The sequence below is a fragment of the Pogoniulus pusillus genome, chromosome 30 (genome assembly GCF_015220805.1).
Source record: "Pogoniulus pusillus isolate bPogPus1 chromosome 30, bPogPus1.pri, whole genome shotgun sequence".
Lineage (NCBI taxonomy): Eukaryota > Metazoa > Chordata > Aves > Piciformes > Lybiidae > Pogoniulus > Pogoniulus pusillus.
Genome location: NC_087293.1, coordinates 11,320,142 through 11,423,002, shown reverse-complemented (window position 1 = coordinate 11,423,002; position 102,861 = coordinate 11,320,142). Strand labels below are relative to the sequence as shown.

Genomic DNA, 102,861 nt, shown 5'->3' with positions numbered 1-102,861 from the left:
CCAAGAAGGGCACCAGCAGCCTGGCCTGCATCAGCAACAGTGTGGTTGGAGTGAAGAAGTGATTGTCCCCCTATACTGGGCACTGGTGAGGTCACAACTTGAATCCTGGGTTCAGTTTTGGGGCCCTTACTCCAGGAAGGGTACTGAGGGGCTGGAGCATGTCCAGAGAAAGGTAACCAAGTTGGTGAAGAGGTCTGGTGAGGATCAGCTGAGGGAAATGGGATTGTTTAGTCTGGAGAAGGCTGAAGGGAGATCTCATTGCTCTCTACAACTTCCTGAAAGGAGTGGGGTGAAGTGAGATTGGTCTCTTCTCCCTGGTGATGGAACGGGAGGAAATGGTCTGAAATTGTGCCAGGGGAGGGTTAGATTGGAGATAAGGGAAAAATTCTTCCCTGCCAGAGTGGTCAGGGATTGGAGCTGGTGGAGTCCCCATCCCTGGAGGTGTTCAAGAAACCTGTGGCTATGGCACTGTGGGGCATGGTTTGCTGGCCACGGTGCTGTTGGGTCGATGGGTGGACTGGGTGATCTTAGAGGGCTTTTGCAACCCAAACAATTCCGTGGTTCTATAATCACCTGAAGGCCAAAGCAGCCACCAAAATTTCTCCTAGAAAGAGGTGCTGCAGGTGCTTGGTTCTTTACCTTCTCTAACCAGCACAGAACACTGCAGGGCACAGCAAGCACCTTACTTATAAGGCACATCAAGCTGGGCGTAGGAGCAGCCCAAGGTGATCTATTGCAGTGATGGAATCGATGCATGTTTGTAGGCAAAGCTGCTAAATTTAGCTGCTGACATAAGTTCCAGAGGTGGAGCCTTGCAGCCAAGGGTGCTGCTTCCCTAGAAAGGCTGCAGCAGAGGCTGCCTGCAGCAGGCGGGCGGCGATGTGGCGGAGGGTTGAAATCTGCAGGATGGGGAATGCTCCAGCTACAACTGGGAAGCTGGGCTGCTCCATTTAATAACTGGGCCTGCTGGGGGTGATTAGTGTGAGCTGTCCCTGCCCATGGCAGGGGGTTGGAATTAGGTGATCCTTGAGATCACTTCCAGCCCTGACAATTCTATGCTTCTATGATGCTTTGATTCTATGCTTCTGTGATTCTTTGATGCTTTGATTCTTTAATTCTATGACTCTGTGATTCTTTGGTTATTTGATTCCATGATTCTTTGCTTCTGTGATTCCATGATTCTTTGCTTCTGTGATTCCATGATACTTTGCTTCTGTGATTCCATGATACTTTGCTTCTGTGATTCCATGATTCTTTGCTTCTATGATTCCATGATTCTTTGCTTCTATGATTCCATGATTCTTTGCTTCTATGGTTCTATGCTTCTATGGTTCTATGCTTCTATGGTTCTATGCTTCTATGGTTCTATGCTTCTGTGGTTCTATGCTTCTATGGTTCTGTGCTTCTATGGTTCTATGCTTCTGTGGTTCTATGCTTCTGTGGTTCTATGCTTCTATGGTTCTGTGCTTCTGTGGTTCTATGCTTCTGTGGTTCTATGCTTCTGTGGTTCTGTGCTTCTGTGGTTCTTTGCTTCTATGGTTCTATGCTTCTATGGTTCTGTGCTTCTGTGGTTCTATGCTTCTGTGGTTCTGTGCTTCTGTGGTTCTGTGCTTCTGTGGTTCTTTGCTTCTATGGTTCTGTGCTTCTGTGGTTCTATGCTTCTGTGGTTCTGTGCTTCTGTGGTTCTTTGCTTCTATGGTTCTATGCTTCTATGATTCTTTGCTTTTATGATTCTATGCTTCCATGATTCTTTGCTTCTATGGTTCCATGATTCCATGATTCTTGGCTTCCATGCTTCTATGATTCCATGCTTCTATGATTCCATGCTTCTATGATTCTTTGCTTCTATGATTCCATAATTCTTTGCTTCTATGCTTCTATGATTCCATAATTCTTTGCTTCTATGCTTCTATGATTCCATGATTCTTTGCTTCTATGATTATATGATTCCTTGCTTCTATGATTCTTTGCTTCCATGATTCCATGCTTCTATGATTTCATGCTTCTATGATTCTATTGAGATTCTATGATTGTTTTAATGATTCCAGTTTAAACTGGCAGAGGGGAGATTTAAGCTGGATGTCAGGAAGAAGTTCTTTCCGGTGAGGCTGTGGATGCTCCCTCCCTGGAGGTGTTCAAGGCCAGGCTAGATGAGACTTTGAGCAACCTGTTCTAGTGGGAGGTGTCCCTGCCTAAGGCATGGGGCTGGAACTGGATGAGCTTTGAGGTCCCTGCCAACCTAAAGCATTCTGTGATTCTTTGATTCTATGACTCTACAATTCTATTAATCTATGATTCAATGATTGAGGGTCCAGAGAAAGGTAACAAAGCTGGGGAAGGGTCTGGAGGACAGGGCTGGTGAGGAGCAGCTGATGATTAGTCTGGAGAAGACGAGGCTGAGGGGAGATCTCATTGCTCTGCACAGCTCCCTGAAAGGAGGTTGGTCTCTTCTCTTTGGTGTGGGTCCTTACAGCTGGGAGAATATGGCAACAGCATATTTTCCTTGATGCAAATGAGAGCTGGTGGCACATTTGGACAAGCTGTTGGGCTCGAGGCCCTCCTCAATGGGATGATTTGGTTCAGCTGAAGTGATGAAGGTTGCTGTTTGCAGCAGGACTGAAAAGCTGGCATGAAAACTTAGTTGTGGAAGGCTTCAGCTTGAAATCCATTTCTTCATCCAGCTGTATGCTGAGCTGTTGTGATCTAAATGGTTTGAGAATCCAGGTGGTCTTTGGGGCCTCTCCACCCAGAGGTTAGGGAAGCACCAGTGAAAACTTGAGTATTTCACTAGCAGAATTGAAATATTATTTCATTCTGAGTCCATCTCAGTGACTCTTCCAGGTCTGGTGCCCCCCAACACAAGGACATCAAACTGTTGGAGCAGGTCCAGACAAAGATGATCAGAGGCTGGAGGACCTCCTCCATGAGGACAGGCTGTGAGACCTGAGGCTGTTCAGTCTGGGGAAGAGAAGGCTCCAGGGAGACCTTAAAGCAGCCTCCCAGTGCCTGAAGAGGGCTACAGCACAGCTAGGGAGGGACTTTGGACAAATGATAGGACCAGGGGCAAATGATAGGACCAGGGGCAATGGCTTTGAGCTGGAAGAGAGGAGATTCAGACTGGAGATGAGGAAGAAATTCTTCCCAGTGAGTGTGGTGAGACACTGGAGCAGGTTTCCCAGGGAGGTTGTGGATGCTTCATCCCTGGAGGTGCTCAATACCAGGTGGGGCTAATGGAAGCTGGAAAGTGGAAGGTGTCCCTGCCCATGGCACCTGATGATCTTTAAGGTCCCTTCCACCCCAAACTCTGCGCTTAGCAGCCTGTGCAGCAGGAGCATTCATCACAACGTGTCCCAGGTGGCAGACGCTGAGCTATCACTCAGCCTTTTGATGCCAAATATCACATTGTGTGCTCTGTGCTCTGCATCTCTCTCTTTTGATGTAGGTGCTGAAAATCCTCCTTGTATTTCCCGAGCTGTTGGCTACTGCTGCCTTCACCCTTTGTTTTTCAGCCCAGGCTAAATCACCACCTGCTACATGACTAAAATACCATTGCAAGGCTCGCCCACTGCTCTCAGCTAGAAGGAGCTGTACCTGTAATTTTTACCTACCATTTTCTCTGCTCTCAGCAGCAGCTCCTGATGAAGTTTTTTAAGCCAGACACACAGGTTTGAGGCGCTCAGTAAATGAATGGCAGTCGAGACACTCAACCCTCTCCCCGAGTCACTGTGTGACCTTCAGCAAGTCACGTAGCCAGGTGGATAGCATGAATCACCCTCTAAACCCACCAGAGTCCAAGCTACCTGCAGGTCTGCTCCCAGGCTGCCCACACTGCTTTCATTTTCACCTTTTACAGCCCTCTGACACAGCCTGTTGGAGGGAGGAGGGCGCAGAGTAGGTGTGCTGGGCTGGCTTGCAGGGGTAAAGTGTTGATCTAGGCAATGGGTGGTGGGGCTGGAGGCTTGCAGCTCTGCCCACTGAGTGCAGAGCTTTGCTCTCAAGGTGGTGCTCGCTATGTAGGAGGAGACTTCCCTGCTCATTGGCTCCCTGGTTCAACCGGTGTCAAAGTTTAACAGGTCCTGGATAAGGTTTGTTTGTTTAATTCGTAGCTCCTTTGGCATTTGATGTTGCCCTCAGCTGTAAAGTGCCCAGCAAAGGTATGAGAAATGGAGCCCTGAGGGGCCTCCTGCACGTCTGAAGACCCCCAGCTGCCACCCAACACTGTCGCAGCTTCATGGGGGAGGAGGAATCATGGCTTGGAAAGGTCCTTAGAAAGGTCCTTTCCAACCCAAGATCATCAAGTTTCAACTCCCGTAGGCAGGGACACCTTCCACTAGCTCAGCTTGCTCCAAGGCAACATCCAATCTGTCTTTTAACACCTCCAGGGATGGAGCATCCACAACCTCCCTGTGCAACCTGCTCCAGTGACTCACCACCCTCACTGGGAAGAATTTCTTCCTCATCTCCAGTCTGAATCTCCTCTCTTCCAGCTCAAAGCCATTGCCCCTGGCCCTATCACTTGTCAAAAGTCCCTCCCCAGCTGTGCTGCAGCCCTCTTCAGGCACTGGAAGGCTGCTTTAAGGTCTCCCTGGAGCTTTTTCTTCTCCAGGCTGAGCAGTTTCAGCTTTTGCAGCTTGTCCCCACAGAGGAGGGGCTCCAGCCCTCTGATCGTCTTGGTGGCCTCCTCTGGACCCTCTCCAACTCTTTGATGACTTTCTTGTGCTTGGGGCACCAGAACTGGGTGCAGTACTGCAGGTAGGGTCTCATGAGAGCAGAGCAGAGGGGCAGAATCCTCTCCTTCATCCTGCTGGTCACACTGCTGTTGCTGCAGCCCAGCACAAGGCTGCCTCCTGGGCAGCAAGCACACATTGCCAGCTCACATTGAGCTTTTCATCAACCAACCACCCCCCGCCCAAGTCCTTCTCCTCAAGGCTGCTCTCAAGCCATTCTTCCCCCAGGCTATATTGCGAGGGGGTTGCTCAGCTCAGCTCATCACAACCTGCTTATTTCTCTAAACCCTGAGAGACAAATGTGCCACTGCCCTGAGAAAATCAGGCCCCTTAAGCACCTAACCACATGCAAATGAACGTGCAGATGCTGGCCCAAAGGGGGAAGGAAGCAGGAGTAGGTTTTGGTTTTGGCCATGTATGGTAAACACTGCAGAGTGTGGGCACTGCTCTAGCATCCGCTCTGTGAGCTGCCTGGAGGAACAGAAAGAGGCAGCCCGTGAGGGTGGTAGCACCCTGTGTGCCCGCAGGGCTGTGCTGCACAGGTACTCACCTCCTCCTTCTTTATTGTAGCGAGCACCATCAGCCTCTTTCATCCAACCGGGGAGTTAACCCTCCCCCCCAACACACCCCCCCAGTGCCTTTTCAGCCATCCCCCAAAGCAGCTTTACTTTCAGCCCGGTGGGGAATCCCTTCCCTTTCAAGCCACTCTCCTGTGCTTTTTGCAACGAGCTGCGATTTTTCGCGTGGGGTGAAGCTCTGAACAACTCCCTGAAGGGAGGCTGTAGCCAGGTGGGGTTGGGCTCTGCTGCCAGGCAAGCAGCAACAGAAGGGGACACAGTCTTAAGCTGTCCCAGGGGAGGTCTAGTCTGGCTGTTAGGAGGAAGTTGTTGGCAGAGAGAGTGATTGGCATTGGAATGGGCTGCCCAGGGAGGTGGTGGAGTCACCATCCCTGGAGGTGTTGAAGCCAAGCCTGGCTGGGGCACTTCGTGCCATGGTCTGGTTGATTGGGCAGGGCTGGGTGCTAGCTTGGCCTGGCTGAGCTTGGAGGTCTCTTCCAACCTGGTTGATTCTATGATTCTGCCTTTGTCACCACCTTGCTGGCAGTGCCCCTTTTCCACAGCACCTACAGGCCCCAGCAAGTCAGGATGACAAAAGAAGGCAGTGTGGTTGTTTTTATTGCAGAAGTGTTGGGTTTGATTTCCTTTGCTGAGCTGCTGAGTCTCCTCAGTGCTGCTGTGGACGACAGCAGGTTCTATCTGCACCCTGCTTGGCTCGGCAGAACCACATCAGTGGGGTCAGTCTGCAGGAGAGACCTCATTGCTGTGCCTGGAAGGTTGGAGTCAGATGGGAGTTGGTCTCTTCTCTCTAGTGTGAGGTGATTGAAGAAGAGGAAATGGCCTGAAATTGTGCCAGGGGAGGGTTAGGTTGGAGATGAGGAAAAGTTTTTTTGCTGCAAGAAAAGATTGGCAGAGGCTGCCCAGGGAGGTGGTGGAGACCCCATCCCTAGAGGTGTTCCAGAAGCCTGTGGCCATGCTGTTCTGGGACATGGCTTGATGGGCACAAGGGTCTTAGGTTGAAGGTTGGACTGGATGATCTTGGAGGACTTTTCCAATCAAAATGGTTCAACAATTCTATCCGTGCTCACCGAGTTTGGGCTTTGCTGCCATCGCGCTCGAAACCTTTCCCGTTTGGCAGCACAGCCTCACCTTAGCTGGCTGAGTGTACGAAGCAGGGGACCAGAGTGCTGTGCCACAGCGAGCTGCAGGCAGCCTGGGAGGGAAGAGGCCTGAGGCAGGCAGCAGAGCAGTGGAGCCCAGTGCTGGGCACAGACCTGTGGCCAAGGGACTGCGTGCTTGAGGAGAACTGGGCTGTGGAGCTGCCCTGAGGCAAGCTGCGGGGCCACGGAGGCAGGCAGCAGAGCAGTGGAGCCCAGTGCTGGGCACAGACCTGTGGCCAAGGGACTGTGTGCTTGAGGAGAACTGGGCTGTGGAGCTGCCTGAGGCAAGCTGCGGGGCCACGGAGGCAGGCTGCAGAGCAGTGGAGCCCAGTGCTGGGCACAGACCTGTGGCCAAGGGACTGTGTGCTTGAGGAGAACTGGGCTGTGGAGCTGCCCTGAGGCAAGCTGCGGGGCCACTGAGGCAGGCAGCAGAGCAGTGGAGCCCAGTGCTGGGCACAGACCTGTGGCCAAGGGACTGTGTGCTGGAGGCTGTGAAGCTGCCTGAGGCAAGCTGCGGGGCCACTGAGGCAGGCAGCAGGGCTCCTGGGGACCCGGGAGCGGCTCAGTATAGGATGGGTACCGGGCTGTGAAGCAAGACGGCTGAGGCAGGACGGCGAACACGACCGGTACCAACCTGGCGCAGTGCCGGTGGGAAACTGGGCTGAAATAGGGTAGGGAGTATGAAGGGCAACCGCTGGGCACCGACCTGTGGCCAAGAGGCTGAGTGCTCGAGGAAAACTCGCCTGAAGCAGGCTGCGGGATCCCGGGGAAGCCAACCCAGGACCTTGAGCCCGCCGAACGCCGACACGCAGCCGCCACCGCAGCCGCCGGCGGCAGGGCAGTGTGGGGGAGGGAGAAAGCGAGCCCACGGCCACGCGTGGAGGCGAACGCCGCGCCGCCATTGGCTACGCGAGCCGCCACTCATCGCAGCCCTCGTCCTCCGCGGAGAGAGGCGGGGCAGCGGAGCGCGCGACTGCAGGGCGGGGCCGGCAGTGAGTGGGCGCGTCCTGGCGCGTGAGGAGGCGTGGCCATGTAGGGGCGTGGCCATCGGGGGCGTGGTCTGGCGGCGGCCCTGCCCGCCCCCGCCCCGCGGCGCTCAGTCGGGCGGCGGCGGCGGTGGCAGCGGCAACGGTGGGGGCGGCTCCGCCGGGCTGAGGAGCGGACGCGGGGAGGCGGCTCGGGATCGCGGTGCGCGGCATGGACCGAGGGGAGGGGGGGCAGGAACCGGAGAAGGGGGGTAGCTGGTGAGGCGGGAAGGCGGCGGCGGCGGCGGCGGCGGTGGTGGTGGTGCCCGCGGGGAGGGACCGGGCAGGGCGGGTTTTGGGGTCCGGCCGGGCGGGCTCTTCCTGCCCCACTGAGCCCTTCCTGAGGCGGCGGCCGCTGTCAGCACAGGGGCCTGGGGGGAGGAAGCGCCTTCCCCGCGCCGTGCTCAACTCGGGGTTTTTTTCCCAGCTCTTCTCCTCCTTATTAGGCAGCGGAGCAGGGTCGCGGCCGGTTCCGGTATCCGGCTGGGGCTCGCAGGTTGCCGCAGGGCATGGCCCGGGCAGGGCGGCCCCTGGGCCGGGCCGAGCTCTCCCGCTCGCAGCCCACCGCAACACCTGATGCCCGCTGCCCGCTCCAGCTGCCTCCTGCCTGGCGAGAAGGAGGATTCACCCTCCCCCGTTTTTGTTCGGCAGGTTTTATCCTTTTTATTTTCCCCATTATATTTTCTTCATGGCGATGCAGCAGCGGCTCGGTGGCACCGGAGCGCCGCGTCCCTGCTGCCACCCTGTAATGTTGCAGAGGACAAAAGATGACCAGAGGGCTTAATTTTGGTGGGTTTTTTTTTCCCCCTCTCTGAGTACATATCACGCTGTTACTATTGGTTCTTCTGACCGTGTCCGAGAGATGTGTCAAGCCCTGGTTTGTGTGACATGCTCCTGGGCTTTGTTTTCCTCTGCTGAAAGCCACATTGTTTTCATAGCAGTATGTCAAAAGCCAGGATTTAAAGGTTAGTCCTTGCTTATGCTGGGTGAAATTCGATGTTTCTTTGCTCGAGATCCAGGGGAAGGCATCAACGAGCAACCACGCAACGCTCCGCTGTGGTACCCAGCTCTAGACAATGTGATGCTGCCCAGAGAGACTGAGCTGGAAAAAGAAAAAGGGGGAAAAAAAAACCATCCAAAAGAGACTGAAAGCTGGCTGGAAACAAAAGTAGAACTGATTGATGCAGTTTTATTGTTGATCTGCATTAGTGGTGTGGGGTTTTTTTATAGCTGTAGTTGTGGTCCTGTGCCTGTTTGTTTGAGCCGGCTCCATTCAAGGCTATTCAGGCAGATGTGCGTGGGGATTAGGACGAGCAAGACCAAGGATGTTGGAGCCGAATGGAGCGAGTGGTGTGTTGAATGTAGGAAGGTCTGGCTGCTTTTTCAGTCTGCTGGTAGCTCTCCTGGGGGAATTTTAGGCCAGGCTGCATCCAGTTTACTTGATATGCTCACGCTCTCCTCATGTGCTTCTACAGACACACACGGGAGAGATGCTTGAGTGCGGGTGAAAGGGTGGGAACTGGCACAGTCCAGCCTTCATGAAGCTTGTTGGGGTGTACAGTGGCTGGAGAAAGCAGTGCATAGCTCGTGTGTGAGGCAGGAGGGCATCTCAACAGGCTGTGGGCACCCCCTCCCTGGAAGTATTTGAGATGAGGTTAGATGAGGCTTTGAGCAACCTGGTCTAGTGGAAAGTGTTCTTGCCCATGGTGTGTGTGGGGATTGGATCTTGATGAGCTTTAAGGTCCATTCTAACCCAAGCCAATCGTAGAATCAAGCAAGTTGGAGGAGACCTCCAAGATCATTCAGTCCAACCTATCAGTGCTGTGATCTCCATGATTTTTCATTGGAATAACAAGCAGTGAGTCATTTTTTTTGCTGCTGAAAGGGGAGAAGACAGATGGCTGTGTGCTCCTGGAGATGTTTAACTGCAGCTAATATTCCTGTTTGCTAAAGGCTGCGTACACAAAGGTAGATCAAACACTGTTGTGATAAAGTCAACGTGTGTTTATTTTGGGTATATCACAGAATCACAGAATGGTTTGGCTTGGAAGGGACCTTAAAGATCATCTAGTCCCATAAGCAGGAACACTTTCCATTAGACAGGTTGCTCCAGGCCTTGTCCAGCCTGGCTTTGAACACTTCCAGGGATGGGGCATCCACGACCTCCCTGGGCAACCTGTTCCAGTGTCTCTCCATCCTCACCGTAAAGAATTCCTTCCTAATCTCTTGATGCACTTACATTGTTTTAAGGAGTTGTTGGTAGCCACCTGCTGCACTCAGGTAGGTGCCAGGGAGCGTTTGCTTTGTGCTTTGTTTCTCTGCAGCACTTGAGGGTAGCCTTCTTTTTGTTGTTTCAGTGGTCACTTGTAGCCTTTGATTCCAGATTGCTTTAATCAGCAGTTGTGTGTCTGCTGGCACGGCTCTGTCTTTTCCTGAGCTGCCTTTTCAACCAGCATTGGATTTTTTCAAGTTAAATCTTCGTGCTTATTGCATCTGTCACTTCTGGGATGCACTCCAAGCAAGAGGCAGAGATTCAGTGGAATGGCACTGAGGAGGAATGCACAGAAGGGTAAAATATCAGCTTAGGTTTTTTTGTTGTTGCTGCTCCTTGTCATTGCCTGAGCGATGCGGCGAGGGAGCGCCGAGGTCTTGCCCTCGCTAACTGCGCCGTGCATCATCTTCAGGGTGAATACCAGCCTGTAATGACGGCCTCATGAAGTGGCTCGTTAAAGCACGGCGTGGCATTATGATTGCTGAGAGGATGGATGTTGTTGGTTAGGGTCTGATTATCGATTCCCAGCCATACGGCTCGGATGCCAGCTCCCTATTTTGAAGACGTTGAGCAAAACACTTCCTGGCCTGCGTTTGCAGCTTGGTGAGGTCATCAACGCACCACTCCCAGGGCTAGGAATGTCCTTTTAGGCAAACTCACAGGCAGAGTTTTCACTTGACTTATGCAAAAAGTGTGGGTTTGTTTGTTTTGGGTTTGGTTTACAGAGGCTTTTGTGATAATCTCGGTCCTCCTCTAAGGATCTGTAGGAACAGAAACTCACTGAGGATTTGCAGTGCCCCAGTTTAAGCCTTTACAGGGCATAGGGACAAGAATTAAATGTCTGTGCTCTCCTCTAGCTCTTTCCCTGTAGTCACCCTACCTTAGAGTTCTTTTTTTTGGTGCTGCTTATATGAATCATAGAATCAGGCAGGGTTGGAAGGGACCACAAGGAGCAGCTAGTTCCAACCCCCCTGCCATGCCCAGGGACACCCTACCCTAGAGCAGGCTGCTCACAGCCTCAGCCAGCCTGGCCTCAAACACCTCCAGCCATGGGGCCTCAACCACCTCCCTGGGCAACCCATTCCAGCCTCTCACCACTCTCATGCTCAACAACTTCCTCCTCACCTCCAAGATGACTCTCCCCACCTCCAGCTTTGCTCCATTCCCCCCAGTCCTGTCACTCCCTGACAGCCTAAAAAGTCCCTCCTCAGCTTTTTTGGAGCCCCCTTCAGATCCTGGAAGGCCATAAGAAGGTCACCTCAGAGCCTTCTCTTCTCCAGCCTGCCCAGCCCCAACTCTTTCAGTCTGTCCTCATAGCAGAGGTGCTCCAGCTCATGGCCCTGCTCTGGACATGCTGCAGCATCTCCACAGCCCTCTTGTCACAGGGGCTCTAGAACTGGATGCAGTACTCCAGGTAGGGTCTCAGCAGAGCAGAGCAGAGGGGGAGAATCACCTCCCTGGCCCTGCTGGCCACACTTCTCCTGCTGCAGCTCAGGATCTGATTTGCCCTCTGGGCCAAAATATGCTGGTTGTTAACTCCTGAAATGAGTCTGATCAGAAACTTCTAGCTTCAGTTTGCAGTCACCCTGGGCGTGGGAAGAGTCAGGCTGTCGGTGTGGACTGAGGCTGGCAGGATGTGAACCGATCCATTTTGGTCACAAGATGCAGGTGGTGGTGGCATTGCTGGGGTGAACACCAAGGCAGAAGCATGGTTCAGATTAGCTGAGGTGTCTGAGGAAATCTAGCAGTGCAAGTTGATTATTCTGGGTGTGTTGAATGTACCAGCATGGTTGGGAATCAGTTCCTGGGCTCTTTCTCCATTAGCTCATAGGATCATGCTCTGGTTTTCTTCATGTGAGCAGCTGCACTAAAAATGGATTATTTGCTGCTTTCTGAGGTTATCATCACTCAGTCCCTGGCTTTATGTGCCTAATGCTATCATCTAAAAACACATGAAATGCCAGGGTGATCCTGGAATTACTCAGCCTCTTGGCACTGCCATGGCAAGCCCAGGAGGTCCCAGCAGCAGGTCAGGCTTGGTGCTGCAGGACTGATGCCAAGTCTGGTGCTGGTGGTCTCTCAGAGGAGCAAACTATGTAGAGAGATTCTTCATGGACTAAATCAGGCATTAGCTTTGTGTGTGTCTGTGGCTCTGGGTAGTGACTATAACTCTGATCAGAATGAATGACTGTCTGTAGATGGAGGTGATGATGCAGGTGTCAAGTAGAAGGTGGCTGTTGGGCACTGTCATACACCTCTTCAAACAGATCATTTCACTTCACACATCTCTCATGCAGTCCTTCATGCCAGTAAGACAGATGTCATCTCTGTACAGCAGACATCTTGGTAACAAGTCACAAAGTGTTCCTGAAATGGAAGAAGGTTTTGTGATGGAATACCAGAAAAGCTTTAAAATCTCACTCTGTAGATCAGGGACTTGACAGAGAAGGAATGAAAATGGTATCTGCTACTGCAGCTGAGGGGGGGGAAATCCACACTGTTCTTTTGAGGGCTGTCATCCTGATGATGCTCTCGTGGTGCCCATCAAGAGAGAGGTCTCCTTGGCTTAGTGGTGATAAAGTAGGATGTGGGCTCTTGGGCCATTTTTCCTCATTGTTTTTCTTCTTTGTGATGAGTTAGATACCAAGGTGGGATCAGCTGAATCCTTTGATGGCATTTCTTCAGCATCATCACTTTGCTTTTCCAACATTATTGGCTTTGTCTTATCTCAGGTTTGGAGATGATGAGATAGCTGATAAATAATAACACTTTTTGCTCTGAGCACGTGATGACTCTTGAGGTCTGGCTCTGGTTGGATCAGTTATAGTGACTCTGACACTGAGCTGGGGCCTCTCAGTCCATCATAATTAGGTTGTTCTTGGGTTTGCCTTTTAATAATCGAATTTGAGAAAGCAATGGAAATACAACAGTGGTGGGAGCTGAGTTAATATGATTAAGGTTCAGGCTGATGTGGTCAGGCACGCTGAGATGAGCTCCCAGCTTTCATCTGGAGCATTGCTGAGCTGCTTCAGGCCAAACCTTCCCATTAGAAAATGTAGAATTGCAGAACTACTTTGGTTAGAAAAGACCTCTAAGATCATTGAGTCCAAGCACCAACCCAGCCCCACCATGGCCATTAAACCACATCCCAAAGTGCCATTTCTTGAGCACTTCCAGGGATGGGGACTCCAGCACCTCCCTGAGCAGCCTGTGCCAATCCCTGACCACTCTTGCAGCAAAGAAATCTTTCCTCTAGTTCAAAAAGAAAACTATGGAAGGACCTTGGGGCTGTCCAAATCTTGGCTGGTTGTAGCATCTTTGTCTGCAGTCTCTGTATGCTTGTGCAGATAGGTAATGTATGTACAGTTTTTCTGTACACCATTTCTGCACTCTTCTCAATTATCAAACCATTAAGCTTAGAAAACCCTTCTAAGATCATCAAGCCCAACCAGCTTGTGAGTCTGCAACTACTTGAAAGGAGGCTGTAGCCAGCTGGGGTTAGTCTCTTCTGCCAGGCAAGCAGCAACAGAACAAGGGGACACAGTCTTGAGTTGTGCCAGGGGAGGTCTAGGCTGGATGTTAGGAGGAAGTTGTTGGCAGAGAGAGTGATTGGCATTGGAATGGGCTGCCCAGGGAGGTGGTGGGGTCTCTGTGCCTGGAGGTGTTGAAGCCAAGCCTGTCTGGGGCACTTAGTGCCATGGTCTGGTTGCTTGGCCAGGGCTGGGTGCTAGGTTGGACTGGCTGAGCTTGGAGGTCTCTTCTGACCTGGTTGATTCTATCAGCAGAGCTTACAAAGACAGGAGAGTGAGGTGCCTAAATCCACATTACCTTTGAATCCCTGTATGAACTTAGGCAATACATTTCACCTGCAATTCCTGGTGTAAGGAATGCCTGAAAAATGGACCTTAAGTACTCCAAGCAGAGTGATTTGGAAATGTGGGAACTCCCCCTCACTCTGCATATAGTTGCCATAGAGACTGTGCTCTGGAGTCTTTGAGAATCCATTGTGTGTCTCCTAAAAACGTAGAAACCTGCTGCTGGACTGAGGCATCCTGCTTTGAAGCATAGAATAATGGCATCAGTGCATTGTTTGGGTTGGAAAAGCCTTCTGAGATCATCCAGGCCAACCTTTAACCCAACACCACTGTGGCCATCAAGCCGTGCCCCACAGTGCTATGGCTACAGGTTTCTTGCACACCTCCAGGGATGGGGACTCCAGCACCTCCCTGGGCAGCCTCTGCCAATCCCTGGCCACTCCTGCAGCAAAGATCTTTTTCCTCATCTCCAGCCTAACCCTTCCCTGGCACAATTTCAGGCCATTTCTGCTCCTTCTGTCACTTGATATTAGGGAGAAGAGACCAGCCCTCCCTTGGCTCCAACCTCCTTTCGAGGCAGTTGTAGAGAGCAATGAGGTCTCCCCTCAGCCTCCTCCAGACTGTACCATCCCAGTTCATTCAGCTGCTCACCAGCCCTGTTCTCCAGACCCTTCACCAGCTTTGGCACTCATCTGTGGTTATACTCCAGCCCTTCAATGTCCTTCTTGTAGTGAGGGAGCCAAAGCTGAACCCAGCTTTGTGTTCATGCCCTCCCCATGCCGACCCTGTAGGGATTCGATGTCCTGCGCTCCTGTGCATCAGGGACCAGCAGCCAGGCTGAGAGTGGGGGTAATTAGCACCACCAGGGAGTAGCAGGCAGTAGCAGGTTCAAGCCATAGTGAACACTCTGTCCCTTGGGAACTGGGCAGACTGGCAGTGCTGGGCAGATGATCACTCAATATGGAAGATACTCATCAGCACAGGCTCGATGGGGAGGCACTCAGCCCACCTGCTGGTGTTACCTCTTGACATTGGCTCTTTTTTCCCCCCTCCTTTCACTTTAAATACTTAAAAACCTCTCAGTTTGGTGGTTCATGCTGGAATCCTGAGCACCCAACTGACACAGGGTACACACTTGGCACTGACTTGCCATTTTTCAGTACGTGGTGGCCTCTAAGCCACTCTTCTGGTTGCCTGTATGAAACATGGCCAAGAAGGCAAACAGCATCCTGGCTTGGATCTGCAGTACTGTGGCCAACAGGACCACAGCAGGGATTGTCCCCCTGTACTCAGCACTGGTGAGGCTGCACCTTGAGTGCTGGGTTCAGTTTTGGGCCCCTCACTGCAAGAAGGACATTGAAGGGCTGGAGTATAACCACAGAAGAGTGCCAAAGCTGGTGAAGGGTCTGGAGAACAGGGCTGGTGAGGAGCAGCTGAGGGAACTGGTGTTGTTCAGCCCAGAGAAGAGGAGGCTGAGGGGACACCTCATTGCTCTCTAGAACTCCCTGAAAAGAGGTTGGAGCTAGGTGGAGGTTGGTCTCTTCTCCCAAGGAACAAGTGATAGGATGAGAGGTTGCACCAGAGGAACTTTAGGTTGGATACAAGGAATTTTTTTTCACTCTAAGAATGGTTCAGCCCTGTCCCAGGCTGCCCAGGGCAGCTCCTCCATCCTTGGAGGGGTTTCAAAGCCATGGAGATGTGGTGCTGATCCCAGGCTGCCCAGGGATGCCCCTCCATCCTTGGAGGGGTTTCAAAGCCATGGAGATGTGGTGCTGATCCCAGGCTGCCCAGGGATGCCCCTCCATCCTTGGAGGGGTTTCAAAGCCATGGAGATGTGGTGCTGAGGGCCATGGTTTAGTGGTGGCCTGGCAGTGCTGGGTTAGTGGCTGGACTGGATGATCTCTGAGATCTTTCCCAACCTTACAGCTTTTACACTGGCCTTCTTTCCAAACTGGGAATGTGAAGGGAAGCATTTTGCTCAGTGTCTTGCAGGTGCTCCAAGGAATGCTTGCAGCATGTAATCCTAGGTGTGGTTTTACAGGTGGTTGATGTGTCTGCACCAGCAGATGTGGTAGGATGCCTGTCAACCTGGAGAAACAGCAGAGGTTGTGGAGTCTCCTCCTCTGGAGACTTTCAAGGCCTGTCTGGATGTGTTCTTCTGTGCCCTGAGCTAGACTGTGTGGTACTGCTGTGGCAGGGGGTTTGGACTGGATGATCTCCTTGGGTCCCTTCCAAGCCCTGACATCCTGTGAGCCTGTGAACCCTGAGCTTTTCAACTCTTCACTCCTTACTGCAGTGCTTTAATTATAGTGCCTGTCGGAGGATGGAGGAAACAGGCACAGAGCTGTCTTCTTCACAGCAGCATCCAAGGGTTTCTTGAGTTTTCAGTGAATACATTGAAGGTTTATTTTCACTCTTTTGGATCTGCTGAGATTGATTTGCAAGGCAGGAAGAGAACCCAGAGCCAGCTGAGACAAGCACGAGTTGCCAGACGTACTTCAGCAACATATTCTCCTGCTTTAGCACCGTGGGAAGTGTAGGCACAAAACCCTCAGCTCTTCTAGCTGAGTCTCCTTATGCCTTCCAGCATCTTTCTCCTGCCCACTGGTGCTTTTTGGAAGCCATCTGGGAAAGTTCTGCATGGTCTTAAGGTGTTGCTGTCTAAAGGTGAGCTGCCCTGCCTTCACCTCCTGGTTTCCCATGGATTTGGCTTGTCTCAGTTTTGCTTGGGATCAAGTGATAGAACAAGAGGAAATGGCCTGAAAGTGTTCCAGGAGAGGGTTAGCTTGGAGGGGAGGAAAAGTTTCTTTGTTGTAAGAGGGTTTGGCACAGGCTGCCCAGGGAGTTGGTGGAGTCCCCATCCCTGGAGGTGTTCAATAAATGTGTGGCCAGGGCACTATGGGACATGGTTTAATGGCCATGGTGGTCTTTAGATTGATGGTTGGACTCAATTATGCTCAAGGTCTTAACCAACCCAAACAATTCTGTGATTCAATCCTCTTCACTTTGCTCCCTGACATTTCTTTGAGGGTAAAGGTTATCTTCTTGTCCTTTCCATGCCCTGCTTGCCATGCTGATCATCTGGTCTACCAGAAGGATTCTTGAGCACTAAGATCATATAAAACCCATCTGGGGCTTATCTTGCTGTAATTCTTCCTGTTGTTTTGCCTGGTGTGCTCCAGAACTGCAGTAAATGCTACAGGGAGTCTCAAAGGGCTGGAGTGTGGGTGGCATGGGCAGTGACATGACTGTCAAGCCAACAGGTAAGTAAAGCTTAAAGGTCACCAAGCACAGGCTGTGATTCTTCCTGGCTCTGACTCAAAACAAGTTCCTCAGCTGAGAGCAGCCAGCTGCAAGTCCTTTCCCCAAGACATCAGCTCTTGCCCAGTGTGGTTCTCTCAGTCAGGCAGTAGAGAGCTGGGAGGTGCTGGGCACAGCAGCTGCACCCCCTTGTCCTTGGCACAGGGAGCCTGTGGGTTCCTTCCCCAAGACATCAGCTCTTGCCCATTGTGGTTCTCTCATTCAGGCAGTAGAGAGCTGGGAGGTGCTGGGCACAGCAGCTGCACCCCCTTGTCCTTGGCACAGGCTGCTGGTGGGTCTAGGAAGGAGTTTTTCCTTCTTGCACCTGAAATCTTTCCTCACAGTTGTAGCAGGCATGTTCATTAAAGCTGCTCAGAGATCTAAATGTGCTTTCCTGACTCAGTTTATTTTCTTCTTGCCTGTCTGGCAAGGAGAGGAAGGTGCTTGGTGTTGCTCTCATGGTTTGACACCAGCTTACCCAGGTTCTGTCTTAGCTGTGGCAGGACAAGAAGCCTTGGCATGGAATTGGACCAGCAATGAGGGACATCTGCAGGGCAGAGGAAATGTGTTTGAGCTTGGATCCCTTTGCTAAAACAGATGTTTTGAGGGGCTGTAATTGGTACCACGAGAGATAGGGATTTAAAATCAGGCTGGCAGATTGAACTCTGCAGAGTTGACTTGGAGGCTGCTCCAGCCTCTTCCTCCCTCCCTCCCCCAGCCCTGATTTCAAATTGCACGTTAGGGAAAGGGGACAGAATGACAATGGTACCCTTTGAATTATAGGCTGCTTGGCCAGAGGAGCTGGCAGGGACAGCAAATGGAAATCTGGAGGAACACAGCCCAGTTCCAACTGGGAGAGCTGGGCTTCGGTCTGCAGCTCGCTTGTACGGCACTGAAACCCGACAGGCGTTTGTGTGGCCCAGCCTGAGCCTTCTGCCTTCTGGCTTCAGGATGTTGTCTTGTCTTTGGCAAGTAGCCATTGTTGGGTTTGTCCTGCTGAGAGCATCAGAAGTTCCCCATGAGTGCCTCACCCCTTGGATGGGTGTTACTGAGCAGCTGGAGAAGTGGCAGTCCCTAAACGTGGCTCTGCTTTAGCTGGTGTTTGGGTGCAGGCATCCCTCAGGGGATGCTAACCCAGGTCTGTTGCTACTCCTGAGAGCAGAGTGTCCATTCCTGACTGCAGTGTGCTGGATCCCACTGCTCTGTGCTGGACCTCCAGCCTTACCATGGCATTCTCCACTTCTCTAGCTCCCTTACCATGGCATTGTCCACTTCTCTAGCTCCCTTACCATGGCATTGTCCACTTCTCTAGCTCCCTTACCATGGCATTCTCCACTTCTCTAGCCCCCTTACCATGGCATTCTCCACTTCTCTAGCCCCCTTACCATGGCATTGTCCACTTCTCTAGCTCCCTTACCATGGCATTCTCCACTTCTCTAGCTCCCTTACCATGGCATTCTCCACTTCTCTAGCCCCCTTACCATGGCATTCTCCACTTCTCTAGCTCCCTTACCATGGCATTGTCCACGTCTCTAGCCCCCTTACCATGGCATTCTCCACTTCTCTAGCCCCCTTACCATGGCATTGTCCACTTCTCTAGCCCCCTTACCATGGCATTGTCCACTTCTCTAGCTCCCTTACCATGGCATTGTCCACTTCTCTAGCCCCCTTACCATGGCATTGTCCACTTCTCTAGCTCCCTTACCATGGCATTGTCCACTTCTCTAGCCCCCTTACCATGGCATTGTCCACTTCTCTAGCCCCCTTACCATGGCATTGTCCATGTCTCTAGCCCCCTTACCATGGCATTGTCCACTTCTCTAGCCCCCTTACCATGGCATTGTCCATGTCTCTAGCCCCCTTACCATGGCATTCTCCACTTCTCTAGCCCTTCGTGTGGGCTGGAAGCAAACTCCAGACACCACAGCAACTCTAACTTGTTGTTAGAGTGCTGGTCCAAGAGGACCTACCATTACACTTGGCCATCCTACACCTCTCTGATCACGTCCCTCAAGGCAGGGGTGTCTTTTCAGCTGGATCCCTGAAGATTGGGGTGCTGAGCTCCATCCAGCAGAGCAGTGGAGCCTTTGTGGTCAGGCAGGGCCATCTGGAGAATGCTGCATCCTCACTTGGTCAGTCTGACTCACACTTGGCTGCTCTGGTTGGGACCTGGGTTGTGCTGATCTCTTGTTTTTGCTTTCTTTCAAAGCTGGGAGGAATTTGTGTCCCAGCTCACTTTGTGTTTATCACAGAGGGCTTTCTGAGGGCTTTTTTTTTGCCTGGTGGTGGCTCTTGGGTTGTAGTGCCACAGGACTCAGCTGGGGCTGAGACTGTTTATCTCCTTAGAACATCTGTAACATTCAAGTTTCTTCCTGTGGATAGCGCAGCATGTTGGAGTTAAGGAGGAGGAGAAAACAGTTTGCCAGGTCCTTTGGAGATTCCTCCTTTTGATACATCCTCTTATCATTATTTTTTCTTTGAGGAATATTAACTGGATTAGCTGGAAGCAAGAAGCAGCAGAGAAGGGTTTCCAGCCAGGCCTTAAAGCCCACAGCACTTTAGCAGATGTGCCTACCTTAGGAAATACCTCGTTAGTCAAATTAGCTTCATGTCTGCACCTCTCCTGGACTTTTGCACAATGGCAAGTCCTGCATGTTGGCTTTCTTCTGGGCTTTAGGCTCCCAGCAATGGGCTGCTGCTGTCTGCTTAGCTTCTAGCTTCAGTTCACTGGTCAAGAGGGAGGTGAACATCCTGTATCAGTTGTTTTGGGTCTAGTGGGTACCAGCGAGCTCCTTGCTCGCACAGAATGATGTTTGCCTTTCCTTTCATTTGGCCATGTTTGGCTGATTGGAGTTGTAGGAGGAAATAGAGTTGTCTTCTGCTGTGTTATCAGAAAGTGCTTGTGCCTGAGCTGGTTAGTTGGGAAAGGTGGGAACTTTCTTGGGGTGCTTGAAGAAGGGTATGGCCAGCAGGTCAAGGTAGGTTCTACTCTCCTCTGCTCCTTGGGAGACCACATCTGGAGTACTGGGTCCAGTTCTAGGCTCTCCAGGTCAAAAGAGACAGGGAACTGCTGGAAAGAGTCCAACAGAGAGCACAAAGATGCTGGGGGGCCTGGAGCATCTCTGTGAGGAAGAAAGGCTGAGAGCCCTGGGGCCTCTCAGTCTGGAGAAGAGCAGCCTCAAAGGGGATCTGAGCAATGCTCAGCAAGAGCTAAAGGAACTGTGGGGGGCAAGAGGATGGGGACAGACTCTTTTCAGCAGTGCCCAGTGCCAGGACAAGGGCCAGTGGGCACAAAATGGAACCCAGGAGGTTCCATCTGATCAGGAGGAGAAACTTCTTTGTGGCGAAGGTGCTGGAGGCCTGGAGCAGGCTGCCCAGAGAGGCTGTGGAGTCTCCTGGCCACTGTGATCCTGAGCAAGCTGCTGTGGGTGCCCCTGCTTGAGCAGGGAGGTTGGGCTGGATGATCTCCAGAGCTCCCTTCTAACCCTCACCTTGCTGGGATTCTGTGACCTGGTGATGATTTGGTGAGAAATGAAAGCAGCTGTGGCGGGCAGAGCTCTTTCTGCCTGCTTTTAAACCCAAAACCAGGTTGAAGAAAAAGAATTAACCCCCCCAAAAAAACCAACAACTTGTGATGTGTCTCAGGGATATGAGCTAGAAAAAGCTTGCATGTAACCTTCAAGAGAGCAGAAGAATGCAGCAAATTGGGGTAGCAGGCTCTGAACAGCTTGGCACTTCCTCGTTAGCTGCACTGATAAGAGAAATAGGTCAGCTCTGGAGAAGGCATTTTATCTGCATTCTTCTCCTGGCTGGAATCCTGCCTCTTGGCTGTGGCAGGAGGCTTGCTGACTCCCACCTCTGCATGGGGGGCTGTGCTCTCCACCTCATCTTCTCCTCGAGGTCAAAGCGTGGGCTCGAAGCCCTTTGTGGTTTTCCTTTCAGAAGCCTGCGCTGCTGTTGCTGGGAGGGGGGAGGAGGTGATGCGGTCAGTCCCCGGGGGTGGAAGCAGCATCCTCCATCCTGCTGGTGTAGTGTCCCTGGATGAAGTTCATAGGGCTGGTGTTTAGCCCTGGAAGTCTTTGCTGTGTCTCTTGGCAGTGGTTGTGGATACAGTGTGTGAAGAAGCAGGGATGTGGTGCTGAGGGACACAGAATCACAGAATCAGGCAGGTTGGAAGAGAGCTCCAAGCTCAGCCAGGCCAACCTAGCACCCAGCCCTGGCCAATCAACCAGACCATGGCACTAAGTGCCCCAGCCAGGCTTTTCTTGAACACCTCCATGGATGGTGACTCCACCACCTCCCTGGGCAGCCCATTCCAATGCCAATCTCTCTCTCTGGCAACAACTTCCTCCTAACATCCAGCCTAGACCTCCCATGGCACAACTTGAGACTGTGTCCCCTTGTTCTGTTGCTGGTTCAGCACCAGACTTTGTACTGAGATCATAGGATTGCCTGGCTGGGAAAGACCTGAAGATCATTGAGTCCAACCATAACCTAACATAGATTGATAGATTGGTGGAATTGGTTTGGGTTGAAAGGGACCTTAAATATCATCTACTTGCAACCCCCACCCTGCTATGGGCAGGGACACCTCCAACTAGACCAAGTTGTTCAATGCCTCATTCATCCTGGCCTTGAACACCTCCAGCATCTCCTTGTGTACAGCTGTTAGACTTGGTTGGACTCCATCTTAAAGGTCATTTTGAACCCAAATAATTCTATGATTTTGATCTATGAGCATCTTTGGTGTGGAGAAAATGGAGAAGGAAAGCTCATGGAGAGTAGCATATGAAAGGCCTCCTATGGTCAGCAGTGCCAGAAAGTGGGAATCTGTCTACTCCAGTGGAAGGAGTAGAGAGGAAATGGCCACAAGTTCTTCAAGCTGGAGATTAGAAGAAGCCTCTTGACTGAAAGAGGTTTCAAAGACTGGAGAGGGCTCCCCAGGGAGGTGGTTAAATCCCCATCCTTGGAGGTGTTTAAAAGCCACAGAGATGTGGTGCTGAGGGCCATGGTTTAGCAGCAGATTTGGTGGAGTTGGAGAATGGTTGGACTGGATGATCTTCAAAGGCCTTTTCCAACCCAAACAAGGTTCCCCTTTCCTTACCCAGTAAGGCTGGTTTGGTGTCCACCAGCTAGATCTGTGTCTCTGGTGGAAGCCAAACTGCAGGGACACGCTCAGGGATGTGGGATGCTTCATCCACAGGTACCTTGTCCTCTTCTCCTCATCTATTGAATGTGTTCCTTACCTCTGAGCTTCAGTCCTGGCTTTCAAGCATTCTTTTTTTTCCTCCCTTTTGCTCTCCTCTGTCTTTGGTTTTTAAATTTTCTCCTGCTCTTTTTGGCCCATCTAAATTGTCCCCATCCAAACATCACCAATGTACCACATCTTGCCACCTGGGCCAGCTGGTCTAACAGAAGGGGTCCCTGCCTCTGGCAGGGGGCTTGCAACTAGATGACCTTCGAGGTCCCTTCCAACCTAACCCATTCTGTGATCCTGTGAATCTAAGCCCAAGAGAGGAGGTTGCACTGGAGGAGGTTGCTCTGGCACCCCCCAGCAGGTCAAGGGAAGTGATCCTCCCTTTCTACTCCATACTGGTGAGACCCCACCTAGAGTACTGTCTCCAGTTCTGGAGCCCCTGTTATAGGAGGGCTATGGAGGTGCTGGAAGGTGTCCAGAGAAGGGCCATGAGGATGAGCAGAGGGCTGGAGCTGCTCTCCTATGAGGAGAGACTGAAGGAGTTGGAACTATTCATTTTGGAGAGGAGAAAGCTCTGAGGTGACCTTCTTATGGCCTTCCAGTATCTGAAGGGGGCTACAAGAGAGCTGGTGAGGGACTTTTTAGGCTCTCAAGGAGTGACAGGACTGGGGAGAATGGAGCAAAGCTGGAAATGGGTAGATTCAGACTGGATGTTAGGAAGAAGTTCTTCAGCATGAGGGTGGTGAGACCTGGAATGGGTTGCCCAGGGAGGTGCTGGAAGCCTCATCCCTGGAGGTGTTTAAGGCCAGGCTGGATGAAGCTCTAGACAGCCTGATCTAGTGTGAGGTGTTGCCCATGGCAGGGGGGTTTGAACTGGCTGATCCTTGTGGTCCCTTCCAACCCTGCCTGGTTCTTTGATTCTATGGTTCTTGCTCCTCAGCTGCCTGGCTGCTTCAGATCCAGGGTGTAACTGCTCCAATGATCCTCTTTGCTGGTTGCTCATCCCATTGTGGCCTCCTGATAAATTATTTTGTCTAATGATTTTTGTGTGCACTCATTGCCTGAGCTACATGGAGGATGACACAGATTAAATGAAGCCAGACAATGCTCTCTCTTCAGGGTAATGACTTTCAGCTGCAGTGTCCTTTTGTCCCTGTAAATTATGGCAAGTGAATGTTGTGTTAGACCATGCTACAAAATGGAATGAGTAGGAAGATCCTCCAAGAAGATGAGTTGCTTACCTGGAAATCCTGGTGTGACAGGGAAAGGAACCATCAAGCAGAGCAATGGAGATGTGCACCTGAGGTGAGCAGAAGGTAGAAACCTCAGGAGGTGACATGTGCTTCTTGGTGATGCTCAGAAGATTGAAACATGGTAGAATCATAGAATTGGGATGGAAAAGACCCTTAAGGTCATTGAGTCTAACCATTATCAGCACTTATCTTGGCCTGGCTCAGGAGCAGTGTGGCCAGCAGGACAAGGGAGGTTCTTCTGACCCTGTGCTCAGCACTGGTCAGGCCATAGCTTGAGTGCTGTGGCCAGTTCTGGGCTCCTCCATTCAAGAGAGATGTTGAGGTGCTGGAAGGTGTCCAGAGCAGGGCAGCAAGGCTGTGAGGGGCCTGGAGCACAGCCCTGTGAGGAGAGGCTGAGGGAGCTGGGGGTGTGCAGCCTGCAGCAGAGGAGGCTCAGGGCAGAGCTCATTGCTGTCTGCAGCTCCCTGAAGGGAGGCTGTAGCCAGGTGGGGTTGGACTCTTCTGCCAGGCAAGCAGCAACAGAAGAAGAGGACACAGTGTGAAGTTGTGCCAGGGCAGGTCTAGGCTGGATGTTAGGAGGAAGTTGTTGGCAGAGAGAGTGATTGGCATTGGAATGGGCTGCCCAGGGAGGTGGTGGAGTCGCTGTGGCTGGAGGTGTTGCAGCCAAGGCTGTCTGGGGCACTTAGTGCCATGGTCTGGTTGCTTGGCCAGGGCTGGGTGCTAGGTTGGACTGGCTGAGCTTGGAGCTCTCTTCCAACCTGCTTGATTCTATGATTCAGAACTCAGGATTGTCTCCCTGTACCCAGCACTGGTCATACCTTGAGTATTGGCTTCAGTTTTGAGGCATCACTCCAAGAAGGACACATTAGGGCTGGAGCAGGTCCAGAGAAGGGCAATGAAGCTGGTGATGAAGGGTCTGGAGAACAGGGCTGGGGAGGAGCAGCTGAGGAAGCTGGGGATGTTCAGCCTGGAGAAGAGAAGGCTGAGGGGAGACCTTCTGGCTCTCTACAGTTCCTTGAAAGGAGGTTGGAGCCAGGTGAGGTTGGTCTCTTCTCCCTTGTATCAGGTGATAGGATGAGAGGAAATGGCCTGAAACTGGGCCAGGGGAGGGTTAGGTTGGACATTAGAAGAAGCTTCTTCACTGAAATGATTCTCAAGCACTGGAGTAAACTGCCCAGGGAGTTTGGATCCTCCTCCCTGCAGGTATTTCAAAGAGAGGCAGAGATTTGGTGCTGAGGGATGTAGTTCAGCACCAGCCTTGGCAGGATTAGAGAATGGTTGGGCTGGATGAGCTTTTCAGTCTTTTCCAACCCAAACTCTTCTGTGCTATCATAACAGTCTTACTGTGATTGCTTGAGAGGCCAAGCTCTGCAAACCAGAATCATCTCAAGTGTTTTACAGGTCAGAACCAACACCTTGCCCTTTGGCCAAGAGAACAGCTTCCAGCTCGTTCAAAGCTGGGGCTGTGTTACCTTATTGAGCACGCTGGGCTCCCTGCTTGAGATCATAGAATCCATCATAGAATCAACCAGGTTGGAAGAGACCTCCAAGCTCATCCAGTCCAACCTATCCCCCAGCCCTAGCCAGTCAACCAGACCATGGCACTAAGTGCCTCATCCAGTCTTTTCTTGAACACCTCCAGGGATGCTGACTCCACCACCTCCCTGGGCAGCCCATTCCAATCTAATCAAATTCCCTGGTAGTTTGTGGTTTAGGTTCCCATCCCAAAATAGAGCCTCACCAGTGGTGGTGTGTAACAGCTGGTAATGTCAGCATTAAGTTCAGATCCCAGCTTTTTGTCTTTGCAGTGAAGTGAATTCAGGTGGCAGTGGCTCCCTCAACCTAGATAGGAGCAAGCAAAGACTGTAACCAGGCTGTGCACAATGATGGGTACTGCATCCACTTTGAGAACTCTTTATTGCAACAGAGATCTGGACATGCTGGAACATATCTAGAGGAGGGCCACAAGGATGAGCAGAGGGCTGGAGCTGCTCCCCTATGGAGACAGGCTGAGAGAGTTGGGGTTGTTCAGTCTGGAGAAGAGAAGGCTCCAGGGAGACCTTATTGGAGACCTTATTGTGGCCTTCCAATATCTGAAGGGGGCTACAGGAAAGCTGGGGAGGGACATGTTAGGCTGTTGGATAGTGATGGGACTGGGAAGAATGGAGCAAAACTAGAAGAAAGTAGATGGGTAGATTCAGGTGGATGTGAGGAAGTTCTTCACCATGAGGCTGGTGAGACACTGGCACAGGTTGCTCAAGGAGGTGGTGGAAGCCTCATCCCTGGAGACCTTTAAAACCAGGCTGGATGTGACTCTGAGCAACCTGATCTAGTGTGAGGTGTCCCTGCCCATGGCAGGAGGGCTGGAACTAAATGATCCTCGAGGGCTCTTCCAGCCCTGACAACACTATCATGCTCTGATGGCTTTTGGAACTGTGACCAACTGTGCCCACCCTTGGCTTGCAGAACTCTGAAGAGCTGAAACCCAAGTTCTGCCAGCAGTGGGCTTCACAGGGGTGGTTTGCAGTGGTGCTGCCATGGAGGCCACCAGGTTGTGTTTAGAAGGGGGCTGCTCAAGGTGTCGCTGGCTGCTGTGCTCCTCTGCCAGAGCTCTCACCTGGAGCCGTAGGGTGAGCCTGTGTGGAGCAGGAGGTGTGCTGGGCTGGTGGTCTTTATGGCTTGAAAACCTCTGAGTGCTTCCATCCCCCATTCCATGTGTGGCTGTGTACCTTATCTGCCAGATGATGTGCTCGGAGGAGTGAATCAGGAGGTTCCTGGTGGGCTTTTCTCTGCTGCTTATCTCCACGATGGCCAACTGTTCTGCACATGTGGCTCAGCAGTGTGGGAGGGAAGGTGTTTGCTCCGTGCTGGGGGCCCTCATCCATGGCCTGATTATTGCTTTAGGGTTAGAAAATACATTCTGTTATTTCACCAAGCACAGGTTTCAGCTCCTCGCGCTCCTCGCTCTGCAGATGAGGCCTCACCACCTCAGCACAGGTGTCCAGAGAGACCTTGGGCTCCACAGTGTGTTGGGTCTTGAGACACCTCTCTAGTTCCCTGTGTGCTGGGGGAGGTACAGGCTGGATGTTAGGGGGAAGTTGTTGGCAGAGAGAGTGATTGGCATTGGAATGGGCTGCCCAGGGAGGTGGTGGAGTCACCATCCCTGGAGGTGTTGAAGCCAAGCCTGGCTGGGGCACTTAGTGCCATGGTCTGGTTGGTTGGCCAGGGCTGGGTGCTAGGTTGGACTGGCTGAGCTTGGAGCTCTCTTCCAACCTGCTTGATTCTATGGTGTAGTTGATTGGCCAGGGCTGGATGCTAGGTTGGGCTGGATGAGCTTGGAGGTCTCTTCCAGCCTGGGTGATTCTATGAGTCTATGACCAGATGCTCATGGTGTGGGTGGTCTGGTCTTGTGGCATTGCTGGTGGGACTGTGCCTTCCCCCTGCCACCACAGCACCCCCTGCCCAACCCATGACAAACAGGGCAGGTGCTCCCAGCATTGACTCTCACCTGTGACTGGCACTGGTGACAATGTCTGTAGTGTTTAGGCAACCTGTGGTGTGTGTAACCTCTGGGCTCCCAGTGCCAGAGAGACAGGGAACTACTGCAGAGTCCAAAGGTGCTGGGGGGGCTGGAGCATCTCTGAGGGGGAAAGGCTGAGAGCCCTGGGGCTGCTCAGTCTAGAGGAGAGCAGCCCCAGAGGGGATCTGAGCAATGCTCAGCAAGAGCTAAAGGTCCTGTGAGGGGCAAGAGGATGGGGCCAGACTCTTTTCAGCAGTGCCCAGCAACAATACAAGGGCCAGTGGGCACAAAGTAGAACCCAGGGGGTTCCATCTGAATGTAAGGAGAAACCTGTTTGGTGTGAGGGTGCTGGAGGCTTGGAGCAGGCTGCCCAGAGAGGTTGTGGAGCCTCCTTCACTGGAGAGCTTCCAAACCCACCTGAACATCATGACCCTGGGTGGGTGCCTCTGCTTGAGCAGTGAGGTTGGACTGGATGATCTGCAGAGGTCCTTGCCCACCCCACCATGCTGGGATTCTTTATCATGATGATTTCCCCCCCTCCCTCCTCTTATCTGTTTCTCAGCAGTTATCTGGCACTGGACATTGATTCCAAAGCTTTACACAACCTCTCATTCTGTTTTTGGGGGCTCACCATCCACACTTGGAGCTCACCATGCACACCTGGAGCTCACCATCCACACGTGGAGCTGATCTTGATAGTTTCCAGTTAAGGAAGAGCCCTTTCCAGTGCCAGGGACCAGCCTTTCCTAAGTGCTGCTCTCCCTCTCCGATGGATTTGTGTCTCCTCGCCCCATTTAACAGTAGCCTCCGGCTGGCTGTGACTTAAACTGCCCTTTTATTTCCAGTGTCTCCCACTCCAGCAGGGATCACAATCACATGGGCAGAGCAGGATTTTGCCATTAGTGGGGGGTTTTCCTGTAAGTGTTCCCTAGCAGGATGCATTTCCTCTTGCATAAGCGGGCTGCAAACCCTCCAAAGCCACAGAAATCCATCTGTTGGATTCCTGAGACAGATAAATCCTTTATAAACAGGAAAAATGGGCCAACTCATGGCAACTCTTGTGACACATCATGATGGGGGATCAGAAAGAAGTGGAATGAAAAGTATCACTGTGTGGGCACAGCCAATGGGTAGCCTGACTCTCTAAAAGCCTCTTTAGATGCTGACACAGAGAGGCAGAAGCGGGAGATGGAAGTTAAACGTTGGGGGAAATCGAGCTGGAAGTCACTTGACATTTTAGGGGGGGAAGGAAAGAGTTTTGTAGGGTCTTCTCTCTGTCCTCACCAGGTCATGTAAGATGCTGTGTGTCATGGAGCTGGCTGTAGATCTGTCAGCACTTCCTTTGTCGTGGTCTTTGCAGGGTGGCCAACACTTCTGGTTTAGTTTTGCTGAGGCTTGTGACTCTGGCAAGGCTGAAACTCCTTTCAGCTCCTAGTTGCGAGGCTTTCAAGCCTCCACATTTGGGTGTGAGGGTTGATGGTTGGACTTGCTGATCTTGGAGATCTTTTTCAGCCTGAGTGATTCGCTGTCTCTGTTAATTAGAGCAACAGAAAAAGTCTTTTCCCAAGAAACAATTAAGAAACTATTTCCTGTCTAGCAAGTGCAGGGAGCCTGCTCCAGCTCCTTAGTGAAGATCTGCAGCACAGACAATGAGCTCATGAACTTCCTTTCCCTAAAACTCTTGTTCCAAGTCTCCTTCCTAAGCCTAAATCCCTGGCAACAGCCCCACCAGCCATGGATGTGCTTTCCTGCCCACTCGGGTATTTCCCAAGTCACTTCCCGTGGGTGCCACCTGATGAAGGCTGAATCAGCTTTTCCTTCTGGTGAGTCATCCTGGATCAGAGAATCATGGCATGGGTTGGGTTGGAAGGGACCTTTAAAGGTCGTTTATCCCAACCCCCCTGCAATAAGCAGGGACATTGCAGCCAGAGCAGGTTGCCCTGAGCCCCACACAGCCTGACCTCCAGCAGTTCCAGGCATGGGGGCATCAACCATCTCCCTAGGCAAGCTGGGCCAGGCTCTCACCACCCTTGCTGTCAAACATTTCTCCCTTCTCTCCAGTCTGAATCTCCCTCTTTTAGTTCAAACCATCACCCCTTGTCCTGTCCCAGCAGGCCCTGCTCAAAAGTCTGTCCCCAGCTTTCTTATCCCCCCCCTTTCAAAGGCTGGTGGTATCTCACCTGATAATCCTGCAGGTGCCCAAGCTGGCATCTCCTGCCTGCACATGGCTCTGCAGGGAGAACCTGTGGCAGCCACACTCAGCTGTGCTTTGCCTGCAGATGGAGGAGGAGAGGATGGATCCTTCCCACTGTGGTATGGAGAACTAAATGGCAGTGCTAAATACCCTTCATGGTTTCACCAGAGGCTGGGGTAGCAACAAGACTGGGGGGGGGCTTTGGGTGCTGAGGATGTGAAGCTTCACCCTAATTTGTTTTTCACCTGCTCCCTTTCTATGCTGACAAATCCACAGTGGCTGCTCTTCCTAAGTGCACATTTTCTTTCTCCCCCCCCCTTCCTCTCCTTCTCTTTGGAGAGCAGCCAGATCAAAATGGCTGTGATCCAAGGAGCCAAGGCTCACTCCCTTTGCTGTGGAAATGAGGACTTGGAGGCTGCTCACCATGTGTTCATCAGAGAGTTCCTGCTAAGGAGGATGAGCCGTAGGTGGGGAAGAGGGCAGCAAAGGTGCACTCCAGCAGATCCATTGGGAACAAATTAAGGGTATTTCTGGATCCATCTGACTCTTTGCATTTTTAAAATGCCATTTAGAGGGACCCAAAAATACCTTTTTTTTTCCCCTCTCCCACCAGATGGTAGAACTGAGGGAAACTAAATGGCAGAATTTCATAGAATCATAAAGTGTCAGGGGCTGGAAGGGACCTCAAAAGCTCATCTGGTCCAGCCCCCTTGCCAGAGCAGGATCACCTGGAGCCAGATCACACTGGAATGCATCCAGATGGGTCTTGAATATCTCCAGAGAGGGAGACTCCACAATCTCCCTGGGCAGCCTGTTCCAGTGCTCTGTCACCCTCACAGGGAAAAAATTCCTTCTCAGGTTCACATGGAACCTCCTATGCCTCCACTTCCACCCACTGCCCCTTGGCCTGCCACTGGGCATCACTGAGAGAGGCTGGCTCCAGCCTCCTGGCACTCACCCTTACATATTTATAACCAGGCCACCCCTTAGTTGTCTCCTCTCCAAGCTGAGATTATCAAGTCCAACCATCAACCCAATGCCACCATGGCCTAAAGTGCCATGTCTACCATGGGATAAAGGATGTTCCCCCTCTGTTGGAGCAGAATGAGTGGCAGACCTCCCACTCCCTGAGATTAAGCAGGTTTGGGGGGGTTGGCTGTGGTGTTCTGGTATTGAGGAAGCAAAGGGAAGACAGCATTATCCCACATCATCCTCCTTGGCTATCATAGCCACCTTCTCAGCATTAAAGTGGACAACTTGGGGTTGGACTTGATGATTTCCTTGGGTCTCTTCCAACCTAAGGAACTCACAGATCCCCTGGCACTGGAATGGGTTGCTCAGGAAGGTGGTGGAGTCACCATCCCTGGAGGTGTTCAAGAACCCTGTGGTGATGGCACTTGGGGACGTGGCTTGGTGGCCATGGTGGTGGTGGGTTTGTGACTGGACCTGGTGATCTTCCAACCAAAACAATTCAGTAACAGGTTGACACTGGGCAGTTTGCTCAGAGATAGATCAGCAAGGCAGGGGTAAGCCCTCCTTTATCTTCTCCTTAAACCATCAGATTTGAATCTGGGTGCACAGTGGGATGGGAAGGTTGCCAGGCAGGAAAAAGCCCTGTCCACAAAGCAGGGGACTTTCCCCTTCTCTGAGATGAGCTACACACCCCAGGCAGATGAGCAAGGAGGGAGCTGGTGTTCTTTTCAAGCTTCCCATGGTGTTGCAGCACGTTGGGCTTTGCAAGAGCATCCTCTGGCTTCTTCAAGGTGGCCCTGGTGTCACCTCAAGAGAGATGGAGGTGGCAGGGAGGGAGGAGATGATGCTCCTCTTGTCTAGTGATTGACGCGAGACTTGGCAGCATCCAAGTGGTGGATGCAGAAGTTTGGGCAGCAGAACCCTGAACAGTGTAGAGCTGGGAGGAGCATTTTAGGGGTGGAAATGTCTGACAGGTCTCCAAATGAGTCTGCACAATGAGTTAGTAACTGGGTGTGGAGCTGCATTTTTTAATGCTGCCTCTTAGTTGGGTCCTGGCAGGTTGATAGTGTAGTGCTTCTTGTCTTTTGGGGATCCTGCAGTTAAAACTCACTTTTTCTTGGTGTGGGACAGGGATCATGCTCCAAATCCACCCAGGGAATGGGTCTGGTGGCCCTGGATGGAGCTGTGCCCTGACTCATCCACCCACCCTCTGTGGTGGGGACAGCCACGTGTGAATCCCACCAAGCTTCCCACGCTGGCAGCACCATGCACCATCTGCTTCAGCAGAGCTTCTCCCATCCATTTGGGATAACTTCATCTCTTCCTTTGCCTGGAAACACAACCAAGCCCCACATCACAAAGCAGGTTGGTGTGAGGTGGGGGCTCAGCCTCCTCTCCCAAGAAAAAAGAGAGAGGACAAGAGGAAACAGCCTCAAATTGCACCAGGGGAGTTTTAGGTTGGATATTAGGAGAAATTCCTGCACTGCAAGAGTGATCAGGCACTGGAACAGGCTGCCCAGGGAGGTGGTGGAGTCACCATCCCTGGAGGTGTCCAGAAAACCTGTGCACATGGCACCTGGGGATTTGGTTTAGTGGGTGTGGGGGTGTTGGGTTGGGGGTTGGTCTTGGAGACCTTAGAGGTTTTTTTTCCAAGCTTAATGATCCTGTGTGGCCTTGGAGGTGTGGTGCTGAGGGACATGGTTTAGTGCTGGCCTGGCAGTGCTGGGTTAATGGTTGGCCTTGATGTTCTTCAAGGTGTCTTCATTTCAGTTCATAGCCAGTCCAGACCATCAGTGGCTGGATGCCCTTCATGCCAGTTCTTGGAGACTCCAGCCCACTGCTGGCTGGAAGCTGCTGCCATCTACCTGGCCCATGCCAAGGCAATTGCATGGGGACAGATGTCCCAAAGCCCACCCCACAGCTGGTGCATTCATTATCCATGTCAGCAGAGAAGCTGGAGAGGCTCTTCCCAGCCAGCTTCCAGAGTTGCCCCAGGGGCTGGGTTTTGCTCCTCTACCACCACCACTACACCAAAGAACCTGGTGGCACTTGGGGCTGTGCTGGCAGCAGCTGCCTAGCCTGGGGATGGAGCTGCTGGGAAGGTGGCTGGGGCCATTCCCAAAGGCTTCATCTGGACACATTTGGTGGGAGCTGGAGGGAAGCACTCTGATTACTTGCCCTTATCTGGGAGGAAGCTGGAGTGTTTCACTCCCTGCCTGCTACATTCATTGCAACATTTGTCTGCTCCTCGAACGCTCTGACTGCCGCTTTCCCAGCTCTGATGAGCACTTTCCCTGCCTTATTCAGCTTTTTGTTGCTCTTTAATTCTTTTTTTCCCCTTCTGTTCACCTCAGAGACTACAAAACAGAGATCATTCTGAAGTCTCTTGCTCGTTAGGCTTTCACATGAAGCCTCTGCAGCTCGCAGACAGCCCTACAAGCTTTTATCACGTCTGCTGCAGACAGGCTGCGCGGGGGGAGTTGTGCTGGAGCTGCCTGACGAGGCTCTTGCTGGAGAGCATGATGGAATCTCAGCATCCAGGCACTGGAACAGCCTGCCCAGGGAGGTGGTGGAGTCACCATCTCTGGAGGTGTTCAAGGAACGTGTGGAGATGGCACTTTGGGATGTGGTTTAATGGCCATGGTGGTTTTAGGGGGATCATAGAATGGTTTAGGTCGGAAAGGATCTCAAAGATCATCCAGTTCCAACCCCTTGCCATAGGCAGAGACACTTCCCACTAGAATGGGTTGCTCAAGGCCTCATCCAATCTGGCCTTGAACAACTCCAGGAAGGGAGCATCCACAACCTCCCTGAGCAACCTGTTCCTGTGTTTGATGGTTGCAGGCAATGATCTCAGAGGTCTCTTCCAACCCAAACCCGTCTCTGATTCAGTGATTCTGATCACAGCACAGTGAGTGCTGGAAAGAGCCTCTGGAGATCGTGGAGACCAACCCCTCTGCTAAAGCAGGACCATCTCAGAGGTCTCTTCCAACCCAAACCAGTCTCTGATCCTGTCATTGGACACTGGAATGGGCTGCCCGGGGAGGTGGTGGAGTCGCCGTCCCTGGGGCAGTTCAAGGCAAGGTTGGACGTGGCACTTGGTGCCATGGTCTGGCCTTGAGCTCTGTGGTAAAGGGTTGGACTTGATGATCTGTGAGGTCTTTTCCAACCCTGATGATACTGTGATACTGTGATTCTGATCACAGCACAGTGAGGGTTGGAAAGGGCCTCTGGAGATCACGGAGACCAACCCCTCTGCCAAAACAGGATCACCCAGGGCAGGTCACACAGGAACACATCCAGATGGGTCTTGAAAGCCTCCAGTGAAGGAGACTCCACAGCCTCTCTGAGCAACCTGCTTGCAGCACCCTCACACCAAAGTTTTCCCTCATGTTGAGATGGAACCTCCTGGGTTCCAGTTTGTGTTTGTTGCCCCTTGCCCTATGACAGGACACCACTTTAAAGAGCCTGGCCCCTTCTTCCTGACACCCACCCTTCAGATGTTTGTAAACACTAACAAGATCCCCCCTCAGGCTGCTCTTCTCCCCAGGTCTCTCAGCCTTTCTTCATCAGGCACTGTCCCAGTCCCTTCATCCTCCTCGTAGCCTCCGCTGGACACTCTCTGATATGTCCCTGTCCCTCTGGAACTGGGGAGCCCAGACCCGGACCAAATGCTCCAGGTGTGGTCTCACTAGAGCAGAGTTAGAGGGGCAGAAGAGCCCTGAACCTGCCCCACTCTTCTTCATGCACCCCAGGAGACCATTGGCCTTGGCCACAAGGGCACATTGCTGTCCCATGGATAACTTATTGTCCACCAGGCTCCGTGGAGATGCTTTCCAGCAGGTTAACTCCTAATCCATGCTGCTCCTCCCCAGTTGCAGGACTTCCACACTTGGCCTTGATGAACCTCCTGAGCTTCCCCCTTTGCCCAGCCAGTCCAGATCCCACTGCATGGCTGCACAACCTTCCAGTGTATCAGCAGCCTGCTGGGGCTGGAGCAAGATGCTCTGGGAGGCTAAGTGTTTTTTCCCAGCCTCTTCATGTGCTTTGGGACCTACTGGGAAGTGAGATAGGAGGCAAACTCTGCTTATTGCTATTTTCTTACATATTTTGTTTTGCTTTCCCTAGGGACTGGGGCAGAAACATTTCTCTTGTATGTAAAAGCAAGATGCTGTATGGAGTCTCCTCCTTCTGTGAGCACTGAGGGAGAACAATCTTAGAATCACAGAATCAACAAGGTTGGAAAGGACATCAAAGATCATCCAAGTCTAACCCTCAACCCAATTCCACTAAATCATGACCCAAAGTGCCACCCCTGGAGGAAGTTCTTCACAGAGAGAGTGATTTCCCATTGGAATGGGCTACCCAGGGAGGTGGTGGAGGCATTGTCCCTGGAGGTGTTCAAGAAAAGACTGGATGAGGCACTTGGTGCCATGGTCTGGGTGACTGGATAGGGCTGGGGGATAGGTTGGACTGGATGAGCTTGGAGGTCTCTTCCAACCTGCTTGATTCTATGATTCTCTGCAGTTTTTTTTAACTACCTCATGGAGTGCCAGGACTGGGGGGAATGGAGCAAAGCTGGAGGTGGGGAGATCCAGCCTGGAGGTGAGGAGGAAGTGGTTGAGCATGAGAGTGGTGAGAGGCTGGAATGGGTTGCCCAGGGAGGTGGTTGAGGCCCCATGGCTGGAGGTGTTTGAGGCCAGGCTGGCTGAGGCTGTGTGCAGCCTGCTCTAGGGTAGGGTGTCCCTGGGCATGGCAGGGGGGTTGGAACTACATGATCCTTATGGTCCCTTCCAACCCCGACTGATGCTATGATGATGACTCCAGCACCTCCCTGGGCAGCCTGTTCCAATCCCTGAGCACTCTTGCAGCAGAGAAACTTTTCCTCATCTCTGACCTAAACCTCCTCTGGTGCAAGTTGAGGTCATTTCCTCTTGTCCTATCCTGAAAGTCTCCAGAGCAGGAGACTCCACAACCTCCTTGGAGGGTAGAACAGTCGCAGGCTCCCAGGCTGAGTGTTCACACGCAGTGTTGTACCCATGCCTTCTTCCAGAGCTGGAATTTTCCATGCCAGTCCTTTTCCTTCTCTTCTAACTCAAACCTTCTTAATCATGATTTTCCTCAAGAGAAGAAGAAGTGCTACAGACACACCAAGTTAATTTGAGTCATTAGCTTCTTTCCATTACTCCTTTCTGCCTAGGAAACTACTTTTATGATGATTATGTATATATATATATTTTACAGTGAGATTTTGGAGTTAGAAGAAAGAGCTGGAAGCCAGGGAACATGTGGAACTACTTCACAGGAACACTGCCTTTCGAGAGCTTGCATTTTTATTTACATCTCCTGGACCCTGTCTGACTTGAAAGTAAACAAGTTCAATCTGAGACCAGATCTATCCTCCCAAAATATGTGGAGACTTGTCTGAAAAAAAAACCTGCTTCCAGGATTAGGAACTTCCTTTTTGCTGCACGAAGAGAATGCATTTACAGTGGGAAAACTGATGCCTAACCAGCAAATTCTTTCTGTCAGACATCCTTAGAAGTGCAGATCAGTTGTGTTTGGGGACAGAGTGGCTGAGAGCAGCCAGGAAGAAAGGCACCCTGGGTGCTGGTAGAGAGTAGCTGAAGATGAGGCAGCAGTGCCCAGGTGGGCAGCAGAGCCAATGGCATCCTGGGCTGGCTCAGGAGCAGTGTGGGCAGCAGGACAAGGGAGGTTCTTCTGCCCCTGTGCTCAGCACTGCTCAGGCCACCCCTTGAGTGCTGTGTCCAGTTCTGGGCTCCTCCATTCAAGAGAGATGTTGAGGTGCTGGAAGGTGTCCAGAGAAGGGCAGCAAGGCTGGGGAGGGGCCTGGAGCAGAGCCCTGTGAGGAGAGGCTGAGGGAGCTGGGGGTGTGCAGCCTGCAGCAGAGGAGGCTCAGGGCAGAGCTCATTGCTGTCTGCAACTGCCTGCAGGGAGGCTGTAGCCAGGTGGGGTTGGGCTCTTCTGCCAGGCAGCCAGCACCAGAACAAGGGGACACAGTGTGAAGTTGTGCCAGGGCAGGTCTAGGCTAGATGTGAGGAGGAAGTTGTTGTCAGAGAGAGTGATTGGCATTGGAATGGGCTGCCCAGGGAGGTGGTGGAGTCTCTGTGGCTGGAGGTGTTGCAGCCAAGCCTGGCTGGGGCACTTAGTGCCATGGTCTGGTTGCTTGGCTCAGGCTGGGTGCTAGGTTGGGCTGGCTGAGCCTGGAGCTCTCTTCCAACCTGCCCCATTCTACGACTCTGTGACCCAAAGAGCCAAGCCCTCTGGAGGTGTTTGAAAGGAGATCGGATGAAGCACTTAGTGCCAGGGGTGAGTTAATTAGCAGCTGTTAGGTGATAGGTTGGCCTCGATGACCTCAGAGGTCTTCTCCAAGCAGGTTAATTCCGTGACTTTGAGCATCCTCACCGGCGCTGAGCAGCAGGGGCACGACCCCACCTTTCAGACCAGCTTGGTTGCTCCTCGGGCCGGGCTAGCACCTAACCTCTTGCCGTCCCCCCCTGCAGACACGATGAGGCGAGTGGTACGGCAGAGCAAATTCCGGCACGTCTTCGGGCAGGCGGTGAAGAACGACCAGTGCTACGACGACATCCGCGTGTCCCGCGTCACCTGGGACAGCTCCTTCTGCGCCGTCAACCCCCGCTTCGTCGCCATCATCGTGGATGCCAGCGGCGGGGGAGCCTTCCTGGTGCTGCCCCTGCACAAGGTAAGTCTGCTCTGCTGCTGCACTTCTGGAGTCCCTCGCTCCTTTTGTTACGTGGAATGGTTTGGGTTGGAAGGGGTCTGCAAAGGTCATCTTGTGCAACAAGCTTGTGCTGAGCAGGGACATCTGTGATGGTTTGGGTGTTACCTGCCCCCCCGTGATGGTTTGGGTGTTACTTGCCTCCCATGATGCTGTGGGTGTTACCTGCCCCCTGTGATGGTGTGGGTGTTACCTGCCCCCCGTGATGGTTTGGATGTTACCTGCCCCCTGTGGTTTGGGTGTTACCTGCCCCCCGTGATGGTTTGGGTGTTACCTGCCCCCCGTGATGGTTTGGGTGTTACCTGCCCCCTGTGATGGTTTGGGTGTTACCTGCCCCCTGTGATGGTTTGGGTGTTACCTGCCCCCTGTGATGGTTTGGGTGTTACCTGCCGCCTGTGATGGTTTGGGTGTTACCTGCCGCCTGTGATGGTTTGGGTGTTACCTGCCCCCTGTGATGGATTGGGTGTTACCTGCCCCCCTGTGATGGTTTGGGTGTTACCTGCCGCCTGTGATGGTTTGGGTGTTACCTGCCCCCTGTGATGGATTGGGTGTTACCTGCCCCCTGTGATGGTTTGGGTGTTACCTGCCGCCTGTGATGGTTTGGGTGTTACCTGCCCCCCTGTGATGGATTGGGTGTTACCTGCCCCCTGTGATGGTTTGGGTGTTACCTGCCCCCCGTGATGGTTTGGGTGTTACCTGCCCCCCGTGATGGTTTGGATGATACCTGCCCCCCGTGATGGTTTGGGTGTTACCTGCCCCCTGTGATGGTGTGGGTGTTACCTGCCCCCCGTGATGGTTTGGGTGTTACCTGCCCCCCGTGATGGTTTGGGTGTTACCTGCCCCCCGTGATGGTTTGGGTGTTACCTGCCCCCCGTGATGGTTTGGGTGTTACCTGCCCCCCGTGATGGTTTGGGTGTTACCTGCCCCCCGTGATGGTTTGGATGATACCTGCCCCCTGTGATGGTTTGGGTGTTGCCTGGCCCCATGATGGTTTGATCAAAGATCACATTGGGTGATTCTGTGCTCCACAACCTCCCTGGGCAACCTGTGCCAGTGTCTCACCATCCTCACTGCAAACAACTTCTTCTTCTTCTTCACATCCAATTTCAATCTCCCCTCTGTCACTTTAAGCCCATTCCTCCTCATCCTGTCATTACAAGACCTTGTCAATAGTCCTCCCTCAGCCCTCTTCAGATACTGGAAGGCCACTCCAAGTTCTCCTCAAAGCCTTCTCTTCTCCAGGCTGCAGAGCCCCAACTCTCATAGCCTGTGCTCATAGCAGAGCTGCTGCAGCCCTCTGAGCATCTTCATGGCCTCCTCTGGACTGGCTCAAATAGTTCCATGTCCTACTTGTGTTGAGGACTCCAGAACTGTACACAGTGCTCCATGTAGGGTCTCAGGAGAGCAGAGTGATGATGCTGGGCAGGAATCCTGATACTGGGATGTTTAGAGGCCCAGTGCTTGCTGCAAGGTGAGATCAAGCTGAGGAAAGCCATCTTGAAGTGCTGGGACAATAGATAGTAAATGATGGTGTTCACAGCACAGCTCAGATAGAAGACAACACCTAGGGAAGGGTGGGAGAAAGGAGACAGAGACCTCGTTTTGGTGTGGTATAGTATCAGAAGAGGACAATCTGTTCACTGGGGAGAACCCCCTCCCTTGCCCTGCTGGCCACACTTCTCTTGCTGCAGCCCAGGACTCGGTTGCTGTCTGGGCTGCACCCATGCACTGCTGGCTCATGCTGAGCTTTTCATCAACCAAAAAGAAGCTCACAGCATGGCAAAATCCACAAGCACATATATACACAATATATACAAGTATTTACAAGTTAGAAATAATACAGAAATGAGGCACTTAGTGCCATGGTTTAGTTGACTGGAAAGGGCTAGGGGATAGGTTGGACTGGATGAGCTTGGAGGTCTCTTCCAACCTGCTTGATTCTATGATTCTATATAATCCAAACTCCTTCCCAGAGGCCCAGAAGGCCTCAAAGCTACCCCCATCTCTTCTTCTTCCCACTCTATCTCAGATGGACAAACATAACAAAGTAGAAGCCAGCAGCAGCCAGCAAAGCTTACATGTTAGTTGCCAAGATTAGAAGTGAGGTATCAGAACAGATCTGGGTTAAAAGGAAGTTATTAGATCCAACAACAGAGACCAGACAGAGAAACAGACAATGTGAGAGTACAGTTTTTATCCCTCTCAGCAAACCAGTGGATGACAGAGATGTCATCATTATTTTCTTTTCACAACCAATGATCTAATTTCTCTCATTAAAAAGTTCCAATTGGCCTCAAACCAGCACAAGGCCTCAGCTACCTCCCTGGGCAACCTGTTCCAGTGTTTCACCGCCCTCCTGGTAAAAGAGCTTCCTCCTAATGTCCAACCTAAATCTGCTCTTCTTTAATTTCCAACCCCTGCCCTTCATCCTATCACTGCAGGCCTTTGGAAACAGTCCCTCTGCAGCCTTCTTGAAGGCTGCTGTTAGGTTCCTCCCAGTCTTCTCCAGGCTGAACGACCACAGCTTCCTCAGCCTGTCCTCCTAGGAGAGGTGCTGCATCCCCTTTGATCATTTTTGTGGCCCTGCTCTGGACCCTCTCTCCAGCAGGTCCATGTCCTTCTTGTGTAGAGGACACCAGAGCTGGATGCAGTACTCCAGGTGAGGTGTCAGCAGAGCAGAGTGTCAGAGTCACCTCTCCCAGTCTTTGTTGTCATTTGAGCACTCATTTGTGATGAACGTCAAGGTTGAGCTGTTTGTGGTGACAAATGTCACTCAGTGGTGCCATGAAAGAAGTCCATGTGATGCCTCTGTAATCAGTGTGGTGATTCCTGCACATTAAACTCAGTAAATAAGTGGTTTGCTTGGCTCATCCCAGCCAAGCAAAATTCTTTATGGCAGAAGTTTCTATGTGGAATCACCCTCCTAATGAAGGCTCTTTATGTATGACAGCAGTTGGTCAGGTTCTTCCACTCTCAGGGCTCAGCGTTTTCAGCTCTCTGAGTATCACTTAATTCAGGAATGTTCTGAACCAGAGTGCTGCCTGCAGCCCTACGGCAGAGGGATGTGAAGGAGGGAGCTGGTGGACTTGGCATCTGAGCTGGTCCATCCTGCTGCCAGCCCCTTTGGTTGCTCCTTCTCTAGGTAGTGTAAGACAAGAATAATCTTGGGAAGCAAACAGCTCCTCCAAGGACCATCACAGCTGTCCTGCAGCTCCCCAGGCCACAGGGCTGTGTCCAAGCTTTATTATGGTTCAGCCAGATCTTGTTATCCCATCAGATACCAAGGAAAGGGCAAAGAGACACTGCTTATGTTTTGAAGGTTCTGCTGCTGAGTGTCAAATCAAACACCTTTCAGAGAGCCTGCAGACACACTCTACTTCTTTCCCTTCTACTTTACATGGGTTTGTGGAGCCCCAGAGGTGTGCTTTGAAGAATCACAGAATGGCCTGGCTGGAAAAGACCATCAAATCCAACCATCACCTAACATCTCCTCATACACAACTGTTAGGTCATGTCCCTAAGTTCCTCATCCAAACAGCTTTTAAGCACCTCCAGGGGTGGTGACTCCAGCACCTCCCTGGGCAGCCTGTTCCAATGCCTGAACACTCTTGCAGCAAAGACATTTTTCCTCATCTCCAACCTAAACCTCCCCTGGCACAGTTTCAGGCTGTTTCCTCTCCTATCACTCATAACCTGGGAGAAGAGACCAATCCCACCTGGCTCCAGCCTCCTTTCAGGGAGCTGGAGAGAGCAATGAGATCTTCCCTCAGCTTCCTTTTCTCCAGGCTCAACAGTTCCCTCATCTGCTCCTCGCAGGGTTTGTGTTCAGGACCTCTCAGAACACAGAGAGAAGTTGGATTCCTGTCCATCAGCCTGAGAATGGCTGGATCAGAGGTTTAGAGGCAGGCTGAAAAGATGGATAGAGAAGACTTCCTAGCAATGCTATAGTTTAAAAGCACACAGATAAGGAGGAGCAATGTCTCAGATTGAATTAATTTCCTGTTTCTCCCTGGTAGTGCAGGGAAGAAGCTGGAGAGCATCTTTCTTCCACCCTTGTTGGAGAACAATGATCTTCTCTCCCTTGCTGGGATGCTGTGTCTCCAGTTCTGGGCTCCCCAGCTCAAGAAGGGTGGGTAACTGCTGGAGTGGGTACAGCAAAGAGCTACAAAGATGCTGAGGGACTGGAACATCTCTGTGAGGAGGAAAGGCTGAGAGAATTGGGGCTGTTTAGTCTGGAGAAGAGCATACTGAGGGAGATCTGATCAATACTTCAAGGTTGGGTGTCAGGAGGATGGCACCAGGCTTTTTGCAGTGGTGTCTAGTGACAGGATGTGCTGGTTTGAGGCCATGGGTTCCTAACCCACTACACAGATCAAAGGGTAACAGGCACAAACGGCAGCAGAAGAAGTTCCACCTGAACATGAGGAGGAGATTAAGGGTGCTGGAGCCCTAGAGCAGGCTGTCCAGCGCACTGGTGGCGTCCCCATCTCTGAAGGCATTCCAAACCTGCCTGGATGTGTTCCTCTGTGACCATCTCTAGGTGACCCTGCCTTGGCAAGGGGCTTGGACTGGATGATCCATAGAGGTCCCTTCCAGCCCCCACCATGCCTTGATTCTGTGAAGCTTAACCAGCAAATTCCTGTGCTGAAAAGCCTTTTTCTGTAGTATTCTCTTCTTCCTGACCCCCGAGCTTCTCTCTTAACTATACCCTTTAAGATGTGCTCAGTCTGTCCTCAGCCCTGTCCTTCTCCTCTAGAGCTCCCTTTGCAGATCTGCCCTGTTTATATATAGAAATAGTGACCAGAATTGAATTTAGCATCCCACATGGCAAGTGCATTGCAGGAGCACAGCAGCCAGTTCCCACTTGTGCCTTGGTTGTGCTGAGCAGAAGCAACCAAACCCCCCCTCAGCCTCCTTTAAATAGCTCTCCATTTCCCTCATCTTCTTTCCAGCCCTTCTTTGCAAGCATTCTGGTTTCTGCTCATCTTCAGGCCACGTGTCCTGCTCTTGCCCAAGCCACACAGGGTGGCAGAGATCTCAGTCAGGAATTCCTTGCTTAACACAGGACGCTGTTGCACTCCTGTTGCATCACAGCTGAGGGCAGAAGATGCACACCCCTCTTCTTTTCTCTTACTTCCCTAAGGTTCTGGACAGTGAGAATGGTAAAATACTGAAACAGGTTGACCAGACATGTGGTTGGGTCCCCATCCCTGGAGACATTCAAGATCAGACTTGAAGTGGCCCCGGGCACTAGCCTGAGCTAGTTGGAGATATCCCAGTTGATTGCAAGGGGGTTGCACAAGATGACCTTTGAGGGTCCCTTCCACCCCAGTGCAATCTGTGACTGTTTCCTCAGTCCCTGGCAGACATTCCTGCTAATTCTGAGTGATTTGGCTTCCTAAGTGCTGTCTAGTTTGAGATTTTTAGCTTCATTCAGTTATTCCTCCTGCCCTTCTCTAGATTTTGTCATTGGCTTTGTGCCCCCAGCGATGCTCACGTCCTGTCCTTTTTCCATTCACTTAGAAGATGTTGGAGGTGAATGCTTTAAATGGAGATGAGAGTTTCACATCACTGAAAGAATCAAAGCTATTAGCAGAAGTGATTTTAATATGAATGTCTGGAAGTGTGACTGAAAGTTCAACGGCAAGGTTCGCTTTGTTAATTACTGTGTGGAACCAGCACAGAAAGGTTGGAATCAGGTTGGAGTGCTTTAAACAGGGACTGGCAGAAATAATTGATGCATTTCATGCAAAGCTGGAGGAATTCTGTTCCTAAACCCCCCGCTCTGATATGTTCTTTTGCAATGCAGCACAGCACTGGCTTTGCTCTAACCAGTTCCTGTCTTCCTCGGTTATTTTTATCTCCTCTGCTGATGAAATTGTTCCTTTTAACACCCAAACATTTTAATTTCTATGTGAGCCCCTTGAGTGGAGGGGCTCCCACAGCAAGTGGGAACATCGAGTTCCCACAGCAAGGTCCTCACTGTTACATTCAGGGTGGAAAAATACAACAAGGGGTCTAATTTAAACCGTCATTTTGGGATGGCTTTTAAAACTGAACCATAAAAATACACTTGCTGCGTTTCAGAGCCTCCAGGAGGCTGCAGGGAAATGGCCCTGCTAGAACTTAATTGCATCATACCCAGGGTTACTGTGAACTACTGCAGTTGTGGCTTGACCTTCTTTGATAGGTGAGCCCAGTCCGCCTCTAGAGGATCTCTGCAACCCCAAAAAGAGGTTTTCACCCATTAAAAAAGGAGGCTTTACCCCTTTAAATGTCTTTTTCACTCGTTTAGACATATTTTTCCTTCCAGTTTTCAGCAATCTGTTGGGGGTTTCTTGCTGCAGTGGCTTTTTGCAGCTGAGTGGGCAGCTGCCAGCTCCCTCCCTAGCTGTGGGCAGGGGCTGGGGTGGTGATTTTAGGAGCTGGGACCCCGCATCCAGCCCCATGTGCGGGGGGAGAGGGACGCGGAGGCGTGGTTGGGCTGCCCGCTGGCCCCGCCCCCCCTCCTGCCCCGCGCCCGCTCGCGCCGCAGCGGCACTGCAGCGGCCGCGGCTTTTTACCTTATATGGTCATGGCAGCGCTGGCGGCCGCCGCTGCTGCTGCCGCCTTAACCCCTGCGCGCCCGCGGAGCCGCCGCCGCTGCTGCTGCTGCCTTAACCCCTGCGCGCCCGCGGAGCCGCCGCCGCCGCTGCTGCTGCTGCCTTAACCCCTGCGCGCCCGCGGAGCCGCCGCCGCCGCTGCTGCCGCCTTAACCCCTGCGCGCCCGCGGAGCCGCCGCCGCCGCTGCTGCTGCTGCCGCCTTAACCCCTGCGCGCCCGCGGAGCCGCCGCCGCTGCTGCTGCTGCTGCCGCCTTAACCCCTGCGCGCCCGCGGAGCCGCCGCTGCTGCCGCCTTAACCCCTGCGCGCCCGCGGAGCCGCTGCTGCTGCCGCCTTAACCCCTGCGCGCCCGCGGAGCCGCCGCCGCTGCTGCTGCTGCTGCTGCTGCTGCCTTAACCCCTGCGCGCCCGCCTTAACACCTGCGGGGCCGCCGCCGCCGCTGCTGCCGCCTTAACCCCTGCGCGCCCGCCTTAACCCCTGCGCGCCCGCGGGGCCGCCGCTGCTGCCGCCTTAACCCCTGCGCGCCCGCCTTAACCCCTGCGCGCCCGCGGGGCCGCCGCTGCTGCTGCCGCCTTAACCCCTGCGCGCCCGCGGAGCCGCCGCCGCTGCTGCTGCCGCTTTAACCCCCGCGAGGCCGCTGCCGCCGCTGCTGCTGCCGCTGCTGCTGCCGCGTTAACCCCTGCGCGCCCGCGTTAATCCCTGCGCGCCCGCGGGGCCGCTGCTGCTGCCGCCTTAACCCCTACGCGCCCGTCTTAACCACTGCGCGCCCGCGGGGCCGCTGCCGCCGCTGCTGCTGCCGCTTTAACCCCTGCGCGCCCACGTTAACCCGTTGCTGCTGCCGCCCCCGTTAACCCCTGCGCGCCCGCGGCGCCCCCGCGCTCCGTGCCTGCCTGCGGCCCTGCGTCTCTTCCGCGTCACCCGCTCCCGAGGGGCTCCCCACAGGGGACGGAGACCCAAGGGGCTGCGTTCTCTCTCCGCCCTGCACCTTCCCTGCGGCGTTCCAGGCTTGAGACAGAGCGGGCGGAAAGCTGCCCTGCGGAAGAGGAGGTGGCGGTGCATGTTGATAGCTTAGTAGGAGACTGTCTGTGTACCCAGGGACACTGCCTGTGTACCCAGGTAGCCGAGAAGGCCAACGGCACCATGGCCGGGGCCAGCAGTAGTGTGGGCAACAGGGTCAGGGCAGGGATTAGCACTTCACTGTGCCGGACACACCTTGAGATCTGGGTTCAGTTTTGGAGCCTCATGCCAAGAAGGATATTGAGGGGCTGGAGTAGCTCCAGAGAAGGGCAAAGCAGCTGCTGAAGGGCCTGGAGAACAGGGCTGGTGAGGAACGGCTGAGGACCTGGGCTTGGTCAGCCTGCAGGAAAGGCTGAGGCTGTCTCCAGTTCCCTGCAAGGAGGCTGGAGCCAGGTGGGGGTTGGTGGCTTCTGGCATGCAGCAAGAGATAGGAGGTTAGGAAGTGGCCCTAGGTTGCACTGGTGGGGGGTTGGGCTGAACTTAAGGAGCGATTTGTTGCCCAAAAGGTTTGTCAAGGCTTGTCCCAGGGCAGTGATGGAGTCCCCATGCCCGGAGATAGTCTCTGCTGCAATGAGCCAGGTCTGTCTAAAGGGCTGTGATTCATGTCAATTAGTGGCCTGTAGATGATAAGAGCTGAGCTAATCAGCATGAACTGCACACACCAGAGACAAAACACTGAGAACTTGATGCTTCTTCTGGGCTGTGGGTGACTGGGACAGAGCAAAGTGTTAGTGTGGAATATCTCTGTTAAACTGGACACATCCCAGGCAAAATAGTGAGTGCACAGGGTGGGATAAACCTTCACCACAGAGATGTGGTGCTAAGGGCCATGGCTTGGCAGTGCTGGGGTAAGGATTGGACTTGATCTTAAAGGTCTTTTCCAACCGTAAGGATTCAGTGGTTCTATCATCCTCTGTCCGTCCCACATCCTCCCGGGGCTCCCCGCGGGGTCCGGTGCAGAGCAGCAGGCAGGGCTGGTGCAGCTGAGCAGGGTTTGCTGGCTGTGGAAATGCTTTGTCTGAGCTTCCTGTTTTCTTGCATGCACATGTGCAAGGGCTCTGCCGGGAAAACTCTCCCCATTCCCATGCTCCAGCCAGAGCTGTGGCTGCCTTGCTGGAAAGGGCAATTCCCACAGGTTGGTTGGTTGGTCTGCAGGGAGATGGTCTCTGCTGCAATGAGCCAGGTCTGTCTAAAAGGCTGTGATTCATGTCAATTAGTGGCCTGTGGATGATAAGAGCTGAGCTAATCAGCATGAACTGCACACACCAGGGACAAAACACTGAGAACTTGATGCCTATTCTGGGCTGTGGGTGACTGGGACAGAGCAAAGTGTTAGTGTGGAATATCTCTGTTAAACTGGACACATCCCAGGCAAAATAGTGAGTGCATAGGGTGGGATAAACCTTCACCTAAGTTGTGTGTGCCTTAGCCTTTCTTGCTGGATGAAATGGAGATCACCTCCAGGATGGGAAAAACTTCCTTGCTGTGAGTGGCAGAGCCCTGGAGCAGACTGCTCAGAGAGGTTGGGAAGGCCTGGAGCATCTCTGTGAGAGCCCTGGGGCTATTGAGCCTGGAGAAGAGCAGCCCCAGAGGGGATCTGAGCAAGAGCTGAAAGACCTGCGAGGGGCAAGAACATGGGGCCAGACTTCAGCCAGTGCCCAGCAACAAGACAAGGGGCAATGGGCACAAAGTGGAACCCAGGAGGTTCCATCTGAACAGGAGGAGAAACTTCTTTGTTATGAGAGTGCTGGAGCCTTGGAGCAGGCCACCCAGAGGCGGTGAAGTGTCCTCCTCTGCAGAGCCTCCAAAGCCAGCTGGACATTGTGGTGCTGAGCAAGCTGCTGTGGGTGTCCCTGCTTGCACAGGGAAGTTGGACTGGGTGATCTCCAGAGATCCCTTCCAACATCCACCCTGCTGGGATTCTGGAATTGGGGGTAGTCCTCTTTGTTAGGGAATTAAAGAGGAGTTGGGCAGGGAAGGGAAGAAACTATTCTGCAGCTCACATCCCTCAGAGCTCTGCAGTGTGAGCAGGATGGGTGTGTGCTCAACTGGCAGGTTGGCTGCTTTCACAAGAGTCTTGTGCAAGGACCAAGCTGGGCCTCCTGCCTTCTTCCAGACTCCATCTGCATGGGCAGCTTGCTTGGTGTACTGCTGGTAGCCTTGTCTTCTTCACTTCTCCTTGTTGTTCCCAGGACTGCAGGTTATCCGCTGGGATGCTGTTGGGAAGGGCTGTGCCCCTCGCTCTGCAGCTCTTCGTGTGCTCCTCTCCCCATCAGGTGGCCACTGAAACAGCCTCTGCTCACAAAGGAGAGCAGTTGAGGGGGGTTTTGTCCAACTTGATGAGGGAATCATAGAATGGTTCAGGTCGGAAGACCTCAAAGCTCATCCAGTTCCAACCCTCTGCCATAGGCAGGGATGCCTCCCACTAGAATAGCTCACTCAAAGCCTCATCCAGCCTGGTCCTGAACACCTCCAGGGAGGTTGTGGAGCACAGAATCACCCAATGTGATCAAAGATCACATTGGGTGATTCTGTGCTCCACAACCTCCCTGGACAACCTGTGCCAGTGTCTCACCACCCTCACTGCAAACAACTTCTTCCTCACATCCACTTTCAATCTCCTCTCTGCCAGTCTAAACCCATTCCTCCTCATCCTGTAATTCCAAGACCTTGTCAATAGTCCCTTCTCAGCCCTCCTGTAGTCTCCCTTCAGATACTGGAAGGCCACTCCAAGGTGGCCTTGAAGCCTTCTCCAGGCTGCAGAGCCCCAACTCTCATTTCTGTTGTGCCAGGGAAGGTTTAGGTTGGAGTGAGGAAATGTTTGGTTTTGCTGCAGGAGTGGTCAGGGATTGGAGCAGGCTGCTCAGGGAGGTGATGGAGTCACCATCCCTGGAGGGTGTTCAAGAAAAGTGTGGACATGGCTCTTTGAGACATGGTTTGGTGATCATGATAGTGTTAGGTTGATGGACTCAGTGACCTTAGAGGGTTTTTCCAACCCAACAATTCTATGGTTCTATGAATTATAACCCAGAGGTAGATTTTATGGCTTTCTTGATGCTCTGAGGCAACTTTGTCAGTAACATAGGGTTTGTGCATGGTCCTGGTGCAGCAGAAATGGGTACCAATTTCCCCCTCTCCCCCCTTCTCAAAGAAACTCTGCAGTTTAATACCTGCCAATGCACAAAGCTTCCTTTTTGTTTCAGTTCCTCCAGGAAGATGCCTTCAGCTGCCAGTTGTGTTATGCAAGGCCTTTAGAAGAGCCTTCCCACCCCCCAGTCCCCTTTGGATATACCTTTTATTAGCTTTTCCATTTGTGTGCCTGCAGAAGCTCCATAGGCAGCATTCCTGCAGGAGCTGCCATCAGATGGGTGCCCCGAGAGGCAATTAGCATGTGGGTGGGTGAGTGCACACACCTCAGGAATGATCTTCTGGAAGGAATATGTTGTTCTGCAAGTGACATGCCTTGCTGTTCACCCCTGGCATGTGCGAGCTGCTAATCAGCTGGGCCACATTTGCATTCCTGCAGGGAGGAATTAAAACCAGAAGAAAGAAAGAGAGAGAAAGAGGGAAAGTGAGTGAGAAAGAAAGAAAGATAGAGAAAGAGAAAGAAAGAAAGAAAGAAAGAAAGAAAGAAAGAAAGAAAGAAAGAAAGAAAGAAAGAAAGAAAGAAAGGAAGAAAGAAAGAAAGAAAGAAAGAAAGGAAGAAAGAAAAGGAAAGAGAATGAAAAAGAGAAAGAAAGATGAGTAAGAGCGAAAGAGTAAGAGAGAAAGAAAGAGGAAGAAAAAAAGAGGAAGAAAGAGAAGGAAGGAAAGAAAGATAAAGAGGAAGAAAGAGAAAGAAAAGAAAGACAGAAGGAAAGAAAGAGAAGGAAAGAAAGAGAATGAAAAAAAGAAGAGTAAGAGAGAGAGAAAGGAAGAAAGAAAGAGAAAGAAAAGAAAGAAAGAAAGACAGAAGGAAAGAAAGAGAAGGAAAGAAAGAAAGAAAGAAAAGGAAAGAATGAAAAAAAGAAGAGTAAGAGAGAGAAAGTAAGAAAGAAAGATAAAGAAAGAAATAGAGAAAGGAAGAAAGAAAGAAAGAGAAGGAAAAAAGAGAAAAAGAAAAAGAAAGAAAGAAAGAAAGAAAGAAAGAAAGAAAGAAAGAAAGAAAGAAAGAAAGAAAGAAAGAAAGAAAGAAAGAAAGAAAGAAAGAAAGAAAGATGAAGAAAGAAAGAGAAGGAAAAAAGAGAAAAAGAGAAAAGAAAAGAAAGAGAAAGAAAGAAAGAGAGAGAGAGAGAAAGAAAGAAAGAAAAAGAAAGAACCAACCTATCATCCTTCTTCTGAGTTGTGTGTGAAAGAAAATCAGGGGGTGCTGCTGTGTGCTGGCTTCATCAGGGCCCTTGCAGCAAGCTCAGAGTGGAAGGTTATGAATTAAAATGAGTTAAGTGCCATGATTCCTGCTGCCACACAGCCCCTGTCAGCCCTGGTGCTCTGGGTTTGTCTCCTAGCAGTGTCCCTGTGAGAGAAGTTTGCAAGGTTGAAGGCTGTGAAGGGAGACTTCCCCTTAAATTTTGGTCAGGTTCCCATGCAGCTCTCCCAAGTGGTTTTGCATGTTGGGTGGAGGAGCTAAAATTGGAGACAGCTCTGCAGCAACTGATTAAAAAGGCAAGACATCGGTGGGGGTTAATGGGTTTAATGGTTTAAGTGAGCAGTGGAGTTGCTAAAACCTGGTTTCATTCATTCTCTCTTAGCAGAGAGCAGGTTCCCACCTTCCATGGGTGCCTCTCAAGCCCTGCTGTGCCATGCAGGAGGAAGAGGGGCTTGAGTTGTAACTGCACCTTCCTTAGTGGGGCACTAATTTGGAGTCCTTTCTTTGATTCCACCTTGAATTGGGCACTAATTTGGACTCCTCTCTTTGATTTCACCTTGAATTGGGCACTAATTTGGACTCCTCTCTTTGATTTCACCTTGAATTGGGCACTAATTTGGACTCCTCTCTTTGATTTCACCTTGAATTGGGCACTAATTTGGACTCCTCTCTTTGATTTCACTTTGCACTGGACACTAATTTGGAGTCCTTTCTTTCATTTCACTTTGGATTGGACACTAATTTGGACTCCTCTCTTTGATTTCATTTTGTATTGGACACTAATTTGAACTCCATTCTTTGATTTCACTTTGCATTGGACACTAATTTGGAGTCCTTTCTTTGATTCCACCTTGAATTGAGCACTAATTTGGACTCCATTCTTTGATTTCACTTTGGATTGGGCACTAATTTGGACTCCATGCTTTGATTTCCCCTTGGATTGAGCACTAATTTGGATTGCTTTCTTATATTTCACCTTGGATTTTCCCCTAAGGCTGATGTCAAGAGATGGAGAGCACTACACCAGATCCACTTCTGCCTTCCAGTGCTTACAATAGAGTGTAAGGAGTGGAGTAAGTCCTCTTATGTTGTGTTTTGGTCCAATATTCAGATGAAAAAATAGTGTTGCCCTGCCAGCAGCATGAATTTCTGAGCTGCTGTCTCCATGGCATAATGGTTTGTGTGGGATACAACTGGACATAAGCACACTTGGGGCAGGGCTGCAGGTGGGTCTGAAGTGGAAGGTGAAATCCTGCCTGAGCTGGTCAAAGTTTCCATCAAATCTGAAATCCTGGAAGTCCAGGGACAAAATGAGTTCATCAGGAAGAGTTGGAATAGAAGGGAGGTTCAGGACCAGGTTGGATGAGGCCTTGAGCAACCTGTTCTAGTGGGAGGTGTCCCTGCCTATGGCAGGGGGTTGGAACTGGCTGAGCTTTGAGGTCCCTTCCAACCTAAACCATTCTATGATTCTGTAAGGGCTTCTTCCCTGGAATCTCTCCAGGCTTTCTTCTGTCTGCATTTTTGTACTGGTCCCAGTTCCTCTGTGGCTTGTACTGGAGACCAAGGTTTGTCTTTTCCCAGCTCTTGGGGATCACAGACACATTGGGCTGGGAAGGGACCTCTGAAGACCATCAAGTCCAACCCCCCTACCAGAGCAGGATGAGCCTGCTTGGGTGACGTGAGGCTGTTGTTCCTCCGGATCCTTTCTGGGTGCTGCCTCCTTGCCTAGCACCTCTGCCCTCTCTGGATAGGTACTCATCTTCTACCACCCCTGAACCACTTTATCCCCCAACCCTAAACTTGTAGGGCAGGAAATAGTTTTCCTTACTCCTGTTGTACTGCCAGGGGAGGTAGCTGCTTGTGAGATCGTATTTCAGGGGCAGAACAGAAGAGCTCCTCTTTATCTGACCACTTGTAATGTCATTTCTGGGTAGCAGATCTCTTGGTTTGGAATCTCAGCATCTTCTGCCCCAAGGGCTTCCTCAGCTAGAAGTCAGCTGAGGCTGAAATATCATTTGGAAGTGTGTCCAGAGCTTTCCTCTGGAAACTGGGGTGCATGGTAGCTGAGATGCTGGCGTGGTGCTGCACACCCAGCTCTGCCTGATAGGAGTTAGTTGTTTGGGTTGGGGTTGGGGGGAGTTGTCTGGGCTCTTTTTTCCCCCCATTGTTTTCAAAGCCAGCACATGAGTAGCTGATCTTTGTGAAGCATTCTTCAGCTAAACATATGTTTGTCCAGGAGAAAGCATCCTGCAGCTGCAGCCAGATCTTAACCTCTCCATTCTCCAGTCAGCAGCAAGCACCCACTGCAAATCACAGTGCCCCCAGATTCTGCTCCAGTCAGCTGCAAGCACCCACTGCAAATCACAGTGCCCCCCAGATTCTGCTCCAGTCAGCTGCAAGCACCCATTGCAAACCACAAAGTCCCCCAGAAGCTGCAGTTCTCCACTGCCACGATCTCCAGGGCCACAAGGATGCTCAGAGGGCTGCAGCAGCTCTGCTGTGAGCACAGACTGAAAGAGTTGGGGCTGTGCATTCTGGAGCAGAGGAGGCTCCCAGGTGACCTTCTTGTGGCCTTCCAGGATCTGAAGGGGGCTACAAAAAAGCTGGGGAGGGACTTATTATCATTCAGAGAGGAACAGGACCAGGGGGAATGGAGCAAAGCTGGAGGTGGGGAGATTCATCTTGGAGGTGAGGAGGAAGTTGTTGAGCATGAGAGTGGTGAGAGGCTGGAATGGGTTGCCCAGGGAGGTGGTTGAGGCCCCATGGCTGGAGGTGTTTAAGGCCAGGCTGGCTGAGGCTGTGTGCAGCCTGCTCTAGGGTAGGGTGTCCCTGGGCATGGCAGGGGGGTTGGAACTGGCTGATGCTTGTGGTCCCTTTCAACCCTGACTGACTCTATGATTGCTGCCAGCTCCACCCTCCTGCCCACACACCCAAACCCCTCCAGACTGATGCCAGATCTTCAGGGGCTGCAGAGTGCCATGATTTCTCCAGCCTTGCTCTCTCTGTTCAGGGCAGGGCTGGCTTTGTGCAGGATCCCTGCCTGTCACCGTGCTTCAATTCTCTCCTTGTGCATCCGTTATTTCCTCCTTGTGCATGGGCACTTAGTGCCATGGTCTGGTTGATTGGCCAGGGCTGGGTGCTAGGTTGGGCTGGCTGAGCTTGGAGCTCTCTTCCAGCCTGCTTGATTCTGTGATTCTGTGATGTTTCCATGATTTCACTGAGGTCTGGGCACTCCAGAACAAGGACCTTTGTCTTTGCTCTATAGCAGGCTGTGATGTCTGCTGTAATGTCACAGCCCCTGCAGCTGTCAAGGTGCTAAAAGGAGATCAGGAGCATGCTGAGGAATTTCTGGAGGGCAGAAGGAATGCTGATAGTGGTCTGGTTTGGGAGCAGTTACATGGTTGTGAAGGCCTTAAAGCCTCCTGTGGCCTGACATTACAGTGAGAGCTTGTGGGAGCAGCACTTTTTGTAATCTTCTGAATTAGTTCTGGATGCCTTGATTGGTTCACTGGGTGACTAATGTCTGTTTGTCATGGTCACAAGAGAGCAATGCCCCTTTATTACACCCTCCTGCAGCAGTTTCTTCCTGCCCAGCCAGCTGCTGCAGCCAGTGGTGGAGCCTCAGTGGCCAAGAGCACTTCAAACTTCACCCAGCTGGGCTCTCTGAAGCTTCTTGGAGGCAAACAGCACAACTTAGCTGAGAGGGGGGAAAAAAGGAGGTTTTCTCTAACAGAGAAGAGGTGTTTCAAACTGCAGTTGTGTCCTGATTTCCTTCCTCAAACTTCTGCAGAGTAAGGGGCTGGAGGTGGGGGGTGGGAATTGCTTTTTGCTTGTGCAACTCGATGCCACTTCCCTCTTTTAAAGGGTGACTTTAATGAGTGCAGCCCTGGCTTGGGGGAAGCAGCTGTTGCCCATGATATTTTTACCATGATCCATTAGCTGCTTCCTGCAACCAATTGCCCTTTTCTGGCAGAGAAATGATTGTCAGGCAGTCAAATTCATTCAGAAAATGACAGTTTTCCTGTGCCACTTTGCTGACCTTTCTGGATTTAATAACAGGTTGGGGTTTGGGTTGGTTTTGTTGATTCTCATCATCTATCTCTTTTGATTTTCTTCCCCCCACCCTGATCTGGGCTACGTGAAAACACTCAGTGAATTCATTTGGTGAAGTCAGCTTACCCCCTCTTCACAGAATCACAGAGGGGTAGGGGTTAAAAGGCACCTCTGGACCTCCAGTCCAACCTCCACCCTGCTCAAGCAGGGGCACCCACAGCAACTGGCCCAGCATCACAAGTGCCAGGTGGGTTTGGAAGCTCTGCAGCGAAGGAGACTCCACAACCTCTCTGGGCAGCCTGCTCCAGGCCTCCAGCACCCTCACACCAAACAAGTTTCTCCTCCTGTTCAGATGGAACCTCTTGGGTTCCACTTTGTGCCACTTGCCCTTTGTCCTGCCACTGGGCACCTCTGAAAGGAGTCTGGCCCCATCCTCTTGCACCCTACAGGTCCTTTAGCTCTTTCTGAGCGTTGCTCAGATCTCCTCTGGGGCTGCTCTTCTCCAGGATCAACACCCTCAGAGCTCTCAGCCTTTCCTCCTCACAGAGATGCTTCAGGCCCCTCAGCATCATCATGGGTGAGGCTGGATGGATTAATGGGTGGATGAGGATGGAAGGATCCCACAGCAGCACAACAGGGCTTGAGAGGAGAGACTCCAAAGGCTTCATCGGGGAGGAGGAAGAGGAGGGAAAAGCATCACCACATCCCCAGGAAGGCTCTGAGTATTGAGTATGCCTCTAGTCAGCACCATCCAGCATATCAATAATCTCCTCCAATTCTCCCCTTTTTTTTTTTTTGGCTGAGTTTTTGGACAAAAAACACAGCACAAAACTTTCCAGAGTCGTTTCTGTGAGGTTGTTGCTCAGCCAGGGAGTCCTGGTGGCTTACGAAGAGGATTGAGTTTCCCCAAGTCAAAATGAGTTAATTTGAAGCTGAGAACCAGCACTGGAGATTTATTTTTCAATCCTTCCCTAATTAAAAGCTTACATTTGGAAAAGAACTAAAGAAAGCTCCAAACCTGGGGGTATTAACAGCAGCAGGAAAACTCATCCATTTGGGTAGCAAAGCTGCAGACCTTGTGGTGTTCTTGATGCAGAGGCATCTCTTCCCAAAGGAATTGGGTTTAGAACCATGGGATCTGGTGAGTTTACAGGTTGAGTGTTTGTGTGTTTAATATCTTGGTCTTTCCCTTTTGGCCAAACCTCTCCAGATGGTGGTTTTCAAAGGGCTTCTGTGCAGAACTGATTCTGGATGATGCCAGCAGGTCAAGAGAGAGGATTTCTGCCCCTTTACTCTGCCTTTGTGAGATTCCACCTCCAATACTGTGCCAAGTTGTGGAGTCCCCAGCACAAGAAGGATACAGAGCTGTTGGAGAGAGTCCAGAGGAGGGCCACAAAGATCATAGAATCATAGAATCAGGCAGGGTTGGAAGGGATCACAAGGAGCAGCCAGTTCCAACCCCCCTGCCATGCCCAGGGACACCCTACCCTAGAGCAGGCTGCACACAGCCTCAGCCAGCTTGGCCTGAAACTCCTCCAGCCATGGGGCCTCAACCACCTCCCTGGGCAACCCATTCCAGCCTCTCACCACTCTCATGCTCAACAACTTCCTCCTCACCTCCAAGATGAATCTCCCCCCCTCCAGCTTTGCTCCATTCCCCCTAGTTCTGGCACTCCCTGACAGCCTAAAAAGTCCCTCCCCAGCTTCTTTGTAGGCCCCCCTCAGATGCTGGAAGGCCACAAGAAGGTCACCTGGGAGCCTTCTCTTCTGCAAACTGCACAGCCCCAACTCATTCAGTCTGTGCTCACAGCAGAGCTGCTGCAGCCTCTGAGCATCCTCCTGGCCCTGCTCTGGACATGCTGCAGCATCTCCACATCTGTCTTGGAATGGGAGCTCCAGAACTGGATGCAGTACTCCAGGTAGGGTCTCAGCAGAGCAGAGTAGAGGGGGAGAATCACCTCCCTCCACCTGCTGGCCACACTTCTCCTGATACAGCCCAGGATCTGGTTGGCCCTCCAAGGGCTGGAGCTCCTCTGCTATGAGGACAGACTGAGGGAGCTGGGGTTCAGCCTGGAGAAGACTCTGGTGGGACCTTGGAGCTGCTTTCCAATACCTAAAAGGATCCTACAGGAAGGCTAGAGAGAGACTTTTCATAAGGGAGTCTAGAGACAGGACAAGGGAGAATGGTTTGAAGCTGAGGGAGAGCAGAGTTAGACTGGATCTCAGGAAAAAGTTCTTCAGAATGAGAGTGATGAGACTCTGGAATAAGCTGCCCAGGGAGGTTGTGGATGCCTCATCCCTGAGGCTGTCCAAGGGCATTTTGGATGAGGCCACGTGCAGCCAGATTTAGCTAAGAGGTGTCCCTGCCCATGACTGGGAGGTTGGAGTAGATGATCTCTGAGGTCTCTTGCAACCTCAGCTGTTCTGTGGCTGTGTGCATAGGGATGCCCTGCTCTGGAGAAGGGAAATGCTGCTGGGAGGAGACAGCAGGTGGTGGTGCAGCCTGCAAGGATGGTGCTTGCAAAGCTGCCTTAGAGAGGGGGTGAAGTTAACACATCCCAGCTACACACTGCCTGTTGCTCAGCCTGCAGGGTGTGCTGGGGCAGGCCCTGGGGTGTGACACAGACCCCTCTGAAGGGTCACACTTTCTAATGGAAGTGTTGGGGGTTGAAGCAGGGCAGCTGAGGAGCAGTTAGCAGCCTTGCTCTTGATGTGTTCAGGAAAACACTGTGGCTTCCTCTGCCCTGCAAAGGCAGTGTTGGCTCTGACCACAAGTCAGTAGCTTCTCTGAAAGTGACTCCTCCTTGCTCAACTTGCAGCTTGCAGCAGCCCTGCAACCTTTTCATGTCATCTGCTCTCTCCCTTTCCTTCCTTGGGACTTGTCATAGGACAAGAGGGAATGGATTGGATTGAAGCTTAAGGGGGGCAGAGTGAAACTGGGGATTAGGAAGAAGTTCTGTACAGTGAGGATGGGGAGACTCTGGAACAGGTTGCCCAGGGAGGTTGTAGGTTCCCCCTCCTTGAAGCTGTTCATGGCTGAGTTGGATGAGCCCATACAGGGAGGTTGGAACTAGATGATTTTGAAGGTCCCTTTCAAGCAAAACCCCTCTTTGAATCCTTGCTTACTCTCATTCTGCTGTTTGGAGGCTGGGTGGGTTGTTTGGAGGGGGTGGGTGTCGAGTGGCTGGGGCCAATCTCTTTTCAGTGGTCTGCAGCAGTATGACAAGGAGCAAGAGCTACAGAGTGGAACATAAAAGGTTTCACCTCAGCGTGAGCAGGAGATTGACAGTTGAGTTGAGTGGAGTCTCCTTCTCTGGAGACTTTATAAACCCACCTGGATCATAGAATCATAGAATCAGGCAGGTTGGAAGAGAGCTCCAAGCTCAGCCAGGCCAACCTAGCACCCAGCCCTGCCCGACCAACCAAACCATGGCACTAAGTGTCCCAGCCAGGCTTGGCTTCAACACCTCCAGGCACAGCGACTCCACCACCTCCCTGGGCAGCCCATTCCAATGCAAATCACTCTCTCTGCCAGGAGCTTCCTCCTAACAGCCAGCCTAGACCTGCCCTGGCATAACTTGAGACTGTGTCCCCTTGTTCTGTTGCTGCTTGCCTGGCAGCAGAGCCCAACCCCACCTGGCTACAGCCTCCTTCAGGTGGTTGTAGGGTAGTTAATGCATTCAGGTAGTTCAGGGAGCTGATGCATTCCTGTGCAGTCCCTTGGGTGGTCCTGCCTTGGCAGGGGGTTTGGACTTGATGATCTCTGGAGGTCTCTTCCAACCTCTAAGGTCCTGTGATTCTGTGGCTGTTGTGGCCCATGCTGAGCAGCTCAGTGAGGTCCTCATTCAGCAGTACCATGCCCCAGCATGGAGGTTGATGCTGCTGAGCTGTGCATGTGCCTGGTGTTGTCTTCCCATGGGGAGCTGTCATGTTTGCAGTGTGACATCTCCTCCTCTTGTTTGCACTTTGCTAGCTTGGCTCTGTACCTTTGGGTGGATAAATGAGCTGGAGCTTGCTTGATGTTGCTGTGTCTCCCCCACTGCTTCTAAATAGCATCTCATCTTCCCCAGCCTCACTCACTCTGTTCCCTTGCTGAAAATGACTTTCAGATGTCACAAGGCACATCCAGGCTGTGCTTTACAGATGACAGAGATAAGTCTCTGCTCATCTCTGAGGTGGTGCAGAGAGCTGTCTGCTCGGGTTGGTTGAACTTCCCCTTTGTGTAGCTGCAGTTTCTCCTTAGTCTAGCAGGCTCTGACCTGAGGAGGGCAGGTTGTCCTTCTCCAGAAGACCTGCACCTCTGTGTCCATCTCAGGTTCTTCAGCTTGATGCCAAGGCTGAAGTTGCTGATTCCAGCTTGGTGGAGTGAGATTTCAGCTTGGTTGATTCCAGCTTTAGTCTGGAGAAGAGGAGGCTCAGGGCAGAGCTCATTGCTCTCTGCAGCTCCCTGAAGAGAGGCTGTAGCCAGGTGGGGTTGGGCTCTGCTGCCAGGCAAGCAGCAACAGAAGAAGAGGACAGAGACTCAGGTTGTGCCAGGGCAGGTCTAGGCTGGATGTTAGGAGGAAGTTGTTGTCAGAGAGAGTGATTGGCATTGGAATGGGCTGCCCAGGGAGGTGGTGGAGTCTCTGTGGCTGGAGGTGTTGAAGCCAAGCCTGGCTGGGGCACTTAGTGCCATGGTTTGGTTGCTTGGGCAGGGCTGGGTGCTAGGTTGGAGTGGGTGAACTTGGAGCTCTCTTCCAACCTGGTTGATTCTATGGTTCTCTGTGGGAGCTGGAAAAGCCCATGGCTGTGCTGGTCCCTTCTCTTTGGGGCATCAGGAGCTCACACAGAGGGTCTCTTGTCTCCTTTTGCCTGCAGAGCTGTTTAGTGAGTTGTTCAGGAGGAAGCTGTTCAGCATGAGAGTGGTGAGAGGCTGGAATGGGGTGGTTGAGGGCCCATCCCTGAAGGAATTAAAGGCCAGGCTAGATGAGTCTGTGGCCAGCCTTATCTAGGCTAAGGCATCCCTGGGCATGGCAGGGGGGTTGGAACTGGCTGCTCCTTGTGGTCCTTTCCAACCCTGACTGCTTCTATGAATCTATGATGGAAGCACAGGATGGGCTGTTAGAGACAGCAGCTCCACTGGAGATGATCAAAAGCAGACCATGGCCTCGCCTGCTCCCTGGGGTCAGGCACCTGTCACGGCCACTTGGCTGCTGCTGCTGGGGCTGTTCAGCTTCATCCTGATCAAAACTGAAAGGTGAAGTTCCAGGTTTAATTTGTGCAAATTGAATTTTTGTTTCCTTTTTTTTCTTTTTGCCTCCCTTCAGTAATAAATGGCTGTAAAAAAACCTCTAAACTGAAGTGACAGGCACTCGTGCAGCCTGCAGATCATTATCCTGGCTGCTTCTCACAGGATTACTCTGAGCCTTGCTGAGCAGCAGGAGCAGGCAGTCACTGACTTAGCACATCATTAATCACAGCATCATAGAATCAGTCAGGGTTGGAAGGGACCACAAGAATGGCCAGCAGGGCAAGGGAGGTTCTTCTGCCCCTGTGCTCAGCACTGCTCTGGCCACCCCTTGAGTGCTGTGTCCAGTTCTGGGCTCCTCAATTCAAGAGAGATGTTGAGGTGCTGGAAGGTGTCCAGAGAAGGGCAGCAAGGCTGGGGAGGGGCCTGGAGCACAGCCCTGTGAGGAGAGGCTGAGGGAGCTGGGGGTGTGCAGCCTGCAGCAGGGGAGGCTCAGGGCAGAGCTCATTGCTGTCTGCAGCTCCCTGAAGGGAGGCTGTAGCCAGGTGGGGTTGGGTTGGGCTCTGCTGCCAGGCAAGCAGCAGCAGAACAGGGGTACAGAGTCTCAAGCTGTGGCATGGGAGGTCTAGTCTGGATGTTAGGAGGAAGTTGTTGTCAGAGAGAGTGATTGGCATTGGAATGGGCTGCCCAGGGAGGTGGTGGAGTCTCTGTGGCTGGAGGTGTTGCAGCCAAGCCTGTCTGGGGCACTTAGTGCCATGGTCTGGTTGGTTGGGCAGGGCTGGGTGCTAGGTTGGGCTGGCTGAGCTTGGAGCTCTCTTCCAACCTGGGTGATTGTATGGCTGAGCTTGGAGGTCTCTTCCAACCTGCTTGATTCTGTGTTTCAATGTGATTCTAAGGATCAGTCAGTTCTAACCCCCCTGCCATGGGCAGGGACATCCTACCCTAGATCAGGCTGCCCACAGCCTCAGCCAGCCTGGCCTTAAACATTTGCTCTCTGTGATAGGACAAGGAGCAATGGATGGAAGCTGCAGCACAGGAAGTTCCTCCTCAACACAAGGGGGAACTTCTTTACTGTATGGGTCCCAGAGCACTGGCACAGGCTGCCCAGGGAAGTTGTGAAGTCTCCTTCTGTGGAGCCTTTCAAGGCCTGTCTGGATGTGTTCCTGTGTGACCTGTGCTAGATTGTGTTGTCCTGCTGTAGCAGGGGGGTTGGACTGGATCCTCTCCTTGAGTCCCTTCCAACTCCTAACATCCTGTGCTCCTGTGCCCCATTCCAAGGTCTCACCACTGTCATGGTGAAGAAATTCCACCTTCACCTAATCATAGTTCTTCTTTTTTTGTTTGTTTTTTGGGGTGTTTTTTTTTGTGTAGGTCTCTGTACTTCTCCTATGCTCTGCCTTCTGAGAATCTGCTCTTGCACAATTCTCTTTTAATTAGCTCAGTTGAGCTCCTCCTGGCAGGTTGGGTATATTCCTGTGATTTGGGTTTAATCCTATTTCACATCCCAGAGGGATTACACAGACTTTATTTTTTCTCTTTTTTTTTTTAATGTCTGCTTTCTGGCTTCTCAGGCACAGCACTTCCACTTGGGATCATTTCAGCAGTGCTTTGATTTGCTGAGGCAGCCTTTTTTTAGCCCTTTTTGGTTTCATTCTCCCCTTCTTTTCTACCTAACTTTGCCCATTTAGGAAGTGGTTGTTTTGTTTCAGCCTGTTTGGGTCCATGTCTCATTTCTTTGCTAGTGAAGAGGTCTTCAGGTCAATAGACCTCAAAAGCCAGGGTCCAGCATTATTGGGATCCTTTGTACCTAAGGACAGTGTTGAATGGGCCCAGCCTTCCACATGGAGCTGGGTGGGAGGCATACATTAGGAGATGGACCCTCCAAGGTTGGGGAATGTGCTCATGGGATGGCAGAGGTGAAATGCCAACCATTTTTCTGCATGTTTAAACACAAAAGAAGAAGACCTCCTCCCAGACCTCTTCCTTCTGCCTCCCATAGCTCTTGAAAAAGCCAGAACAGCATTCCCAGGAAACAAAAGCCCATGGAGCAGTGCAGGTGTCTGCTGCTCACCCTGCTTCTACTGCCCTGTGTCTTCAGGGTTTTAAATGCTGCTCCCCACAGGTGCAAGACTTGCCCAAGGTGATCAGCCAGAGTGGTTCTGTTTCCTTGCACAGGGAAGAAGCTGGAGTTTGGGATGCATCAGCTGTTTTGGGAGAGGGAGGGTAAGGTGCTTTAGGACATTAGGATCCAGAGAGGTGATTCTGTCACTCTGCTCTGGTCAGACCTCACCTGCACTACTGCCTCCAGGTCTGCAGCCCTCCTTACAGGAAGGACATGGACCTGATGGAGAGGGTACAGTGGAGGCCACGGAAATGGTCAGTGGTTTGGAGCAGCTCTGCCATGGGGACAGGCTGAGGGAGCTGGGGGTGTTCAGCCTGGAGAGGAGGAGGCTCTGGGGGACCCAATAGCAGCCTGCCAGTGCCTGAAGGGAGCCTACAGGAAGGGTGGAGAGAAGCTGTCCACAAAGGCCTGCAGTGACAGGTCGAGGGCAATGGCTTCAAGCTTGAGGAGAGCAGATTTAGGTTGGATGTTAGCAACAAGCTCTTGACTAGGAGGGTGGTAGAGCACTGGACCAGGTTGCCCAGGGAGGTGGTTGAAGACCCTTCCCTGGAGACATTCAAGGTGAGGCTTGAGGGGGCCCTGGGTGACCTGGGCTGGTGGGGATGTCCCTGGTGACTGCAGGGGCAGCACTGGATGACCTCTGGAGGTCCTTTCCAGCCTGGACCATTATGTGATTCTATGATATTAAGGACTTCCATCAGCAAAGTGTAGACCCAGGTGGCAAAGTTGGTGCCTTGGCAACAGCTGGGTGGCATCCCCAGCTGTGTCTGTGCTCAGATGGGAAGATCTCATTAGCCTGTGCTCTTGTCTGTGTGGTGGCCTTGGCTTTGGCACATGCTGGTGACCTTGGTCCTCTGGCCATAGAGAGGTTTGTATCAGGAGTGGGTGGCTGTGCCTGGCTGTGCCTGCAGAATTTCTTCCCACAATCAGAGTTTTGCTCTGTGTAACTCTGGCCTCAGAACTCTCCATCCAAGCTGAGTGCTTCAGTGCTGGGCACAAGCAGGCTTGGTGCATTCAGCCACCAGCAACTCCATTTGAAATTCTTGCTTGGTTGTCTTCAGCTGTCCCTTACCACTGCTGTGAAGCCCAGACTAAACCAGAGCTTCAGTGGTGGGACAGAGCTCTCTTCCCAGAACACTGGGGGTGGCCCAAGGGAAGATGTCACAGCAGAGGCTGAACTATGGCCAGCAAAGTCCTGTTGGTGCTGATCCTTGACCCTTTTCCTGCACCATCAGGAGCTTCCAGGTGCTGGTAGGTGCTGGAGAGAAGAGGAGCTGGTTTGTTTCCTCTTGCCAGGCCATGACATGATTCCAGTTCCATGAAATTCTGAGTACTGAAAGAGTAAATGGATGATGGATTAAATTAGTGGAGGATTCATTAAGGAGTTAGTGGACAAGGGGGAAGGGACTGAAGCTCAAGGAGGGGAGATTTAGACTGGAGATTAGGAGGAAATTCTTTACAGTGAGAGTGGGAAGACACTGGAACAGGTTGCCCACATGGAAGCTGTGGATGCCCCCTCCCTGGTGGTGTTCAAAGCCAGGTTGGATGAGGCCTTGAGCAGCCTGGTTTGGTGGGAAGTGTCCCTGCCTATGGCAGGGAGGTTGGAACTGGATAAGCTTGGAAGTGCCTTCCAACACAAAGCGTTCTGTGAATCTCTGATTAGGAAGCATCTTCCTGCACTCTGAGATGTGCTCCGTGGATTACAGCTCTCTTTTCTTGTTTCCTCCTTCCAGACAGGCAGAATTGACAAGTCCTACCCAACAGTGTGTGGCCACACAGGACCAGTGCTGGACATAGACTGGTGTCCTCATAATGACCAGGTCATCGCCAGCGGCTCCGAGGACTGCACCGTCATGGTGAGTGTGTTTCACCTGCTCAGAGTGCTGCTGCACAGGACACTTGGCTGGCTGAGGAACATCTCTTCTGCCACCAAGAGCAGAGTCTGGAGGTGTGGGAGTCATCATTGCTCTTCTGCACGTTTTGTCTCAGCTGAGTGAATGATGCTGTCTTGGCTGCAGGACCTAGCTACAAACTACTCCAGAGATAGCAGTGAGCTCTCTTAGCTGCGTGACAGCAGAATTTGGGCTCTTGCAGTTGGTGCTTGCTTCTCGTGTTATTGTTTGAGCAGGTGCAACCTCAGACTTCTGGGAAGTTTGGGAGACCTTCTGGTGGCCACTCAGTGCTTAAAGAGGGCAGTCAGAAAGCTGGGAACAGAGCTTTGAGCAGGGCCTGTTGTAACAGGACAAGGGTTGAGGGTTTAAACTGAAAGAGGAAGATTCAGACTGAAGAGAAGGAAGAAATGTTTGACACTGAGGGCGGTGAGAGCCTGGCCCAGGTTGCCCAGAGAGGTGGGAAATGTCCCATCCTTGGAACCATTGCAGGTCAGGTTATCTGGTGCTCTGAGCAACGTGCTCTAGCTGCAGATGTCCCTGCTGACTGCTGGGGGCTGGACTGGATGAGCTTTAAAGGTCTGTTCCCATTCAATCGATTCCATGATTCCACCTTCAGCACCGAGGTGGAACTTCATGTCATGGACTTGGCCTGTGTCTTCCTGCCTTGTATTCCTCTGCTCTTCCATTTTTTTCTTGCCCTGGGGATTTGTCTGATGTTTGGGGAGAGGAAAGAGGAGAAAGTGCTGGTCAGTGGTGAGGTGTTTTGCTTGGCAATGCTTTTGCAGAAGGCAGAGGTGGTTCCTTACCTCGCATATCCCCATGGATGCAGTGCAGTGTGTTGGGAAGAGGTGAAGGTTGGAGAGGAGCAAAGCCCATCGAGGTTCAGAATTGCTTCAGTTTAAGGGTGATGCCTTCATTTTGTTTCTGTATTTGCAGGTTGTGAGTAGGTGGCAAAAGGACTTTTTTCAGTGGCACCTGCCAGCCTTGGTCCTGAGACCTCTTTTCCCTTGGTCAGAACCCAGTGAGGAGCAACAGAAGACCTTGCTCTGGGGTGGATGTGGAATCCTCTGTGTGGAAACAGGGCAGGAAAAGAGTGAAAGAAAATCCCTGGGAGATGAAAGAATGCCAAATGATTTCAGGGATCCTTGGCCATATTTAGAAATGCTGTAGGCTGAATGTTATATTGGAATCTTATTATAGATCCTGGCAGATAAATTCCTTTGCTTCTGGTCATCCTTTGAATGTCTGGGAGGGGATTCATCCCAGGAGGCTTCTCCTGGGACAGCTCTTTGCCTGTGATCTCGCAGTCTTGGAAGCTGAAGCATGTTAACAAAATGTCCTATATTTAATATTAACCAAAACAACAAGCTTCTGTGTTTGAAACTTTCACTACTGGGCTAGAACCAGGCTTTGAAAGAGGCAGGAATGGCCCTCCAGAAACTAGGATCCAGAGAAGGGCTCTCTGAAACATTGAGCATTGACAGAAGCAGGTGAAGCTGAGGTCCAGAGCTGCCTTCTTGGAAGCAAAGTGAGTCTCTAATCCAAGTGCAATGAGAAATGTGTTGTGAGGCTCCAGAGGGATTGAATGATGTAGAAAATCCAGCAAGGTTCAATTATAAGTTGTCCAGATGCTCCTGACAGACACAAACTGTCTGTGAGGATCCAAGCCTACAAGTGTGCTTAAAGGAAGCTCCCTGGGGCTTTGGGTTCAAGGTGGGAGGAGAGGCTGAGGGAGCTGGGGGTGTGCAGCCTGCAGAAGAGGAGGCTCAGGGTAGAGCTCATTGCTGTCTACAATTGCCTGAAGGGAGGCTGTAGCCAGGTGGATTTGGGCTCTGCTACCAGGCAAGCAGCAACAGAAGAAGGGGACAGAGACTCAAGTTGTGCCAGGGGAGATCTAGGCTGGCTGTTAGGAGGAAGTTGTTGTCAGAGAGAGTGATTGGCATTGGAATGGGCTGCCCAGGGAGGTGCTGGAGTTGCTGTGGCTGGAGGTGTTGAAGCCAAGCCTGGCTGGGGCACTTAGTGCCATGGTCTGGTTGCTTGTCTCAGGCTGGGTGCTAGGTTGGAGTGGGTGAGCCTGGAGATCTCTTCCAACCTGCTTGATTCTATGATGTCCCCCCCTGGAGATGTTCAAAGCCAGATTGGATGGGACCTTGAGTGTGGTCTAGTGGAAGGTGCTGGGGTTGGAACTAAGATGATCTCTAAGGTCCCTCCCAACCCATTCCGTGATTCTACAAATAATGGAGTTCTTGCTGTGCCTGGAGAAACAACCACACACAGCTCATGGTCTGGAAGATGTCAGATGTGTGTCAGCTGGAGGTTTAAATCATCTTGAAGCTTAGTGCCAGCTGCTGGCATAGCAATGAAGAAAGCAAAGAGAAGTGAAGGTTTAAGCTGACTCTGCTGTGAAGTGTTGCATAACTTCTGATGGGAAATGATAAATCCCAAATCATTTGAGAGAGTTCTTAGCTGGGCTGGACAGAGCTAGAGTGTGTGAAGAACAGTCCTGGCCTGGCCTGTTTTGGAAACAAAGTGGATGAGCTAATGAGCCTGCTCATTTTTAATCACTGCTGTGTCCTGGCATGGGTTCTTTAGCATCCTGTTTGCTTCGCTTGTCTTCACTGGAGGGAGTCCTGCTCCCTGAGAACAGCCTCCACTCAGTAAGCTCCTCTGGCTTTCAAGTGGTTGTTCCTCAGCTCTGAGCTCTGCAGTAGCCAACATGAAATGAGAGGTAGTTGATGTGGCAAAAGAAGCCATTGGGGCTTTCTGCAGAAGTGGCTTTGACAATCAGTCACCAGGTGGTTTTGAAGGCCATGTCTGCCTTGGCCCTCAAGGGTTTAGGGTCTAGCACTCAAGGGCTTTAGGGTCTTGCACTCAGGGGTTTTAGGGTCTTGGCACTGAAGGGTTAGTGTCTTGACACTCAGGGGTTTTAGGGTCTTTGCGCTCAAGGCTTTAGGGTCTTGCACTCAGAGATTTTAGGGTCTTAGCACTAAAGAGTTTAGGGTCTTGGCGCTCAAGGGTTTAGGGTGTTTTGCACTCAAGGATTTAGAGCCTTGGCACTCAAGAGTTTAGAGCCTTGGTATTGAAAGGTTTTAGGGTCTTGGCACTCTGTTTTAGGGTCTTGCACTCAGAGATTTTAGGGTCTTGTCACTCAAGGGTTCAGGGTGTTTTGCACTCGAGTTTAGGGCCTGGCACTCAAGGGCTTTAGGGTCTTGCACTCAAAAGTTTTAGGGTCTTTGCACTCAATGGTTTAGGGTCTTGGCACTCAAGGGTTTTAGGGTCTTGCACTCAGAGGTTTTAGGGTCTTGGCACTCAAGGGTTTAGGATGTTTTGCATTCAAGGGTTTAGGGTGTTTTGCACTCAAGAGTTTAGGGCCTGGCACTCAAGAGTTTAAGGTCTCAGCATTCAAGGGTTTATCATCTTACCTTGTGCTCTAACAGATCTCATCAGTGCCATTTGCTGAGGGAGGGAGCATGGCTGTCAGATGCTGTCTAACAAATGTCTCTGGGTTGAGGAGGGTTGGTTCCCTCCAGCCATGATTTTGAGCTGTCTGCAGCCTTTGTGTTGGTTAGCTTGGCTCTTTCCAAACCTGGAGGCATTTCCCTGTGAACAAACCCTCAGATTTATAGCAGGTGGAAATACCCTGAGAGCAGCAGGGATGGTGCTGGAGATCCTTAGGCTAGAGGCTGGGGTAAAGGAGTGAGGAAGAAGACGTGTTCTGTAACTGCTGGTACAAGCTTGGACAGCTTGAGAGGTTTAACTTCCTAGCAGCACCAAGGTTCTTCTGATGAAGGGCCCTTGATTGGTGTGATCTGACAGGTTCAGGTGCCACACATGAATTTTGCTGTCACATCTGATGTAGTCAGAGATTATTTGGAGGTAGAGAAGGGAACGATGATGGGGAAGGCAGTGCTTTAGACAGAGACCACCTTTGTGCAGGTCATGGTGCCAGTGGGTATAAGCACATCACTGTCACAGAGTCCTAGAACCATAGAATGGGAGGGGTTGGGAGGTGCCTCCAGAGGGCACAGAGCCCAACCCCACTGCCAAAGCAGGATCACCCAGGGCAGGTCACGTAGGAACATGTGCAGAGGGATCTTGGAAGTCTCCAGAGAAGGAGGCTCCACAACCTCACTGGACAGCCTGTTCCAGGACTCTGTCACCCTCACAATAAAGAAGTTTCTCCTCATGTTGAGGTGGAACTATCTGGGGTCCAGTTTGTATCCATTGCCCTGTGACAGGACACCACTTTAAAGAGCCTGGCCCCTTCTTGACACCCACCCTTCAGATACTTGTAAACACTAACAAGATCCCCTCTCAGCCTGCTCTTCTCTAGGTCTCTCAGCCTTTCTTCATCAGACAGATGTCCCAGTCCCTTCATCCTCACAGCCTCCACTGGACACTCTTCAGCATGTCCCTCTTCCTTTTGAACTGGGGAGCCCAGAACTGGGCCCAACACTCCAGATGTGATCTCACCAAGGCAGGGTAGAGAGGTAGGAGAATCTCCCTTGACCTTCTGCCCACACTCTTCTTCATGCACTCCAGGGCCCTTTGGGCCTCAAGGACACACTGCCTGATCCCAGTGCAGGGAAAAGAAAAGAGGGGAAAGTTTGACCCCTGCAAGGCTCTGCCTGCCTTATCCTCAGTGGAAGTGGAGAGGTGAACACTCTTCCTTCATCCCACACTGGGTATTCCTTGGGGCACGCCTTGGCCTCCATCCCTTCCTGGCCTTGCCACTTGGAGTGTGAAGCCAACAGATTCCTTCTGAGCTGGCAAACAGAACTTCCTTGAAGTGGTTTGAGATGCAATGGAATGTTTGTAGCCTGCAAGTGGTGGAGAGTTTCCTCTTTCTGCCTCCAGAACATGGAGATGTTTCATACATCCAGGTCACATAGGAGCCATAACAAGCCAAGTGATACCGTGGAGGTAAGAGCAGTGACCTCTGGGTTTCTAGCCCAACTTCTGCCTCCTTCTGCAGAGGAGCAGCATGTGGGAACTCCACATCTCCTCAGCTCTGGACTGCTCTTAGAAAGCCTTCCTTAAAAACACACACACCTGCTGTGGCCTCTGAAGAGTGATCTTCTTGTGCCAGCAAATGAGAAGCTACTGAAATAGTTATGGCTGCTGGATGAGTGTAATGCACTGCAGGCTTTCGAGTCCAGCTGGGAAGTCTTTGGTGGTAAAAGGGCTTGCAGGTGGTACCAAAGGCTCTTTCTCAGGTGTGGAAAGTTTGCTTCCTGAGAAGGGGAAGTTTGCATGTCATGGCCAGAGTGGAGTTCATTTGAGTGAGCAAATTGCTTTTAAAAGCAACCAATGCAATGAGTGACCCTGGGACACACCAACCCTGGGGCACCAACCTGTCAGCAGGCAGCCAAGATGTGATGCCAGGACAAGAGGAACCAAGACCAGATGTGGGGAAAGTCAGAGAGCTCCAAAGTGTGGAGACACCAAATGTCCTTTCCTGCAGTGAAACAAGAGCAGGAACTTAGATGAAACCCAGGGCTCTAGCTCAGATTCACACATGGCAACAAGTTGGAAGGGACTCTCAGAGGTCATCTTCCAGTATCTGAAGGGGGCCTACAAGAAAGCTGGGGAGGGAGTTTTTAGGCTGTCAGGTAGTGGTAGGAGTAGGAGGAGTGGCACAAAGCTACAAATGGGTAGATTCAGACTGGATGTTGGAAAGAAGTTCTTCACCATGAGGGTGGTGAGACCCTGGAATGGATTGCCCAGGGAGGTGGTGGAAGTCTCATCCCTAGAGGTCACAGGATCACAGGATATTAGGGGTTGGAAGGGACCCAAAGAGATCATCCAGTCCAACCTCCCTGCCAGAGCAGGACCACACAATCTAGCTCAGGTCACACAGGAACACATCCAGACAGGCCTGGAAAGGCTCCAGAGAAGGAGACTCCACAGCCTCTCTGGGCAGCCTGTGCCAGTGCTCTGGGACCCATACAGTGAAGAAGTTCCCTCTTGTGTTGGGGTGGAACCTCCTGTGCTGCAGCTTCCACCCATTGCTGCTTGTCCTATCACAGAGAGCAAACGTTTAAGGCCAGGCTGGATGAGGCTGTGTGCAGCCTGCTCTAGGGTAGGATGTCCCTGCCCATGGCAGGGGGGGTTAGAACTGGCTGATCCTTGTGGTCCCTTCCAACCCTGACTGATTCTATGATTCTGTGATCTTGTCCAACCCCCCTGCAGGCAGCAAGGACATCTCCAAGTAGATCAGACTGCCCAGGGCCACATCAAGTCTGATCTTGAATGTGTTCAGGGACAGGGCTTCAACCACATCCCTGGGCAACCTGTTGCAGTATTTTACCCCTCTCATTGTAAAGAAGCTCATTTGTTCCCTCCCAGAATGTGACCAGAGGAATTGCTGATCTTTCTACAAACTGATCTCCTCTTCTCCTCAGGTTGGTGCAGAGTTTGGGTTCTCCTCAAAGGGTGTAAAAAAGAAACAAACCCCAACAAACCAGTGCTGAAAAAGTTTGCTTTGTTTTCTTTCTCACATGCTCTTGGTGCAAAAGCTTGCTCCTCTGAGACCCAGACCTCTCCCCACCACTGTGCCATGACTTCACTTCCTCCCTCACAAACAAACCAGCCAGGTTAGTGCTAAAAAAAGCCTCAACCCCACAAAACCCAAAACAACCTCACCCCCCCCTCAAGTGGGAGCACTGACAAACTGCTGCTGCTGTCCAGTTCCTCTTGCAGTGGTGGTGCACATCCTGAGCCCTCCCCTTCAGCAGGTTGGAGAGGTCCTTAAGCAACCTGCTCTGGTGGAAAGTGGCCCTGCCTGTGGCAGTGGGGTTGGAACTGGATGATCTTGAAGGTCCCTTCCAACCCAAACTGCTCTAGGATTCAGCAAGCTGGTTCCTGTACCCAGAGGGAGAGTTCCTTCTTTTGCCCTGTGAATCTCATTCCATGGGGGACACCCTGTGCAGAGAGGGAGTGGGCTCAGTCCCATGGGAGCATTCCCTGACCTTTCTCATTCCCTGACCTTTCACATTCCCAGGTTGTTGGTTGGTTGGGGTCTGTTTCAGTCCCCAGCAGGATTATTAGGTTAATAGTTTGTGTAATCTGCAGGGGATTACACTGCTCTGCAGCTGCTGTAAACTATAGGGGCTTGCCCTTGGAGGAAAAAAAGATCTCTTCTTAGAGGCAGAGGCTTTGAAAAACTCCTTTTCTTCGGAGTTCTACCTCCCTTTCCTCTCCCCTTCCCTGCTGGGTCACATATAAACGTGGTCCTGGAGTTTTCAGGCACGAGAGTTTGCTCTGCAGATGAGCTTGCACATGATCAGAGAATCACAGCATGGTAGGGGTTGGAAGGGAGCTCTGGAGATGACCCAGTCCCAAAATCACAGCTTGGTAGGGGTTGGAAGGGAGCTCTGGAGATGACCCAGTCCCAAAATCACAGCTTGGTAGGGGTTGGAAGGGAGCTCTGGAGATGACCCAGTCCCAAAATCACAGCTTGGTAGGGGTTGGAAGGGAGCTCTGGAGATGACCCAGTCTCAAAATCACAGCATGGTAGGGGTTGGAAGGGAGCTCTGGAGGTGACCCAGTCCCAAAATCACAGCTTGGTAGGGGTTGGAAGGGAGCTCTGGAGATGACCCAGTCTGAAAATCACAGCATGGTAGGGGTTGGAAGGGAGCTCTGGAGATGACCCAGTCCCAACCCTCCTGCCAAGGCAGAGTCACCTAGAGAAGGTCACACAGGAGCACATCCAGGTGGGGTTTGGATGTGTCCAGAGTCAGAGACTGCACCACCTCTCTGGGCAGTTCACCACCTCTCTGGATCCAGCACTGGAGCAGGCTGCCTGGAGGGGGCAGAGAAGTTGCCTGCAGAGGTTGTGTGCCCATCGCAGCTTGGATGCTGAAGCTGCTGGGAGAGAGGTTAGCCAAGGGCTAAATACTGAGGGGGCAGGAGCATCTCTGTGAGGAAAGGCTGAGGGAATTGGGGCTGTTCAGCCTGGAGAAGAGCAGACTGAGGGGGACCTTCAAGGGTAGGTGTCAGGAGGGTGGCACCAGGCTTTTTGCAGCAGTGCCCAGTGACAGGGCAAGGGGTGATGGGCACAGACTGGAAGGTAACAAGCTCCATCTAAGGATGAGGAGGAACTTCCTGCATTTAAAGGTGCTGGAGCCCTGGAGCAGGCTGCCCAGAGAGGTAGTGGAGTCTCCATCTCTGGAGACATTCCTAACCCACCTGGGTGGCTCCTGTGTGACCTTCTCTAGGTACCCCTGCCTCAACTTGATAACCTGCAGAGGTCCCTTCCATCCCCCACCGTTTTGTGATTCTCTGATATCACCAAGAGCCATGCCAGTGAGCAGTGACATCGTTTTAGGGTTACTTAGGGCTGAGCTGGTGCCCTCTGAGATTTTCTCCATCTCTGGGGGGGCTTTATTTGAGCAGCAGCCACTTCTGGGAGAAGGGAGAGACTGGGATTAGCTCCAAAAGCCATCTCTCCCCCTGCAGCATGTCTGTCTGTCTTGCCTGGCTTCCCCAGTCTACTCTGCTCGCATCTGCTGGCTGCCACAGCTTGCGTGGGCACAGTGGGCAGGGTCTGGCAAGCCCTGTTCTCCAACTCCAGAGCCAGCAAACAATAGAAGGAGAAGCAAAAGTGCTCTGATGCTGCCATCTACCTACAGGGAGCTAATACTGCTCTCCGATGCCTTCTTCCACTTTTCCATGCACTGCATCCAGGTCAAATCCAGTTCAAAGCTGATTGTCCAGCGCTGAATTGTAGGAATAGTTTTGTCGGGGCTGATCCTGCCCTTGGGGCACGGAGTGGTGGGTTTTGTTTATCCCATCTCTGGGCCTTGCCTGTTGGAGAAGCTGCATAAAGCTGCTCTGACCTCCCAGCTGGAATTCCTGTGATCCTTGAGGGTCTGTTCCTCCTCCTGATGATGCTTTCCTGAAGGAACAACAGAAGGAAAGAGGCAAACAGGCAGTTTGCTGCGTTCCCTTTTAAAACAAAAAGAATCTGACTGTCCTCTGGAGGATTTTGAAAGCTCCTTTTCATTGCTGTTTGCCTCTAATATCTCCCTTTCATCTCAAGGTGGTTTCTCCAGGGCTGACTGGGGCTGCTTTAACCTTTGCCAAGACCAAGCTGCTCTTCCCCAGTTCAATGGCTGCAGAAAAGAGGCTCCACAAACAAATTGTGGAAACTGATTCAGAAACTCTGCTTATAAAGAGATGGAACTGAGCACCACCATAGCTGCAGCATCTTCCCTCAAAGGAGCAGGGTTCACTTTTGGGCCCTTCACTCTAACAAAGACAGTGAGGGGCTGGAGCGTGTCCAGAGAAGAGCAATGAAGGGTCTGGAGAACAGGGCTGGGGAGGAGCAGCTGAGGGAGCTGGGGGTGTTCAGCCTGGAGGAAAGGAGACTGAGGGGAGACCTTCTGGCTCTCTACAACTCCCTGAAAAGAGGCTGAAGTGAGGTGGGGTTGGTCTCTTCTTCTAGTATCAGGTGATGGAAGGAGAGGAGATGGCCTGGGGAGGGTTGGAGATGAGGACAAACTTCTTTGCTGCAAGCATGGTCAGGGATTGGAAGAGGCTGCCCAGGGAGGTGCTGGAGTCCCCATCCCTGGGGGTGTTCAAGAGCTGTGTGGCCATGGCTGTGGTGGTGTGGGGTTGGTGTTCAGACTGGGCGATCTCAGAGGGCATTTCCAAGCCAAACAGCTCTAGCCTAGGAAGCAGGTGAGTCCCACACTTCCCAGGGGGGCTGGCCCTGGCTCACCTTCTCTCCTCTGCCCTCTGCAGGTGTGGCAGATCCCCGAGAACGGCCTGACCCTGTCGCTGACGGAGCCTGTGGTGGTGCTAGAAGGGCACTCCAAGAGGGTTGGCATCGTGGCCTGGCATCCGACGGCTCGCAACGTGCTGCTCAGCGCAGGTCTGTGCTCCCCCAGCACCTCACCCCCTGCTTGGCTCCTCAGCAGCCTCTTGGCTCCTTTGCCTGCTTTCATTTCCCAGCTTAAGGCTGGTGAATCACAAGATGAATACCTAGGACCTGTGGCTCACAGCCCTCTCCTTATCTTGGCCTTTTATTATCTTCACTTTGGAGGGATAAAGGTCAGGAAGTTGTCTGCAGGAATGAATTCCAGCACCGAAGTTGTTCCAGGCTTTGGTGGATCTGCAGGTTTCAGCTGTGAATAACTGTTTGCATCTGCACTCTCCTCATCCCTCTTTTCATCCCCCTCTCTACAGAAGGCCCAACCACTTCTCCTTTTCACTGATCCCTGCCAGGTGTCCCAGAATCTGGCTCTTCATCACTTTTCTCCTTGCCTGCTGTGAGCTGTGCAGTGAGGTCTTTTGGGGCACTGCAAAACGACCTCATCGTTGTGGGAATTAAATGGAGAAGTCATTGTCCATCAGCACAGGCTTTTCAGGGAGCTGTAGAAGGGCAGAAATTGTTCCTCCTGTCCAACCTAAGCCTCCCCTGGGGCAACTTGAGGCCATTTCCTCTTGTCCTGTCACTTGTTCCTTAGGAAAAGCAACTGACTCCCACCTCACTGCAGCCTGCTTTCAGGGAGCTTCAGAGAGCAATGAGGTCTCTCTCAGCTTCCTTTTCTCCAGGCTGAACAATCCCAGTTCCCTGAGCTGCTCCTCACCAGCCCTGTCCTCCAGACCCTTCAGCAGCTTTGTTGCCCTTCTCTGGACCTACTCCAGCCCCTCAGTGTCCTTCTTGGAGTGAAGGCCCCAAAGCTGAACCCAGGACCAGAGGTGTAGCCTCACCAGTGCCTGGTACAGGGCACAATCACTTCCCTACACTGTTGCTGATCCAGGCCAACAAGCTGGTGGCCTTCTTAGCCACCTGAGCACACTGCTGGCTCATCTTCAGCTGGTCACCAGCCAATATCCCCAGGTCCTTTTCTGCCAGGCAGCTTCCAGCCACTCTGCCTTAAGCCTGAAGCCTTTGTGGGGTTGTTATGACCCAAGTGCAGCACCCAGCACTTGGCCTTGTTGAACTTCATCCCATTGTCCTCAGCCCACGGATCCAGCCCGGCCAGATCCCTCTGCAGAGCCTCCAGCAGATCAACACTGCCACCTAACGTAGCATCATCTGCAAACCTGCTGGGGGTGCACTCAGTTCCCTCATCCAGACCGTCGATAAAGGTGCCAAAGAGAGCTGGCCCCACGTGTTTAGGAGTCAGCCCCTGAGGCTCTGGAGCTGCAGCAGGTTTTAGTCCTTCTTCCCTGCTGCCATTCTGGGGTGTGGTTGGTTGGGTTTTCCTGGGTGTCCACAGCAGTGTGGTGAGTTTAGCTGTGGTTCTCTCTTCCAGGCTGTGATAATGCAATCATCATCTGGAATGTGGGGACAGGTGAAGCCCTGATCAACCTGGATGAGATGCACGTGGACATGATTTACAACGTCAGCTGGAACCGCAACGGCAGCCTCATCTGCACCGCGTCCAAGGACAAGAAGGTTCGAGTCATCGACCCCAGGAAACAGGAGATCGTTGCTGTAAGTTGCCATGAGCACCACACCAGCAGCTGGGTTCACTCCAGCAGGGAAGTACCAGAGCATCACAGGAACATTCAGGCTGGAGAAGCCTCTCAGCATCACCAAGTTCAGCACAGATCCCTGCTCTGCGAGGTGCACCCTAAACCGCGGCCCCAAGCACCGCATCCGGACACCTGCAGGGTTGGTGGTGCCACCACCTCCCTGGGCAGTGCATTCCTGCCAGCCTGACCACTCTTGCTGGGAAAAAGTGTTTCCTAATGTCCAGTCTAAACCCACCAAGTGGCAGCTTGAGGCCATTCCCTCTGGTTCTATCACTAATTACCTGTGAGCAGAGCCCAGCAGCAGCCTTTCCGCAATGTCCCTTCAGGCAGCTGTAGTCAGCCATGAGGTATCCCCTCAGCCTCACAGGCTCACAGGATGTTAGGGGTTGGAAGGGACCCAAAGAGATCCAGTCCTACACCCCTGCCAGAGCAGGTCAATCCTATCTAACACAGGTCACAGAGGAACACATCCAGACAGGCCTTGAAAGGCTCCAGAGAAGGAGACTCCACAACCTCTCTGGGCAGCCTGTGCCAGTGCTCTGTGAGCCTTACAGTAAAGAAGTTCTCTCTTGTGTTGAGGCAGAACCTCTTTTGCTGCAACTTACACCCATTGCTCCTTGTCCTGTCCCAGGGAGCAGTGAGCAGAGCCTGTCCCCCACTCCTGGCAGCCCTCAGATACTTATAAACATTTATCAAATCCCCTCTCAGTCTTCTCTTCTCCAGACTAAGCAGCCCCAGATCCCTCAGCCTCTCCTCACCAGCCATGCCCTCCAGTCCCCTCACCATCCTTGTAGCCCTCCACTGGACCCTCTCCAGCAGGTCCCTGTCCCTCTTCAACTGGGGATCCCAAAACTGAGCACAGTATTCAAGATGAGGTCTCAGCAGGGCAGAGTAGAGGGGCAGGAGAACCTCCCTTCATCTGCTGGACACACTCCTCCTAATACACCTCAGGATCCCATTGGCCTTCTTGGCCACAAGGGCACATTGCTGTGCCATGGGTACCTTGTTAGCCACCAGGACCCCCAGGTCCCTCTCCACAGGACTGCTCTCCAGCAGATCACCTCCCAGCCTGTACAGGTGCAGTTTGTTATTCCTCCCCAGGTGCAGGACTCTGCACTTGTCCTTGTTGAACTTCACCTGGTTCCTCTGTGCCCAGCTCTCAGTCTGTCCAGGTCTCTCTGGATGGCAGCACAGCCTGCAGCTGGATCAGCCAAGCCTCCCAGCTTGGTGTCATCAGCAAACCTGCTGAGCAGACACTCTGTGCCCTCCTCTTTTTCATACTAACGATCTCCAGCTCCCTCATAGCATTTATTCTCCAAGCCCTTCCCCAGCTTCCTTGCCCTCCTCTGCACTGACTCCAGCACCTCAGCATTCCTCTTGTATTGAGATGCCCAAAACTGAACACAATACTCAAGGTGTGGCCTCACCAGAGCCAAATACAAAGGGAAAATCACCCTCCTGCTCCTGCTGGACACAACATTTCTAATCCAAGCCAGGATGCCATTGGCTTTCTTTGCCACCTGGGCACACTGCTTGCTCATATTGAGTTGCTTGTCAATTAGAACCCTCAGGATCAGGAGCACAGAGAGGAAGAACTTCCCTGCCTGCTGTGTCCATGCTCTGGTTGTGTTTTCACAAAGGAAGGAAGAAATTCGAGGAGGGATGGCAGCAGTTGAAGGATTTGTCTGGCTTTGCTGGGATTAGTGTTTGAACTAGGATTTTAGGGCTCAGGTTTAAAACCTGCAGGAGTTGTAATTCCACATCTAATCTTTCAGTGTGATTACACAATCAAAGTTCTGGAAACTCAGCAGCCTGCTGATGTGATGTAGCTTGCAGAGAAGTCTTGCCTCAGCCTGGAAGCTGGAAGGAGCCAGGAATGACCACTTCTTTGGGACTTTAGGAAGAGGTTTCTTCCCTCCAACACTGAGAAAATAGAGTTGGGTGTTGTTCCATGTAGAAACCAGCCTACATGGGAGAGCAGCACCTCCTGAAGCCAGATGAGAAGCCACCTCCAGTTGAGCTTCCTGTTCCTCACTAGAAGCTAACTCACTGGAGATTAGGAAGAGATTCTTTCCAATGAGGGTGGTGAGACACTGGAAGAGGTTGCCCAGGGAGGTTGCCACCCCTTACCTGGAGGTGTTCAAGGCCAGATTGGATGGGGCCTTAAGTGACCTGGGCTAGTGGGAGGTGTCCCTGTCAATGGCAGGGGGGTTGGAACTAGATGATCTTGAAGGTCTCCAGCCTAAACCGTTCCGTGATGCTAACCTCTTTGTCAGATACTCAGAGGGCTGCAGCAGCTCTGCTGTGAGGACAGGCCCTGAGAGTTGAGGCTCTGCAGCCTGGAGAAGAGAAGGCTTCGAGGAGACCTTGTGGTAGCCTTCTAGTATCTGAAGGGGACTACAGGAAGGCTGGGGAGGGACTATTGACAAGGTTTGTAATGACAGGACGAGGAGCAATGGGTTTGAAGCGGCAGAGGAGAGATTGAAACTGGATGTGAGGAAGTTGTTTGCAGTGAGGGAGGTGAGACACTGGCACAGGTTGCCCAGGGAGGTTGTGGAACACAGAATCACCCAATGTGATCAAACAGGGAGGTTGTGGAGCACAGAATCACCCAATGTGATCTTCGATCACATTGGGTGATTCTGTGCTCCACAACCTCCCGAGAGATGTTCAAGACCAGGTTGGATGAGGCTCTGTTCTAATGGGAGAGGGGTTGGAACTGGCTGATCCTTGAGGTCCCTTCCACCCTAAACCCTTCTATGATCCTGTGATTCCCTCTCTTCCAGGAGAAAGACAAAGCCCACGAGGGAGCCCGGCCCATGCGAGCCATTTTCCTTGCGGATGGGAACATCTTCACGACCGGCTTCAGCCGCATGAGCGAACGGCAGCTCGCCCTCTGGAATCCAGTAGGTTCCTGTCCCACTGCTGCCTTCCCCTTGGGATGTCCCTAGGCTTTACTAGCCCACACCTGCACTCACCTGCTGCCTTCATGCTGTAGCATCTACTTGCTCCTGCACCAGCAGTAGATGCTTCCAGTTGGAAGTGTCCTCTGGAGGTCACCCGGTCCAACCCCACTGCTCAAGCAAGGGCACCCACAGCAGCTTGCCCAGCATCACTATGTCCAGCTGGATTTGGAAGCTCTCCACAGAAGGAGACTCCACAACCTCTCTGGGCAGCCTGGAGGTACTGCTGTTGTTCAGGCTGGGTGTTCACTCAGTTAAGTTCTCATGTGGATTCCTGCCTCAGCAAGAGCAGCCTTGCAGATGTGAGCTGCACATTTGAAGTGTCTGAGAGGTACTTGGAGTGGTTTTGTGAAGCTCCTTCACACCAGCAAGGTGTGCACTGCTCAGCTGTGCACAGGGCCCTGAGTGTGCCCTTCTCACCAGCAAGGTGTGCACTGCTCAGCTGTGCACAGGGCCCTGAGTGTGCCCTTCTCACCAGCAAGGTGTGCACTGCTCAGCTGTGCACAGGGCCCTGAGTGTGCCCTTCTCACCAGCAAGGTGTGCACTGCTCAGCTGTGCACAGGGCCCTGAGTGTGCCCTTCACACCAGCAAGGTGTGCACTGCTCAGCTGTGCACAAGGCCTTTGAGTGTGCCCTTCACACAAGCAGGGTATACACTTGGCTGTGCAGAGCAAGCCAGCAACAGTCCCATCCCACAGGCCCAAGGCACTTGCTGACATCACTGTCAGATGTTTCCCCTCACCCTGCGTTTTCCTGGGTCTCATTTTTTCCTGCGGTGGTGCTCAAAATGTCCTCAGGGGATGCAAAGCTTGTGACCATTGGCAGCTTTTTGTCGGTGGAAGACACAGATCCTTCAGGGGAGACACTGCTGCCTGTTCCCTGGCTGCACAGAGCTGATGCTAAGAGATCCTAGATGAGCTTTGCCATTCTTCACTGCCCTCCTTTTGCCTTCCAGAAAAACATGGAGGAGCCTATAGCCCTTCACGAGATGGACACCAGCAATGGAGTCCTGCTGCCCTTCTATGATCCAGATACCAACATCATTTACTTGTGTGGCAAGGTAAAGAGAAGCTGTGGCAACTGCTGGGTGTGTTTAGAGGGACACTGCTCTTGAGCGGGGTTGTTCCTCAAGGGGCTTGGTTGAGAAAGGTTAGAAACAAAAAACTTAGCCCTGCAGAGCTGCAGACAACTTTTAGTGTGAAAAAGGAGGAGGCTGAGGGGAGACCTCATTGCTGGCTACAGGTACCAGAAGGGACATTGTGGAGAGGCTGCTGTTGGGCTCTTCTGACAGGTAGTTGGAGACAGAACAAGGGGGAATGGCCTCAAGCTGAGGCTGGGGAGGTTTAGATTAGATATTGGGGAAAAGGTTTTCCACAGAGGGAGTGGTCAGGGACTGAAATGAGCTGCCCAGGTTGGTGATGGAGTCACCCACCCTGGATGTGTTTCAGGGTGGTTTGGATGTGGTGCTTGGGGCTGTGGTTTAAGGTGAATCTTGTAGAGCAGGGTTCTAGGTTGGACTTGGTGATCCTGAGGGGCTTTGCCAACCTGCATGATTCTGTAAGTCTGAGATCAGGCTGCTCTGAAGTGGGTTTGGTCCATACCTGGGACCATACAGAGAGCTTGTGTTGGTCTAGTTTCTAAGTGGATCTTTCTCTGAGCTGGGTTTACTTTGGTGAAGCTGCTTTTAATGCCACAAGCAAGATACCATTGTCAAAGCATCTCCCTGGTGTTAACTTTAAGGACTGGAGAGGGACCTTTTACAAACCATGGAGTGACAGGATGAAGCTTCAGACTGGAAGAAGCTTGACTGAGATGAGGCATTAGGAAAGAATTCTTCCCCAGGAGGATGGTGAGGCACTGGAACAGGTTGCCCAGAGCAATTGTTGGAGGCACCAAGCCTGGAAATGTTGAAGGCCAGGTTGGATGGGGCCTTGGGCAAGCTGCTGTAGCAGGAGGTGTCCCTGCCTGTGGCAGGGGGGGTGGAACCAGGTGGTCTTTTAAGGTCCTTCCAACCCAAACCATTCTGTGATTGTCCATTAGAGGGGAGGAGGAGGAAGGTACATTTCAGATGAAGGTGATGGAGCACACTCCCTGTCATTCTGTGGGTGAAACACTAGGAAACTGGAAGCACTGCCCCCTTCTGAAAGCAATTGGTAGGCATTAAGTGCTCTGAAGATCAGAATTCAGATCAACTTTGGGCTTCCTACAGATAGGAGCCAAAGCCAAGATGAGCAAGCAGGTGCGGAGCAGGATCCGTGCCAGTGCGTTCAAGAATCCCATCTCCCTAAGCACCTAATGAGAGATACCAGAATGCCAGGTGGGAAGGGGCTCCAAGGATGGGCTGGTGACCACCTGGCCTTTCTAGGTGATACTTGGGTTAGATCTGCTGTGTCAGAGGTGCTGGTGCAGTAGGAATGCCTGGAATCAAGGAGAAACTGGTTTCGAGCCTTTCTGCCTGACTGGGACCAGAAGTGTAGCTTCCCACAGGAGGAAATGAGGAAGGTGACACCTCCAGCCTTGAGGCAGGAGCTCAGGTCACTGCACCACAACGGTTTGAGAGCATTTGGAGTGTTTACTGTTGAGAAAATGTTCAGCTGATGTGGGGGGGTTGCAGCAGGGATCTTATTTAGGGTTGTTCTACTGATGCTGCAGAGGTGAAACTGGGCAGCAGTGGAAGTTTTAACCTAGCTGTGAGCTGAGGCCTTGAGCAAACTGGTCTAGTGGAAGGTGTCCATGCCCCTGGCACTGGATGATCTTTAAGGTCACTTCTAACCTGGAACACAAGGCCTATGAGGAGAGGCTGAGGGAGCTGGGGTTGTTTAGCCTGGAAAAGAGGAGGCTCAGGGCAGAGCTCATTGCTGTCTACAGCTACCTGAGGGGAGGCTGTAGCCAGGTGGGGTTGGGCTCTTCTGCCAGGCAAGCAGCAACAGAACAAGGGGACACAGTCTCAAGCAGTGGCAGGGGAGGTCTAGGCTGGATGTGAGGAGGAAGTTGTTGTCAGAGAGAGTGATTGGCATTGGAATGGGCTGCCCAGGGAGGTGGTGGAGTGGCCATGGCTGGAGGTGTTGAAGCCAAGGCTGTCTGGGGCACTTAGTGCCATGGTCTGGTTGCTTGGCCAGGACTGGGTGCTAGATTGGCCTGGCTGAGCTTGGAGCTCTCTTCCAACCTGCTTGATTCTATGATTCTATGAATCTCTGAGCCATGCATCACTCTGTGATGATGTTCCTGGCAGGAAAAGCAGCTGGGTGAGCCCAGTGGCTGGCAAGGAGCAGCCTGTGGAGTGGTCCCTGCTGTCCTCTCTTGCAGGGTGACAGCAGCATTCGCTACTTCGAGATCACAGATGAGTCCCCCTACGTTCACTACCTCAACACCTTCAGCAGCAAAGAGCCGCAGAGGGGCATGGGGTTCATGCCAAAGAGGGGCCTTGATGTCAACAAGTGTGAGATTGCCAGGTAAGGGCTGCCAAGGCCTGCCCCCTGGCCCCTTAATAAGCCACTGTGTCACAAGCTTAGCCCTTCAGAAATGGGCAGTCCTGCTGGGTGTAGGAACTCGCTCTTGGAAAGACCTCTCTGGCCACATGATTGTTGGGACCTCTGACATTCAGGTCCTGACTGTTCAACCTGGAGGAGAGAAGGCTCTGAGGAGGCCTTACAACACCTAAAGCAGCAGTGCAGTGAGCAGAGGGCAGCTGTGGCAAAGGAAGGGAGCAGCTCAGGAAGGCAGGTCTGTGACATTGAGATGGCTCCTGGCTGGTAGGGACCTTGCTGGATGTTGTCCCTGAAGTCTTCTGATTATTAATCCCTGAATCCCAGAATGGCAGGGAATCTCTCTCTGGAGAGAAAGCCCAACCCTCCTGCTCAAGCAGGGGCACCCACAGCAGCTTGCCCAGGAGCACAGTGTCCAGGTGGGTTTGGAATTTCCCCAGTGAAGGAGACTCCACAACCTCTCTGGCCAGCCTGCTCCAGGGCTCCAGCACCCTCACATCTGAAAGGGACCTGAAAGTGAGCAGAGTCCACACTGCCCTGGAGCAGTGCCTGGTGGCCAGGCTGAGAACTTTGGAGTTAGTGGCTGTGGTGCTTGCCTCAGCAGCCCAAGCAGTGGTCTGCACTTCACTGACAACCCCTCCGAGCCACCCAGTGCCTCCGAAGGGAGCTCTGCGCATGCCCTGATGGTTTCCTCCAGCCCTTGCAGGGCCGTGGAAGTCCTTAGGGTTGCCGATTTCCCATTGCCTCTGTGTCCTGGTAGAGCAGCACAACGGAGGCACCCCCTGGTTGTCCTCAGGTGGAGGTGACAGCTTCTGTTTCTCTCTGAAAGGTTCTTCAAGCTCCACGAGAGGAAGTGCGAGCCCATCATCATGACGGTTCCTCGCAAGGTGAGCAGCGCCTCCCGCTCGGGGGGTCTGAAACCCTCTCCCATCCCTCCCAGCCCCGAAGCACCTGACCAACTCCTCTCTTCTGGCTTGCAGTCCGACCTCTTCCAGGATGACCTCTACCCTGATACAGCTGGGCCAGAGGCAGCTCTGGAGGCAGAGGAGTGGTTCGAGGGGAAGAACGCCGATCCCCTTCTCATCTCCTTGAAGCATGGGTACATTCCAGGCAAGAACAGGGATCTCAAGGTGGTCAAGAAGAACATACTGGACAACAAGCCTGCTGCAAACAAGAAGAGTGATCTCATCAATGCTCCAAAGAAAGCAGCTGATGCCTCAAACCCTGTGAGTAAAATCCACGAGCTTCTGGGGCTGGTGGCCTGAGACCTGCAGCCGCAGCAGTAGCCAGCACCAAGCTCAGGCTGGAGTGGTTGGAGTGCCCCGGGGCTGGGTGCTGGGAGGTGACCTGGAGCTGAGGTGGTGCATGAGCTGTGGTGCTGCAGGGAAGGTTTCTGTAGCTGCAGAGGACTGCTGGGAGTTGTGGCGCAAGGGGAAGGTTGGCTCGCTGGTCCAGCGCCCCCGGCAGTGCCCCTGGCAGGCAGGATGTGCTCCCCTGGCGTGCCTAGGGCTCACAGGAACCACACCAGAGGAGCCTCCTGCTTTGAAACCTCCCAGCTGCAGCACAGGTCCCACTTGCCCTAACCAACGTCTCTCGCCTTCCCCCCTCCCTCTCGCCTTCCCCCCTCCCTCTTGCCTTCTCCCCTTTCCCTCTCACCTTCCCTCTCTCTCGCACTTTCCCCCCTCTTCGCCTTCCCCTCTCCCTCTTGCCTTCCACTCTCCCTCTCCCCTTCCCCCTCTCTTCGCCTTCCCCCTCTCTTCGCCTTCCCCCTCTCTTCGCCTTCCTCCTCTCTTCGCCTTCCCCCTCTCTTCGCCTTCCCCCCCTCTTCGCCTTCCCCCTCTCGTCACCTTCCCCCTCTCGTCACCTTCCCCCTCTCGTCACCTTCCTCCTCTCTTCGCCTTCCTCCTCTCTTCGCCTTCCCCCTCTCTTCGCCTTCCCCCTCTCGTCACCTTCCCCCTCTCGTCACCTTCCCCCTCTCGTCACCTTCCTCCTCTCTTCGCCTTCCTCCTCTCTTCGCCTTCCCCTCTCCCTCTCCCTTTCCCCCTCTCTTCGCCTTCCCCCTCTCGTCACCTTCCTCCTCTCTTCGCCTTCCTCCTCTCTTCACCTTCCCCCCTCCCTTTCCCCTTACCCCTCTCCCTCTCCCTTTCCCCCTCTCTTCGCCTTCCCCCCTCCCTCTCCCCTTCCCCTCTCCTCTTTACCCAATCCCTCCTCGCCTGCCCTCCTCTGTCTCCCCTTGCAGCAAAACGAAGCCAAGTTGGACGAGATCCTGCGGGAGCTGAAGTGCATCAAGGAGACGATCAGCAGCCAGGAGGAGCGCATTGCCCGGCTGGAGCAGCAGATGGCGAAAATCGCGGACTGAGCGGGGCCAGCCCCTGCCGCCGGCCCAGGCACATTCCAGTTTCCCCCCCCCCCTCAGTTTGGCAAGCAGCAGCCTGCAGCATTCCAGTACGAGCTTTCCTCTCCTCCTAAATTCACCTCAACGAGAGCTGATGATTAAAAGCCAAGCTTTTTAGTCCAAGGGGTTTAATTTTTTGGGGGTGGGGGGGGGAGGGGATGGTTTGCTTTTGGTTTTGTGTTTTTTTTTCCCTCCTGATGTTTTCCTCCATTGATGTGAGTGTGTCAAACAAAGTCCAAAAGAATTCAGTGCTACTTTTAACAATCTTTTATTATTATAATTATTATTATTAATTATTAATTATTGCTACTTTTATTTTTTTGCCTCCAGATGTTACAAACTCCCCAGAACAAATCCATTCTGACTCTCAGTGTCGTGCCCAAAACAACTTGTGCTTTATTTTCTCCTAGCTGTAGGGACCAAGGCCATGTTTTTCTTTACCATCAGTTTACATTGTTTTATTTTGAGGGTTTGGGTTTATTTTTCCCTTCTTTGCCACTTTGCAGTACTTGTATTTGAGATGTAAAAGGGTTGAGGGTGTGTGTGTGTGTGTGCCTGGTGGATCTTCCTACCCTTCAGAGGACAAAAGAAATACCCCCAAAGCTGAAATGATTTTTACTTCGTTTGCAACGTTCAGGTTGGTTCCCTTCACAGTGTGGTTGCTGCTGTGTCCTCCCACCCCTCCCCACCCATCCTCCAGGCTGCTGTTTGGGTTATTTTCCTGCTCCCCATCACCATTTTCTAGCAGTTTAAAAGAGGAAGAAAACAAACCAAACAAAAGCTCAGCATGAGGTGAGTCTCCTTTCCTCTTCCCACCCTGAAAAACCTCTAAAGCAGGCCCTCAAACAAGCCCCCCACAGCTTGGATCCCTTCAGCCACGACCATCAGGGACCTTTTCCTTGCCCTTGTTTTTGTATGCTCAGGCCAGAAGCTCCATGCAGGGAAGGGTTTCTGTGTCCAGCCAAGATTTGAGGTGTGCCATGGGCCCCTGGCAGTCCCCAGGTTCTCTGTGGTGCTCTCACGTTGCTGTAGGTAGCTGTTTCTGTGCTGGCTCTGTCCCACCATGCTCAGGCTCCTTGGCTTTTTGAAGTCCACTGAGCCTGCAATTCTCTGCCCCCTCACACCAGCTAGGATCTTAGAGCTGCTTCTATAGTGGAGGTCTCCACCACAGGTCTCCAGACCTGTCTCCAGGTCTCTGATAGGTTTTTAATAGCATTTTCTTATCCTCATCCCTGCCTCATCAGCTGTAAAAGCCCTGCAGGAAAGTCCTTGTTCCCAGCTCAGCTGAGTGACTTCCATCCCCACCTCCCTGCACTCCCAGCCCTTCACAGTGGAAGGGACTGGGGAGGCTGGTCTTGATCCCAGTTGGGAGAACTGGTTTCTCCTTTGAGAGCCCTGGAGGAGAGACCCCATGAGCACAGCAGGCTCTTGAGCCCCTCCTGGAATTTCTCAGATGTTCCAGCTCAGCAAAGCTCTGCTCAGGTAGGGTCTCCCCAGTGAGCTGTGCCAGGCTGGACTGCCACTGCCCATCCCAGCCTGTCCTTGCTAGCTGGGGGTACGTAAGCAGCTCATGTCAAATCTAGAGATGGGCAAAGAGCCATGGGCTGAGGAGCCTCATCCTAGGTGAGGATGGATCCCTTGGAGCAGCTGCCTGCACCCCTGTGTGCATGTCCCTGTCCTGGGGATCCCTGGCAGGGGATGTGTCCCTTTGCCCAGGCTCAAGTGAGGTTTTAGTTGTTTTAGTTGTTTCCATGAGGTTAGCTATAGAAATCCTCAACCCCCCCCCTTTTTTTTTGTTGTTCCTAACCCTTCCTTTGCATGTTCAGAGCTCACAGCTCCAGGCTTGTGTTCTGGAGGGATGCCTCTCTGTGTGTGTGTGTGTGTGTGTGTGTGTGTGTGTGTGTGTGAAGGTGAAGCCACACCATGGGCACAGCCAGGGCCAGGTAGCTGGAGAGACACGAGGAGGAGCCAGAGGACGAGTTAGAATTCCATAGCATGAAAGCTTCCCAAAAGTGGGATTTCTGTGGTGTTGAGCAGTGAGCACAGCAGGAGGACCAGGTGTCCCCTGCCCTGTGCCTGTGACCCCCCCCCCCAACCCAGTACCTCCAGGTTATTTGAGTGCTGGGTGGCATTTGTGTTGCAGTCAGTGGCTGAGATGACTCCGTGTCATCAACTTTTTGTATCTACCCCCAAACACTCTCCTCCTTCTCCCTCCCTCCCCCAAAAAAAAGGTGATTTCTGTGTCAACTCGTACATGTGACTTCAGGGTTGTGTGCTTGGGGTGGGTGGGACACCTTTGGGCTCGAGTTTGTTTTTATTCTAGCGAGAAGGAAATCAAAAGCGTTGGGAAGACACTGGAGGATGGAAACGCCCAGAGGAGGTCTGGGGGTGGCAGCAGGTCCCAGGAGGGCAGAGGAAAGGCTGCCTTGGTGGTGGTTTTGAGTTTTTAGCCTGTGTTTTTATTTAAATGAACTGATGCCTCGCCAGGCTCAACCAGAGTCAGTGCCTGAAGCTTCTTTTGTAGCCGCGATTACCCCAGGAGAGAGCCAGCCGAGTCCTGCAGGATGCGCTCTTATAGAGCGGCCCTCGATACCTGTCCTGATATTTGCTTCCATTTTCAAAAGATAAAAAGAAGTCATTGATTATAAAAACTGCCTCTGCTCTGCCTCCTCCTTCGCCTCTCTTCCTGCCCTTCAGCATGGCCCTGGCGGCACTGCCCTCAACCCGCAGCCTCTGCAACCTGAGCGGCTGGGCTCGGCCTCCAGGGCTCCTCCGCTCCCCTCTGCTCTGGCTCATCCCGAGGATCACAGCTGCGTGCCGTGGGGATGTCCCTGGCAGTCAACCCAGAAGCTTGGCTGGGTCATTGCTCTGTCCAGCTCCCTGGAAGGTTGCAGTGAGGTGGGGTTGGGTTCTTCTCTAGCTGCCTGAAAGGTTGCAGTGAGGTGGGGTTGGGCTCTTCTCTAGCTGCCTGGAAGGTTGCAGTGAGGTGGGGTTGGGCTCTTCTCTAGCTGCCTGGAAGGTTGCAGTGAGGTGGGGTTGGGTTCTTCTCTAGCTGCCTGAAAGGTTGCAGTGAGGTGGGGTTGGGCTCTTCTCTAGCTGCCTGGAAGGTTGCAGTGAGGTGGGGTTGGGCTCTTCTCTAGCTGCCTGGAAGGTTGCAGTGAGGTGGGGTCGGGTTCTTCTCTAGCTGCCTGAAAGGTTGCAGTGAGGTGGGGTTGGGTTCCTCTCTAGCTGACTCAAAGTTTGCAGTGAGGTGGGGTTGGGTTCCTCTCTAGCTGCCTGTAAGGTTGCAGTGAAGTGGGGTTGGGCTCTTCTCTAGCTGCCTGGAAGGTTGCAGTGAGGTGGGGTTGGGTTCCTCTCTAGCTGCCTGGAAGGTTGCAGTGAGGTGGGGTTGGGCTCCTCTCTAGCTGCCTGGAAGGTTGCAGTGAGGTGGGCTTGGGTTCCTCTCTAGCTGCCTGAAAGGTTGCAGTGAGGTGGGGTCGGGTTCCTCTCTAGCTGCCTGGAAGGTTGCAGTGAGGTGGGGTTGGGCTCCTCTCTAGCTGCCTGGAAGGTTGCAGTGCGGTGGGGTCAAGCTTTTCTCCCAGCTCTCAGGTGATAGAAGGGGAGGAAATGGCCTGAAATTGTGCCAGGGTGGGAGGGTTAAGGTTAGAGATTAGAAGGAACTTTATTGCTGAAAGGATTCTCAGCCACTGCAAGAGGCTGCCCAGGTGGGTGGTGGAGTCACCATCCCTGGAGGGGTTGAGGCAGTGTGTGGACGTGGCACTCTGGGACATGGTTTAACAGCCATGGTGGGCTCAGGTTGATGGTTGGACTTGGTCTTAAAGGGCTTTTCCAACTCAGTTCTGACACTGTGGGACTTGATGGTAGCTCAGACCAGGGTGATGAGGTCTCCAGAAGGAGCAGCACTACTGGGAGCTGCCTTGGAGCTTGTTCTGCTCTTCCCCAGCTGAAATTTGCTTCAAGGGTGCAGGACAACCTGGAGCAACAGAAAAAGCCCAGGCTGGAAGGCATCACTCAGTCCCTGCAGGTTTGAGATCCTTCCCTGGGGCTGCAGTGTTCCACCCGGCATGGGGACACCTTCTGGTGGCCTTTCTGTGCCTAAGGAGGCTGAGCAGAGTGCTGGGGACAGAGCTTCGAGCAGGGACTGTGCTGACAGGACAAGGGGTGAGGGTTTGCAACTGAAAGAGGGAGATTCAGGCTGGAGAGAAGGAAGAAAAGTTTGAGGGTGGAGAGAGCCTGGCCCAGGTTGCCCAGAGAGGTGGGAGATGTCCCATCCAGCCCAGGTCGTTTGCTTAGGGGCTCTGAGCAGCCTGCTTTGGTTGCAGCTGTGTCTGCTGGCTGCAGGGGTTGGACAGCCTGAGCCTGAAAGGTCAATCTGTGGTTCTGTGATTTCCCCACCACCTTCAGCTGCCTCTGCTACGCCCTGACCCGGCCTCAAAGGCCAGACTGCGCCTGGAGATGGGGTCAGAGATGCCCTCAGGGGGGCGATGCTCCCTGGCCACCCCTCCGCACCCTGGCTCCACCCCAGGAGCTGCTCACCCCTGCTCCCGAGATCTGGACCGCATCTGCTGTGCACGGTTCCCCAAGAGAGCTCTAGGGGCAGCAGGGACTGGGACCCTCACCCAGCCCTCCTGGCCAGGAGCTTCTGAGCAGGGCTGGGGTGCACGCAGCCCATGGCGGGGGTGCAGGGTCCTGCTGGGGGGTGGGGGCTGTTTACAGCCCCGGCAGCAGCCGCAGGGCGTTTGCAGCGGATGTGCTCTTGCAGCATCCTTCCTGCAGCTGCACCTCCTGCCTGTGGTTAGGGTGGGGTGAGCCCTGCAGACTTACGTGGCCCTCCGTGCCTGGTGGCTCCCCAGAGCCCCCCAGGAGCTCTTCAGCCGCAGACTGCCACCTGAGGACATCGGTGCCAAGAGACGGTTCCTGGTGTGAGGGACCTGCAACTGCACCGAGCCAGGCCCTTGCCCTCCTCCTCCTCTTCCTCCTGTTTGCACGTGAAGGCCATTTCATAGCGCTGAGCTACCTCCATGTCCCATGACGTCTTCCCACCACCCTGTCTGTGCCCACAGCATGCCCGCGGGGGGGCTGTCTGGCAGCCCTGGCACCAGGTTTCCCATCACTTCTGCTTTTGGGGTGATGCAAACCTCGGCACAGAGCGCAGCAGAGGCTGAGCTGCTCCGCCGCTGGGGCTGGGCTGCTGCGGGGGCTTCAGGAGGGGTGGGAGCCCCCTTTTTGGGACTGTACCCCCACATCCTGGGTGCCCACAGCTCCCATCCTTTGGTGGCCCCACTCCTGGCGTGACGTCCTTCCTCCTGCCAGCTCTCTGAAACCACAGCAGCTCTTCCGCGCCTCCCTTCCCGCGCAGGCGGAGGGCAGCCTGCGACGCCCTGCAGCCTCCCAGCTGCCCGCGGTGCTGGCACAGCCAGGTGATGCCAGCTGGTGCTGCAGCTCGGGGCCTCACGGTGCTCCCCGGCAAAGGTGAGTCCCAGCACGGGGCGCATGGGGATGCTTTGGGTGCAAAGGGGATGCTCAGGGTCCTCCCGTGGGACATGTGTGGGTGCCCAGGCGGTGCCACCCCTCTGCGGTGCTGGTCCCTGGCTTTTCTTAGGAGCCAGGTGGGTGTTGTGGAGGTGTGAGGACCTCCTGGGGGTGTTGGGTGCTGTTTGGAGCAGGAACCTCACTGGCTTCCACCTACCAGAGCTCCTAGGGGAGGTGTTGGTGAGTGGCAGATGTGACACAGGTGTGTTTGGGGTGGGTTTGCCTCTCCTCCTGCTCTGGTGCAGGTGGTGGCTTGGCCCCAGAGCCCCTCACCAGCCTGGCCAGGGGAGGAGGAGGATGAACCCCGTGGTGAGGTCAGTCCGAGTGCGTGTGTGAGGTCCATGGGGTCTCATTTCTGAGCAGGGACTCATCCTGCAACTGCCCCTCCCCGCCAGCAGCCGCCTCCACCGCTGCTTGTTTCCCATTTCCAGGCACTCAGCTTCCTTCTCAAAACTTTCTTCTCATCAGAGCTGAGCTCCTGCAGGTGGAGAGAGCTCAGCTCTGCTGCCCACGGCTGGAGGAGGGCAATGCTCACATCCTCCAGCCCTACCACAGTCAGGGTCCCCTCCCCAGCCAGAACAAAGCTGGTGAAGGGTCTGGGGAACAGAGCTGGTGAGAAGCAGCTGAGGGAGCTGGGGGTGTTCAGTCTGGAGAAGAGGAGGCTGAGGAGAGACCTCATTGCTCTCTGCAGCTCCCTGAAAGGAGGCTGAAGCTGGGTGGGGCTTGGTCTCTTCACCCTAGTATCAAGCGACAGAAGGAGAGGAAATGGCCTCAGGTTGTGCCAGAGGAGGTTTAGGTTGGACATGAAGAACAATTTCCTTCCCAAAAGGGTTGTCAGGGCCTGGCCCAGGCTGCCCAGGGCAGCGGCGGAGTCCCCATCCCTGGAGGGGTTTCAAAGCTGTGTAGATGTGTTGCTGAGGGCCATGGCTTAGCCATGCCCTGGCAGTGCTGGGTTGGTGTTTGGGCTGGGCCATCTGAAAGGTCTCTGCCAACCACAACCATTCCATGGCTCTGTCTGAATCCTCCTGGGGGCCATTTCCAACCTGAACAATGGAGCTCAGCCTCCTCCCACCCCAATTTCATCTTCCCTCTCTGTTCCCCCTGCAGGTCCCATGGCACTGGGCTGGGCTGTGCTGGTGATTCTGGTGCTGAGTGCCCTTTGGGCATGCAGGGCTGTGCCACCGCTGGAGCCGGGCCAGCAGCGCGGCGTGGGATGGGTCTGGGGAGCGAGCAAGCAGGCACAAGCTGAGCCTCTGCCACCCTCCCGCAGGAGAAGAGATGATGGTGGGCAGCAGCCCACTGCCACCACGCTGGGGCACGGCCACTCTGCCACCATGCTGCCCAGCAGCAACCTGACTGATTCCCTTGAGTCTGACCTGCTGCTGGGCTCTGTGCCACCACCAGCACCCTTCACCAACACCAGCCTGCAGCAGGGGCTTGCTGTGCCCAACACAGAGCTGCCAACTGACCTGCAGGATGAGACTGATCCTCCTGACCCTGGCCTGCTGCTGGGCTCTGTGCCACCACCAGCACCCTTCACCAGCACCAGCCTGCAGCAGAGGCTTGCTGTGCCCATCACAGACCTGCCAACAGACCTGCAGGATGAGACTGATCCTCCTGACCCTGGCCTGCTGCTGGGCTCTGTGCCACCACCAGCACCCTTCACCAACACCAGCCTGCAGCAGGGCCTTGCTGTGCCAACCATCACAGACCTGCCAACAGACCTGCAGGATGAGACTGATCCTCCTGATCCTGGCCTGCTGCTGGGCTCTGTGCCACCACCAGCACCCAGCACACAGACAGCCCCCCAGAAGAGCTTCACCACTGTCCTCAGGCTCACATTGCCCAGCAAGGAGGGGACAGCAGGCAGTGGCACGGACAGTAACTCGGTGACATCCCCAGCCCTCAGTGCCACCATCACGGGTGACAAGGTCAAGAAATCCAGGTCTCCACACACGCCAACTCCTGCAGCCCCTTGGCACACCAAGCCCGAGGGGACCACGGAACCAGCCTTCTGGGAGCCCAGCAGGGTGGTGGGCAAGTGCCTGCTGGCAATGCTGTTGCTGGCCCTGGTGGCTGCCACCTTCATGGTGTGCACGGGGGTGCTGGGTACCCTGCTGTGGCGCCGGGCACGGTCAGCGCGGCGCCGGCTGAGCCACACCGAGATGATTTGCATCTCCTCCCTGCTGCCCGACAGCGAGGTGCCCACCAACGGCCCCAGAGCTGCCCCTGGCCAGCGCCCGAAGCTGCTGCTCAACGGCGGCTCCGAGGTGGATGGTGACAACCTGACTCTCAGCAGCTTCCTGCCAGAGCACTCCTGAGCTGCATGGATGGGAACTGCAGCCCAGAGCGTCGAGGGGATGAGCCTGGGCACGGTGCCCACTCTGCTGTGCCCGCAGAGCCGTGGGTAGGGGACCCTTATCTCCTCGGATTTATGCTTTATCTTGGACTGGTGTGAGGAGGAGCTGCTTTCCCCTGGGGTGAGCCCTACCCTTGATCCCATCCCATTAAAGTGTTACCTGGACATGATGGTCTCTTCCTGGCGAGGATGGCATCCACTGGCCTCCTATCCCCATGCCCGCTCCACTGCCTGCCCACATCCTCCAGCACAATCTCACTTCTCCATCCTCCTCCCACAGCAGCAGCCGCAGCCTCCCAGGAGGGAACAGAAACAAAATTCGTGGCCACCCCTTGCTGAGCTGAGGTCAAAGCCCAGGGCATTGGGCACCCCAGCCCCCAGGACCCCCTGCCCACGTGGGGCTTGGCCCAGTGCCACGGCATGGGAGTGGAAAGGGTGGCGGTGCCAGAGAGGAAGTATGGCAGGGGAGCACAGGCTGCTGGAGGCTGAGGGTGTAACACGTTCCTGCCCTGTGAGGGGACACTTTGGGGACCATCACTGCCTGTTGGGATGGCCTCTGTGCATCCAGGGCTTGTCCCTGCTGGCCAGAGAAGTAGTGGCAGGCTCAGGATCTTGGCCTCCTAGGGCAGCACTGGCCAGGGCTGTGCCTGCCTGGGTGTGGCTGGGGCTGGGAGAGACAAGAAGAGAAAAACTATGAGTAGCCATCAAGAGTCTCACCATCCTGTGGGTACCAGGGGCTGAAAGAGGCTCAGGTTTGCTCCCAGGTCCCACTTTCCCCCAGCACACAGCTGTTGGTCAGCCCTCAAGCCACCAGCCTGACCCCTTCTCTGTGACTGGCCCTGAGGCAGCCACTCAAGGGAGCAGAAATGACCCAGGACTGTCCCTGCTCTCCCCACCCCAACCCTGGCTCAGCATCACAGTCCACATATTCCCATCCCTGCCCTAGTGGGTCCCAGTACCCCTATCCCTGTATGGACATCCCTGATTTGATAGGATCACCATCCCCATCCTTCTGTCTTTATCCCTGCTCCTGCCAGGTTTAGATCCCACTCTCCACATCCAATCCCTGCTCCAACTGAACTCAATGTCCCCATTTCTCCACCCTCATGCCTGCCATGTTCAACAGAATCCCTGAATCCCAGCATGGTGAGGGCTGGAAGTGACCTATGGACATCAGCCAGTCCAACCCCCTGCTCAAGCAAGGGCACACACAGCAGCTGGTACAGGATCACAGTGCCCAGGTGGGTTTGGAAGCTCTGCAGAGAAGGAGACTCCACAACCTCTCTGGGCAGCCTGCTCCAGGTCTCCAGCACCCTCACACCAAAGGAATTTCTCCTCCTGTTCAGGTGGAACCTCCTGGGTTCCCGTTTGTGCCCCTTGCCCTTCGTGCTGTCACTGGGCACCACTGACAAGAGTCTGGCCGAAGCCTCTTGCCCCCACAGGTCCTTTAGCTCTTGCTGAGCACTGAGATCCCTTCTCGGGCTGCTCTTGTGCAGGCTCAACAGCCCCAGTGCTCTCAGCCTTTCCTCCCCACAGCGGGAGGAAATGCTCCAGGCCCGTCTGCATCTTCATGGCCTCCACTGGCCATCCCCATCCCTGCTCCCCCGGGCACCTTGTGCCACCCTCAATCCCTGCAGCTCGCACTGGGACGTTTCAGGAGGCTCTGGAGCCACCTCATCTGCGAGCTGAGCCCTGGCTGTGCGGTCCGGCGGTGGCCGTGCCGCGGGTGGGTTGGCAGCGCAGCTGCTCACCTGCCCCCTGGGCCCCCCCAGATGTTTACATTCAGGCTGTGCTTCGGATAGTTTCCATCTGGGCCGGCGCAGCCTGCCCGGCCCCGCTCCCTGCTCCCAGTGTAAATGTTTATGGGTGAGTCAGCGCCGGCCGCGGGGACCTGCTGCTGCTGCTGCTGCTGCTGCTGCTGCGGCTGCTGCTGCGGCTGCTGCTGCGGCTGCTGCTGCTGCTGCTGCTGCTGCTGCTGCTGCTGCTGCGGCTGCTGCGGCTGTTGCGGCTGCTGCTGCTGCTGCTGCGGCTGCGGCTGCTGCTGCTGCTGCTGCTGCTGCTACTGGCTGCCCCTCTGCATGCGACAGCCTGGCTCTGGGATGCTCGGTGGTGTCACCTTGCTCTGCCCCCACCTCTGCATCCCCTCGCACGGGGATGCCAGCAGCTTGCTGTGCCAAAGAGCAGCTCGCAGCAGAGCAATCTGCGGGAAGGCAGTCTGGGGGCACAGCAGGGGCCGGGGGCAGGGGCTGAGGGTGGCAGGGGCCAGCGTGTCACTCTGTGCGTGGTGCTGTCCTTGAGGGCGGCACGATGCTGTCCGCGGTGGTGCCATGACGCTGGGCAGGCTGCTGTGTGTGGCACGGTGCTGGGCAGGCTGCTCCGTGTGGCTCCAGCTCTGCAGGATCAGTGGTGTCATGTGTCCTGTCTGTGTCTGTCTGTCTGTCTGTCCTGGAATTTCTTGCTGTCACAGCAAGGCGCAGCCCAGGGAAGCCGATGCCAAGCCGGGCAGGGTCAGAATGCCCCAAATTGCAGGTTTGCTCCCCGAGCCTTGCGGGTGCCCACGTTCCTGCTGTCCCAAATTACAAAGCAGGGCCCGGGTGGCACCGCCCTGCCCAGCGCCGCGGGGCTGAGCCCTCCCCGGCCGCAGGCAAAAACGGCATCCTAATGGCCGGGCTGGGCTGGCACCGGGGGCTGCCCGGCCCCGAGCACACACCGCCCCGGGGCCAGCACAGGGCAGGGGGTGGGGATATTGGATGGGGGAGTGGGAACCACAGCTGGGGAAGGGTGGGGACCCTGGGCAGGGCAGGGTGGGGAACCTGGAGGAAAAGAGATGGGGATCCTGGATAAGGAGGAATGGGCACACAGGATGAGGATAGATGAGGATGCTGGACACAGAGAGATGGGGGTACTGAACTAGAAGGGGTGGGGACCCTAGATGAGGAGGGATTGGAACCCTGGACAAGGAGCAATGGGGACAGTGGATGAGGCAGGATTGGGAACCCTGGACAAGGAGGAATGGGGACAGTAGATGAGGATGGACTGGGACTCTTGACAAGGAGGAATGGGGACAGTGGATGAGGATGGACTGGGACTCTTGACAAGGAGGAATGGGGACAGTGGATGAGGATGGACTGGGACTCTTGACAAGGAGGAATGGGGACAGTAGATGAGGATGGACTGGGACTCTTGACAAGGAGGAATGGGGACAGTGGATGAGGATGGACTGGGACTCTTGACAAGGAGGAATGGGGACAGTAGATGAGGATGGACTGGGACTCTTGACAAGGAGGAATGGGGACAGTGGATGAGGAGGGTTGGGAACCCTGGGCAGGGAAGGATGGAAAGCTTGGACAAGGAGGGATTGAGACATTGGATGAAGAGGAATGGGGACCTTGGCCAGGGTGGGATAGGATCCCTGGACCATGAGTCTGCCCCAGTGCCACATCGCTGGGCACACAGGAGGGAATCACAGCCCCAGCCCCAATTCGGCTGCCGTTGCCCTTCCTCTAGCCCTGCTCTCCTCTCCCTCACGTCCCCCACCATTCCCCTTCCCCTCTAGGATTCCAGCAGGGATTGTTTAAGGCTGGGAAAAGCCTCCCCAGCTGCTGCAGGGAGCCGCCGGCTGCAGGCAGCCGGCCGGGCCGGTCACGGTATTTCTGGGAGCCGCGATGGGGCTCTGCGACGCCAGGGGAAGCAAACGGCACCAGCTGCCCTTCGGCTTCCCAGCGCCGGTGGCCGTGGGGGCACTCCGGCCCCAGCCCCAGGGTGGTCCTAGTGCCCAGGCACTGGTGTTAGTTTTTTAGGGGGGATCTGGCTGGGTCCCCAGGGAGGCAAAGAGGCAAATAGCAAGAGGATGAGGTCACTACTGCCGGCTGCAGCCTCTTGAGCAACTTCAGCCCAGGCAGGGGTGGGGGTTGGCAGGGTGCTGCTGGAGCTGGGGGAGGGGGGAGACCAAACCCCCAGACCCCCAGGCTGGAAACCATGCCCTGAGGAGCTGTGTAGATGCTTCATTGGTCCAGACAACTGCAGGGGTGGGCTTCTGCACCCCAAGGCAGAAGTGTCTGTGCTGGAGCATTTCCAGGCTGGGACATGTAGGAAATGGTCTCCTGAAATCAGAGAGGGGCACCTTGGATGAGAGGGGATGGGGATAGTGGATGGGGACCCTGGATAAGGAGGGACAGGGACTCTGGGTGAGGAAAGATGGGGACGCCGGATGAGGAGGGATGGAGACCATGAACAAGAAGAATCAGAATCCTAGGCAGGGCAGGGGGGGAATGTGGACCCTGAACAAGCAGGCCCTGTTTGCTCCCATGCTACACCACCAGTTCCTGACAATGCCAAGGTATGGAGGCCAAACCCCTCACCATCAGCCTCGAAGCCTGAGCTGGGGTAATGGGGGGCTCAGGAGAACAGCAGAAAGTGTGGTGGGGGCCATGGCTGCTCTCAGGACAGCCTCATCAAGAGGCATTTTGGGGGTGCCAGCACCACAGTCCCTCCATGGCATGTGGCCATGGAATGGGGGCTTTACCTCATGGATAAACCCACCTTTGCAACACCCCCCCCTTGTCACCTCCTTCCCCATGTGCACCCCAAAAAGCAGCCCCTTCCAGTGGTGCTGTTGGGATGATTTGGGGCACTGAGGCTTCCTGCTTTGCTAGCAAGGCAAGGGGCTGGGAAGCCCCAAACAGTCCCCAGATGGATTTCAGCTGGGCAGGGGCTGGGGGCCGCCCGCCCCTAACTGGCCTCCCACAGTCCCTCCCCAAACCAGCCTTAATGAGAACAAGCTGGTCCCGGGCTGGGAGGAAGGAGGAGGAGAAGAAGGAGGAGGAGGAAAAAAAGAAGGAGTAGGAGGAGGCTTTGTCCCAGCAGGCAGCAGAAAGGGTCTTGAGGAGCTGGGACAGATCCCATCCTCACAACTCCTTCCCATCGACGTGGAGGCTGCAGGTCGAGGTGAGGATCCCACTGACAATTCCAGCCTGCTCCACAGTTTTGGGCTGTCTCTAAAGTGGGCTGCAAGTCTGCCCCATGGCTGGGTTGAGGGCTGGGCATGGTCCCCATGGCAGGATGTGGGACGGAGTTGGCCATGTGGCTGTCTGCCCGGGCATGGACTGGAGGATGCTGTGCCTGCACAACATCAAAGTGTGACTTTGCCAAGCGTTCGGGGAGCGTGGGGAAGCGGAGCAGGGATCGTCTGCCTTCAGCCCAGCCCGAGCCGGGGACGTGCTGTGGGCCTGGGCGTGGGCAAGGATGGAGATGAGATGAGATGAAGATGAGGTGGGATGGGATGAAGGCATGGATGGAGGACTGGTGGATGTGGAGACAGGCCTTGCTCTTGGCTCTCATTTGGGCTTGGGTCAGCCCCACCGTGAGCAGGGCTGCTTGTCACCTCTGCTTGCTAATGGCGAGTCGATGCCTCTGCCTTCCCCGGGACCCCTCTCTGCTGAGGAGCCCCTCTCTATGGAGCAGGGGGAGGATGAAGGGGCTCATCCCAGCCCCCTCAAAGCCTCCACCCTGGCAGTGCTGTGGTTACTACAGTGAGCCCAGAGCCCCCCGGCACGGTGGCGCCTGCGGTGAGCTGGGAGGGTCGGGGGTCTGGGGGCTCCTCTGCCCCTGTTCGTTTGCTCTGGTTTAATGCAAACCAGATTTGGAAGGAGTCTGAAAGCCAAGTCCTGCTGCTGGAGTCCCTCCTGGTTTGTAGTGCTGCTGGGCTGGGTTTAGGGGGTGTATTTGGGGAAAACAAGAGGTGGGTTGGGGTTCAGGGTGGGGCTGAGGTTGGAGGAATTGTCCTGAGGGGTCCTGTGGAGCTGGTCTGTGAGACCTTCCTATGTGGTGTTGCAGAGAGGGAAAGCTTTGGGAATGGCTTGATGATGTCTCGTGGCTCAGAGCAGACAAAACAGGCTGCCACCCCCTGGGAACACGCTGGGGGAGATGGTTGCACCCTGGTCCCGAACCCCATAGAGATGTGGAGCTCCGCCAGGGAGCTTTGGGCCACGCACCCGGATGGGAAACATTCATCCCATGTCCTACAACCCATCTGTGGCTGTTGGTGTGGGGCGAATCCAGCCCAGGCAGTGGGGGACCCTGCATTGCAGATGCTCTGTCGGCCAGGACCCCCTGGCACCCTCTATTCAGTGCACCCCAGCTGCTTGCTGCATGCTCCGGGGTGGAGCGGGGGGTTTCACGCCCCACGCCGGCACCGCTGAGCCGCCGCGGCGGCACCGGGGTGAAATCCTGCCTGCAGCCTATTTTTAGCCAGGCTGGAGCTGGGAATCATCCCCTAACGGTCTGCGCCGGGATGAGCGGTTGGGAAAGGCAGCCCGTGGTGCGGGCTGGCCCCTCCGCAGCGTCTCCTGTGTCAAAGTTTCCACTGGAAGCCTCCATTTTTCAGGAATTCTCTGATCAGCCAAACGGCCCTTGCCTGAAGTCGGCTGCTGGCAGCGGCCCCGCTCCTTGCAGCGTCCCCCAGGCTTGAGCAACTCCAAGCTTCGGCTGGGTTCCATCTATTCTTGCAGCACAGCCGTTGCAAAACAAAGGCAGACCCCAGGTTGGTGTTGGGGGCGGGAGGCGGAGGGGTGGGGGTGGGTGAGGGGACCTGAGTTTTGCTTGCTGAAGGCAGTTGAGGAGGCTGCAAAAGGAGAGGCTCAGCAAGGTCAAGTGTTGAGTGTTGCACTTGGGGCACAACAACCCCATGCGATGGTAAAGGCTTGGGGGTGAGGGGCTGGAGAGCTGCAAGGTGCAGAAGGACCTGGGGGCATTGATTGATGGCCCTTGAAGATGAGCCTGTAGTGTGCTCAGCTGGCTGAGGAGGACAATGGCATCTTGGCTTGCAGCAGGGATAGTGCAGGACCAGGGCAGGAGTTGTCCCACCACACCGAGCACTGGTGAGGCCACGTCTCAAATCCTGGGTTCAGTTTTGGAGCACTCACTCCAGCAAGGATATTCAGGGGCTGGAGTGGGTCCAGAGAAGGCCAGTGAACCCTGATGAGGAGCAGCTGGAGGAACTGAGGTTGTTTAGTCTGGAGAAGAGAAGGCTGAAGGGAGACCTCATTGCTCTCTACAGCTCCCTTAAAAGAGGTTGCAGTGAGATGAGGTTGGTCTCTTCTCACACGCAACGAGTGACAGGACAAGAGGAAATGGCCTCAAGTAGTGCCAGGGGAAGACTGAGTTGGATTTTAGGAACACTTTCTTCACACCAAGGGCTCTCAGGCATTGGACCAGGCTGCCCAGGGAGGTGGTGGAGTTACCAGCCCAGGAGGTATTTAAAAGACACTTGGATATGGTGCTGGGGGATGTGGTTTAGTGGTGGTAGCTTAGCAGTAGTGATGAGATTGTGAGCAGCTGGACTGAGAGTTATTGGCATTGGAATGGGCTGCCCAGGGAGGTGGTGGAGTTGCTGTCCCTGGAGGTATTCATGCAAAGCCTGGGTGGGGCACTTAGTGCCATGGGCTGGTTGATTGGCCAGGGCTGGGTGCTAGGTTGGGCTGGCTGAGCTTGGAGGTCTCTTCCAAAATGATTGATTCTGTAATTCTGTGATGATCTCAGAGGTCTCACTCAACCTGGATGGTTCCATGAGAGCCTGAGCTTGGTGGTTGCCAGGGTTCAGCTGTCTTGGTGATGTTCTGTCTCAGCTTCCTGTGATGGAAACCTTACCCCAGACAAGGCAGGGCAGTGGTTCAATGCTTGTGCCTGACCCTTTGTATGGGGAGACTGTTTGAGGTGGAGTCACCATCCCTGCAGATGTTCAAAGACCATGTTAGGCATTGGCACTTCAGGCATGGTTTTGTGGGCATGGTGGGGTTGGGTTGATGGTTGGGCTTGATCTTAAGAGGCCATGGAATCATTTTGGTTGGAAAAGACCTTGAAGATCATAGAATCATAGAGTGGTTTAGGTTGGAAGGGGCCTCAAAGATCATCCAGTTCCAACCCCCTGCTGTAGGCAGGGACACCTCCCACTAGAACAGGTTGCTCAAGGCCTCATTCAGCCTGGTCTTGAACACCTCCAGGGAGGTTGTGGAGCACAGAATCACCCAACGTGATCAAAGATCACGTTGGGTGATTCTGTGCTCCACAACCTCCCTGGGCAACCTGTGCCAGTGTCTCACCTCCCTCACTGCAAACAACTTCTTCCTCACATCCACTTTCAATCTCCCCTCTGCCACTTTAAACCCATTCCTCCTCACCCTGTAATTACAAGACCTTGTCACTAGTCCCTCCCCAGCCCTCCTGTAGTCCCCCTTCAGATACTGGAAGGCCACTCCAAGATCTTCTTGAAGCCTTCTCTTTTCCAGGCTGCAGAGCCCCAACTCTCATAGCCTGTGCTCATAGCAGAGCTGCTGCAGCCCTCTGAGCATTTTGGTGGCCTCCTCTGGACTCACTCCACCACTTCCATGTCCTTCTTGTGTTGGGGGCTCCAGAACTGCACACAGTACTCCAGGTGGGGTCATCAAGTCCAACTGCTGACCCAGCGCCACCATGGCCATTAAACCATGGTCTCTTCTGCCCTGTGGGCACGCTGTGGGGTTTGGCTTGGGGCAGTTTTGGCTTGTGTGTGTGTGTGTAGTCTCCCTCCATCAAGGTGCTCACCTTTTGCCCTCCCCTCTACCTAACTTAAACCCCACGGGGGCGCTGGGTCGGCGGTTGGACTCTGACGCTCTCGGAGGTCCCTCCCAACCGAACCCATTCCACCCTGCAGGTTGCCACCCGTGAGCCCTCGGGGAGACGATGGCAGCGATGGGCAGGTGGCTGCTGGCACTGGCGTTGGCGCTGCTGGCCCCAGCGCGGTCGGCAGCCCCCCGGCATGTGGCAGTGCTGCCCGAGGTGGGGGGCAGCGGCGACGGCGAGGAGGTGCCGGGCACGGCGCCCAGCCGCCCTGTCACGGTCGGCATCAGCCCCACCGCGGCGGACGCGGCGGGGACCACCGTCACCAACAGCTCGGCGCCGGGGGGCCTGCTGGATGGGCTGGTGGACTTCTTCAAGGAGTACATGCTGCTGGTGGTGGTGGTGGGCTCGCTGGCCTTCGTCCTCCTCTTCATCATCTGCGCCGCCGTCATCGTGCGGCAGAAGCACAAAGCCTCTGCCTACTACCCCTCCTCCTTCCCCAAGAAGAAGTACGTGGACCAGCGGGACAAGGTGGGGGGACCTCGGGAGTTCACTGAGGTGCCCGAGAAAGCTCCAGACCCTGAGGCTGAGGAGCCCCTGGACAGCAACCAGCAGCTGCAGGCAGACATCCTCGCTGCCGCCCAGAACCTCAAATCCCCACCCAAGGCAGCGCTGGCCAACGGGCCCCAGGGGGAGCACAAACCCCCCAGAGAGGAGGAGCAGGAAGCAAGCAAAGAGCTGGGTGATGAGCAGCCTGCCGCTGAGCCTCCTCCCCAAAGCCCAGGTGCTGAGGAAGCAGCGGGCACAACAGCAGCGCCCCAGGATGGCCCCGTGGCTGCTCCTGGCGTCTAGGGCAGGGACTTGGTCCTGGGTGAACCTGAGAGGCTGCCAGCTCAAGGGACGCCCCGGACACGCAACGGACATGGTGGTTTGTTGCTCCGTACGTACGTGGTGGCTCAAGGAAGCCCCGATGAAGCCCCCCCCCAATACCCCTTGCTCCTTCCTGACCCCCCCAACCCCATCAGCCCTTCCACTGGTGGGATGCTGTGGCCATGCCATGGGGCTTTTGGCAGGTGGGGTGGGGTTTGGCAGATACGGTGGCTTTTAGCAGTGTTTCTCCACAAGGCTGGAGTGTGTCAGCCCCCAGGAGGCTTGTCCCACCCCTGGGCACTGGGTGGGTGCATCCCCCCCTGCCCCCAGTCCCAGCTCTGCCCCCTTCCTCCAGTCATGTGCTGGGCAGCTCTTGCCCTCCACCAAGCCTCTCCAGCTTCACCCCAAGTATTTAACTCGTTACTGGTGCCCTGATCCGTGCTGGGAGCCTGCCAGGAGGAGCTGCAGCCTCTGGGCAGTGCTGGACTGCGGCAGCTGTTCCCTGCTCCGGAGAACCTTGGTGACGATGGGCTGGCTTTGTTGTGGCCACCAAAGCAATGAGGACAGGATGACTTTGCCCAGCTAAGGCAAGGGAAGAGGATTTAGCAGCGAGGACCCATCCTTGCATTTTTCTGCCCCAAAACCACGACCCAGATGGACTTTTCCCTTCTTTTCTCAACCCCTTCAACTCATAATAAAGACCTTTCTTCCGCAGCTCTCCTCTCCTGTGTGTTCCTGCAGCTGGTGGGGTGGCCAAGACAGAGCCTCAAGCTCTCCTTGCTCCTTCAGGTCTCTTTTCTCCTTCAGGGCCCTCTCAGCCCCACGCTGGTGGTTTCAGCTCCAGCCCCACAGGGTCCACAGGTGCCCTCCGAGCGCAGCCCAGCAGTACTTTGGGGTGAGGGTTATTTGTGTGAGTGCCACCCCAGGAGCTGGGCACAGGTTTATCAGCCACAGAATCTACTGGTGGCAGGTCCTTGCTTCCGGGAAACTTATCTCTGAGCCCACAGTTTGGGGGAGAGGGGGAGGAGGGAGGGGCATGGTGCTGCTGCAGCTGCACCCAGGGAGAGGAGGGCAGGGCAGGAGAAGCTGGTAGGTAACAAAGGTTTGTCTGCCTCAAAGGCAATGCATCTCTGCATTCCCATACCCCTGTGATCCCATATCCTTGCATTCCCTCACCCCTGCAACCCCAAATCCTTACACTCCCCTATCCCTGTAACCCCAAATCCTTGCATTCCCTCACCCCTGGAACTCCAAATCCTTGTATTTCCTTATCCCTGTATCCCACATATCCTTGTAGTTTCTTATGCCTGTAATCCCATATCCTTGTATTTCCTTATCCCTGTGCTCTCCATATCCTTGTAGTTTCCTATGCCTATAATCCCATACCCCCTCACCCCTGTAACCCCAAATCCTTGCATTTCCTCATCCCTGTAACCCCATATCCTTGTTATTTCCTTATCCCTGTGCCCCCCATATCCTTGTAGTTTCCTATGCCTATAATCCCATACCCCCTCATCCCTGTAACCCCAAATCCTTGCATTCCCTCACCCCTGTAACCCCAGATCTTTTTATTTCCTTATTCCTGTATCCCCTGTATCCTTGTAGTTTCTTATGCCTGTAGCCCCAAATCCTTGCATTTTCTCATCCCTGTAACCCCATGTCCTTGTATTTCCTTATCCCTGTACCCCCATATCCTTGCAGTTTCTTATGCCTGTAATCCCATATCCCCTCATCCCTGTAACCCCAAATCCTTGCATTCCCCTATCCCTGCACCACTTCATTCTTGCCCCTCCATAACTCTGGAGCCCCTCTTTTTTTATCCCAGCCATGAGGTAGGTGTCCCCCATGTCCCCCTGGAGGCTGGTGGTGGCTTTTATCTCCCTGTTGCACTCCGTGGAGAGCTCTGCCGAGCACAATGAACTAATTCTGCTGCTTTTTTTGCTCATTTTGAAGCTTCCCTGATTTTTTTTTTAAACGTTTTTATTTTTAGCTGGGAAACCACAGGGCTGTTCCCAAGGAACCAGGCACATTCCTCACTGCAGGAGGGTGGTAGGAGATGGGTCTGTGGTGAGGCCCAGCAGTGCCAAGCTGAGGTACCACAGGGTAGTCCTGTGAGTGACAAACCACAGCAGAAATGGCACATGGCCTGCTTGGCACTTAAAACCAATCCCAAAAGGTTGGGGATAGATCTTTTGGAGAGCTTCTTCTCTTTAGATGTGGTTTTTAATGTTTGAAACAGGCCAGGTAGGACAGAAAAAGGGCAAATAAGGGATTTGGGGTGTTTTTTTTGGGGGAGGAGGATGGTGGTTATGGTTGAAAATCTTAAATGTTTCCAAATGTGCTGATTTGGAATTCTATGGAACCTTCCCACCCAGACAAAAAAGCAAGCACCAGAAGGCAGGAGGGAGAGCAGTGGCTTGCAGCACAGAGGGTAAGTCACACCAGAGCATCACAAAACATTTTGCTTTCAGATGTTGGTCACCTAAAAATGGTAAATTTTGTAAAGGCTGGGGAGCAGCTGACAATTGGGGGTGTGAATGCTCAAGTGGGTGAACACCACACCATGCATCCTCTCTCCATGACCTGCCCCTTCAGCAAAGCTCAGCAGAGATGTAGAGGCAGCCCCAGAGGGCACAGAGCCATCTCTGCTCCCTGGGGAACTTTCTCACAGTCCAGTTTCACCATGGGTTTGAACTAGAAGAGGGAGATACAGACTGGAGAGAAGAAAGAAATGTCTGACACTGAGGGTGGGGAGAGCCTGGCCCAGGCTGTCCAGTGAGAAGTGGTTGATGCCCCACGCCTGGAACCCTTGCAAGGTAGGTTGCTTGAGGCTGTGAGCAAACTGTTCCAGTTGCTGAGTGCAGAGGGTTGGATTGGATGAGAGACAAAGGCCTCTTCCAATCCAGGTGGGGGTCAGGCTCCTCTACCATGGAGCAATAGGAAAGGCCTCAATTTGCCTTGGGAAGCTTTAGTTTGGACACGAGGAACAATTCCTTCCCTGTGAGGGGTGTCAAGGCCTGGCCCAGGCCGCCCAGGACAGTGGTGGAGTCCCCATCCTTGGAGGGGTTTCAGAGCTGTGTAGATGTGGTGCTCAGGGACATGGTTTGGTGATGACCTGGCAGTGCTGGATTAACGGTTGGGTGATCTTAAAAGGTCTTTTCCAA

General features: G+C 53.6%; 3 protein-coding genes across 6 annotated transcripts; all 3 read left to right on the top strand.

The window, feature by feature from the left end:
- The first annotated feature begins 7,500 nt into the window (after nt 1-7,500).
- Nucleotides 7,501-84,992, top strand: CORO1C (coronin 1C). 2 transcript variants are annotated; one of them, XM_064168763.1, is made up of 11 exons: nt 7,501-7,575; nt 36,517-36,716; nt 61,851-61,973; nt 71,757-71,886; nt 73,277-73,458; nt 76,286-76,405; nt 77,417-77,521; nt 79,768-79,913; nt 80,776-80,833; nt 80,927-81,172; nt 82,186-84,992. In XM_064168763.1, exons 2-11 carry the CDS (start codon nt 36,522-36,524, stop codon nt 82,303-82,305), a joined length of 1,425 nt encoding a protein of 474 aa, XP_064024833.1. In that variant the 5' UTR covers nt 7,501-7,575; nt 36,517-36,521; the 3' UTR covers nt 82,306-84,992. The 2 variants fall into 2 exon arrangements, with proteins under 2 accessions (XP_064024833.1, XP_064024834.1); XM_064168764.1 differs by having other exon boundaries at nt 7,529-7,632.
- Nucleotides 84,993-87,113: 2,121 nt separating this feature from the next.
- Nucleotides 87,114-90,397, top strand: SELPLG (selectin P ligand). 2 transcript variants are annotated; one of them, XM_064168238.1, is made up of 2 exons: nt 87,114-87,813; nt 88,981-90,397. In XM_064168238.1, the coding sequence occupies exons 1-2, from the start codon at nt 87,765-87,767 to the stop codon at nt 90,192-90,194; spliced, it is 1,263 nt and encodes a 420-aa protein (XP_064024308.1). In that variant the 5' UTR covers nt 87,114-87,764; the 3' UTR covers nt 90,195-90,397. The 2 variants fall into 2 exon arrangements, with proteins under 2 accessions (XP_064024308.1, XP_064024309.1); XM_064168239.1 differs by lacking the exon at nt 87,114-87,813 and adding an exon at nt 88,065-88,187.
- Nucleotides 90,398-95,048: 4,651 nt separating this feature from the next.
- TMEM119 (transmembrane protein 119) lies at nt 95,049-100,411 on the top strand. Of its 2 annotated transcripts, XM_064168175.1 has the most exons (3): nt 95,049-95,179; nt 96,618-96,773; nt 98,922-100,411. In XM_064168175.1, the coding sequence occupies exon 3, from the start codon at nt 98,951-98,953 to the stop codon at nt 99,677-99,679; it is 729 nt and encodes a 242-aa protein (XP_064024245.1). In that variant the 5' UTR covers nt 95,049-95,179; nt 96,618-96,773; nt 98,922-98,950; the 3' UTR covers nt 99,680-100,411. The 2 variants fall into 2 exon arrangements, with proteins under 2 accessions (XP_064024245.1, XP_064024246.1); XM_064168176.1 differs by lacking the exon at nt 96,618-96,773.
- The last annotated feature ends 2,450 nt before the right edge of the window (nt 100,412-102,861 follow it).

Bases quoted from the DNA above. Each gene is read 5' to 3' on its own strand.
- CORO1C (XM_064168763.1), top strand. From the start codon at position 36,522: ATGAGGCGAGTGGTACGGCAGAGCAAATTCCGGCACGTCTTCGGGCAG. The intron at 36,717-61,850 runs GTAAGTCTGCTC...TCCTCCTTCCAG, and splicing joins TGGTGCTGCCCCTGCACAAG to ACAGGCAGAATTGACAAGTC. The intron at 81,173-82,185 runs GTGAGTAAAATC...CTCCCCTTGCAG, and splicing joins CAGCTGATGCCTCAAACCCT to CAAAACGAAGCCAAGTTGGA.
- TMEM119 (XM_064168176.1), top strand. From the start codon at position 98,951: ATGGCAGCGATGGGCAGGTGGCTGCTGGCACTGGCGTTGGCGCTGCTG.
- SELPLG (XM_064168238.1), top strand. From the start codon at position 87,765: ATGCCAGCTGGTGCTGCAGCTCGGGGCCTCACGGTGCTCCCCGGCAAA. The intron at 87,814-88,980 runs GTGAGTCCCAGC...TTCCCCCTGCAG, and splicing joins CACGGTGCTCCCCGGCAAAG to GTCCCATGGCACTGGGCTGG.